The 103,077-nt window shown below is 43.7% G+C and overlaps 2 protein-coding genes across 6 annotated transcripts; both read left to right on the forward strand.

Annotated features, from left to right (window-relative positions):
- The first annotated feature begins 6,093 nt into the window (after positions 1-6,093).
- On the forward strand, positions 6,094-61,524 carry ABCC5 (ATP binding cassette subfamily C member 5). 5 transcript variants are annotated; one of them, XM_069974570.1, is made up of 30 exons: positions 6,231-6,365; positions 8,446-8,621; positions 21,149-21,309; positions 21,408-21,563; positions 27,594-27,741; positions 31,180-31,413; positions 32,662-32,835; positions 34,337-34,484; positions 35,696-35,844; positions 36,189-36,296; positions 37,263-37,613; positions 39,612-39,683; positions 41,108-41,232; positions 42,187-42,259; positions 43,002-43,205; positions 43,311-43,454; positions 45,134-45,236; positions 46,101-46,285; positions 46,445-46,591; positions 46,678-46,807; positions 47,759-47,912; positions 50,808-50,936; positions 52,681-52,867; positions 53,427-53,516; positions 54,339-54,528; positions 54,632-54,791; positions 56,711-56,789; positions 58,138-58,251; positions 58,864-59,028; positions 60,962-61,524. In XM_069974570.1, exons 2-30 carry the CDS (start codon positions 8,493-8,495, stop codon positions 61,061-61,063), a joined length of 4,311 nt encoding a protein of 1,436 aa, XP_069830671.1. In that variant the 5' UTR covers positions 6,231-6,365; positions 8,446-8,492; the 3' UTR covers positions 61,064-61,524. The 5 variants fall into 5 exon arrangements, 4 of the variants coding, with proteins under 4 accessions (XP_069830673.1, XP_069830674.1, XP_069830671.1 ...); XM_069974571.1 differs by lacking the exons at positions 6,231-6,365; positions 8,446-8,621; positions 21,149-21,309; positions 21,408-21,563; positions 27,594-27,741 and adding an exon at positions 27,782-30,728; XM_069974572.1 differs by lacking the exons at positions 39,612-39,683; positions 41,108-41,232; positions 42,187-42,259; ... (14 more) ...; positions 58,864-59,028; positions 60,962-61,524 and having other exon boundaries at positions 6,121-6,365; positions 37,163-37,284.
- Positions 61,525-83,432: 21,908 nt separating this feature from the next.
- RNPEPL1 (arginyl aminopeptidase like 1) lies at positions 83,433-100,311 on the forward strand. The gene is made up of 11 exons (XM_069974574.1): positions 83,433-84,769; positions 86,175-86,315; positions 90,847-90,998; positions 92,829-92,945; positions 94,034-94,269; positions 96,502-96,615; positions 97,413-97,525; positions 97,607-97,715; positions 97,787-98,014; positions 99,137-99,279; positions 99,404-100,311. The coding sequence occupies exons 1-11, from the start codon at positions 83,789-83,791 to the stop codon at positions 99,644-99,646; spliced, it is 2,577 nt and encodes an 858-aa protein (XP_069830675.1). The 5' UTR covers positions 83,433-83,788; the 3' UTR covers positions 99,647-100,311.
- Positions 100,312-103,077: the final 2,766 nt, after the last annotated feature.

Here is a 103,077-nt window from a genome sequence, read left to right on the forward strand (position 1 = left end):
ATACCAAGGACAGTTTGGGGAGAATGTGTGAATGCACCCTGAGGGTATGTGCACACTGAGTAATTCTGATGCAAACTCTGTTGCGGAATTCCCAGCTCGCGCCCGCTTACGTCTCCATCCGTGTAATAGACTCCATTCTATGCACGGCCGATTCTTTCATCCGTCCAAAGAATGAACTTGATAATTTTTTGAACGCCGCGGCTAGTGACAGGCCGCTCTGAAGCTGCAGCGCGCGAGACCCGGGGAGAAACGGACCGCAAGAGGAGCCCTAGACCATGGATAGGTAATGTATGCAGTTTAAGGAAGGGCTGCAATGATATCGGTAACAATGTCCATGCAGCCCTTGTTAAAGGGGTAGTGCGGAGCTAAACATTTATTCACAAAATAACACACATTACAAAGTTATACAACTTTGTATTGTATGTTATGCATGTGAATGACCCCCTTTCCCGTGTTCCCCCCACCCCGGAAGTGTGGTGCATTATACTTACCGCATTAGTGTCGACCGGCCTCCCGAAGATGTCGTCATTGTCACAAGATGGCGGCCGGGGGTCGACACGAATGCGGTGAGTATAATGCACCACACTTCCGGGGTGGGAGGGAACACGAGAAGGGGGCCATTCACATACATAACATAAATTACAAAGTTGTATAACTTTGTAATGTGTTTTATTTTGTGAATAAATGTTTAGCGCCGCACTACCCCTTTAAACGATTATTGGGCCATGTAATAGGCCCAGTAAACGCGCCACGATCTAACAGATCAGCGCTCGTTTACAGTTACTATCGGGGTCCCATCGGCCTGTGTAATAGGACCCTGAAAACTAGAGCCTATTAGACGTCTTGATGAACGTGAAGTAAGGGCTGCAAGGACATTGTTAGCGATGTCCGCGCAGTCCTTACTGTATATAGTAAATAAAATATATACTTTACCTCTCCAGATTATTGCTGTGTGTGATAAGGCCCTCAGCATTTTTGTACACCTGCTTAAAACATTTGCAGAGTGCTGTATATAATATACAGTATATACTCTCTCTCTCTCCCATATATATATATATATATATATATATATAGATAGATAGATAGATAGATAGATAGATCAACATGACAGTACAACAGCAGAATATTTTACAGGAGAACATTAACTCCACAAATGACATACTAGAACATTGCGTCACTTTCTATTTTCTGCTCATAGAAAAATGGAAATCTAGTGGACTGACTCATTTGTATTGAATGTTTTCATCTCAGGAGAAGACAAAGTAGGGAAATCACATGATGAGTTTGCCGGTTACATGCAGACACCAAGCAATTAAAGGCGAATTAGCCGGGTTAGAAGAAGAATAATTATCTGTAATAATTAATAGTCTGGGGGACTACACCATGGTTAAGAGAATCCTGACTAAGCAGGAACAATTCAAAGAAACCTGCTGCAATATGCTAACCAAATATTACACGACACTCTTAGAGTGGGTTCACACTGCGTTTTTGCAATCCGTTTAACGGATCCGTTTTTTTAACGGACAAAAAAAATAGTGTCAGCAATGTTTTTGCGTTCGTCAAAAAAAACGGATCAGTTTTGATCAGTTTTCAAAACGGATGCACACAAATGCATCAGTTTTTGCAATCCGTTTTTCATCCGTTTTTTTCAAAAAACAGATGAAAAAAACGGATTGCAAAAACGCAGTGTGAACCCAGCTTTAAAGCGACTCTGTACCCACAATCTGACCCCCCCAAACCACTTGTACCTTCGGATAGCTGCTTTTAATCCAAGATCTGTCCTGGGGCCCGTTCGGCAGGTGATGCAGTTTTTGTCCTAAAAAACAACTTTTAAACTGGCAGCCCTGTGCCCAACAGCCAGGGCTTATGGTACATTTACACGGGACGATTGATCGTTCGTTTTTGCACGATAACGGTCAAATTCGAACGATAATCGTACGTGTAAACGCAGCGAACGATCAAACGACGAGCAAAAAATCGTTCATTTTCATCTTTCAACATGTTCACAAATCATTGTTGATCGTTAGCAAAAAATTCGCAGATTGTTCAGTGTAAACATTCTTTCAACGATTTCCCCTATGTGTGAGATAGGCTTAAACGATCGCAAAACGATCGCATAGTGAATTTTCCGTACGATGTATCGTTTCGTCTAAACGCTGATCGTTATAAAAAAACCATAGTTCATTCAAAATCGTTAATCGTGCGATCGGGCGAATTATCGCACGGTGTAAAAGTACCATTAGATTGTATTTGCATTAGGCTGGCACAACCCCTCTGTCCCTCCTCCCCGCCCTTCTCATCATTAGGAATGCTCCAGGCAGATTGCCTACTATTCGTCAGCTGTGTAAATGCTAAACATGGGCTGGATCGTTAAGGCACCTGTGTAGTGTTCAGGCAGGAGAAAATGTTCCAGTGGCATTCCTAATGATGAAGAGGGTGGGGAGGAGGGACGGAGGGGTGGTGCAAAGTTAGGGCACAGATATTCTTGTTTGGCACGGGGCTGCAAGTTTAAAAGTAGTTTTTTAGGACAATAACTGCATCACCTGCCGAACAAACCGCAGAAAGATCTTGGATTAAAAGCAGCTATCTTAAGGTACAAGTGGTTTGGGGGGGACAGATTGTGGGTACAGAGTCGCTTTAACCTTTTCTTAAAGTATGCTGTGAAACAAAAAAAAATGAAAGAAAGAAAAAGATGGTTTTCAAATTTCGGGGTGGTATAGTTTTTACGCCATTCATCATGTGGTAAAACTGACATGTTATGTAGTTATCTATATCCCTCAACTCACTTCGATTACAATGATACCCAGACCACTTTTATTTTATGTTGACATAGAATGTAGCTTTAGAATGTTGACATAAATTGTAGATCTACAATGTAAGCTTAGAATGGTCACATAAAATGGTGACATAGAATGTAGGCTTAGAATGTTGTCATAGAACGTAGGCTTAGAATGTTGGCTTAGAATGTAGGCTAAAAATGGTGACATAGAACGTAGGCTTAGAATGTTGGCTTAGAATGGTGACAGAACGTAGGCTTAGAATATTGACATAGAAAGAAGGCTTAGGCTGGGTTCACACTATGTAGTAGTTAAAGGACAAGTGCCATGAAAAACTTTTTTCCAGTAATTGAAGCACATTACAAAGTTATATAACTCTGTAATATGCTTCAATCACCTATCTGCCTCCCTTCCCTGTCTTTTCCCCCCTCCACCCCCCACCAGGAAGTGTCCTATCTCACACAGACCTAATGACTGTCGTCATCATCACCAGGCAGCTCCTTCTTGTGAGGATGAGTCATCAGCAGGAGGGCTGCTCTAGGTCCTGTCACACCAGCCTCCCCCTCCCCCTCCTTGTCAGGTGACTCTGCTTGCTCAGCTTATCTTCTCTAGTGACATGACTCCTTCACTGAGTCCACAGCAGCAGGAGAGGGGGTATGAGGTGGGGGGGAGGGGGGCTGCCTATGTGCTGGAGTCAGTCTGAGGGAAGATAAGCAAGTGAGATGTGACAAGTGATGGCTTGCAGTAGTTCAGCCAATGGGAGCTGAGCAAGCCTGTCACCTGACAAGGCAGGGGAGGGGGAGGCTGGTGTAACAGGAGAAGGAGCTGAGAGAAGAGCTTGGTGATGGTGACGACAGTGATCAGGTCTGTGTGAGTCAGGACACTTCCTGGTGGGGGGTGGAGGGGGGAAAAGACAGGGAAGGGAGGCAGATAGGTGATTGAAGCATATTACAGAGTTATATAACTTTTTAATCTGCTTCAATTACTGGGAAAAAGTTTTTCATGGCACTTGTCCTTTAATACAAGAAAATACAAGCAGCTATCTGTAAATACATCCCTCTATGACCCAGCTCCATTGATTCTAATCCGTGGGTCACATTAAAGGGGTTATCCAGCGCTACAAAAACATGGCCACTTTCCCCCCTCTCTTGTCTACAGGTCAGGTGTGGTTTGCAATTAAGCTCCATTTACTTCAATGGAACTGAGTTTGAAACCCCACCCAATCTGGAGACAAGAGAGGGGGAAAAGTGGCCATGTTTTTGTAGCGCTGGATAACCCCTTTAAAAAGGATGTACCTGATGGTATATCCTCTTTAACTGCAAACCACACCTGGACTGGAGACAAGAGAGGGGGAAAAGTGGCCATGTTTTTGTAGTGATGGATAACCCCTTTAAAGCGGCACTATCAGCAAGTTCAGCCGTATGAACCTGCTGATATGCCGCAGTAGATCATTACCTGAGAAGTTCAGGGCTGCTACTAAAGCTTCTCTTCTCCCCCGCATTCCTAATTGCCCCTATGCTAATGAGGGGTTTAGGAGCATTAGGGGTGTCAGTCTGCCCCCCCCCCCGTGCCGTTCCCTCCATTGCCGCTCACTATGCACACATGGATATGCATAGTGGGCGGCACAGAGCAACCCCTTGGCCCACCCAGAGCAACCCCCCCCCCCCCCCCCGTGTCGTTCAGCTCACAGCCGATCAGGAGCCCAGGAAAGTATGCTGCTTTCCTGGTCGGCTGTCAGCTAAACGGCACGGGAGGGGGGCGGGCTAGGCAGCATGGGAGGGGGTTGCTTCGCATAGCAGTACAGGAGGGGGCGGACTAGGCAGCACTGGAGGGCCGAGGGGTTGCTCTGTGATGCCCATTATGCATATCCATGTGTGCATAGTGAGCGGCAATGAAGGGGGCGGCACGTGGGGAGGCAGACTGGGTGTGCCAAGCTGGTGCTCGGCCCTTAGGGTGACGCCCCAAATGCTCCTAAACCCCTGATTAGCATAGGGGCAATTAGGAGCTATCCAAGTAATGCGGAGGGGAAGAGAAGATTTAGTACCAGCCCTGCACTTCTCAGGTGATGATCTACTGCGGCATATCAGCAGGTTCATGCAGCTGAACTTGCTGATAGTGCCGCTTTAAAGCGTAACTGTCATGTTTTTTTTTTATTGCAGAAATCAGTAGTATAAGCGATTTTAAGAAACTCTGTAATAGGTTTCATCAGCCAAAAAAGCCTCCTTCTGTACTCAAGAAGCAATCTCCCAGCCTCCCCCCCTGACTTCTTATCTGTGCATTATCAGGTAAACACGTCTTCATTACAGAGAAGCCAGTGAAGACGGGCTCTGCTCTCTCCATTGTAAGCCTATGAAGGGGGGAGGGGCTGGGGGAGATGAGGGAGCAGGAAGAGGTGACATGAAGGTCAGCTGTTTGTAGACTCTCTGGGCACCTAAAACGCAGGATTCAGGTGTCAGAAAGGTCAGTGCTTATCTATGAACTTACTGAGAGAAGATTGCAGGGTGTTGTGCTGTGCAGGACTGCTCCGTGCTCAGTCACTCCTAACAGCCCCTCCCCTCTCCATAGCCACATAATGGAGACAGAAATCCTGCTTCATCTGATGTGAGGGGGGAGGCTGGGAGATTGCTTTTTCACTACAGAAGGAAACTCTTTTAGTACATAAAACCTATTACAGAGTTTATTAAAATCGCTTGTACTATAGATATTTAATGTTTTCAGAAAAATGATCCTGAAATGACAGTTACGCTTTAAGCTCCATTCACTTCAATGGAACCGAGTTACAAAACCTGCACCCAGTCTGGAGACAAGAGCGACGACGCTGGATAATCCACCCCTGTGCATGATGGGAATTGTGGTTGAGACACAGGTTGGGTAATGGGGAACCCTCCTCCCTCCAGCTGTTGCAAAACTACAACTCCCATCATGCCTGGACAGCCTTCGGCTGTCCAGGCATGATGGGAGTTGTAGTTTTGCAGCAGCTGGAGGGCCGCAGGTTCCCCATCCCTGACCTAAAACCCAATTTGACCCTACATTTCCCCTCATCCCACCCACACGGGTGTACTGAGCCCCTCAGGTGGGCTGCCCCCTGTGGTGTAAATTATTTTAGTCTATTTCTATATGTAGCAGTAGTATATATCTTATAATAGCGGCTCAGCAGCTATAACGCCGGTGCATACACTATTTGTCAGTCAGTCACACCCAGGCCTAAAATGGCCTCACTCCTATCTCCACACAGAACGTTCCAGAGGGTGCTGCCGCAGCACGAGCGGGTGGGCGTGGCCGCTCGCCTCTAAGCCCATCCCCTCTCTCCTCTTTGACAGTACAGTCACGCCTTCCCGGGCCAGTTGAATTCTGGGAGTTGAAGTTCCTCAGTCCCAGTTATCCTTTAGCTTTGTACCTCATGAAAACTACATTTCCCGTCTTGGACCGAAGCGGCTGAGACTGGGCATGCGCAGTGCATCCCTCCCCTGGACTCCCCCGCAGCCCGGCTGCTTGTTTTCCTGAGTAGAAGAGCCGCAGTGGAGGAGACAGGACCGGAGCTGGTTGACAGTGCTGAACCTGCTGCTACCTGCGCTCACAACCTGCCAGGTAACCGGGCCGCCGCTTCTTGTCACTGAGCCTCAATAGGAATGAGCTGTTCTTTAGGGGGCGCAGCCAATGTCACCGGTGTCAGGAGAGCTGCCATTGTTATGTACTAAGTGCAGAACACAATCCCGCAGCTGCCTCACGTCATCCTGAGGTGAGGTGACATTGTGGGGACTCTTTTTCCATCCCGGTTACCTCATAGAGTTCGTTCTGAGGCGATTTTTATTTTTATGAGGTAAAGTCTCGGTCCGGCGTGTGCCTAAAGCGCTGAAGCGGTACCGCAGGGATGTCAGGCTTTGGCTCTGCCGTTTTTCTCTTTTTTTTTTTTTTTTTTTAATTATTTGTCTGTGCCATCTCTCTGGCGGCCGCTAGGGGGAGCGCTTCGCACGTTCCTTTCTTCTCGCCCAGCGCAGCAGCAGCGCAGGTGGGGGTGGCGCACTGATGCTGCTATTGTATACAGTGGGTGAGTGGGGCTGGCAGCGATCCGCAGACTAGTGCAGGTATATGTGAACACTGCGGTATGATGTCATCCCTGGCATGGTGCTGAGGGGGGCCCCTGCCTGTCCTGGAGCTGAGGGGGGCCCCTGCCTGTCCTGGAGCTGAGGGGGGGGGGCCCTGCCTGTCCTGGAGCTGAGGGGGGGCCCCTGCCTGTCCTGGAGCTGAGGGGGGGCCCCTGCCTGTCCTGGAGCTGAGGGGGGGCCCCTGCCTGTCCTGGAGCTGAGGGGGGGCCCCTGCCTGTCCTGGAGCTGAGGGGGGGCCCCTGCCTGTCCTGGAGCTGAGGGGGGGCCCCTGCCTGTCCTGGAGCTGAGGGGGGGCCCCTGCCTGTCCTGGAGCTGAGGGGGGGCCCCTGCCTGTCCTGGAGCTGAGGGGGGGCCCCTGCCTGTCCTGGAGATGAGGGGGGGCCCCTGCCTGTCCTGGAGCTGAGGGGGGGCCCCTGCCTGTCCTGGAGCTGAGGGGGGGCCCCTGCCTGTCCTGGAGCTGAGGGGGGGCCCTGCCTGTCCTGCTCTTATATTGTGGCCTTGTGTGTGGATGGGGCAAGGTGACCAAGCTGGAGGCCTTCATGTACCAGCCCTGTGCAGAGATCCAGAGCCACATAGTATTGTATTATGTACCCAGGAAAGTGATCTGTATCCTGGCATAAGACTAGTGCCCTCCCTAACAAAGATAGCAGGGAAAGGAGTAGGGAAGCTTGGCCCTCAGGCTGTTGCAAAACTACAACTCCCATCATGCCTGGATGGTAAGAGCTTTAGCTTTGGCTGCCCAGGCATGATGGGAGTTGTAGTTTTGCAACAGCTGGAGAGCCATAGGTTCCCTATCCCTGGGCCTAGACAATGCATTGTTTCAGAAGGTGGGTGGCTTTATACCATGGGTCTCCAAACTGCGGCCCTCCAGCTGTTGCAGTACTACATTTCCCATCATGCCTGGACAGCCAGATCCAAAGCTTTAGCTGTCCGGGAATGATGGAAATTGTGGTTTTGCAACAGCTGGAGGGCTGCAGTTTGGAGACCAATGCTTTATACTGTATGGTGTGCATGTATTATAGCTGTGTGTTTTCGTCTGAAATTCTTCATAAAAGTAGATTAAGTGCAAAGCCGCTAATGGCTGGTGTAATGCCGACCTCCGTTCTGCTCTTATTCCCTCCAATCTATCCATTACATCAGGGATAGAGAATCTTCGGCCCTCCAGCTGTTGCAAAACTACAACTCCCATCATGCCTGGACAGCTTGCGGCTGTCCAGGCATGATGGGAGTTGTGGTTTTGCAACAGCTGGAGGGCCGAAGATTCCTCATTGTTGCTTATCCACCGCTGCTGCCTTCTTTCCAGCCAACCGGTGATGTCATGATTGAAGCAAAATGCAGACAGAAATCCAATGAAGCTCTTGTGTTGTGAGGAATGGAGGGATTCAGTCAGCCCCCACATAGTGCAGGCTTGCCCAGGCATGTGCCTGCCGTTACATAAGCGTGACCAGGGGCCATGAAATGAGCGGGCCTAGTTAAAGTGTGAATAATGCGGAGAACAGGTGCTGCTGCTGCTGACGTATTAACATAAAATCTTTATTTATTTATTTTTCTTTTCTTTAAAGTTTTTAGTGAACGCTGTGTCACTAGAGGCACTCAATGCTAAGGGAAGATGAAAGATCTAGATCTAGGAGTCGAATATGTCATACCCAGCCTTGGGTACAGAAATGTTCGGGAGCAAACCAACCCAGACGAGAAAAAAGAGCAAGAGGACTTCAGATATTCCAAGGCTAAGGCACTGGTTAGTTTGACTTTGTTTGTATTTGCAACATTGTTCTTTATGTATCTGTAAATTATACGCAGCTATATGTGTGAATACACAGCTGCGGCAATGCAGACGTATGTCTTGTGTGAGGAGATTATTTCCTGGCGCTGAGGTTGCTTTGGCAATGCATGTGTCACAATACCTTGGTGGGGGCAGCATCATGCCTTTTGCCTTAGAGTGCTTTTACACGGATTAATTGACAGATTCTCTGCCAAAGATTTGAAGCCAAAGCCAGGAACAGGCTATAAACAGAGATCAGGTCATAAAGGAAAGCCTGAGATTTTTCCTCTTTTCAAATCCATTCCTGGCTTTGGCTTTAGATCTTTGGCAGATAATCTGTCAGATAATCTTTCTGTGTAAATGGAAGCTTAGGGTCCTCTTACACAGACAGATTTATCTAAAAGATTTTTGAAGCCAAAACCTGGAATGGACTTGAAAGGAGGAAAAATCGTAATATTTCCTTTTATGACCTGTTCTGTTATTAGTCTGTTCCTGGCTTTGGCTTCAATATTCTGTCCAATAAATCTGATCCTCAGGCTATGTTGTTACACAGTATTTTTGCTTCAATATTTTTCAACCAAAACCAGGAGTGGATAGAAGAAAGGCTATGTTCACACACTGTTGAATTTGAGCGGATTGGCCGTCATTTAATGGCAAATAACGGCCAATTTTTGAAAACAATGGACGTTGTTTTAAAGTAACAAATTATTTGCGATTAAATGGCGGCCATACGCTCATATTCAACACTGTGTGAACATAGCCCTTCTGTTTTCTATCCACTTCTGGTTTTGGTTGAAAAATACTGAGCAAAAATACTGTGTGGGAACATAGCCTTATACATATAGTGTATGATGGTTGAAGGACAATCTGCTTTGCTTCAATGTGGCTTCTCATACAAACTAGTAGAATTTGCAAATGCAAAGCACCAAGGTGGCTTTCACCTGGCAGTGTTTTGTTCAATATTTAACAGCTGTATTTGCAAGAAAGGAAAAAAAAATGTAGTAGTACTGTGTGGTGCGCTATGTATTAAAGCTACATAAAAATAAGTATACATATCTGATAAATGCAGGTCCAGCCTCCCTCAGATCATGCTGCACTGTTTATACAGTTCCTGGTAATGTCAATAGGCGTTATACAAACTGCATATACCAGCTGCTTGGCTGTTTTTGGCACCTGGCCACCGCACCCAGGCTGTATGTAACCTGGGGTGCCCTGATTCCAGAGATAGGTGCAGGTCCCAGAGATGGGACCCTCATCTATCAGACATTTATGCCATCCTATGAATAGGCCTTAAAGGGGTTATCCAGCATTAGAAAAACATGGCCACTTTCTTCCAGAAACAGCACCGCTCTTGTCTCCAGTTTGGGTGCAGGTTTTGTAATGCTGCGTTTACACAGAACGATTATCATTCAAATTTTAGCAATAACGATCGCATTTGAGCGATAATTGTTCCTTGTAAACACAGCAAACGGTCAAGCAATGAGCGAGAAATCGTTTATTTTGATCTTTCAACGTATCGTCGTTCGTCGAAAATTCGCAGATCGCTTCATGTAAACGGTCTTTCAAAGATTCACCCTATGTGAAAGATGGGCTTAAGTGATCTTAAAACAATAGCAATAACAATTTTTCTTACAAATTTTCTAGCGATTTATTTGTCTAAACGATGATCGTTATAAAGAACAAATCGTTGCTTCAACATCTTTGAGCGATCGATTGGCCAAATTATCGCTCCGTGTAAACGTAGCATTACTCAGTTCCATTAAAGTGAATGGAGCTTAATTGCAAACCGCACCTGAACTGGAGACAAGACCGGTGCTGTCTCTGGAAGAAAGTTGCCATCTTTTTCTAACCCCTTTAAATATCGCAGATGGAATACTTCTCTGAAGTTATACACATAAGATTATTTCCTTGGCATTGTTTTGTAGGAATCACCGAAATGTTCATATTGGTCAATAAAAAATAAAAACAACTCAAAAATGAATAGAAATGTAATTGTATAATGTTCCATTAGGGCCTTGCATCACAATAACCTCAATATATATCCTTTCACACGGAGATCTTTGTTTAAGTGTCACACAATAGTATTTTGTTCCTTTGCTGCCGGTTTGCTTTGAAGCACGGAATACTGGAGAATGTTTCATTGTTATATTACACTGTATAGCTGACACCATGAGGCTTTATATTAATGACAGGACTTTACAGTATTTTACTATCACAAGCCCAAGTATGTAAATGTTTTGGATGCCTGCTCCACATATATGAAGTGTATGTCACACACACACATATCATTGTGGTGATTGTGTACACGAGCCTACACCCAAGCATGAGGATTAATCACTAGGTTGAGGGCTAACTTACATATTTAGGCCATCATAACACATGCAAATAGAGAACAGTTAGAAAACCAGTTAGTTCTGCTATGCAAGTAGTAAACAGTCATGGAAGAGAGATTGACCTTGTGTACCAGAGGTCTTTGTGTGTTGCTAACAGATGGTGCTACAGAAATAAAACCTTTTGTAGTTTTCAGTTACTGAGCAAGAATAGTACAACAAACATTCATCTGGATTCCCAAAGGAAACGGATGAGGAACGTAGTGTTACCTAAAGGGGTAGTTAAATGTAATTTGTACTTATCAGCTGCTGTATGTCCTGCAGGAAGTAGGGTATTCTTTCCAGTCTGACACAGCGCTCTCTGCTGTAACCTCTGTCCATGTCAGGAACTGTCCTGAGCAGAAGCAAATTCCCATCTCCTGCTTTCCTGACTGGAAAAAGTACACCACTTCCTACACAGTTCATAGTATGCAAAGCCCTAAACAAAAAATATTCACTAATGACAAGAAAAGATCTTGTCCTTTGGGCTGGGTTCACATATTGCATGTTTGTTTTTGTTTTTTATTGGCATCTTGAATGTCACCATAAGACTATAAGTGGCACAAAATGACAGGTATGATGGTCATAAGAGGTCTTGGTGGCACACAGTGTTGGTGAAACAAGAAACGGACAAGGAAGACCTGGTAACAACCATCCATTTTCAGACGGAACAACGTAGTAAATTGGCCACAATGTGTGAGCTGCCCGAATCGTCCCGTTTTGACCGGTTGGTGAACCTATAGTGAAAATGGCATGGGAACCTAGCCTAAATGGGATGTCTAGATGAGCATATGTACAGTAAGATGGGAGCAAAGTGGCTCTACACGTAAATGTGTCTAAAAGCGCCAACTTGGTACTTTATGTTCATAGCATTCAGACTACAGAAACAGATTTTACACCATTGCTTGTGCTGCATATTTTCTATCTTGCTGCAAACATTGATTATCTAGTATTGAAAGCAGAATTCTACACAGCTAAGATCTCACAGATCTCTTTTGAACTGGAAAACTGGACTTAATAAGCACTTACCTACTTGAATATTTGAGCCAAGGGTTGGGTTCTAAAATAAATTTGTACCCTTCCTGTCAGTTGTCAGACATTGTAAGTAGGAGGTTTTGTTCTGACATAGTAGGTGGTGGTTAAAAGTTCTCCCTGTAAATATAATGTTGTACCCATCATTCCATTTATAGCCCTATATTAACTACCTGCCTACCCAAAGCTTCACTTATCATCATCATCATCATCATCATCATCATCATCATGTGCCTACCTTAGGGTGCCTTTACGCAGAGAGATTTATCTGACAGGTTTTTGAAGCCAAAGCCAGGAATTGATTTGAAGAGGAGAAATCTCATCTTTCCTTTTTGACCTGTTTTCTGTTTATGGCTTCAGTTCTGGCTTTGGCTTAAAAAATCTGTCAGATAAATCTCTTTAAAGGCACCCTTACACTTCCAGTCAGGTTGCTCTTTGCAGTGATTCACAGTTGTGATGATGGAAGCAGTACTGGAATCTAGTCATATTACTCATGTGAGCCTAAAGGCTCATCACTTAAAGGTAATGTGTCACCTACATACCTACATATTTTTTAACCCTTAGACGACCCAGGGCGTATAGTTACGCCATGGAAGTCTGTCCCCAGACGACCTAGGGCGTAACTGTACGCCCTGGGTGTTTCTCCCGCTATGAAGCGTGCTCCGGAGTGGAGCGCGCTTCATAGCAGGTGGGGGCCGGCTGCAATCAGCAGCCGGGACCTCACCGGTAATGACACGCTGCAGCGATCGCGCTGCCGCGTGTCATTAACTCCTTAAACGCCGCGATCGCGGCGCTTAAGTGTAAGTGACAGGGGGAGTCCCCTGTCACCTACCGATCGGGACCCCCGCAGTGTGACTGCGGGGGTCCCGATCGGTAAAACGGACTGCCGGAGGTCTCTCACCTGCCTCCGTGTGGTCCGATCGGCGCTCTGGTCACTGAGCCTGCACAGGCAGGCTCAATGAGCAGAACGCCGATAACACTGATCAATGCTATGCCTATGGCATAGCATTCATCAGTGTAAAAATCCAAGTAATGAATGTAAAAGTCCCCCAAAGGGACTTCAAATGTGTAAAAAAAAAAAAGTTAAAAACACTAACACACAACCCCAAAACCCCTCCCCCAATAAAAGTTGAAATCACCCCCCTTTCCCATTATATAAATAAAACATATAAAAATAAATAAATAGATAAACATATAATATACCGTAGCGTGCGTAATTGTCCGATCTATTAAAATATAACAAGCGTCATTGCGAACGGTAAACGGCGTACACGAAAAGAGGGAAAAAAGTGCGCGGATTACCGATTTTATGTTACATTATATATATAAAAAAATTAATAAAAAGTGATCAAAACGTCCGATCTTCACAAATATGGTATTAATAAAAACTAGAGATCATGGCGGAAAAAATGACACCCCATACAGCCCCGTAGGTGAAAAAATAAAACCGTTATAAGCGTCACAATAGGCCCATTTTATTTATAATTAATTGCCAAAAAAAAGGATTTCATTTAAAAAAAAATATATAACATTAGAGAATCTGCGTAAACCTGCATATGGTTGTGTTCGGACTGACCTATAGAATAATAGTGTCATGTCGCTTTTACCATATAGTGCATTACGTAGACACAGGAACCCCCCAAACGTTACCATATTGCATTCTTTTTTGCGATTTCACCAATTTATATCTTCATAAATAATATATTTGGGATTCCATCATACATGTTATGGTAAAATGAATGACGCCATTACAAAGTACAACTATTCCTGTAAAAAACAAGCACTTACATGGCCTGTAGATAAAAAACTGAAAGTGCTGGAGCTCTTAGAAGGGGAGGAGGGAAAAACGGAAACACTAAGATCAAAATTTGCGCGGTCCACTGGGTCATTTTGGGCCTGGTCCTCAAAGGGTTAATGATCAGGGCCAGGTATTATTGCATGTTGTTGTTGTTGTTTTTCTACGTTGTTATTTTCTGATTGCAGTATTTTTTTGTATGTTATGGGGCTACCATCTTTTCCCCTGAAAAATAAAACATCCTTTGAAAATAAGACCTCAAAGTGGTATTCTGGTTCAGTTCTATGCACTTCAGTTGAACTGGGCTTCAAAACCAACACCTTAAGGCTGCATTCACACATTCTGTGTTCCGCATATGTGCCACGCTGTAATGAAGCAGCAACACGGCGGCTTCACCAGAGTGCGGCACATATACAGTTCCCCCGCTCCCAGCATCATGTGAGAGTTGAAGCCCGTGCTGGGGGGGTCTCTATTACAGGCATTCCATGCAGAACACAGAACATATGAATTCGGCCTGAGGACAAGAGTGGTGCTGTTTCTGGCCATGTTTTTCTTAAGACTGCTTAACAGCGATGTCTTTTTGCACCAGCAATACTGGTTTGCTGAGTTGTGTCCAGCTTTGTTATAGCTGTGTTCCAAAGTAAAAGCCGTTTATTTTTATTGATGCCCATTAAAATTATCATCTAAAAGTGAAGCAGTTTCCTTCTGATAAATTATACTTCTTTTTCTGACTAGAAGTGTAGTTTAGGCAAAGAATAGCATATAACACCTGGAGGATAGAACCTGTTAATATGAGGCAATGGATATTTTAGTCGAAGGTCGTCCTCTCACAAAAAAGACTAAGGGAAAATTTATTAAAGGAGAAGTCCCACCAACTAGGAAATCTGCGGGTGGGGGTGAAAATAACAAGTTAACTTACCCGTCCCCTTCTGCAGGAAACTGGGTATGTGACTGCAGCAGCAACGTGATGGCGGGGCTGAGCGATTGCTTGCTCAGCCAGTCAGTGACTGGGGCAGTCTCCCGTCTAAGTCACTGATTGGCTGAGCGGGCATTCACTAAGCCATGGTTGTGACATTGCTGGTAGCAGAGCTGCAGGACTCCGGCGGTGCCGAAAAGTAGGTGGGGCTTGGAGGGAGAATACATGGCCTTATGATTCCCAGCAGATTGTCTAAACATATGCCAAGAATCTCCAGTTGATAGCTACAGTAGATTGCTAAGTCTGGCACACTGTCTGCTTCTAAGTACATCTGGTGCATCTTCCATCATCCTTCATTTACGTGTAAGAAGCTGGTCCTAATAAGTCTGTTCATGACTTGCCATACTACTTCAGCTGTTAAATGCCAGACTGTGTTCCATATTGAAGAGAATGTGAAACAGGTGGCATTTCTATTTCTGTTTCAGAGGATGTATTCTTCCGTGTGCTCCTACTTCAGTATAGCAGTGGCTTTCTCTTGAGTGAGTATTAGGTATCCCCAGTAATATGAACCAGAGCTGCCTTTCCTAATCTTCTGCTTTGACAAGTAGGTGATAGGACACAAATACTACTGATCACTATTACAAGTCTTAGGCCTTATTCTCATGTTCCATGCACGGTCAGTAAATACGGGCAATGTTCTATGGAACGGAGTTCCCGGCATCGTCATTCTGAAATTCTTTTAAATCTTCATGCTACTGTTCTGACGCTGTTTTGGAGCTCCCGACATCATAATGAATCATGATGCTGGGGGTTCTGCTGTCCGGTCCGTAGCACAAGTTGCACTAGAAAATATGATAAAATATATAAACTTATTAAGTAATCGTTTATTAGAGATAGAAAAGGCATCTATTGCTTCTTGTGGCTATCTTAAGTGCAGAAAAGTACGGCAGTGACCAAAACGGTTATGTTAGTGGTGCCTCCTGTAGTCTGTCCTGACTAGTCCTGATCAGCCACCATCTTCTCAGTACTGACTGTACCCAGGTCATTACCAGTATTTCAATAGCAGCAAATGCCCAGTAGCACAAAAATGTCCGGCGTGACCTGACATATGGAAAAGGTTGTCTGTAATGTTTAGTTTACTAGAGTTTAGTTTCCATGGCGCTGAATAAGGAAGTGGGGCTGTGACCTATTACCTACATATGGCCATACATTGTGACTTTATGGTTTTTGTTATTTTGGAACTCAGCAAAGTGTGTGGATCAGATGTACAAAGTGATAAAAACAAGGCGTTTCTATGTCCTACATGTTGCCTAATGTTCAGTATGTTACCAGCCAGATTTTACTATTTAATTATTATTTACAGCCTGTCATTTTTTTAATTTTTTTTTTTTATTGCCTTACATTGTTCTCTGTTGTTGTTGAAATGTTACCTATAGCAGCATATGACTCTTCTTCTTTGTCCTCTTACCAGGGTAACTAGTTTGTTGTTGGATTATTCTTGCACGGTTCCCTGGAAACACCCCCCCCCCCCCCCTTCCTTTCCTCTTTTTGTTTCTTTTTTGTTTGTTTTTTGGTTTCACATCTGTGTGTAGGGGTCTGCTTACTTTAAGGGGCTTTCCTCCGCAGGCTTAATAAATATACTTAGTGACATCATACTGTTTAATGTAACTTACCTTTTCTATTGGTCTTAAAACACAGTACTTTTTATTTATTTATTTATTTATTTATATATATATAATATTGATATATAATATTTTTTTTTTTTTATACCTATCTGTAAACCAAGGCGTTTCTTCAGTATATATCTCACATCTTTCACGCCCATGATGTGAATTGTTTGAGCGGATAGCAGGATAGGGTTACTAACCAAGGACTGCATGTACAATAATTGCATTATGTCAGCTTTTTGTCACGATGAGTCAGCATTGTGCGAGGCTCCTACCCACTTCCTTATTTTTCCATCCGTTTGGATGATTTTGCAATGTGTCACAGGCTGCGGCTACGTACAGCCAGGCCTATTGTTATCCTCTTTGCATGTGATCATTGTGGCTGCTCCAGTATACGTTGGCTGTCTGCCTCGTCTTTGTATCCAGTAGCTGGTCTCGGATGTCAGGGCTCCCTATGACTACAGTTTTCCCATTGAATTAGTGCCTTTATCCTAGTTGACACTCCCATCTGCCAGCAAACTACAAACTCGCAGCTAGGACCACCGTTATAACGTCACCTTTTACATGTGCAATAAAAAAAAAAAAAAAAGGTAAAGAAAAATCTAAATGTCACAAAATATACTCTATACTGCGTGAGCTATCCATATATCATAAGTAGTCACTTGGCAATACGATAAAACACGGGTCTCCAAACTGTGACTCTCCAGCTGTTGCAAAACCACAATTCCCATCATGCCCGGGCAACTAAAGTTTTGGATTTGTAGTACTGCAACAACTGGAGAGCCACAGTTTATAGGCAGTTTATGGGCAGTTTAGAGCCCATGCTATATAACGAACGTGTTTTTCAGTGGCAATTAGCCAATTTGGTCACATTTCATCAGGGAATGTGTGTACAGTGATACTGGTGTCACCACTTCCCAATTTAGAGAGGAAGCCAAAACTGCAGGTAATATGCAGCGCTATAATCGATATAGTGATGTGTCCCTCTATATAGGTAATGCACTACAATGGAGACACATGAAAAAAGGATGTTAAATGGAGGGATGCATGTAATCAAATAAGCTCACTTTTGTCCTGCATGCTCTTATGAGGGTTATTATGCCTTTATAATACCTATAATGCCAAGACAAAAAAGTTTAATTTAAAGGGGTAGTCCACCCAAAAAAAAATTCTTTCAAATCAACTGGTGCCATAAAGTGCCAGAGATTTGTAATTCACTTCTATTAAAAAATCTTAAGTCTTCCAGTACTTATTAGCTGCTGTATGTCCAGCAGGAAGTGGTGTTTTCTTTCCTGTCTGACCCAGTGCTCTCTGTTGCCTCCTCTGTCCATGTCAGAAACTGTCCAAAGCAGGAGCAAATCCCCATAGAAAACCCCTCCTGCTCTCCAGACTGGAAATAATACAACTTCCTGTTGGGCATACAGCAGCTGATAAGTACTGGAAGGCTTGAGATTTTTTAATAGAAGTAAATTACAAATCTCTGTCACTTCATGGCAGCAGTTGATTTGAAAGAAATTTTTTTTGGGTGGACTACCCCTTTAAAGCAGAACTCCGGGGAATGCTAAAGTCCAGATCCGTCAGGGCATGGGGGAACTTAATGAAAAACCAGTGCCAGGGCTTCTGCAGCACAACATCACTGCTCATGGACCGCCACCACCTCCCGCAGCTCCTGCATCGTCATCTCCCGGCTGAGAAATGCCCGCTCGTCCAGTCAGCCACTGGGGCAGGATACTTCTACAGTCACTGACTGGTCGAGCGAGCATTTCACCTCCAGGACGTGTCGACGCAGGGAGCAACTGGAGCCTGGCAGTGGTTGGTGAGCTGGTGATGCTGGGGGGGGGGGGGCAAGTATATATTCTTTATTATGTTCCCCCACCCGCTCCTGGTTCTGAAAGTGTAGATTTGCTCAGAGACCCCCCTTAATGCATAAATGAAGGCAAGATATGATATGTTGCCTCTTGGGTGAAAAACAAAGCTAGAGGGATTAACCGGAACGGTATGTGTGATACAAACAAGTGGGTGCGCCGTCCAGGAAGATGATGAGTGATGGGACAGGAAGAGAAATGCTGTCTTACTGGTTGGCTTTTCTTTCTGTAACTTCCTCATTGAAAGTGTACAATTAGCAGACATAAAGTCAGTCATGTGTCTGGGTCATTGTGGAACAGCCACTTCTCTATTTTATTATTAGTACTTCCTATTTGTTTTTTGTTTTATCAGCTAGATCCTAAGGGAGACTAAGGTCCCGGGTCTTAAATAGCCTATTAAGGTCCCCATACACGCTCACGGTGGGTTTGACTGTTGGTAAAAGGGGTTTGGGCTCTCCTGAACGACCACTGACAGATGATTTTGGTGGTGCTAGGGGTCGGACGTGATGGAAAATAAACGCCCAACCCCTTTTTTCTGGGAGAGATAAGCTGCAGTCAGAGCTCTCTTGTCTGCGCCTTGCCCCTTCCCATAGAAAATACACAAACGTTTGGCACAGCCTATTGGATATCATTGGAGGAAGGGCGGCGGAAAGGGAAGATAATTGACCATTTAAAACAGGTAGGGATCCTTGGCTCCCCAGCTGTTGAAAACTACAACTCCCATCATGCCTGGACAGCCAAAACTAAAGCTCCTACTGTCCAGGCATGATGGGAGTTGTAACTACCCTACGAACTAGCCTAAAGTAAGGCATCCTCCTGAACATAATGCACCGCTACTGTAAACTAAAGTACCCCTCGAAAGGAAGGCGACCCCTGAAAGGAAGGCTGCCTGATGACACCCAGGAGTCACCTAATCTCCTTGTGGACCTTCACAGCCGGCGCCACAGGCAGCCTGGTCCATGGGCCCCCACGTCCTCTGCACAATGTTGCCCCACCCGCTGCTGATGCCCTCCTATGAGTGTTCTGGGGATGTCGTATTGGACTTAGGTTTAGATTTTTGCCTTTCTTCAGTTATTGTGCTATCCTGCATATAGAGTTGTAAATGTGCTCTGACGTCTATAGCATTAGTCCTTTTGTGTCTTGTTGTGATTCTGACTTTTGGACAAAGTGATGCATTATAACTGAATGTACCGGATAAGGAAGCATTCTCGTCTATTTTTACGTTTCTGAGATAGAGCTTGCATTTGACAGTAATTCTCATTGGGCAGAGCTACATAATGGAAAGATAATATTGCACAGCGCTTTATTACTATGAAGTATCGTTAAAGAGCACTTAGAGAATGTAGGAGGCGGTTCTGATATCTATTTAAGCTACCGGTTTTATTTCAGGAATCTGTACATACATTGCAGGAGTTCCGGCTTTCATTACAGCATATGAATTGACTTGAGTAATATTGCAAATTTTCTTTTTCTCAAAATGTTATGTGATATTTTCCCCTCCGTGTGATCAGAAACAAGAAGCACCCTTACTATATTAATGTGGTGTGAGATGGAAATGACCGTATTTATCAATGTATTTACTCTAAATAACTACAGTGCCAGCAATAAAAAAAATAAATAAATTACAATTTCAATAAAACCACTAAATTGTAACGTTCATGTGTTTTTATTGTGGATATTTCCTTACAATTAGTATTTTGTCACAGCACCCCTGCAGTTTGTGGATTCAGATTTTGACAGTTTTTAATCTCCCCCATTGTGTGCTTTTAGGCCATTTTCACACAACATATTTTTTTTTTTTTTATAAGACAAGAACAGACGTTGTTTTTAATTAAAGGGGTATTCCACTCAAACATAACTTTTGATATGTTTCTGCCCATGTTGAGACTAATAATTCCTTCTATACATGTTATGTATTCAGTCTCCTTCCCCCAGTTCTGAGCTGCTGCTTTCTGCTGAATACACAAAAATGTATGTTTGTGAGCTTTTCTCTCTGTCTTCCCCTTCTTCCCCCTCCTTTCTGGGACAGCTGATGTTAACATGTCCCTGACAGGCTGTATTTGCAACATTGTATATTCTCTGTAATGCTGGGAGGGTTAATCACAGTGAGTTCATCTTGACCTCGGAATAACCCTACCAGCAGTACAAAGATGTTACAATGTTGCAGATAAAGCCAGCCTGATACTTATTTACATCAGCTGTCTCAAAAGGGAGGAGGGGGATACAGAGAGAAAGGTTCGCACACAGATTTTTGAGTCTTCAGTAGAAAGCAGCAGCTGAGAACTGGAGGAAGGAGACTAAATAGATAATAACAAGTATGAAAGGAATTGTTAGTCTCTCCATGGGCAGCAACATATCAAAATTTATGTTTAAGTGGAATACCCCTTTAAAACAAAAGCCAGACTTCCAATAGAGAAATATGTTACATTGAAGTCAATGCGAACAACGGCTTTTACTCGCACCGTGTATTGAACTATGACCGTTGTTTGCTATGGCCGTGTACATAAATGACATGACATTATTTACGGCTGTTGTACTGTTGCTTGACGCTAAATCTAACAGCCATTCTTTATAAAGGGCCAAACAGTGGCTGTCCATAAAGTGAAATCATGACGCAGATTTTACATGTAAAGCTTTTTTTTTTTTTTTTGCCAGCACTGTAAAATACCCTGATAAATCTGCCCAATGTATCTTTCTTTATAAGATAAAATGAAGTTTCATTAAGTTTGTTCAAAGTAATTTTTTTTTTTTCGGTTTTGTTTCTATTATTGTTCAAGTTTAAGTAACTTTTTCTTTATCTCCCCCTTTGATGTTCTCATTATTTTAATCTTACTGGTTTTGTTTTTTCCCCCTTTTAAGAATGTGACCTGCCAGGATGCTTTGGAGACTGCTGCAAGAGCTGAGGGACTTCCACTGGATGTTTCCATGCACTCACATTTGCAATTTTTGGGTGAAAACCACCACAATAGCAAATACCACTATGGTCTACACTTGCTGAAACCTTTTCGGATTACTTCCAAGTATGTAGACTTTCAACCTTTTCACTCTTGTTACATCTTATATGTTTGGTTTCCTTTGCTGAAAATATTAGTATTAATGCTTTGCTTTTCTTTTACAGACACCAGCACCCTGTGGATAATGCTGGACTGTTTTCCTTTATGACCTTTTCTTGGCTTACGCCTCTGGCACGTAAAGCGTACAAGAAGGGAGAACTGTTTTTTGAAGATATTTGGCCACTTTCCCGCCATGAGTCTTCTGATATTAATAGCAGACGGTATGTTCTTTATGTTAATAAAACAATTGATCTCCAGCTGTTTAAGGGGAATCTCTTAGAAAGATTCATATAGTGTAAATAAATCACATTTTCAGGTAAGGGTTAAAAAAGAAGTACGGTGTAGAGCATTTTTTTTTTCTTTTTCAAAAAGATTCAGGGACAAGGTGGCTGAACGTAACATGCACCTACCTCCCTGGCTCCAGCGCACCTCCAGGGAGGTGGTGTTTTTTTTTTTAACTTGGTAAAACATAAGAGACTACATAAATGAGGTATTACTGTAAAGGAACTGACCCACAGAATAACATAATTACAATTACAGAATTACATATTTTTTTTTAATGAAATAAACTGTTCTGTTGTTGAAAAGATGAAAAATAAAGTTCTGGCTATTAGAGAGTGAGGTGAGCTTCAAAAGCTTTTGCTTATTTGTTGTGTTTAGTTTTTCATTTCTGTTGGGTGGATATGTTAAAGTGTACCTGTCTTTTTTAATTTTTTTTTGCAGAAATCAATAGTACAGGCAATGTTTAAGAAAATATGTAATTGGGTTTATTAGCCAAAAAATGCATTTTTATAATGAAATAACAGTTTGAAGCTCTCCCCCCTGTCTTCATGGTTTTCTATGGAGAGGGGAGGGCTGGAGGGAGATGAGGCACCAAAACAGGACAACAAAGAGTTAATTTACAGCTGCATCACCAGGCTATCTCCTCTGAAGTCAGCACTGACCAGCTTTCATACAGCTCCCACTGTGTAATCTTTTGTTCTCTGCTGCTGACTAATCTCCCTCCTCCCCCCCTCCCCTCTCCATAGGTTAAACAGGGCCCGACTGATGTAAAAGAGTCGAGATTTCCTGATAATGAGCAGTGAATGAGAGAGAGGAGGGAGGGGGGGACCTGGGGAAAGTCTTTTCTCGTGCGTCTTATTGGGGGACACAGATACCATGGGTATAGGCTGCTGCCACTAGGAGGCGCTGACACTAAGAAAGAAACAAAGGAAGTGACTCCTCCTGAGCAGGATATACCCGCCCACAGGCACTGAGGTAAACCAGTTTAGCTTAGTGTCCGTAGGAGGCAGACACAGGTCTAGGTTCTCCAGACCAGTTTCTTCCTTTATGTTTAGTTAGTTAGATTTTCTTTTTCCTTCTAGGTTCTATGGATTCTTGGGCACGGTGGGTAATCTAGACCCACCCTGATCCCCTCACTATGCAACCAGGGAACAGACCATAAATATAGATGGACTGTCTACCCTCGGTTGCCACCGGCTGGCAACGTGACACCATGGCACCAAATCGGTCTGACTGTCTGGTCGCCTTTCTGTGGACTGTATCCGCACAGCCCCTTCCCGCCTCGCCCCCCAGAGCTTGGCGCGTAAGGTGAGGCACCCACAGGCTGAAGACTACAATGGTGAGTATGGGCTCCTATGCTCTGGAGTAGCACACTGTTGTGCATGACCCCCCTATCCTAGGTTTGGTTTTTTACTACTCAGTCAGGAAATCTTCAAGCAGTCCTTTTCTCCTCTGTGAGGATGGAATATTTAGTATAATAGGTATCCTACAGTCCTCCAGAGGACTGTTATTCCGAGATTGCTTCTTCCGACAGGCCCTCACTGGCCTCTATGAGCACTCCTGCTTGACTTGCTTGTCCTTGGTCTTCTTTTTGACCTGCCATGCTCTCCAGATGGGACTCCCGGTCCCCCTCCCTAATCTTGTCTCCCATGTGGAGTCCTCGAGAACTTCTCCCTTAAAGATTTCCTCTACTTGCAAACAGGGTTGTTCACTGGCCCATGTCTGGCCCTACCTAAGGCTCTATTGTCTCCGAACCTATCGCTTTCTGGCCAGGCTTCATTTGTTCGGCAAGTTGCCAATTCTCGATCATCTTTTCTCATTCACCATTAAAGTCCCCTTGTTTTCCTGTTGCTCTGTCCACCAGAATGCATCTGTCTCTCGCCTTTCCAATTGCCTAGGGATCCGGTTGAGCTGGTTGATCCTCTAACCTCTTCAATGTGGCCATTGGATCCCGCATAAGGTTCTTTTCTCAAGCAACGTCTCTGCTCACCCTTTGAGGCGTTGGTTTCTAGATCTAGTCTACATATGGACTCTAGTCTATGTATTAAATGTTGTTCCCATTGTCCTGTGACAACTCCCCGTGCCCATCAGCCTTACCTTGAGCTCCCTCGACGGTTTTCTTCTTTGACTGCTCTCGAGTACCTCTAGGCTTCCTTGGAGCGGAGTGTTTTATATGATCGACCTCCCTTCTAAGTCCTTAACAGCCCATGGAGTTGTTTTTTTCCCGGCCTACCGGCTTCCTCTGCTCATCTTATCTGTCGGACACTGCGGGGTACCTGGTACTACTGTACTCTTTTCAGGACAACTTGCTCAAGATTCAGATCACGGTTTTCTTTTCTCCCTCTCCTTCTTTCCCTGGACTGCATTACGCTTGGAAAGCTTTATTCTTATTAACATGTATGTGTTTCTCAGATGGGGTAACTCATGTCATAGGCCATGGCTTCTCCCAGATTGACATACTTCTCTTGTGTTCGACCTTTCTCTTCTCAGTGAAGACTGTACTTCTAGGCCTATGGAGCTTTCAGCCTGGCCATTCTTCCCTGCTCCATAGTCAGGGACGCAGCTTCTCCTGCATCTCATGTGACACCTTCTATGAGAGACTCTCAGGTCCCTGCCGCCTGTGGTCGCCTACTTGGCTGGGCGTCTAGTTTTTTTCCCCACATCTAGCCTACCAGTTCTGTTGAACTCAATGTTACATCATGTTGCTGGCTTCCAGGAAGGCCACAACCCACTCTGTCCGCAGTGCAGCACGTTGCTCCAGGGACTAGCCCCGCTTTCCTTTGCCGCGGACCTGTCGGGGTTTTCTCTGATGCATTCAGCATCATCCCTTGCTCTATTCCTAGTTGATGGTTGTGTTGGTGCTATTCTCTACCTTCTCATCAAGCGCTCTTGTCTAGCGGTTATCTTTCCCACCCCATGGACTGCTTTTGGACGTCCCATGGTATCTGTGTCCCCCAATAAGACGCACGAGAAAAGAGGATTTTTTACTCACCGTAAAATCTTTCTTGTAGTCTTCATTGGGGGACACAGCACCCACCCATTTTTCTTTTGTTTTTTTTCCTCGGTATGGTAGTTTTCTCCGTTTTGGTGTTATTCCTACTTTACCTGTTCTTGACTTCTCCTACTGCTCTGGTACAAACTGGTTTACCTCAGTGCCTGTGGGCGGGTATATCCTGCTCAGGAGTCACTTCCTTTGTTTCTTTCTTAGTGTCAGCGCCTCCTAGTGGCAGCAGCCCATACCCATGGTATCTGTGTCCCCCAATGAAGACTATGAGAAAGAGATTTTACGGTGAGTAAAAATTCCTCTTCTTGAATGCAGATAATGGCATATTTGCCTAATAAATCCAATTACAAAGTTTTTTAAAATCGCCTGTACTATTGATTTCTGCAAAAAATAAAAACGGCAGTGACACTTTAATGATACAATAGCTGATTTTCCCTTTCACTCGGCTGACATATTAGCTTCATTTACAGGGAAATACTGCATAGCTGGGTCTGCCAGTTATTACTGGGACAGAAGCCGGAAACCTGGTGGCTCCTGCTGAGCGGTATACAAAGTGCTCATTAAGCAGTATATACAGTGACTGGGAATGCAGAATTTTCACCGTGCACACTGATCATTCATATCCAACAAACGGAAAAACAGTGTAATAGCTGTCTAGACTTTTTGTAAATTGCGACTCCAATGTATTTTTTTTTTCTTGGGAAACTGTTTCATTGACATGCTTACTTATCCTTGCTAAGATAGACACAGACCCCCTTCGTGTCAAAGGCCCTAATGTAGTCAGCGAGTGACAATGTTTGTTGTCTGAAACAAAACTAGGGTATGCTTAGAAAATTACCTGAACGTAGTCACTAGCTGTCTTTATTTGGGTCAAATGAGTAGCGCCTGTTCATGTCTGTCTCACAATTTCACAACATATCCATGCCTCTGGGGCACAGATCATGGTGTGAACCAGCCCTTAATTACCATAATTTATGTGTATCAAAAGTATGTATAGATTTTTAACTTATTTGTTGTTTCAAAGAACTTTACAATGGAAGCCTAACTATCCATTACACAAAAACACTGAAAAATGCAACTGCTCACTGCAATGGCAAGATACAGACCCACTACAGACAAGAAAATATTTAAAAGCAGCCCCCCCCCTCCCAACTGCTAAAAAAAAAATTCCCACAAAAATAATTAGGCTCTTGGTTACCATTTGCAAACAGTGTAAACTACCCCACTACGGTGGCCTCATACCAGGGCAGTCCTACTCTGTACTATGGCCTCTCCATGGCGTGTAATATTCTGGGCATGCAAGATCTGTCTTATACCTGCAAAAATAATTGCACCACCTGGGTTGGATAGGTGGAGTGCACGACAAAGTAGAGGCAGCCACTCCCCCCATCTGCAACACAGAAAAAAAGACAAGTTTGGTCAGCTCTCCTAGAACACCATTCACACTAGGCAGAAGCACATTGCTATGGCTGAAATTGCAAACACAAAAACACACAAAAATGGCAAGACACAGACCCACTGTCCATAGTGGGTGAGCTGTTGCATTTTTCTGTGTTTTTGTGTTTTCAATTTCAGCCATAGCAATGTGCTCCTGCCTAGTGTGAATGGTGTTCACCAAACTTGTCTTTTTAACTATTCATTACATTATAAATAAACTTGACAAAGCTATGGATAATAATTCAAGAAACAGTCTTCATGTAATTAGACTGTGTGTGTAAGGGGGGGAGGGGGTTAAAGGGGTAGTGCAGCGCTAAACAATTATTCACTAAATAACACACATTACAAAGTTATCCAACTTTGTAATGTATGTTATGTATGTGAATGGCCCCCTTCCCTGTGTTACCCACACTAGACCCGGAAGTGTGATGCACTATACTCACCTGATTCGTGTCGACCCCCTTCCGCCATCTTGGGACAATGTCATCTTCGGGAGGCCGGCCCGACCGCACCAGCCCTCCTTCATGCCGACCCCCCCCCCCCCCCTCAGGTGAGTATAGTGCATCACACTTCCGGATCTAGCGTGGGGGGGGGGGGGGGGGGGAGACACGGGAAAGGGGGCCATTCACTAACACAACATACATTACAAAGTTGTATAACTTTGTAATGTGTGTTAGTGAATAATTGTTTAGCGCCGCACTACCCCTTTAAAGATACCCTGTCAGTACGTTTATGGTGTCTTATCTCAGGGTAGCATAAACTAGTGACAGAGAAGCTGAACAGAATGATGTATCACTTACATTGTTCTGTGCAGCTGATCCAGAGATCTCCTTCTGAATAACATGGACAATAGGTAGTCCTCTTCATTATGTGCGTGAGCCCAGAAGTCCTAGATATTCATGAGAATAGAAAACTTTTCCCACCAGCTGGTGATTGGCAGTTATCTATCCATGCTGTGTATAGGCAGCAGCTGGAGGGCAGGGAAAGGGGTGTGGCAACAATCCTGTTCTCCTGCATATTAGGAGAACAGCTGAACAAAATGATGTAAGTAATACCCCAATCTGTTCAGTATTTATAACACTAATTTATGCTGCCGTCATTTAAGGCAGTATAAACCTAAAAACAGATTCCCTTTAAGTAAGTACTTACTGCGATTAAAAAGGTCACACATTTTTGTGTCAGACTGGAGAGAATATACCAATTCCTACTGAAGTGCTCTCTGATACCACCTTTGTGCGTGTCAGGAACTGTCCAGAACAGCAGCAAATCCCCATAGAAAACCTCTCCTGCGCTCCAGACTGGAAAGAATACCCCACTTCCTGCAGGACATACAGCTGCTGAAAATTACTGAAAGACTTTTTAAAGATTTTTTTAATAGAAGTAAATTACAAATTTCTGGCACCAGTTGATTTAATTATTATTATTTTTTTTTTGTAAACAACCCCTTTAATCATTTCTTGCTTTATCATTGCTTAGAAGAAGACTATATGAGCATTGTACAATAAAAGCACATAATTGTTTCATACAGGTTGGAGAAACTGTGGTTTGAAGAGGTGAAGGAGCGAGGGGGAGAGGAAGCCTCTCTTCGGAGCGTTGTGTGGAGATTCTGCCGCACTAGGCTGACCATCTCTATCATGTGCCTGATGCTCACTCAGCTGGCTGGCTTCATTGGTCCAGTAAGTAGTTTCCACCCTGTTTCATATGCCCGGAGGTAATATCTTTGGCCATTTTTTTTTTTTTCTCTCTGTGCCCTCTTTGTCCTACTGCTTTAGATCTGCAGAATTAGCCCTGGTTCATCATTACTTCTTGTTGACTGAAAGTGTAGCGGCCTTTGGCAGATAATACAAATTGCAGAACCAGGAACCCAATAATAATTTTATATGGCAAATTTTAACACATCTTTTTTCTTTTTTTTTTACTTAATATAAAGTAGCCGTAATTTTGTTGTATTAACCCCTCAGTGAGTGCCACATCCTTCACATTATTCCACAGTGCATGTATTCAGCAAGCAGTAGTGTCCTATTTTCTCCATTGCAATTTTCCTAAGGTGTATAGCAATTTTCCTGCTTTTAGTACTAATTTTCAGTGTGCAGTTTAAAGATGAAGGTGCAATATATTGGTAAGTACATACGGGGCACTTGTTAAATTTTTTTTTTCTTTCAATTTGTTTATTTTTTTTTCTTGATTGAACTTCGGCTTGCCCTTGATATGATAGCAACTTGTTAAATTTTTTTTTTTTTTTTTTTACAATTGTTTTGATATGTGGAGTCTTAAAGGTGTAGGTGTCCTTTTTTAATATTAGAATGTTCCAAACCTAACAAACAAACCTTCGTTAAGAAGAGCTTCTGTCATTGTTACACTACATAGGTGATGGGTGCTCCCAGAGGAATTTTTTTTTTATTTGTCTTAATTTTCAGGCCATTGCAAGAGACTAGGATATAATAAAGGGCAAAGACTAAATCAGTCGTATTGGATCCTTTATGGATTTAGCACATTTTCATACATCTCAGATGGCTTGCATGGTTTTGTGGAAATTTCTCTAATTATTTTAGAACTAGCCATGCCTTACTCCGGGGTAGGAAACACACTGAAAGAACCTTGTACCTGTTCTAGTCTATAAAATAAAAGCCATGCCACTTAGTGACTGGTATTACAAGCAGTTATGGTTGGAATTGTTACGTTAGCATCCATTAAGTTTAATATTTTGAACTATTTTATGGTGATATATATATATTTTAGTTATTTTCTTTTGTTTTGGTATGTTGGGGAGTCATAAAGTTGTCTCCCTGTTAGTAAAAACCTTGTTGCATGACTTCCCCTCCCAAGTTGAAGTATTTCTGTATGTCAAATGTTGGTTTAAAGCCCCAAACTGGATAAACTTGAGCACTTTTTTTTCCATATCTGGAAGGTGTATTATATGACCTATTTCCAAGCAACTATCCCCTTATTTTATATACGAAAGTTAGAAGGATATTTAGTTTGTGCAATAGGAGTACTTTTGGTTTTTACAATGTTTTGTCTTTAATCCAGCCTCTCCTGTTTTGCCATGTGAGACGCTGGACTGGTGGTGGGGTGGGGAAGGGGTCATGACTAACGTAACCTCTGTAGTGGAACCAATGACAGAAGCTATTCTTTAGAATTTCCAGGGTGGCAGTTCTGCGGCCAGATACAGCCAGGCAAGCTGGGCAGAAACGCACGCATTGCAAGATTAAGGTAAGGTCTTATTTATTCCACGGGAATGCTTACAACCACAAGAAGCTTAAGCCTATGGTAACATTAATCTGCAGAAATTCTCCCATTAACTCTTAACAGTGCTTTCATTATTTGCTTCCCATTATACATTTATTTTTATTTATTTATTTTTCACTTTATGAATAAATTGATGATTGATAATGCTGAGCAATTCTTTTATTAGCTTTCTTTTTATTATTTTTTTTTGTCATTGGATGCCGAACATACTGCTTTTTCTTGAGTCTCGGCCTGACTTCAGGAGGTGCACACACCTCTTGTGGGGCCTCTGCAAGGCTCTAGAAGCAGGTCTTTAGTTATCTTGCTGTATCTGTGTTTTTTTTGTTTTTTTTAAATTATTATATGTACCGGTTTCTTATAAGTAGATTGCTTCATCCTTCAGTGCCAAACACAAGCAGGTACCCCAGTGTTCCTTTTCCAAACATGCAGCCTTATGTGCAGTATCGCCACCTTTCCAAGTGCTGCCTTTCCCATATACAATTATGAGCTGAAAGTTACCCCGAACAGGGCTGATTTGGGGAACAACAAGGACATGGACTCATCGGACTCCTCCTGTAATAACAGGGAAGGCAGGCTGGGTAATGCGTAACCTCAGGTTCCTTCATACCTACTGATGGCATATGCGCTCAAAGCTTCTCATAAATCTGTGCCAGCCACATGCCAACTGATTGATTGGCTCAGCTCGAAAGACTGTTGTACAAGGACTAGAAGAGACTTGAAAGATTCCAGCCATCCGATTACCCTCCTGATCTTTTGTTGAATCTTTGTATATCATCTTGATAAAATTCCTTTTTGTCATCTTGGCGAAAGAAAAGGATGAATAGGAGTTTTGTTTAGTTTTTTTTTTTTGTTTTCTTTTTGTTTTGCTTCTATCCAGAACCAGTTGGAATGGATTGGTAGAATGTTTGAGCTAATGTATTTTACCTACTTGCTCTCTTGTTTTTGTTTCTGAATTGTATGTGATTCTGTTATTACAGAAGTGCTTGTTGGAATCTGTTTGGTGAAAAACAACCCCACACTTTTAATAAAATTTTGTTTTTTTCCCCCCCTAAGTTCATAGTTTTTTTATCCGTAATAGTTTAATTGTTTTGCTTGTTGGCAACTTTTAGCTTTTTTTTTTTTTTCTTTTTTTTTTGTGAAGTAGTGTAAATTAATGAATTTATTTAGAGAGAAAGAAAATGACAAATAGGAAAGATCATTATGAAAGAGTCGGCGGGAATGTGAACCATTCAGAGCTTTTGGTAGTATGGAAGACTTTACTGGTTGCCTGGGTAAGCCTTAAGTGTCCAGAGTACACAATTGACTTGTATTGTTATCTGCTTGTGTTTTTTTTTTTTTTTCTATGATAATAAACTGCTGATATTTATTTTCAGGAATTTATTGCCAAAATTGTCCTTCTCTTCCCCGTACAACTGTAGGTACAATTGTTCCTTTTTATCCAATGCGCACGTTGAAAACAAATTAAGTATTTGCATTAAGATTTTTTTTTTTTATTTGTTTTTCTTTTTACTTATTTTTTATTTTTATTTTCGATGCCTCAGTTTTCTGTTGAGCTAGTGTTATTGATATTGTACTACTCCATGAAGTAAGTTTTATGTTAAGTTAGAATGCTTGGAATCTTGTCACGACTCTGCCAATACTTCAGGGAAGGCGTATGTGTAACTCAGTACCGTATTTGATCTGTTTTCTATCCATTCTATCCACTGTCTCCAAATGTTACACACTTGCCTCCAACAGTATATTGTTTCTCTATTAGGTCTTTTGAAAAACCACTGGCAGTATTCTAACTTAGCATGAAGCTTGGTAAAATAGTTGTGAAAAAAGGGTACAAGACTCCTCATGCCTCATTGCCTCTCTCCCTGTAGGCGTTCGTAGTGAAAAGCCTCTTGGAATATACCCAGCTGAGTGATAAAGACCTCCAGTACAGCTTGTTGTTAGTGTTTGGGCTACTCATGACAGAGATTGTCAGATCTTGGTCCCTGGCACTCACATGGGCTTTAAATTATCGAACTGGTTCCCGTCTTCGAGGAGCGATCCTTACCATGGCCTTCAAGAAGATCCTAAAGTTGAAGAACATAAAGGAAAAGTCACTAGGAGAGGCATGTCTTTTAACTCTGTTTTATCACTTGTTTTTTTGGCATTTTAAGGTAAACCTGTCAAATGTAATTCACTTTCCAAACTTCTGACACTATTAGTTCAAAGAGACACTTAGTACCTTTCCTATATCAATTTGGGCTTCCAGAATGTAGGAAAATGATTTCAGTCTCCAGTGAAAAGTGTCAGAGAGGCTTTTCCAAGCTCCTGATCTTCTGGGGGATGTAAGGGTCCTATCACATGGAGTGGTTATTGGCCGATGCGGTCGATTATCGCTCCGTGTAATAGAAACAACAATCAGCTTTAGAGACCTAAAATCATCGGCTACCGACCGCACATCGATACATGTAATAGTGATGCGCGGCTGACAGCACTGAGCACTGATCTAGCAGATTGGCGTTGGATTACAGTATTGATCGGCCACCATCATCCCATCTAATAGGACCCTTAGTCCTCATGTTTGGATTGTTTAACAGTTTACAATACAGAAGGTATATGTACTAATGAAATCGCACATTACATAGTTAAGTGCTGTGACCTATGCTTGTGCTATAAAAAAAATAGATTACCGTATTTTCCAGTGTATAAGGCGACTGGGCGTATAAGACGACCCCTGACTTGTAAGAAGATTGTCAGGGGTTCGCCTTATATGCCTGAAAATGTTAACCTCTGCCTGTCTGCAGCCCTGCTACTGTCAGGCAGGGGTTAACTGCAGCTAACCCCTCCCGGCATCAGCGTGCCTACCCTACCGTTCCCGGCGAAGGCAGTGTGACATTCACTACCGGAGATGGAGATCGCCGAACCTCTCCAGAGCAGCCGAGCATCTCATCGGAGACGCTTGGCTGCTGGGAGACCTTCGGGAGAATGAGAGAGGATTCGGCAACTTCTGGCGCCTCTCTCATTCTCCCAAAGCTCTCCTTGCAGCCGAGCGTCTCCGAGCCTCTCCGATGAGGTGCTCTGCTGCCCGGGAAAGGTTCAGTGATCTCCAGCTCAGGAAATGTACGTCACACTCCCTGCATCGGGAACGATACAGGAGGCGCACCGATGCCTGGAACGGGCCCCAGGTGAGTTAAACGTTTTTTTTTTTTTTTAATAAAACGACCCCGACTTGTAAAAAGATTTTTCAGGGTTAAAAAGTCGTCTTATAAGCCGGAAAATGCGGTACTGATCTAAAAAAAAGTTGTAATTGCAGAATCTTCAGTGATATATATTAATACGGTCAGGTTTTAATAAGTACCATGTTACAATTGCAGCTGATCAATGTGTGCTCCAGTGATGGGCAGCGAGTGTTTGAAGCTGCAGCAGTCGGCAGTTTGCTGGCGGGAGGGCCCATAGTGGCAGTCCTTGGGATGGTGTACAATGTCTATGTATTGGGTCCCACTGGCTTCCTTGGCTCTGCAGTGTTTATCCTGTTTTATCCAGCTATGGTAAGTTATTTTTATCCAGCTTTTTAATAATTTAATGTTTTTTTTCTAATCTCCAGTTAATACTATTGTGTGTTGTTGTGTTTATTTTTACAAAAAGCATCATGTCATTTTGTTGCCAGGATAATAGATACTTTTAGGGGACATTGACGGAAGTTTCAAATTCTAGTCCGTAGCACATCCTCCGTGCACAGACCGTGATTACAGAACTTGCCCTCTTAGTGTTTCCTAGGACCAGGATCTCATTAGGAAAAAGAAACAAAACTGGATAACTTTTTCATGGAGATAACGTCATAAGAGTTTTTGTGCATATGGCTCGGGCCTGCTAAAAATAAAGAGTGATACTCTCCTTCCAGTACCCCACTTGTCACTGCTTCTGTGAAAAGATCTCAGTAGGTCCTACTGCAGGTCCTGTTACAGTGGCACATCTTGGAATTAGGAACAAGCATTAAGAGCTGGAATGGGAGCTGTGGGGGACTGATATAGGTGAATGTCATTGAATTTACCATTTTTAGCATACCCCCCCAGGCAATAGTAAAACATTTTATGAACCCAGACAGCCTTATAACCCATAGATGACCCATGGTGTATGGGTATGGTATGGCCGTCTGGAAGTATGAAGCAAGCTCAGGTAGCAGCCGGGTTCTTACAGTCAATGACTGACAGCAGCGTTCATGCTGCCTCCCCCATTAACCACTTAAATACCATGATCGTGGTGTGTAAGTGACAGTATTGGCTTCCAGTGTTTAGGGACTTAATAACATGGGTGGATTCCCTGACTGCTGGACTGATTAATTCTTACCTCTGTGCAGTCTAATTCGTGATCTTCTCTGTGTCTGGCAGACTCTATGAGAAGAGTGCAGATAAAACTGATTAATGCTGTGCATGTAGATAGAAAAATAAAAGGAATAAGGAGGAGTAGGAATAAACTAATCATTTTTTTTAGTGTTCTTTGCCTTAGAAAAACATAAAAAAAACATACTTGCCTAAGGCCTATTGATTGGGACTAGGTGATCCGTGCTGCAACTACGTGCAGTGGCATGGATCACAGCGTAAGCACAGATCCGTAACACCTACAGATGTATGTTTGAGGCCATAGAAATGAAAGGATTCGTATTCTGTCATGCACCTACCTCCCTGGCTCCAGCACTGGGGTCCCTTGTCCTTCACTCTGGTTTCCGGTCCCCTGGCAGCTTCCTAGTCTAAACGGGGACTCGAGTCATGGCAGCCTGTCAGCGGCCGGGGACCTGGAACCGAAGCAGAGGATAACGGACCCCAGCGCTGGAGCCGGGGAGGTTGGTGCAGGTTTTGTTAAACCACCTCCTCCCCAGCTTTTTTTTTTTTTTTTTTTTTTAACTATTTTTTTGGAAACTATGACAGATGCCTAACAGTGGCTAAAATGGGATCCATTTATTACCTATACTGTGAGCTTTTTCATGATGTATGCTTAGAGCAGTGCCCTATAACAATTTTTATTTTAGACGACTTTGTTTTTTTTGCGCAGATGTTTGTCTCAAGGCTCACAGCATACTTCAGAAGGAAGTGTGTTTCCGTCACAGACGAACGGGTTCAGAAGATGAATGAAGTCCTAAATTACATCAAATTCATTAAGATGTATGCTTGGGTGAAAGCGTTCTCTCAAAACGTGCAGAGTAAGTACAGAGCTCTACTTGGGCTATTTGGATTTCCAATTAGGTTTTAATTTTATGAATTTTAAATTAGTAAATGATTAAATTTTTTAAGCCCTTTACATAAACATCCATTGTTTTGAATAGAGCCGGGAGCTGGCACATGAGCCGTGGCTTTATTCATTCTCTGTAGAGCCGCCGGAGAGAGCTCTGTGTTCAAAACAAAGAAGCCAGAGACCGATCTGCGGATTGCAGAGGGGCACTCCAGCAACCCCTTACCTGACCCCTAACCTGTGGATAGGGGACAAGTAGGTGTTAATCAAAAAATCCCTTTAATAAGGAGTTATTAAAGGGGTAGTGCGGCGGTAAAGAATTATTCACAGACTAACACACATTACAAAGTTATACAACTTTGTAATGTATGTTATGTCTGTGAATTGCCCCCTTCCCCGTGTCCCACCACCCTTACCCGTGTACCCGGAAGTGTGGTGCGCTATACTCACCTGTCACGTGCCGACACCCGTCTCTGATCTTCAGCGAGTTACGTCTTCTTCGGACGAACGGCCGAACCGCTCCGACCGTCCCTAGTGCCGGCCGCCTTCTGCAGCGTCATCAGATGCTCAGCCGCGATTGGCTGAGCACAGTTATGACGCGGAAGAGGGGACCGGCATCAGGGACGGCGGCAGCGATTCGGCCGTCCTCCCCAAGATGACGTCTTGGCACATGATGGCGGACGGGCGCGACACGGATCATGTATGTATAATGCACCACACTTCCGGGTACACGTGTGGGGGTGGTGGGACACGGGAAGGGGACGATTCACAGACATAACATACATTACAAAGTTGTATAACTTTGTAATGTTTGTTATTCAATGAATAATTTCTTAGCGCCGCACTACCCCTTTAAGGACATGCTGGGGAGTGCCGTGATCATTTCTTTTGGATGAAACTATTGTGGACAGCTATGTTCTCAGGTCACTTAGCAACTCCTAAGTCCAAGCCTATTAGCACTAGTCTGACCCGATAAAAACCTGTTTAACTTTCTGTGGACTGATACATTGTTAATCGAACCACATAGAATAGTGGTGTGCATATAAAAGAATATAGTATATATAAGGTGCAACCAGTAAGTCAAAATGTAATTGCTTGTTTTGATGCATTGTTAATGTCATACATATAATAATTATCTTTAAACTTGGATATAATACTCATAAGATTCAACTCCCTCTTTAGAAATACGAGAAAATGAACGCAGGATCCTTGAGAAAGCTGGATATTTTCAGAGCATTACTGTAGGAGTCGCTCCCATTGTTGTTGTCATTGCCAGTGTGATCACCTTTTCTGTGCATATGATGCTTGGATATGACCTCACTGCTGCTCAGGTAACATATGGTGACATTAGATGTCAAGAGAAAAAAAATAAATTAAAAAAAAACCCGGGTTCGGGTTCTAGTCGATCTGAACCCGAACGTTCGGTATTTGATTAGCTGGGGCTGCTGAACTTGGATAAAGCTCTAAGGTTGTCTGGAAAACATGGATACAGCCAATGACTATATTCATGATTTCCACATAGCCTTAGGGCTTTATCCAAGTTCAGCAGCCACCGCTAATCAAATGCCGAAAGTTCGGGTTTGGGTTGACTCGAGCATGCTCCAGGTTCGCTCATCTCTACCTACAACTATGACTTTCCAAGTTAAGACTAACAACTTGTCTTTTTCATTCCTAGGCATTCACAGTTGTCACAGTCTTTAATTCCATGACCTTTGCACTAAAGGTGACACCATTCTCTGTGAAATCTCTCTCCGAGGCCTCTGTATCTATGGAGCGCTTTAAGGTAAGCTATGGTCCATAGGTCTTATCCCATTTTCTTCACTAGTCATCCACAGGAGATGCCATCATTTTAGGGCCAACATGTTATAATTTGAGGTTTATTTTAGCTTCGGGAGGTTTTAGTCAACCACTACTATTGGCCACTTTGACTCTTGCTGGGAATAGTATTACTTTTCATTAGATAACAGCATTTTATAGTTACATAAATTTGCCTGTTTTCTGGCTGCATAATGTTGGAGCCATCCACCTCAATACAGCTGGACTTACCTGCAGATGTGTCTGTTTGAACCACTCACTTTTTGTGCTTAACCAGTCTTCAGGTCTATACACATAGTTATGTCATGCAAGTTAAAGTTACACTGGAACAGGCAGAGGGACCTATGGGCTTCTGAGAAGGTAATGTAGGCCCAGCAGAGCATGTCAGCTCCTAAAAAAAGCGAAAACTAAAAACTAACAGTCATTTGTTTCAGCTCTAGCAAGACAAGTCAGATTGGTCTCCTGGTCAGATCTCACAAGGCTGTAAGTGTTAAGTCTACTAGGTGTAGCTGCACATGGTATGGCTAAAGGAAGGTCGGCGGACGAGAAAGTAGATAGGTGATATTATGATGAGGTTTAGGTTTCCTTCATCCGAGGTCTTTATTAGCTTTACCTCAGCTTTCTGCATGTTTTATAAATGCAGCTGTTACTGCTTAATGGACTTGTTGTACATGTACAGGCCCATATTATAAAGTTAGTGCCTCCTCCATATACATGGGGGTTGGCGTTGTCCAGGCTATGTTTAGGGGAGGGATGAGTTACTCCAGAAATGATCCCCAAGTCATCCTCAACCTGAAGTTAGTTGACTCTAATGAGCTACCTTTTGCTCCGCAGCAGCTTCCTTCCACTGTATAGCCTGATGTTTTTGCTTCCTGCGTGACCTAGACCTGACCTGCTGTCTCATCTTTGCACCTTTCTCACAACCTCCTATCAGAGTTTATTTCTAATGGAAGAGGTTCACATGGTAAAGAAAAAGCCATCCTGCCCAAACATCACCATTCAGCTGCAAAATGCTACATTAGCGTGGGACTCTTCCCATGCCAGCACCCAGTGTTCTCCGAAAACAACCCCCAAACTGAAAAAAGACAAGAAGGGGGCTAAAGGAAAGAAAGAAACGGACAATTTACAAAAAGAAGGACCACAAGCTGTTCTGGCAGAGCAGAAAGGACATCTACTGGTGGATAATGATGAACAAGCCAGCCCTGATGAAGAAGGCAAGGATATCCAGTTATCAAGCTTAAGGCTACAGCGGGCTTTATATAACATTGATCTGGAGATTGAAACGGTAGGTTAGAGACCGTAAGCCTTGTTCAAGTCACGTTATCTAGGTTGCTGGTATACATCAAGGATTCCTGCAATTAGCTAATCTGACATATATGATAGCATAATTGTAATGTGCCCCTTGACTTGAGTCAATTGTCCAGATGTAGTTTACTAAGGAATGTTTTCAGTAAACTATGTATTGCTTAATGGATACCATAGAAGTTTTGATTCATTGGGGTCTTAGTGATAAATATCAGCCCCCAGACGCCTGCTGATCAAACCCCTTGACCAGTCTTTATCGGTAATCCCTTTTACAGTTTTCAGATTCCTTTATTTAACATTGAGATTCCCTCTACAGACCATAGGTTACTGGCAGGCTGTAATGTGAATTGGATATAGACCGTAGTCTCCAGACACAGAGCTTGTTAGAAAGCAGACTGAGGCCACGTTCTCACACTTCCCCTTTTTTTTTTTTTTTTTTTTTTTTTTTTTTTATAATTAAAACACCAGCTATTTGATACTCCAAATAACGGCTGTTGTTTTCAGTCTTCAATTATTTCTGTTGAAGTCTATTGTATCGATTGCTGTGACTGCAGTGATGGCCGCTAAAGTAGCAAAATAACAGCCGTTATTTGATTCTCAAAACAACGGACGTTACTTTAATTAAAAAAAGACTGTGTGTGAACATGGCCTGAAGCTGTATAGATTGCGTTTCCTGGTCTGGAGATGACAGTAATATTGACTTAAAGGGGTAGTGCGGCGTTTAACTTTTATTCACTAAATAACACACATTACAAAGTTATACAACTTAGTAATGTGTGTTATTTAAGTTAATAGCCCCTTCCCTGTGTTCCCCCCCATCCCGGAAGTGTTGGTGCACAGTTATGCTCAGCCAATCGCGGCTGAGCAGCTGATGACGCAGGGAAGGGGGCCTTTCACTTAAATAACACACATTACAAAGTTGTATAACTTTGTAATGTGTGTTATTTAGTGAATAAAAGTTAAACGCCGCACTACCCCTTTTAACACCATGTGCATTAAAAAAAAGAAACTCTTAAAGGGAATGTGTCCCCTAAATTTTCTTTTACTGATTAGAATCACATGATAAGTTGTTCCTTTATTTTAATCTGTTTCTAGTTTCTGACTTAAATTTTTATTTCACTATTTCTACATTGTTTCGGGGGCTGCCATATTGCCAGGGCGGTTTTTAACATCATTTAGTGACATGCTTTACAGCACGCCTCATGGACATAGACTACAATAGACAGTCTGCCCTGTTGAGATGAATGTAAAACATCAATGAGCATGCTCTGTGACCTTTGAAAAGGTCATTCCACAGGGAGCTGCTATTGTCTTATATTGGTGCTATCTACCTACTGGTGTCACACAACGCTGAAATGCTGTACAGATCACTTTACAGCAGCCCTCTCATCACCACAGACACAACAGGAAGTCAAATCTTAGTTTTAGCCCCAGTGGTGAAAATGAAAACTGCAAGATTTTCTGTTATGTTTTTAGTTTTTTTTTTTTTATAGAAAAATGGAAAAGTAGAGAAAAAAGTTACCAAAAAATCTTAAATGTTTAACATAAAAAAATTTCTGATGACACATTCCCTTTAAGCTGCTGTCAAAAATAAAGTGGTTCTTTGAGTCCTAAAGATTGATGTCCTGTCTTGGATGTTAGTTTGGAACTTGTGCTGCTGAATTTTAAGAATACACATTGCGCTCACACCTACAGGATCTGCAGCTGATTTTCTGCAGCAGATTTCATTTAAATAACTGAACACAGCATCAAATCTGCTGCAGATCCTGTAGGTGTGAACGCACCCTAAGGGCCCATTCACACCTACAGGATCTGCTGCAGATTTGAAGCCGCAGGTTTTATGCTGTCGATATCGGTATAAATGATGGAACACACAGCGTAAAATCTGCAACATCAAATCTACTGCAGATCCTGTACATGTGAATGGACCCTTAGGCATCTATTCATGGTTAATTTCACCTATTTTTTTTCCCCCTAGGGCAAGCTGATAGGAATATGTGGTAGTGTGGGCAGTGGAAAAACATCGCTAATTTCTGCTATACTGGGACAGGTAATGTTCAGTATAAGTAAAATCTGTGTATGTATATATGTGCTGTGTGTGTCTTTACCTATCTTAATATTTAGTGCCTTTTTGGTGTTTCCATTGGGGATATAGGGATCTATGGTGCTTTCAGCTTAGTACATTAGATTCATGCATTCATAATGTGGGTTTCAAAAGTCGTCCATATTGTGCCCTTCTAAATCCAACCTTACGAGCAGGAATTATTGTTCCAATTGCATAAATCCTGGGTTGTATCAAGGTATATAGGCATACAAATATTTCTTCATTATACAGTGTAGTCACAAAGTACTGATTGTTTTCCCTCTGTACCCTAAACCAAATATTACAGTGTGTGCATATGTATATGGGTCAGTGCCATGTTTTATTTTGCCTCATTTGTCCCTCTGTGTCCAAAGTAATCTTGCATTACTCATATAGCTCACAGCCTTGTTCTCTGCAGTGCACATTTACTATTCATGTGCTCATTCTGAAAGTGTAACTATCATTAAAAAAAAATTCTGATGTGTCAAAGCGACATGTCAGAAGTTTGTATTTGTCCGGGTGCGGAGACCCCCGGCCAATCGCTGTAACAAAGGGGCAGATGTGCTCAGCTGTACTCAATCTGTCTTTTCTTCTCTGCTATAAACATGTATTACGAGCGATCTGCGTTATAATGGGGGCCTATGGAACTTCTGATAGACTGAATTGGCTGAAGTTCCATAGGCTCCCATTATAACTCCGTAGACTGCTCAAATTAGCAGCTACAGCGGAGATTAAGGGGAAGAGCGTGAGCAGCTCAGTGTGTCTTCCCCTTTGTTCTAGTGATCGTCGGGGGTCTCAGCACCTGGACCCTGACCGATGCTAACTTCTGACATGTCACTATAGCTGGAATCTGGAAGCACAGATGTGCATATCTGTGCTGTCAGTTTTCATTTAAAAGGACATTAAAGGGGTTTTCACCATTTATCTTACAAATCATCTGGTGCCAGAGATTTGTAATTTGTAAGTCTTCCAGTACTTATCAGCTGCTGTATGTCATGCAGGAATTGGTGTATTCTCTCCAGTCTGACACACTGCTCTCTGCTGCCACCTCTGCCCATGTCCGGAACTGTCCAGAGCAGTAGCAAATTCCCATAGACAACCTCTACTGCTCTGCAGACTGGAAATAATACACCACTTCCCGCAGGACATACAGCAGCTGATAAGTACTGTCTTAGTTGTGATTGCCTGCAGGGGTTCCTTTTTCTCTCTCAAAGGTCACAGCTGTCAGCAGAGTTTGCCCGCAGCACTTAGCAGGGCATCACTGCCTCCTTCTAGTGATTCTTTGAGGTTTCAGTTTTGAAAAATGATTGTTTAGTTGTATTATATGCCATAATTTGTGTGTTTTCTATTCCTGTATCTTTTCTGAAATCCATACTCTGTATTCTTTGCAGATGACACTCCTAGAAGGCAGCATTGCTGTGAACGGTTCATTTGCCTATGTTGCTCAGCAAGCATGGATATTAAATGCTACTCTAAGAGACAACATTCTGTTTGGAAAAGATTATGACGAGGAAAGGTATGTGTTTTTATAATACTGAACTTGTAAGAAGGTACATTACAGCCCTTCAACTTAAATTGTGGGAAAAGATTACTGTTTTTCTGTCTCTACTGCCTACTTTTAGCCCTTTCATGCTTTTTAAGGCTATGTATAGACAACATGCTATTTATTTTATTTTTTATAAGGACAGCTGTTGTTTTCCATTAACACTACAGCTGTTCTTTTCATACTGCATTGAAGTCAATACAACAATGTCCGTTTTCACAGTTTGCTGAATGGCCGCTGTTCTGAGTGCCAAACAACGCCGTTGTTCAATGCATTGTGTGAATGGAAAACAGCTGACGTTCTCCTTTAAAAAAATGTATACGTTGTGTGAACACAGCCCAAAGGGGTTTTCCCAACAACACTCAACACCTATCCAAAGAATTGCAAAGAATGGTAACACATGTATTATAAACTTAGAGGCAGATAACACAAGATCCCCTACTGACAGTAGATGATGGTCTCTGCACACCTCTGCATAAGTCAATTTCACATAGAAGTCAATGAGCCATCTTTAGACAACAGTTTATTATGTCCATGTGAATGCTTTAAAGCAGGGATGGGGTGCCTTCAGACTTCCAGCAATTGCAAAATTCCCATCATACCTGGGCAGCCAAAGCCATATCTTTGGCTGTCTAAGCATGATGGGAATTGTAGTTTTGCGGCAGCTGGGAAGCCAAAGGTTCCCCATCAATGCTTTAAAGTCTATTTTTAGAGCTGCTGTTTTAAAAGCTAAGCAGCAGCTTAGGCGGTATGGTTACCCCCATAACCATGCACAGGAAATAAATTTATAAACAAAATAAAAACAGGTTACCAAAAATGTTTCAGCATTTAGGTTTAATTATTATGATACTATACTGTGCTGCAATTCTATATTGTTTGACTCGTATCTGTATGTGCCTTAATATATATGTTGTTTTTTTTCTGTAGGTACAACACTGTGCTAAGTGTTTGCTGTTTAAGACCGGACTTGGCAATCCTGCCCAATAGTGACTTGACAGAGGTGTGTTCTATGCGGTACTGTGTTGCTGCTCGCTGCAAACCTAGTGTTCAACTACTAGTTTGCTGCATGACATATTATTTTCTGTGTTTTATATAACCTTCAGTGATTGTCAGAACTGGTTTAAAGTATAAATGGGCACTGTCACTTAAAAAAAAAAAAACATTTGCCATGTTCATAGGAAGTGCTTGGTTAAAGGGGTAGTTCACTTTTTTTTCTTTTAAATTGACCTGGTGCTAGAAAGTGCCAGAGATTTGTAACTTCTATTAAACAATTTCATGCCTTCCAGTACTTATGAGTTGTTGTATGTCCTGCAGGAAGTGGTACTTTATTCCAGTCTGGAGAGCAGGGGAGTTTTTGAGGATTTACTACTGCTCTGGACAGTTCCTGAGCAGAAACAGAGAACACTCTGTGTCACTGGAAAGAATACACCACTTCCTGCAGGACATACAGCAGCTAATAAGTATTGGAAGACTTGATAGACTTAAGTTACAAATCTCCGTCACTTTCTGGCACCAGTTGATTTGATAGAAATTCTTTTTTGTGAACTACCCCTTTAAGCTGTTAACTCCCCGGTGTACTGCCCTTTCATGGTTATGAGGCAACTATTTCTGTCTTTACAGTTATCTACTTTGTGTGTGGGTTTGGGGGATCATGAGCAGGTTTTATTTGTGTTTTGTCAAGTGTAAAAATTGTCTTCTCGTTGTTGTGATGATAAATGTGATGCAATTCCTTTGTTTTGTAGATTGGAGAGCGTGGCGCTAACTTAAGTGGTGGCCAGAGGCAAAGAATAAGTCTGGCAAGAGCCCTGTACAGTGACCGCAGCATTTACCTTCTGGATGATCCCCTCAGTGCCTTAGATGCCCATGTAGGCAACCACATCTTCAACAGTGCCATCAAAAAGCAGCTGAAATCTAAAACCGTTTTGTTTATCACCCACCAACTCCAGGTAATAGAGCCAAGCGAGGCGCCAGGAGGACATAGCCTAAAAATAGGATAAAATGTGACACCCCTTCTGTCATTCTGTGCCCTCTTTTACACTTTCTATCTCCAGTACCTTGTGGACTGTGATGACGTCATTTACATGAAAGAAGGATGCATCACAGAAAGAGGGACACATGAGGATCTTATGAAACTCAATGGAGAATACGCTACCATTTTTAACAACTTTCAGCTAGGCGATGCACCTCATATTGAGGTAAGTTAAGGATTTTTCTATTACTCTTCTTTTACCGTAAAACCAGGAAAAAAAGCGTTTAATTAAAGGGGTACTCCGACGGGGGGGGGGGGGGCATTTTTTTCCTGGGACCGGGGAGGAGGTGGCTGAGGGAAACTACGTCCACTCACCTCCCCGGTTCCAGCGGCGGGTCCCGCATCGCGACGCTTCCTGGTGTCTGACACTGGCCCGAGACAATACGTCTCAGGTCCGCTCAGCCAGTCAATGACAGAGGCGGGATCTGAACGTACTTGAAACGGATCCCGCCTCCGTCACTGACTGGCTGAGCGGACCTGAGACGTCAGGTCTCAGGCCCGCGTTGGACACCAGGAAGCGGCCGGGGACTGGAGCACTGTGATTTGGGACCCGCCACTGGAATTAGGGAAGTGAGTGGATGTCGTTTCCCTCAGCCACCTCCTCCCCGGTCCCAGGAAAAAAAATGCCCACCCGCCAGACTACCCCTTCAATAAAGGTAGTCTGTTAGTGTTGTTGACATTGTTGGATAGATAGTAGGGCAATAAAGTCAGTGATAACTGTTCTTTTCTGAAGTAAAGCAAAATCGAAGTACTGGGCTCTGGGCTAGGAACATAATGTCTTGTCTCGAATCCCATGCCTTGCATACTAATATTGGCCCATGTGATGACAATCTCTGCTGTGTTCAAAGGCCTTAGGACATCATTGTGTGCCAGGCAATGAGATGTACTTCTGCAGTATGCCTGGGGGAGTAAGTCAGAACTCTGGCTGTATTGACAAACCCTCCGCATTCTCTTTCTGTCTAATCCTCTACGTGGTACTTATTTTAAAGAGAGTGTACCTGATGGTACATCCTCTTTAATATACACTTGAATCGAACGGCGCTGGCACGGGGAAGCTGGTGCCGCGGTCCTTTTTTATTTATTTATTTATTTATTTTACCGCGGCCTGGTTCCTGCCTACTCTATTTATGGTTACCAGGCCATGTGTAAAGCACTTGAGGCAGGTTGGCCCGCCCCCAGTGGGAGAAAACCCCTGCCCCTCCATGACGCGGCTCCATCAGAATCAATTGGAATTAGTTCAAAAAAAGGACCACGGCACCTGCTTCCCCGTGCTGGCGCCGTCCAATTCATGTGTAATTTTAAAGAGAGTGTACCTGATGGTACATCCTGCTTAAAAGTGTAGTTCACAAATAATTTCTCCTTTCAAATCAGCTGGTGCCAGGGATTTGTAATTTACTTCTATTTTTAAAAATCTCCAGTCTTCCAGTACTTATTAGCTGCTGTATGTCCTGCTAGAAGTGGTGTATTCTCTCCAGTCTGACACAGTGCTCTCTGCTGACACTTTTGTTTATGTCAGGAACTGTCCAGAGTAGCAGCAAATCCCCATAGAATACCTCTCCTGCTCTCCAGACTGGAAAGAATACACCACTTCCTACAGGACATACAGCAGCTGATAAGTTTTGGAAGAGATTTTTTTTTTTTAAAGATATGGTGATTTGTCGGCCATGGTAGCAGCAAACAAGTGCTGATCAGTGTGTGTGTGTGTGTATAAAGAAAGGGTACCAATTTCTTTGTGTGCAGAAACCAGCATTTTCCTTTTGTGTTCTCTGCACTTTCCTTATGCAGTGTTTACTCTTTATTAAATGCACGTGTTAAAATGTGTATTATTTTTTTTGTTCTTTGCAGGTGAGTCTAAAAAAGAATATAAGCACTTCATTAAAGAAGCCTTTAGACAAAGGAAACAAGCCAGGGTCTGTAAAGAAAGAGAAGGTCACAAAAAAAGAGGATGGTAAATGAAATTTCTTAATCCCTATCAATTTCTGTCAGCTCCAACATGTTTTGTTTGAACATGTTAAAGTCCTAATTTCTGTGGTTTGGTAAAAAAAAAATAACTTCACGTTTCTGATGAAAGTATAAATCAGTACTGTTTTGATTTTTATAAGCATAAGTGGAAACTTTAGACTAGAAATATATACAAATTTTTCTACTAAAATTTACCAAATTATTTTCGGCCTGTTTTCTTTTGACTTTATATTGAAACCAGACAATGTGTTATTTACACTACAGCTTTTCAATCTTTAAGTTATATAGTTTTGTAATTTGCATCTATTTAAACAAATCTCATGTCTTCCAATACTTATCAGCTGCTGCATGTCCTGCGAGAAGTTGTGTATTATTTTCAGTCTGACGGCGCTCTCTGCTGCGAGACAGGAACTGTCCAGAGCAGGAGAGGTTTTGTGCTGCTCTGGACAGTTCCTGACATGGACAGAGGTGGCAGCAGAGAGCACTGTGTCAGACTGGAAAAAATACACCACTTCCTGCAGGACATGCAGCAGCTAAGTATAGGAAGACATGAGATTTTGAATTACAAATCTATATAACTTTCTGAAACCAGTTGCTTTGAAAGAAAACTAATTTCGCCAGAGAACCACCTTTAAGCACCCCTTCTGGACATAGTTCTTAAAAAAAGAAGATAATCCTTTTAATATTTACAATAATGTGCGGCTGTAATGAGTATACTTATTGTGTAGCGTTAAGTATATCAGAAATAACCACAGAGGATGAAGATATTTTAATAAAGATGACTAAGATGTAAATTTGTTAAAATAGGTTCCATTTTATATAGAATGTTTTGTGTTTATGTAATCCACAGGCCAGCTCATGCAAATGGAAGAGAAAGGCAAAGGATCAGTGCCCTGGTCAGTATATGGAGATTATATCCAGGCAGCTGGAGGTCCTTTTGCGTTTTTCATAATCATGGCCCTGTTTGTGCTCAATGTTGGAAGCACGGCATTCAGTAATTGGTGGCTCAGCTATTGGATTAAGCAAGGAAGCGGGGTAAGTTTGAATATGATGTATATAAAACAGTATCACATTTTCAGTTATCTATGGAGTGTGGGAGATCCATGCAGTTAGTATGACCTAATGTTAAAATGTTGCCTCTTTACTTAAAGGAATTTAGCCTTGCTAAAAGAAACTGTTTCTGTATTTCCACAGAACACGTCGGTGCTGTTGCACAATGAAACTGTGGTTAGTAGCAGCATGAAGGACAATCCTCATATGCTGTACTACACTGGCATCTACGCTCTGTCTATGGTCGTCATGCTTGTCTTAAAAGGAGTGCGTGGAATTGTCTTTGTTAAGGTATTTATCTGTTTTTTTTTGTAGATCTGAGTCTACTCACTGTTCCATATCAATTGATAAATAATGTTACATCTTTTATGTTATAGGGCACGCTTCGAGCCTCTTCTAAGCTACACGATGAACTTTTTAGACGCATTCTCCGGAGCCCTATGAAGTTCTTTGACACCACACCCACAGGTCGCGTTCTAAATAGGTTTTCTAAAGACATGGATGAAGGCAAGTTTTCTTTTATTATTTGATTCTAATTGGTAGAAACTTGTTTGCTTGTTTCCTCTGCTAACTTAAACTCAGGTCATATCCTACCAAGGGCAACATCTGCAAAGAGTTTGTATGTTCTCTCTGTGTTTGCGTGGGTTTCCTCCGGGTACTCTGGTTTTCTCCCACACCCAATACATACAGACAGGTCGATATGTATTGTGAGCCCTAATGAGTACAGGGACCGAAACTGACAAACTCTGTAACGTGCTGCAGAAACAAGTGGTGCTATACAAATTAAAGCATTAAAAAGCGCACTCAGCAAAAGAGGAGGAATTTACAAGCAGAGTCCATGCAAAATTCTGTCCTATTGCTTCAATGGGATTTTTTTTGTGGGTCTCTGCTTTCCGTTTTAAGGGTAGGTTCACACTACTGAACCCGAGCGGAGAATTTCTGATGGATTCCGTAGCTCTTTACCCGTTCACGGCCGCGTGCCTTTCAGATGGCTCCATAGACACAATTCTATGGGCTGCCCGATTCTGCTATCTGCCGAAAGATTTGGCGGAATCTGCCCGTGCATAGAATGGTGTCTATGGCAAGGGGGAGAGGCACATGGCCGTAAACTGGTACGAGCTACGGAATTCATAGGAAATTCTCTGCTCGGGTTCCGTAGTGAACATGTTCAATCCTATTGAAGCAATGGGACAGGCAGAATTTCAAGTGGAATCCGCCACGTGGATTCCGCTAGTAAATTCCACCTCTTTTGCTCAGTGTGCACTGGTGTTTAGTGTCAGAAGTTGACAGCCCATAAACATGATGTATCTCATCAGTTTGAAGGTAACCTTCAATGTTTTGTTTGTTTTTTTTACTGTTTTTTTTTTTTTTTTTTTTACAATAGTAACATTTAGGATATCTTTCATGTTGGTTTATGAGCTATAATTTTAATGTGTGTTTGTTTGTTTTTTCCTTTAGTTGATGTCCGCCTTCCCTTTCAAGCTGAAATGTTTGTTCAAAATGTCATATTGGTTTTCTTTTGCTTGGGAGTCATAGCTGGCGTCTTCCCATGGTTCCTGGTAGCTGTTGGACCACTCATTGTCTTGTTCACCATATTGCATGTGGTTTCAAGGTAAGCTCTATTTATACTTTTCTGGATCAGTTACAAGCTTGTATTACATGGGCAGCATTTTCTGTTTAAGTTCAAAGTAATCTTTCTTGTCCCCCTTATTAAAGTGACACTGTCACCCCCTTTTTGCATTATGACTTCTCTACGCAGGTTTAAAGGGTAAATTTTGCAGTTTTCATACCCTATTTTATATCATTCGTCATGGTGCTTGTTCCAGTAAAAAGTGATCTTTTATCATCTGTGGATTGTGCTACCTGGGCGGAGCTTCACAGCCACAGATGATAAAAGATCACTTTTTACTGGAACAAGCACCATGACGTATGATATAAAATAAGGTATGAAAACTTAAAAATTTAACCTTTACAACTGTGTAGAGAAGTCATAATGCAAAAGGAGGGTGACAGTGTCAATTTAAAGCGACTCTGTACTCACAATCTGACCCCCCCCAAACCACTTGTACCTTCGGATAACTGCTTTTAATCCAAGATCTGTCCTGGGGTCCGTTCGGCAGGTGGTGCAGTTATTGTCCTAAAAAACAACTTTTAAACTTGCAGCCCTTGCCCAACGAGAGTATCTGTGCCCTAGCTTTGCACCACCCCTCCGTCCCTCCTCCCCACCCTCCTCATCATTAGGAATGCCACTGGAACATTTTCAACATGCTGAACATTGCACAGGTGCTTAACGATCCAGCCCATGTTCAGTATTCACACAGCTGACGAATAGGAGGCAATCTGCCTGGTGCATTCCTAATGATGAAGAGGGTGGGGAGGAGGCACGGGAGGGGTGGTGCAAAGTTAGGGCACAGATACTCCTGTTTGGCACGGGCTGCGAGTCTAAAAGTTGTTTTTTAGGACAATAACTGCATCACCTGTCGAACGGACCCCAGGACAGATCTTTGATTAAAAGCAGCTATCCGAAGGTACAGGCGGTTTGGGGGGGTCAGATTGTGGGTACAGAGTCGCTTTAATCCTCATTCCCTCAGATTATAAACAAAAATCATCTAATATGATAAAGGAGGTAGAGCAGAGGCATGAACTAATTATGAGACAGGAGGTGTATTTCTTACTACCCAAGTTCTGGTTAAACTGTTATAGATGCCAACTCTGCCATGAGAGAGCTAATAAAAATTGGTCAAAAGCAGCAGCTATTTTTCACCTGTAGATACTAACTTACCTTTTTTTTTTTGAGCTCTGTGTTCAGAGTCAGGGCTCTATTACACTGAGCGATAATCAGCCAAATCAGGTTGATTATCGCTCCTTGTAATGGGGACAACGATCAGCTGATGATTATCATCAGCTGATCTTGTCTTTATGTCCAGACCTGAAATCATCGGACGTATAATAATTTATTAAATCATTAGCCATTGCCTCTCCACGCTCCCGGTCTTCTCCTGCCTTCTGCTTTCACCCCCGGTGCTGCAGCTTCAGCTTCAATGCCTCTTGGCTCAGACATGCCACTCTGAAGCTGCAGACATCTGGAAGCGAGCAGAGTGCAGGAGAAGAATGTATAGGGCAGGGGTACTCAACAACTTTTAGTGAAGGTCCACTTACCGGGGTCTTTTGTCAGTTGAAGGTCCGAGCTGAACATCAGTAGGAAACGTGTTTTGTTACTTTTCACAAACGTTGTTGAACTATTTACATACAGAATTGCTGCTTATTAGTGGGAAAACTGGCATTTTCTCTCTCTCTCTCACCAGCCCTTTGAAATTAGGTACAAAGGGGGTGACTGCCTTAGTAGTATATAGCTCCCCCAGTAGTATATAGCCCCCCTGTGCGCTCTCCCCCTGTAGTATATAGCCCTCTGTGCGCTCTCCCCCTGTAGTATATAGCCCCTGTGCGCTCTCCCCCAGTAGTATATAGTCCCCCCTGTGCACTCCTCCTGTAGTATATAGCCCCCCTGTGCTCTCTCCCCTTGTAGTATATAGCCCCCCTGTGATCTGTCCTAGTATATAGCCCACCTGTGCTCTCTCCCCCTGTACATAGTCCCCTCCCCCCCCCCCCCCCATATAGCATTAAAAAAAACACTTATACTCACCTAAGTCCTGCGCGTCCTCTTCTCTTCCTCCTGTGGCCGCACTGCAGCAGTCACTAGAGGCCGCACTCTCCGCCGGCGCAGGAACATCACTCCGCGCCGACACCAGAGGGGGAGCGCGGCCTCTTGTGACCGCTGCAGTGAGAGGTGACTGACAGGGAGGGAGCCAATGGCTTTCTCTCTGTCAGTGATGCTGCCGCTCGGTATCTATGAGCGCTCGTTACGAGCGCTCATAGATACTTACTGTGCAGGGAGCAGCGTCGCAGCCGGGGTCCGGACAGCTGGCCGCCGCGGTCCGCCAGTTGAGGACCCCTGGTATAGGGCAAAGGCTGCATGTACATCTCTAAGATATATATATCCAAATATCATTGAGCCATGTAATGGGCTCAGTAAACAAGCAGCAGTCTAGCAGATCAGAGCTCTTTTACATTATTGATTGGCCCATCTAATAGGACCCTTGGAAAAAGGAATTGCATTTATCTCTGAAATAGCACCACATTTGAAATAGCACCACAATTACCTGTGATATGTAGTAATGAGTTTCGGAGTGACATTACTGCAGAGTGGCACCCCAATACTCATTAGGAGGATCGGGCTTGTCTGGGTCGAATGGTGCACTGAGGGTGGTAGTTCAGCCCCCAGTGCACCAAACTGCCTCATTTAAATATCTAAGTACAGATTTCCCAAAAAATGACAATGTGGATCTAGGTAAGAAAATTACTTTCATACTCAGCGCCCTGTGTGCTATGGGGACATAATATCAGGTTAGATGCTCCCTTTAAGCCTGTAAATGTGCACATGTGCAGTTATGTAAATATGCATATTTTGGTAATTAAACTAATTATCATTTTATCAATCTTTTTATAGGGTGTTCATTCGGGAATTAAAGAGACTGGATAACATTACGCAAAGCCCATTCTTGTCACACATTACATCAAGTATTCAAGGACTTTCCACAATTCATGCGTACAGCAAAGGACATGAGTTTCTGCACAGGTTGGTTGCTTATCTTGGTATTTTCATTCTATAGTGCTCTCTGAGCTTGTTTAGCAGCTACTTGTAGGTAAATTGTCATTGTCATGCTTAAATGCCTTCCCTCTATGTCAGGGATGGGGAACCTTATGCCCTCCAGCTGTTGCAAAACTACCATTCCCATCATGCCTGGACAGCCAAAGCTAAAGCTTTGGCTGTCCAGGCATGATGGAAATGGTGGTTTTGTGACAGCTGGAGCGCCAAAGGATCCCTTCCCTGGCCCATGTGATCCTTAGCATATTTGTAAATCACTTGATTTTCCAAAAATGGCTCCCTACCCCAGAAAAACAACATCCAAGTCTCTGTATCTTTAAACTCTTCTTTTCCATGCCATCTATAGTATTGTAAATTCTCATGCAGCACAGTTCCATCCTACTACCACTACTGGCTGGGAGAGGGACTGACACATCAGTCTTGCGAAATGAGAAAGAGCCCGGCACTCACGAATCTTACATATATATATTTTTTTATTTTTTTTTATAAAGAACTTTGAAATAAGATATGTGAGTGCAGGACTGATGTGACAGCCCCTCTCTCAGACAGTAGTGTTAGTGCAGCATTGTGCGTTGTATACACCCTGGCCATATTATGCCAGTATTTGTGGATTTCACTATTGCCATGTGCGCCACAACTACAATAGTTGAGTGCCAATACTCTTCGACATTGGATTGTCACATCAATCAGATCACACATGCGAGCTTCACCATCTGACAGCATGGTGCGTATCGCTCTGTATCACTATTCTGCTACGTGGAGATGGCGGGGACTAAGGGGGAGCTGCTACCTGCGTGATCACTTTGTCAGTTACATGTGCAGAGCCGCACGCATCTGCCGTATCTATAGCAGGGAGTACGGGGTGGAGGACTGTAAACAATACGTATAAACAATAAAAAATATGATTTGTAAAACATACATACTCCTCTAAAATGTAGATAAGGCCCTACCCAGACTTCTCATATATACCTCTCTAATATGTATATAATACTGTATCTGGGCAGACTCCTCATATATACCCCTTTAATATGTATATAATACCATACCCGGCCAGACTCCTCATGTACCCCTCTAATTCAAACACTCCACCCTGTATATGATTCACAGTTAGGGCCCTATTCCACCGGATGATTATCATTAAATCGTTCGAATCTAAACGATAATCGTTCGGTTGAAATGCAGTTAAAGATTAACGACCGAACGAGGAATCGTTGATCGCTATATAAGACCTGGACCTATTTTTATCGTTGCTCGTTCGTAAAACGTTTGCAAATCGTTCGCATTAAAGAAGACATCGTTCGGTCGTTCGCAAAAGATACGAACGTAATAGCGAATAAATAGCGAAGAAAAAACTATCGCAAATACGATCATAAGTAACGATTATCGTTCCATGGAAATGACTGAATGTTTAGGTCTTTCGCAATAACGGTCGTTTGAGATCGTTAATCGTTAACTATTATGCAAAAGATTATCGTCCGTTGGAATAGGGCCCTTACTCAATAGGTCCTCATTGTCATGTGTTGGGCTGATGTACACAGTCTATTGCTTGATGTTGAGAATAACTGGGGGCTCCTTTTGAAGGGTAATGTGGGCTTTTTATTTGAGTAATTTCATTTTTTTGCCACTTAAATTACAGTTACACTTTAAAGGGATGGCTGATGTGTGTAGATGGTTAAGAATATTGTGATGTCTTTTATTTCTCATTGCTTTCCAGATATCAGGAGTTGCTGGACAATAACCAAGCCCCATTCTATCTATTTAACTGTGCTATGCGCTGGCTGGCTATACGTCTAGACATAATCAGTATATCCCTGATCACTACTACTGGCCTTATGATTGTTTTGATGCATGGGAACCTCTCCCCAGCATACGCTGGGCTTGCAATGTCGTACGCAGTACAGGTGGGTAAAGGATTTATTTTCTTGTTTGAACTGTCTGTCTGTTGTAGTAGGGTCTAGTTTGTACAGTTTAATTTAATCATCTTTGGCAGGAATAATACATATATATATTTACCAAGTAGAATTCTGCAGGAAAAACTTGTTTAGCATAGGGGGGAAAGTATTGAGATCTTGGCGGGAGGTGGGGGGGTTGGGGCGACCTCTGTACCCCCCGCTGATGTCCGTATCAGGCCCCTACTTCTGTATTATGAATAGAGACGCAGGTACGGCACATAACCCGCAGCTCTATTCATTCCTATGGAGCGACAGAAAGAGCCAAGTACAGCACCCTTCCTGCGTACTCTGCTTTTTTTTTTATTGTCGCTCCATAGAAATAAATGGAGCCACAGGTCACGTGCCGTAATACAGAAGCTGGGTCCCTGGTACAGAGATCCCGCCCCCTTGCGGTTTCCTACTTTACTTCTAACCTGTGGATAGGGAAAGTTCATTTTTCTTGGAATACCTCTTTAAGTAGCAGTAGAAGTTTTAAACTTTACTGTTTTGTTTTCTTTTTTAATTCCAGTTGACAGGATTGTTCCAGTTTACAGTTAGACTTGCATCAGAAACAGAAGCACGGTTCACATCAGTAGAGCGAATCAGTCATTACATCAAGGTAAGCATTAGTGTTTGTCTATGGTCTAATAGACTGGCAAAAATAGACGCAAACATGATACTGGGACTACGGCAATTGTAATACTCCAAACTAAAGTTAACGCATTTTAACTGCATTGTAAATATTTGGGGAAAACAACTAAAAAAAAGAGCAGAATAGATTTTAAATATAATCCCATACCCTTAAAGCGGTAGTTCCATCTGACATAATTATCCCATATCCTTGTCAGATGGGAACGCCTCTTTAATCAATGTGGAATATGTACCCAAAATGGTACTGCTAGAAAATTCAACACATCCTGCAAAAAACCCAGCCCTTATACATCTATGCCAATGGAAAACTTAAAGTTTACCTGCCGTTATAATGTTCAAAATCTAAATCATCAGAGGATGTAAAATAAAGAATGTTTGCAATGTACATTCTACTGCTAGTTGGACAGAGTGAGGTAGCATATTTCTATCAGTCCTGGTAATACAGAGCGTGTCATCTGACATTACATAATAACTAGCTTACAGCACCATCTAGTGGTTGTGTTTTTAATTTACCACTGTACATCAAATACAGACATTTTTCTCTTTATGTAGTCTATTAAAAGTTGGGTCTTGAGAGAGAGAGGGGGTACAAAAAGGGTGTTCAAGTGGGTTTTTAGCCCTTCAATGGTTTACTGCAGTGTCATGTGCGCAGCTTCTGTGTTAACCACATCCACTGGACAGTATGCCCAATTTCTGTTTGCCAGGTCACTTTGATCAGCATCATGTATTAACAGGATTCTTTTGTTTTGAGACCCTCATTATTCCCATACAATCCTTGTTTTACTTGTAGACTTTGGCCCTTGAAGCTCCAGCCAGAATTAAAAACAAGGCGCCTCCTGCTGATTGGCCACAAGAGGGAGAGATCATTTTTGAAACTGCAGGGATGCGTTATAGAGAGAACCTACCCTTGGTACTCAAGAAAGTGTCATTTACCATCAAACCGAAAGAGAAGGTTGGAATTGTGGGGCGGACTGGCTCAGGTGAGAGGAATACTCACTAAAGAACGTTATTGTGCAGTGAGGAGAGGTTTTTTTTTTAAAATTCAGTTCAGTAATATTAATAATGTTTTATTCCATCCTCTAGGAAAGAGCTCCCTCGGCATGGCACTTTTTCGACTTGTTGAACTTTCTAATGGTTGTATAAAAATCGACGGTGTAAATATTAGTGACATTGGCTTAGCAGATCTTCGCAGCAAGCTAACTATTATACCCCAGGAGCCTGTCTTGTTCAGTGGCACTGTCCGGTAAGCATCCACTTCTTTCTCCATAAACTGTGTGATTGCCATTAGTCATCTTCTAAAGCAGCGCTTCTCAATCTGTGAGGTGGGCCTGGTGAGGCCCAAGCATTACTGTCCTTTGTTGGGTCAGGTTCCAGTAGGGCTGGGCGATATGGCCAAAAAATATATATATATATATATATATATATATTTTTTTTTTTTTAATTTTCTCGGTTTCTCGTTTTAAATCTCTATTTATTTTTTGCTAAATAAACAGAACATTTTTCTCCCTGCAGCGTCAGATACTAGTTTAATGACGTTTGAGACAACTGTATTGCTCCCCCTTTTACCCTGGTACACATGTTCACCTCCCGGCCACACATGCAGGTTCCCTGTCCATCGAGAAGGCCGCTTTGCAGGATAAGGAGATAGCGTCACTGCGGGCCCTGGAGCTGTTCAGCGGGATTGTGCAACCCCCGATCCCGCTGTGCAGCTCCAGGACCCGCAGCGACGGTATCTGCTTATTCTGCAGTCCCTGCGGCCTCCTCCACAGACAGGGGACATGCATGTGTGGCCAAGAGGGGAGCTGGACGCAGGTCAGCGGCGCTGCATCTCTCCGAACCTTGCGCCCGGCCTGCACCTCACCGCGCCGCCCTGCACCTCTCTACGGTCCGGAAGCCGCTGCACCTCCGACACCGCTCTGCCCACAATGTTTTTTTTTTGTGAAAATCGAATTTACAATTTTCGATTCTAACTTTCTGGGCAAATTAATTAAATTAATTTGATTAATCGCCCAGCCCCAGGTTCCAGTATAAAAAGTTTGAGAAGCGCTGTTCTAAAGTGTTTTCCATCTTTTATAGAACCCTGGGAGGTACAAGTTCTCATAGATAAGTTCTCTGTCTTCTGGATGAGAGCTAGATTGTACACCTTCCCATAGAGTTTTTATACATTCAACAAAACTAGCAATCCGTAGTTAGCCAGACTAACATGACATTCGGAAGAGCCTGGAATTATGATATAGCCAAAGAAGTCAAAACTTCCTATACATAATATATAAAACATAACATATAATACAAATCCGCATTCTTCTGTAACTAAATTATACCTGGTGAATTACATTAAAGGACAAGTGCCATGAAAAACTTTTTCCCAGTAATTGAAGCACATTACAAAGTTATATAACTGTGTAATGTGCTTCAATCACCTATCTGCCTCCCTTCCCTGTCTTTTCCCCCCTCCACCCCCCACCAGGAAGTGTCCTGACTCACACAGACCTGATTACTGTCCGTCACCAAGCTCTTCTCTCAGCTCCTTCTCCTGTTACACTAGCCTCCCCCTCCCCTGCCTTGTCAGGTGACAGGCTTGCTCAGCTCCCATTGGCTGAACAACTGCAAGCCATCACTTGTCACATCTCACTTGCTTATCTTCCCTCAGACTGACTCCAACACATAGGCAGCTTTCCCCCTCCCCTCATACCCTCTCTCCTGCTGCCCTGGACTCAGTGAAGGAGTCATGTCACTAGAGAAGATAAGCTGAGCAAGCAGAGTCACCTGACAAGGAGGGGGAGGGGGAGGCCGGTGTAACAAGACCTAGAGCAGCCCTCCTGCTGATAACTCATCCTTACAAGAAGGAGCTGCCTGGTGACGGTGACGACAGTCATTAGGTCTGTGTGAGATAGGACACTTCCTGGTGGGGGGTGGAGGGGAGAAAAGACAGGGAAGAGAGGCAGATAGGTGATTGAAGCACATTACAGAGTTATATAACTTTGTAATGTGCTTCAATTACTGGGAAAAAGTTTTTCATGGCACTTGTCCTTTAAATGCAGATTCTAGTATATGATGGCGCAACAGGAGTTTGTAAAAGTTTAGTTTTCTTTACAAAATGAAACTTTTTTTTTTTTTTTTAAAAAAGATATTCTGATTTTGTTATGCTTTTTAAATCTTCAGTTCCAACTTGGATCCCTTTAACCAATACACAGAGGAGCAGATTTGGGATGCCCTGGAAAGGACACACATGAAAGAATGTGTAAGTTAATATCCTAAAGTCCAATGTATGCATTTAATGAAAATGCTACTCTGTTCTATGTTTGTAGTCGTCAAGCTTTTATATGTCTGAAATGTGTATGTTTTGGGGTGCTGGTAGAGTTTGAATATACATAGAAAAAATTATGACTATGAAGGGGAACTATTAGCAGGTTAGGTGAACTAACCCGCTGATGGAGACTCCGAGGAGGAAGGTATGCGTCTCTTACCTTCCTCCTTGGCGACGTTTCCGGTGCAGTCAGTCGTTTGCTCCATGGTCCGGTGAGACCATAAGGAGCGCTGCCCGTCCCTGTAGTGCTGATCCAGCTCGCTCCAGGCAGGCAGTCTCCATTGATTACCATTAGAAAGGGGCGGATCGGTGCTATGGGGGTGGGCAGTGCTCCTAACAGTCGTACAGACTGTCGAGCAAACTACTAACTGCAAGGGAATGTCGCTGAGGAGGAAGGTAAGAGGGAGATCTTCATCCTCTGCGTCTCCTGTGCAATAGGGACATATCAGCAGGTTAGATTGGCCTAACCTGCTGATAGATCCCTTCTAATAATAAGCACTTTCTGTTTTATAGACACTTATTTAATGAGATTAGCTGTACACATAATAAGGATTATTTGCACATCCAAACTCATGTAATATTGGATTAACTAATAGCCTTTAATGGGTAAAAAAAGGGAAAATAAAATAATTATATTATTATAATGAATTACTATATAAATGTACATTTATGAGAAAATGATGTATTGTTTGTTAAAGGGGTAGATCACCAAAAAATGTTTTCTTAAAAACCAAGTGGTGACAAAGTGCCAGAGATTTGTAACTTCTATTAAAAAAAATCTCTAGTCTTCCAGTACTTATCAGCTGCTGTGTGTCCTGCAGGAAGTGGTGTATTCTCTCAAGTCTGACACAGTGCTCTCTGCTGCCACCTCTGTCCATGTCAGGAACTGTCCAGAGCAGCAGCAAATCCCAATAGAACACCTATCCTGCCCTCCAGACTGGAAAGAATACACCACTTCCTGCAGGACATACAGCAGCTGATAAATACCGAAAGACTTGAGATTTTGTAATAGAAGTAAATCACAAATCTCTGGCACGACTTTATTTGAAAGAATCTTTTTAACAACCCCTTTAACATACAGATGTAGCCAGGGTTAACATGATCCCTGACGCAACAATTGTGTCAGGGAGCTATGTTAAGTCAGAGTGTCGAGTTGAGTGCGTCATTGTGATCAAGTTAACACAGGCTATATCTGTACATGCATTAGAAAATATTCTGTTTATGTATTTTTATTTATTAAAGAAACATTTAAAATATATTTATATGTGTTTGTTCATGTTAGGTTGCCCAACTACCTCTTAAGCTTGAAACTGAAGTTTTGGAGAATGGGGAGAATTTCTCAGTGGGAGAACGACAGTTACTGTGCATAGCGCGAGCTTTATTACGTAGATGTAAGGTAAGCAAACTACTTGGCCTTTCAGGACTTCTCTTTTGTGTTATTGAAGAGTACAGATAAGTGACTTTAGGTTTAGCTGCTCCCTATAGGTGGCAAATGTGAAGAAGAAAAAAAAAAGTGCTGTCCCATGTACCCGTTTTGCAGAAAATGTTCTTTTCAGTTTTAGCTTAGTGTCTGTATGAGGCAGACCTACAATTTTTTTTTTTTTCCTTTTAAGTTGGGAACCCAGGGTTTACTTACTCACCTGTGAGCTATAGGGTTACTCTGTCTCAGCCAGTCTCCTCCTGACATTTTCTCTCTCTCCAAGAGAAGGCATACCAAAGGCTTGACCCTTTTGGACTTATAAGATAGTTTTGGGGTTTTTTTTCCCCATAAGATGAGTTAAAGGGAATCACTGAATATAAGCTGTTTGTAATCCTCGGTTGGAACTGCAGGTGTAATTTCCATATTGTACAGGGATCAACTACGTTCTTCTCATACAACCTTCCCACTCCTATGTTAAGACCCAATGGGAAGACTATGTGGTAACCCTTTGGGGGGTTTTCTGGTTCTGTATGATTTACAAAACTTTCCATTAAAAAAAATTCTGATAAAAATGATGTGCTATTTTAGGTCCTTATTCTTGATGAAGCTACTGCAGCCATGGACCCAGAGACTGATCTTTTAATCCAGGAAACTATAAGGGAGGCATTTTCAGACTGCACAATGTTGACCATAGCGCATCGTCTCAACACTGTACTTGGGTGTGATCGTATTATGGTGCTAGCACAAGGACAGGTGAGTGACATGGATCTAAGCATGTTAATTTTTTTTACTCTAAACCTTTTGACTGTCACTTAATTTTTTAGTATTTTTTTTTTTTTTTTTTTTAGTATATTGTAGGATCAAATTCTTTTTGTTGTAACAATCATCAAAGCTGTTTAAAGGGGTTGTCCTGACAGGGCTCTTCTAAGCTGTATGCTGGAGGAGCAGGTGAATAAAAATATGTACTTGGCTCTGTGCCGCTGGTACTATGTCACTTCAGTCTCCATTGTCCGCCTGCTTCTAGATTTGGGGACGTGGCATTACATAGGCCAAACAACTACTGTAGCTGTGTCTGCAGCAGAGCAGAAGCCTGGCATTTTTTTTTTTTTTGTTTTTTTTTTTGTTTTTTAATTCACCAACTCCTCAGGCATACAACTAAAGAGTCCTGTCTGGACAACACCTTTAATTTACCATATTATTACCTACGTTTTGTGTTTTTCAGTGACTTTCCATTGGTGCTGTACAGTCCTTTGTCTCCATAAAGTGTAGCTGTCATTTAAAAAATTACAAGCAATTTTAAGAACTTAACAGGTTTTATTAGGTAAAAAAGCCTCTTTCTGTACTCAAAATGCTGTTTTGCAGCCTCCCTTGAAGAGGAGCAAAGTGAAGATGGGTTTGCTGAGTCCATTATAACCTATGGAGGGGCCAAGGGTGTGAGTGAGCAGGAAGAGCAGATAAGCAGCCAAACAGTTTGGAGACTAGGCACATAAAACACTGGATTCACGGGTCAGAAAGGTCCGTGCTAGTCTGGGACCTTGGTGAGAGAAGATTGCAAAATGTAGTTTTGTACAGTCTTCTCCTCTCTGTGCTCACTTATACCCTTTGACCCCTCCCCTCTACATAGACCATAATTGACACTGAAATCCTGCTTCTTCTGAAGTGAGGGGTGAGGTAGGAAAACAGCTTTTTGAGTACAGAAGGAAACTCTTGCTTAAACCTATTACACAGTTTCTTAAAATCGCTTGTACTATTGATAGTTAATAGAGATGAGCGAACCCGAACTTTTGGCATTTGATTAGCGGTGGCTGCTGAAGTTGGATAAAGCCCTAAGGCTATGTGGAAATCATGGATATAGTCATTGGTTGTATCCATGTTTTCCAGACAACCTTAGGGCTTTAGCAGGGGCTGCTGAACTTGGATAAAGCCCTAAGGTTGTCTGGAAATCATGGATACAACCAATGACTATATCCATGATTTCCACATAGCCTTAGGGCTTTATCCAAGTTCAGCAGCCACCGCTAATCAAATACCGAAAGTTCGGGTTCGGATCGACCCGAACCCGGTTCGCTCATCTCTATGCACAACGTTTCTCACTTGAGAAAGGGGTGTGTGCCAAAAACATTAAAATAGCCATGGATTGTGTCACATTATGGTTTTATTTATTTTTTTCAAATGAACCAAGCCACAATTAGAAAATTGCTGGACAACCCCTTTAAAGCATAACTGTCATTTTTCAGGAATCATTAACTATTAGAGATGAGCGAACCGGGTTCGGGTTCGAGTCGATCCGAACCCGTACGTTCGGTATTTGATTAGCAGGGGCTGCTGAACTTGGATAAAGCTCTAAGTTTGTCTGGAAAACATGGATACAGCCAATGACTATATCCATGTTTTCCACATAGCCTTAGGGCTTTATCCAAGTTCAGCAGCCACCGCTAATCAAATGCCGAAATTTCGGGTTCGGATCGACTTGAGCATGCTCCAGGTTCACTCATCTCTAGTTGTGCAGCATGTGCCCTGTCCAATAAAGAGACACAGCAACTGATGAGCCTGATTAGGATTATGAATGCTGTAACACAAAGAAAAGGAGTCTGATTTGTGCACTTGGGTGTGCACTTTTTTTTCTTTACTTTTTTTCCACTTCACTTCTAAGTGTTTTTGTTTTATTTTTGTCTTTCGGCTGCAGGTGACGGAGTTTGACACGCCAGCTGCCTTGCTGTCCAATGAAAATACTCGGTTCTATTCCATGTTTGCTGCAGCAGAGAACAAGGTTACCGTGAAGGGCTAAATAATGAGCACCTCAGCTTAACCCCACATTGTGGGGCTGTGCGCTGCTTCTCATTCCCTGCCTGTGGCAGGCTCAAACCCTATTTTTTTCCTTTTACTTAAAATATGGTATATTTTGCCTTTTTTATTTTTCCTCTTGTTTTAGATTTTTTTTCCCCCTTTTTTTTTTTCTTTTTTTTTTTTGTTAGCACAAAGCAATTCAGGACTGATTTAGATATTTTTTTAACTGTTTGAAAGAATATTCATGTTCTATTGTATTTATTCCTATTACTAAAGGTAAAATTATATGCGTTTTCGTTATGAAATGCACTGAAAATAATTAAAATGGTTCAGGCAACCATTAGTTCTGTATGTAGCCAGCTTAGAATGAAGCTTTCTACATGCGTCTGTATATAGCCTATATTTACTGTGAAGATGTAAGCTGGTTTATTTTATATTAAAATGAGCACTGGGTTAACTATGCATATGTGTGTGTGTGTACATTTTATGGAGACCATTTTAGAGTACTTTCTCCAGAGTCAGGCTTATTGTGATTGGTATCCTAAATAGTTTGGGGGTTCTAATCACCATCTAAGGTTGAATACTGCATACACAAACCTCCTGTATAAACCTATATTATTGTAGAATTGGAGTGGAGTGAATTGGAGTTCACTGAATCAACCACTTCTCAGTATTGCATCAATTTTCAGTAAAGTATATGGATTATGTCAGGCTGGTGACCCCTGTATCTAATACAAACAGGACAGTATCAAACCACTATGCTACACAAAGTAGTTCTATATACCACATGTCTCCCCAGTATATCTTGCAATTGTATCAGTTTCACAACACTTTTTTTTTTCAGTATGCAAATCAGGCGCTTTGGTGCACTTGGGGCAGGTCTCCTGCCACCAGCCCCACAATGCACCAAACCACCTAATTTGCACATTGAATACTTTAGTTATGGCTTTTAGAAGACAAGAAGAAAAATGAAAAGTAGAAGTAAACCAGGTAACAAAATAGTAACTTTGGATTTGCCGTTAAGATAAATATGTATAAGAGAATATATATCTATAAATGGCTCAAGGCTCAGGTGGGTGCAACGTTTCAAACTCTCATTGAGAGCTTTTTCAAGCAGCTGCTTGAAAAAGATCTCAATGAGAGATCGAAACATTGCACGTTGATGGGTGAATAAAAACCTTTATATCTTCACTCTATACCGGAGTGCCGCCTCGTTCTTACTATTTATATAGATGGATAGAGATATTTTTATTTATTTTAGTACCTCTGTTCTCAAACTTAAAGGGGAACTCCGGATAAGAAAAACTTGTTTTCTATTAAAAGTTACATAGATGTGTCTATACAATGTAATACTGTATCTGTTCGGTTCTTCCACACCGGTCGCTGATAGAAATCCATGAAGTGAAAAAAAAGCCTCTGTGCCAATTCACATTGTCTCCTGCTCCCACCTTAAGAGACAAATCCTCCATGCCTCTGTTTCACATTGTGTGTGTTTGCTGAGCACAGGCTGATGATGCAGACAGGGGGCAGGGCGTGATGTCACAGTAGGCGTGGCTGGATCCCTCAATCCCGAGTGATCCACCATCTCTGACGGGCCAGAAGCAGGTGCAGCACTAATTTGCTGATTGTGATGGGTGGGGGACTGTGGTGATCAGCTGAGGGAAAGCATTGCATTCTGGAAACAGTACTGCATTCTGGGAACTGCTCAACCAGGAAGGACAGATACACAATACAGAACCAAAAACCTCCAAACAAATGGATTTTTGCTATTTTTAAAACTGGGATAGCCATGTAATTAATGCTATATGCTTCTGTAGAAGTTTCATTTTTTTCTAACCTCTACCTGGAGTTCCCCTTTAATTGGTTCAAGGGGGCATACTGAGAGCCGAGCAGCGTCTTCCCATAGGAAATAATGTAACTGTGTATAACTGGTTCCAGCAGCCACCAATTACCTACAGTGTCATTTATTGCATTGTATAGGGCCCAGTGTAATCCCTGCAGTACAGGACAGCACTATATACTGTACAGGACATAACACTCCTATACTATACTGTACAGCACATAACACTACTATACTATACTGCACAGGACATAACACTGCTATACTATACTGTACATGACATAACACTACTATACTATACTGTACAGGACATAACACTACTATACTGTACAGGACATTATACACAAGAAATTTGCAACAACCAGCAATTATAGTACAGTAGCCACCAACTCCTCACTAGTACTATTTTGCATTCACTGAGATCGTCTCCACTATGAACTCAATCAAGGAGAATTGTGGGGAAAGTGTGCGCACTATTGTATGGTAGAAAAACACAACATTTGTACTTTTTTACAATATTTATGTAGTATACACAACCAAAAAATAGCTGTACCCTCAACATGTATTACCATTTAGGGTGTGAAGAACCGAAATCTATATCCTAGAAATTGATCAACACCACAGTCCAGTCAAGTAGAGAAACAATTCATCTTTATTGCACAAATGTAATAAAAAATTTTTATATAAAAATCACATAAATTGCTGGTTACTATACAGACACAGAAACAATACCAGGATAATGGTAAAAAGAAAAAGGCAGACCACAATAGTTACACACCAGTATGCAGTGTGATGACATAGAAAAGTATTAGATTACATAGTACTCTGGCGCCCTCCGCTGGATACACACAATAATACTTACAGAGTAATTGAAGTGCACTAAGCACCCACAGTGGATCATCATGATTACCCTTACCATGCATTGTGATGATCCCCTGTGCTTTAATAACCACCTGACAAACTGGGTTCTGATGCTGCTATAAGTGATTTCCATAGCAGCATCCAGGGCACACATGCACAGGAAAACAGCAGAGATGTCACCAGAGTCTTTAATCAAAGAGGAGGGGCTCACCCAAAAGCACTCCAGAGGTATATAACCGGGCAGTCACAGCATTAGGCCATGTTCACACATTGTATGACACTGGCCATTCCGTGATCCGGCCGGTGTCAGAAAAGATCTGCAGTACCGTCCGGATGATCTTCACTGCAGTTGAATACCCCGCTCCATTGTGAGGCCATGCCTCCTCCCCGCCTCATCACGCCCCTGCAAGGCGAATTTACACCTTCCTGGCTTAAAGGACAAGTGCAATGAAAAACTTATTCCCAGTAATTGAAGCACATTACAAAGTTATATAACTCTGTAATATGCTTCAATCACCTATCTGCCTCCCTTCCCTGTCTTTTCCCCCCTCCACCCCCCACCAGGAAGTGTCCTAACTCACACAGACCTAATTACTGTCACAGTCACCAGGTAGCATCTTCTTGTGAGGATGAGTCATCAGCAGGAGGGCTGGTCTAGGTCCTGTTACAGCAGCCCCCCTCCCTAGTCCAAGTGATGGCTTCCAGTTGTTCAGCCAATGGGAGCTGAGCAAGCTGAGTCACCTGACAAGGCAGGGGAGGTGGGGGGGCTGCTGTAACAGGAGAAGGAGCTAAGAGAAGAGATTGGTGATGGTGACGACAGTCATTAGGTCTGTGTGAGTCAGGACACTTCCTGGTGGGGGGTGGAGGGGGGAAAAGACAGGGAAGGGAGGCAGATAGGTGATTGAAGCATATTACAGAGTTTTATAACTTTGTAATGTGCTTCAATTACTGGGAAAAATGGCACTTGTTCTTTGAAGCTTCGTAAATCCCCCCTATGTGTATATGCAGTGTCCCAGAACAGGCCCTCTTATCCTCACACTTTTATTATAACCATTCCTGTTCTGGAAAGCTATGGTCCACTGCAAACTGTGTGTATTGTCACCCCTCTCAGTGTTCAGGTCTGCTATTCCATTCATTTCTTGTATGCATATTCAGTTATCAGTGCCTAAGGGTATTATGTTGCCCCCCCAGTGTTCAAGTATGGTACTTCTCATATATATTTCACTATATATGCCTAATGGTTTGAGGATGCAATGGCTGGATGTCACGTGACTGCCCCTGCTTCCATGGTAACTCCAATGGCCATCGAGCTTTGGCTGGGGAATACCATGTGACTTCCTGTTCTAGCTCAGTCTTGTCTTCCACCATCAGGGAGACAAGTATGTGTCCTCTCTCCCCTGTCAGGAGAGATACGTGTGCTCTGCTGCTCCAGTTCCACTAGAAGTGTTCCTGGCTGGGTTCTATTCTCAAGTCCTCAAGATTCTCATCTATTCTCCAGATCTGGGTGCTGTTCTTCAGTCATTCCTCTCATCATCTTCTCTAATCATCAACAGGAAGTATTCATCTCAGTCTCATTCCACCCAGCATCTTATCCTCAGTATCACTACTACTACTCCCATCATTCAGCACGCTATCAGCACAGCCTATTGCAGCATCACCCATTACTCCCCCTTATCCAAGTCTGCCTTATACCCGGTTGCATCCGGAGAGACTGTTGCTACTAGTTACCACCGTTACAATAAATATACAACTACCGTTGTTTCTGAACCTTGGCATTGGTGTGATAATTGGTGCCCTGACTAAGGACAGCTGCCCCGGTTCCTGACAGTAACTACACCTATCAGCGGAGTGGCCCCTAGGGGCGTGGGCATCACATATACACTCCGGCCGGGATTCCCTTAGCCTGCAGCACAATGTGGGTAAAGGATTAATCATGGCCGTGATTAATAATTTACTTACGTTGTGTGAACATAGCCTTAAGGTTTAACTGTCATTTTTCAGAAAGTTTCAAAAGTACAAGTGATTTAAAGAAACTCTATAATAGGTTTTATTAGTCAAAAGAGATTCCTTCTGTGCTCAAAAAGCTATTTTCCTACCCCCCTAATAAAAAAAAAACTTCAGAAGAAGGATTGCTCTATGGAGAGGGGAGGGGTTGATGGGAATTAGTGAGTACAGACAGGAGAAAAGACAGCCCTACAAAACACTACATCCTGCAACCTTCTCTCACCAAGATCCCAGATACGCTCTGACCTGTGAATCAAGCGTTTTATGTGCCCCGTCTCTAAACTGTACAGTTACTTGTCTCCCCTTCCTGCTCACTCATCCCTACTCCCCTCCATAGGTTATAATGGACTTGGCAAAACCCGTCTTCACTTTGCTCCTCCGTAATGAAGACGGCTTTGCCTGATAATGAGCAGATAAGAAGTGAGGGGGGAAAGAGAGGCTGGGAAACAGCATTTAAGCTTTTTGCCAAATAAAACCTATTACAGAGTTTCTTAAAATGGCTTGTACTATTAATTTCTGCAAAAATATTTTAAATGACAGCTACACTGTTAAATTTTAAAAAAAATTGGGAGATGGAAATACTTTTTTTAATTTCAGATAGCAAAAAGAAAAAGTTGCAAACAGAGATTCTGCACCAGTTTGTACATTAATTAGGACTGGACTACATGATGACTACTATCCCTTCTGCCGTCCAAGATCAACTATAGTGACTGAATGTGGATTTTCAGGCTCAGAGTGACAGCGACATCTCACATGCTAATCACAATGGGTGTCCATGCAGTTCATTTTTGGGTGCGAAAGAATTGAAATTCATCAGAGCTACACCTTTTATCCAACCTAAAAGTGGTGGGCGCCATCAAACTGGCAATATTTCATTTCCCCCTCCCCTATGACAGCACCCATGGAGAGGACCACCTACCCCCTCCTCTGGACAGGAAACAGTCAGCTAGAGTCATTAAAAGAAGGGACTTGCCCCTTCATCTCCCGTTCTGTTTTCTGTCCTTTGCAGCAGGAAGTGGTTTCTCCCATCTCTCCAAATAATCCGTTTAGAAGAGGAGGACTGGGGCCACCGGCTCTCTTACCTTACTGCAGGCTTCCCGGCAGCTTAAGTCTCCTCCGGAGCAGCTGCCAAGTCTGGGCTGTTCTCCCTGCACCTGTCAGGTAACGGCCTCCAGACCTCTCCTGGCTCCAAGGTTTGGGTTGGTGGCATCCTTCTTTCTAGGACCTGATGCTGCGAGGAGTCCAGTCTCTGTGGTGGCGTGCGGGCTTGAATGCACGCTGGTGTGCCTCCATGTTAAGGAGACATAACCGGCACTTCCGGTGAGAGGATCCAGTGGGACCGTGCCTTTCTGTCCACTGGCCCAGGGCTGGGAGGAGAACCCCCTCCTCTTGGGGGGTAGTTCTGGTCTAGGAGAGGGTGTCCCGAGCGCGGCGGATGGGGGAGGAGTCAGCCAGTCCTTGGCGCCGAATTCAAAAGGACCATCAGTCTCTTCAGGAAGTTCTCAAACGTCAGCCAGTAAAAATTCAGATAGACAACATAATAGCAGTGTGCTACATCAGCATTCTAAGAGGCAGGAAAAGCAACCGACAAGTGGCCACAGGTCATGGTATGGGCAGAGAAGATGGTTTTAGGGTGCGTTCACACGCACAGGATCTGTAGCAGATTTGCTTTGAATCTGCAACTTCAAATCTGCGCCATCAAATCTGCTGCAGATCCGGTATGTGTGAACGCACCCTTAAAGGAGAAGCCCGGCGTCGGGCATTTTTTTCAAAAGAGACAGGGAGGAGGTGGCTGAACGTAACAACGTGACCGGGGGACTGGGAACCGGAGCAGGGGACAGCGGACCTCAGGGTTGGAGCCGGGGAGGTAGGTGCATGTTGTTATGTTCTGCCACCTCCTCCCTCTCTTTTTGCCCGACGCCGGACTTCCCCTTTAAGTTTGTCAGCAGTCCACAAAAAGAGGTCATCCATGGTCCCTGCTATAGGTGAGAAAAACCACAGATAGATGCATTCTCATTAGCTTCCACTGTCCTGCTCTCTCAACGAGGAGGATCACCTTTTCACCGAGATGACCTATCCATGAATTGGCATAAGACATTTCCTGATCGTCCTTGACAGCACACAAATGGGTTAATGGATTCTCATTGACCCGAAGCAGAAGGGTTAATCTAGCAATAGAAACATAAAGATTAATGCACTGCACCTGGTGCTCCCCTATAAGAGGCCTAAGGAGACCCTTGTATTTTTTTCTCTTCTCTGTTTAGAAGGGTTGTGAAGAGTTATAAGATGGTAAAGGCCTCTATACTGTGGATACTCCCGGTCCATGGGGCTGACAGGGTTACCAGCTGTATACCAGGGTTAACCTGGTCCCTCGGCTGAAGTTCATGTGCATGGGTTAACCCCTTGCCTCTAAAGCCTGTTTTGGCCTTAATGACCAGGCTCATTTTTCAAAATCTGACCTGTCTCACTTTATGCTCTTATAGCTCAGTGATGCTGTAACGTATGCTAGCGATTCTGAGATTGTTTTTTCGTCACATATGGCACTTTATATTAGTGGCAAAATTTGGTCACTACTTTGTGTATTTTTTGTGAAAAACATCAAAATATCATGAAAAATTTGAAAATTTTGCATTTTATGAACTTCTGAAATTCTCTGCTTCTAAAAAAGCAAGTCATAGCACATAAATTAGTTGCTAAATCACATTACCAATATGTCCTCTTTATTCTGGCATAATTTTGAAAACATATTTTACTTTTTTAGGGTGTTACTGGGCTTAGAAATTTATTAGCAAATTATCACATTTTGTGAAAATTTCCAAAACTGATTTTTTTTAGGGACCAGTTCTTTTTTTAAATGGATTTAGAAGGCTTGTATACTGGAAACCCCCATAAGTGACCCCATTTTGGAAACTAGACACCTTAAAGAATTAATCTAGGGGTATAATGAGCATTTTAACCCTACAGGGGCTGGAGGAAAGTATTCACAATTAGGCCGTAAAAAAATCGAAAATTTAAATTTTCAAATAATATAAACGTTTAGATTAAAGTTTCTCATTTTCAAAAGGAACATGAGAAAAAAAGCATGCCAAAATTTGTAACGCAGGTTTTCCTGAATACAACGGTACCCCATATGTGGGCGTAAACCACTGTATGGGCACACAGCAGGGCTCAGAAGGAAGGGAGCGACAATTGGCTTTTTTAATGCAGATTTTGCTGAAGAAGTTTCTGAGCGCCAGGTGCGTTTGCAGAGCCCCTGTAGTGTCCGCAGAATAGAATCCCCCCAAAAGTCACCCCATTTTCGAAACTACACCCCTCAAAGAATTCATCTTTGGGTAGGATGAGCACTTTGACCCCACAGGTATTAGAGGAAAGTATTCAGAATTAGACAGTAAAAATGAAAAACACGAATTTTTCCAATAATATGTTTGTTTAGTTTGAAATTTCTCAATTTCACGAGGAACAAGAGAAAAAAAGTACCCCAAAATTTGTAACGCAGGTTCTCCTGAATACAACGGTACCCCATATGTGGGCGTAAACCACTGTATGGCCACACAGCCGGGCTCAGAAGGGAAGGAGCGCCAATTAGCTTTTTCAATGCAGATTTTGCTGAAGAAGTTTCTGAGCGCCAGGTGCGTTTGCAGAGCCCCTGTAGTGTCCGCAGAATAGAATCCCCCCAAAAGTCACCCCATTTTCGAAACTACACCCCTCAAAGAATTCATCTTTGGGTAGGATGAGCACTTTGACCCCACAGGTATTAGAGGAAAGTATTCAGAATTAGACAGTAAAAATGAAAAACACGAATTTTTCCAATAATATGTTTGTTTAGTTTGAAATTTCTCAATTTCACGAGGAACAAGAGAAAAAAAGTACCCCAAAATTTGTAACGCAGGTTCTCCTGAATACAACGGTACCCCATATGTGGGCGTAAACCACTGTATGGCCACACAGCCGGGCTCAGAAGGGAAGGAGCGCCAATTAGCTTTTTCAATGCAGATTTTGCTGAAGAAGTTTCTGAGCGCCAGGTGCGTTTGCAGAGCCCCTGTAGTGTCCGCAGAATAGAATCCCCCCAAAAGTCACCCCATTTTCGAAACTACACCCCTCAAAGAATTCATCTTTGGGTAGGATGAGCACTTTGACCCCACAGGTATTAGAGGAAAGTATTCAGAATTAGACAGTAAAAATGAAAAACACGAATTTTTCCAATAATATGTTTGTTTAGTTTGAAATTTCTCAATTTCACGAGGAACAAGAGAAAAAAAGTACCCCAAAATTTGTAACGCAGGTTCTCCTGAATACAACGGTACCCCATATGTGGGCGTAAACCACTGTATGGCCACACAGCCGGGCTCAGAAGGGAAGGAGCGCCAATTAGCTTTTTCAATGCAGATTTTTCTGAAGAAGTTTCTGAGCGCCAGGAGCGTTTGCAGTGCCCCTGTAGTGTCCGCAGACGAGAAACCCCCCATAAGTCACCCCATTTTGGAAAGTACACCCCTCAAGGAATTCATCTTTGGGTGTGGTGACCATTTTGACCCCACAGGTATTAGAGGAAAGTATTCAAAATAAGACAGTAAAATTGAAAAACTAGAATTTTTCCAATAATATGTTCGTTTAGTTGGAAATTTCTCAATTTCACGAGGAACAGGGGAGAAGCTGCATGCCAAAATCTGTAACGCAGGTTCTCCTGAGTAGAACGGTACCCCATATGTGGGCATAAACCACTGTATGGGCACCCAGCTGGGCTCAGAAGGGAAGGAGCGCCAATTAGCATTTTCAGTGCAGATTTTTCCGAAGAAGTTTCTGAGCGCCAGGTGCGTTTGCAGCGCCCCTGTAGTGTCAGCAGAATAGAACCCCCCCCAAAAGTCACCCCATTTAGGAAAGTACACCCCTCAAAGAATTCATCTTGGGGTGTGGTGACCATTTTGACCCCACAGGTATTAGAGGAAAGTATTTAAAAGTAGAGAGTAAAAAAGAAAAACTCAAATTTTTCCAATAATATGTTTGTTTAGTTTGAAATTTCTCAATTTCACGAGGAACAGGAGAGAAAATGTACCCAAAAATTTATAACGCAGGTTCTCGTGAGTAGAACGGTACCGCATATGTGGGTATAAACCACTCTATGGGCACACAGCAGGGATCAGAAGGAAGGGAGCGCCAATTAGCATTTTCAGTGCAGATTTTGCTGAAGAAGTTTCTGAGCGCCAGGTGCATTTTTTAGTGCCCCTGTAGTGCCAGTGTAGTAAAATCTCGCCATAAGTCATCCCATTTTGGAAAGTACACCCCTCAAAGAATTCATCTTGGGGTGTGGTGACCATTTTGACCCCACAGGTATTAGAGGAAAGTATTCAAAAGTAGACAGTAAAAATGAAAAACTCGAATTTTTCCAGTAATATGTTCCTTTAGTTGGAAATTTCTAAATTTCACGAGGAACAGGAAAGAAAGCGTACCCCAAAATCTGTAACGCAGGTTCTCCTGAGTAGAACGGTACCCCATATGTGGGCATAAACCACTGTATGGGCACACAGCCGGGCTCAGAAGGAAGGGAGCGCCAATTTGCTGGAGCAAAACCGCAGCTAGAAACAGTTACAGTTACTAAAATACAATAAAAAAATTAGATTACAGGTAATGTGGGGTGGTTCCAGGTAATCTGGAGGTGGTTACGGGTAATCTGGAGGTGGTTATGGGTAATCTGCGGTGGTTACAGACAATCTGGGGTGGTTACAGGTAACCTGCTGTGGTTACGGCCAACGTGGGGTGGTTACGAACAATCTGGGTTGGTTACGGATAAACTGAAGTGCTTATATGTAATTTGGGTTGGTTACGGCAATCTGGAGGGGGTCTTTGGCAATTTGGGGTGGTTAGAGGCAACGTGCGGCCGTCAGTGGCAACGTGCGGCCGTCAGTGGCAACGTGCGGCCGTCAGTGGCAACGTGCGGCCGTCAGTGGCAACGTGCGGTCGTTACGTGTAATCTGGCGTGATTACGGGCAACCTGGGGCGATTAGGGGCAACGTGCAGTGGTTACGGGTAATCTGGTGTGATTACAGGCAACCTGGGGCGGTTAGGGGCAACGTGCGGTGGTTACGTGCAATCTGGCGTGATTACGGGCAACGTGCGGTGGTTACGGGCAATGTGCGGTGGTTACCGGCAACGTGCGGTGGTTACGGGCAACGTGCGGTGGTTAAGTGTAATCTGGCGTGATTATGGGCAACCTGGGGTGGTTACGGGTAATCTGTTGTGATTACATGCAACCTGGGGTGGTTAGAGGCAACGTGTGGTTGTTACGGGCAATCTGGCATGATTACGGGCAACGTGCGGTGGTTACGGGCAACGTGCGGTGGTTACCGGCAACGTGCGGTTGTTACGTGCAATCTGGCATGATTACGGGCAACGTGCGTTGGTTACGGGCAACGTGCGGTGGTTACGGGCAACTTGCGGTTGTTACGGGCAACGTGCGGTGGTTACGGGCAATGTGCGGTTGTTACGGGCAATGTGCAGTGGTTAAGTGTAATCTGGCGTGATTACGGGCAACCTGGGGTGGTTACGGGTAATCTGTTGTGATTACATGCAACCTGGAGTGGTTAGGGGCAACGTGCGGTGGTTAGGGGCAACGTGTGGTTGTTACGGGCAATCTGGCATGATTACGGGCAACGTGCGGTGGTTACGGGCAACGTGCGGTGGTTACGGGCAATGTGCGGTTGTTACTGGCAACGTGCGGGGGTTAAGGGGAATGTGCGGTTGTTACGGGCAACGTGTGGTGGTTACGTGCAATCTGGCGTGATTTCGGCCAACCTGGGGCGGTTATGGGCAACGTGCGGTGGTTACGGGTAATTTGTGAGTAAACTGCAATTATTATTATAATAAAAAGTGTGTGTGTTTTTTTTTTTTTGTGTGTTTTTCACTTTTTGTACTTTATCCATTCATTTTCACTGTATTACTATGATTACTGTGATATTTTCTATCACAGTAATCATAGTTTAGTGACAGAGACCAAATTGGTCTCTGTCACTTTAAATTTTCAGAGCTGGACGCTTCTGGCGCACATGCGCACATCAGAAGCAGCCAGGACACCGAAGAGGAAGGAGCTCCAGGATCAGGTAACGTATAATGGGACGGGCGGGTGACTGGGGGACGGGGGTGACTGGGGGGGTGGGGGGCGACTTGGGGGGCGACACTGTAACACTTTTTATCCCCTGTCACCAATGATTTATGGTGACAGGGGATAAAAAGTGCCGGCAGCACTGGGAACAGGCGATCGGCGGTATATAGTATATACCGCCGATCGCCTGCTCCGGGACCACACGGGGGGGTCCCCGATCACTGCCCCATGCTCTCCGCTACCTCCGGTGGCGGAGAGCATGGGGCTTTGATCATTCTTTCATTTCCATCCCTGCGAACAAACATCGTTTATTCGCAGGGATGGGGGCGGCCATCTTGGATCTGATGGCCGCCCGGGGAGGGAGCGGGTTAGTGATAGGGGCACTAGGGGGGCTGATCTGGGGTCTGATGATTACATTTTCATCTCCCCCCACCGTGGATTCACGGTGGGGGGAGATGAAAGCTGTCGGCGGCGCCGGTACCGGAGATTGCCGGTATAACGTTGATATCGGCGATCTCCGGTACCGGCGGCAGTGGAAGGGGGGCCAGGGGACACTGTGACAGTGGCGGCGGGAGGAGGCAACGTCCTGCAGCCTCCTCCCGCCGCCCGATCACCGGCAAACACCACATCTCCCCCATAGACGCTGCGGTCGCATCGACCGCGGCGTTTATGGGGTTAACTGCCCGGGGGGAGCGCGGCTCCCCTCCGGGCAGAGGCAGCGGGAGGATGTGGTGTGATACTGCCTCCTCCCGCTGCCCGATCTCACTTACGGGCTGCGGGGGGAGGCAGGAACAACATGACGTTTGGGGAACGTCATGTTGCATTAACTACCTACTTTACATGACGTTCCCCAAACGGCATTTTGCGGCAAGGGGTTAAACCACCATCGCTTCTTATGTTAACCCTCCATGAAATACAGTGTTTTGCACTGTAATACTATACAGGTGAGCGTACCTATGCAATGTGTATCTCTTGCACTGTACCCTTCTCACCTTTGGATGTATGCACTCCTTAGTGTTTGCCTCTCACCCAAGTGTTTAACTTTATTTTTTCCCCATGTTACCCTGTCATGGTGTAGATCTTGGCCGGCGCCAGTCTCTAAGATGGCGGGGATGTCCTTCTGGTCCTCTGCGCCTGCGTCTCTGGTCGCTGCGGCGGGGGGGGCGTGGCGGACTACATGGCTACAATAGATCTCCAAGATGCGTACCTCCATGGTTCCATCAGAGATACTCACCGCAAATATCTCCGGGTGGCAGTTGCACATCATCACGAAGTACGTCATCTCCAGTTCACATGTCTTCCCTTCGGGATAACATCGGCACCGCTGGTATTTACAAAGATCGCAGTTACCCTCACAGCCTATCTCAGACTACAAGGGGTCTGCATAACCCCGTACTTAGACGACTGGCTAATCTCCGCTCCATTAGAGACTCTCCTTCTTCAACACCTGAATGTGACAGTCCAAGCTCTGGAGACTCATGGGTTTATCATAAACCAAAAGAAGTCCAAGTTACAGCCTTCCACAAAAATCCCTTACCTAGGCTTTATCATAGACTCTCAGAAGATGCGTCTTTCTCTGACAGAAGAGAGAGTATCAAACATCAGGAAAGCGGTATCCTCCTTAATTTCCAAACGCATATGTTCTATCCGGTATGCCATGAGGGTCCTGGGGATGCTGACCTCTTCCATAGAAGCCGTCCTGTGGGCCAAAGTACATATCAGAGTTCTCCAGAGCCAGATCTTGAAACATTGGAACAAGTCACCGAAGCAGCTGGAATCATCCATGCCAATATGTCATCAACTCAAGATAGACCTAAAGTGGTGGCTTACTCAATCTCGTCTCCGGATGGGAAGGAGTATAATCTCTCCTCAGACGAATATCCTCACCACGGATGCCTCAAACTCCGGTTGGGGTGCTCATGTTCAAGAGCACTGGATCCAGAAAAAATGGTCTTCAACAGATCTATATCTTTCCTCCAATATGAAGGAGTTGAAAGCAGTCCGGTTGGCCCTACTACACTTTGCCCACCTCCTCCGATCAACGGCAGTCCAAGTTCAGTCGGACAATCTAACATCGGTATCAGTCGGACAATCTAGCATCGGAGTCCAGTCCTAGAGAAAGAATGCGGTCGTCTCATGAGATGGGCGGAAGACAACCTACTCACATCAAAAGGTACCCTGAACACCAAGGCCGATTGGCTGAGCAGGAAATCAGTTCACCCAGGGGAATGGGAACTGATACAAACCATCTTCAATCAGCTAGTGAACAGATGGGGTCAGCCAGAGCTGGATGTGATGGCTACTCGCCGCAACACCAAACTCAAGAATTTCTGTTCACTCACCAAATCAGATCATCCGACAGCAGTAGACGGCCTCTCAATCTCTTGGAAGGGGACGTTTGTGTACACCTTTCCTCCAATCCCTCTAATCACGGGGGTTCTGAAGAAAATCCGGGACGAGAAGGTGAGAGCAATTGTGGTGCTCCCGTACTGGCCCCGCAGGGCCTGGTTTCCGCTCGTGTCCAGCTTATCGAACAGGGACTTCTGGAAACTTCCCCTAGACCCGGATCTCCTACAGCAAGGAGAAATATATCATCCAAATCTGCTGAATTTACATCTAACAGCATGGAATTTGAACAACAGTTTCTAGAAGGACAAGGTTTGTCTCCAGAGGTCATTCAGACTCTACTAGCTTCCAGAAAACCCTCTACTCTCAAAGTCTATTCTAGAGTATGGAACATATATATCTCCTGGTGCAAACGAAATAATATGGATATGAAACAAGTTCCATCTGTCCTTCAGTTCCTCCAGGAGGGCTTTCAAAAGGGGTTGAAGCTTAATACGCTTAAAGTTCATCTGACTGCCATCAACGCCCATCTGATGGCATCTTCAACAGAGTACCATTAATATCTAGATTCTTCAGGGCAGTCTCCAACCTAAGACCTACCTTCCATAGTCTTGTGCCTTCATGGGATCTGTCGATCATCCTAAAATGCCTCTCTGAAAGCCCTTTCGAGCCAATCTCATCTGATCTGAAATGGTTATCGTGGAAAACCTTGTTTCTGATAGCTATTACCTCCGCCAGGAGAGTGAGTGAGCTCCATGCTCTCTCCTGTAAAGAGCCTTATTTAAGACTGCTTCCAGACAAAGTCGTTCTCAGGACAATGCCAGGATTCATGCCAAAAGTGCCATCCACAGTGAACTTAAATCAAGAAATCATCCTTCCGGTGGTGGATGAATCGCAATATCCAGCTCTACACGTTCTGGATATTAAAAGGGCAATTTCTGCTTACCTCGAAACAACAGCTGGAATTAGAAAATCTGAAGCGCTATTTCTACAGTTCCAGGGTTCCAATAAGGGAAATAAGGCCAGCAAGTCAACATTGGCCATATGGATTAAAGATCTTATCCAATATTACTATTCTGCGGAAGGTCTGCAGTCACCAATCTCTGTGAGAGCCCACTCTACAAGATCAACGGCTACCTCATGGGCCGAGAAATACCATGTGCCCCTGGATCAAATCTGCAAAGCTGCAACCTGGTCTTCTGCATCCACATTTGTGAAGCATTATCGCCTGGATCTTTTAGCATCTGAGGGGTCAGCCTTTGGTCTGAGCGTACTTCAAGGAGCTATTTCCTAACTATCCCTCCCGTTGTTTTTGTAATTGCTTTAAATGTCCCATTTGCGTGCTGCCGAGGACGATCAGGAAGTACAGAATTTACCTTGAAATTTGTATTTCCTTGAGTCCGAGGCAGCACAACTTACCCCCCCCCCCCCCCAATAAATTTATTGCTGCATACAATACAATGGTCTGTGTCTTCCTTAGGCCTCTTATAAGGGATCACCAGGTGCAGTGCATTAATCTTTATGTTTCTATTGCTAGATTAACCCTTCTGCTCCGGGTCAATGAGAATCCATTTACCCATTTGTGTGCTGCCTCGGACTCAAGGAAATACAAATTTCAAGGTAAATTCTGTACTTCCTCTTACCAAAGCTTCCTCAGAAGATCAAGGCAGAAATGGTGTCAGCGATTTTATTTGCCCCCATTTGGCCCCAGAGGGCCTGGTTGCCTCAATTATTACAAGGCAAATATCTCATAGAACAGTTTAAAGTTCCCCCCTAGTATGATATTGGGAGACATCAGCGAAGCCTACTAGTGTTCAGAGAACCAGTATACTGACTTGTCCCTGGTAGAAAAACACATTAGACATCAAGCAGATATGTGGATGGGGCAAGTAAGTTTTTATAAGAAAGCCCCTTTAATTTGATTCCGACAACTCCTTCTTGGTCTAAAGCATCTAAAAAAAAAAGTTTAAAAGTTTAAACTTTAAGCAATTTATTTATTTTTTTTTAAATCCCCCTCCCCTCTGTGACGCGGCTCCATTAGAATCAATGGACATATGATGCATGTGGGTTATTAGTACCCAGGTGCATAACTTTACATTTATCCACATTGAACCTCATTTGCCAAGTGGACGCCCAAACACTCAGTGTGTCTAAGGGTCCTATTCCACAGGCCGAGCAGGGCCCGATCAACGATGTAAACGAGCGGCGATTTGCTAGATCGCCGCTCGTTTACTGGGCCTATTCCACGGCCCGATGATCGTTGAGCGAGGGCTGCAAGGACATTGTTACCGCTCTATCTTCAGAATGGCTGGTCAGCTGACAGGCCGCACTCAGCCAATCACAGGCCGTGGCGGTCCCGGCCTGTGATTGGCTGAGCGCTCTGTCAGCTGACCGGCCATTCTGAAGATAGAGCGCGTGGGACCCAGGAAAGAAGACAGGGCGGAGAAGAAGCCTGGACAGGTAATGTATGATGCTGCTTCTTGTCAAATCGTCGGTCGCCCGCCGCGCACCGCTATTTAACCGTAGCGATGCGCGGTGGGGGAACAATGATTTTAGGTCTGGCCCTAAATGAATGATCAGCTGATGACACGATCATCGGCTGATCGTTCTATTTCACCGAACGATAAATGGCCGAATCAGGCCAAATGGGGCCGATCCGGCCGATTATCGTTACTGTGGAATAGGGCCCTAAGTCATCCTGTAACATCAGCACATCCTCCATAGACTGTACTGTATCACAAAGCCAGTCTTCAATCCAGTTACACATTAAAGTTTCCAAACCGATAGACTTTAACTTACCCATCAGACGTCCATGAGGAACTGTGTCAAATGCTTTTGCAAAATCCAGGTACACGATATCCACAGCCGCGCCGCCATCCAGGCTTCTACTTACCTCTTCATAGAAACATATTAGGTTGGTTTGGCAGCTTCTATCCTTAGTAACCATGCTGGTTATCACTTATAATACTATTACCCCCTATGTATACCTGGATGTAGTCCCTTATAAGCAGGGCTGTGGAGTCGGAGCTAGTTTTGGCTGGATTCGGAGTCTGAAAAAATGTACCGACTCCGATTCCAGCTTTAAAAAATCTTTAAAAAATCTAGAATTAAATTTTGATATGAATTTTACAAGTGTTGCTCATGAATATATATTATAAGCAACATTCTAATAGGACACTGGCCCTATTACATAAGGGTGGTCATGGAAAAGTTGTCGGTCAGTTGGCAGTTTGTTTGAGCTGGAAGAGTCCATTGTGTGGGGGGAGATCTGTGCTGTTCTCTTCCTGGATGCTGGATGATTGTATATGAGCAGCAGTGTAATATGAAGATATCCTGTGTAATATAGAGGAGGAGGAGAAGAAGACATAAGTAGTATAGCAGTAACCTCAGTCCTCAGTGTGGTGTTTTCTCTCTGGGAGAAGATTGTGTGTTTTTCTTCAGTGTTCTATGGCTGCAGCTGTGTGTGTGCGTGTGTGCTATGGCTGCAGTAGGCTGTGTGTGTGCTATGGCCGCAGCAAGCCGAGTGTGTGTGTGTGTGCTATGGCTGCAGCAGGCTGTGTGTGTGAATGTGCGTGCCCCCACAGTGACCTTCTATATCACTGTGTGACCTCTATATCACTATGTGTGACCCCTCTCTATATCACTATGTGTGACCCCTCTCTATATCACTGTGACCCCTCTCTATATCACTGTGACCCCTCTCTATATCACTATGTGTGACCCCTCTATATCACTATGTGTGACCCCTCTCTATATCACTATGTGTGACCCCTCTCTATATCACTATGTGACCTCTCTCTAGAATCACTATGTGTGACCCCTCTATATCACTATGTGTGACCCCTCTATATCACTATGTGTGACCCCTCTGTATCACTATGTGTGACCCCTTTATATCACTATGTGTGACCCCCTCTATATCACTATGTGTGACCTCTCTATATCACTATGTGTGACCCCCTGTATATCACTATGTGTGACCCCTCTATATCACTATGTGTGACCCCTCTCTATATCACTATGTGTGACCCCTCTATATCACTATGTGTGACCTCTCTATATCACTGTGTGACCCCTCTCTATATCACTATGTGTGACCCCCTCTATATCACTATGTGTGACCCCTCTCTATATCACTATGTGTGACCCCTCTCTATATCACTATGTGTGACCCCCTCTATCACTATGTGTGACCCCTCTATATCACTATGTGTGACCCCTCTGTATCACTGTGACCCCTCTCTATATCACTATGTGTGACCCCTCTATATCACTATGTGTGACCCCTCTATATCACTATGTGTGACCCCTCTCTATATCACTATGGCTGACCTCTATATTACAGGGATCTGGCAGTGTTAGCAGGGTTTCTTGTATGGTGAATATTTAGTTAGAAACTTAGAAGACTGTCAGCAGGAAAAGACCACCTGCTCCATCTAGTTTAGTTGTGAGTAGTTCAGGACATGGAGGCTGGAGACTGGCTGCATCCACTGCACACACAGGAGAAGCTGCTTCATATACAGTATTCCTTTATTCACTCAGAAGTCGCCCCAGGATCATGTAGGACATTAGGGAGAAGCTGCTGAACCAGTGTGATAGATAACTCCCCTGGTATATGACCGTCCATTTATGAAGGAGCAGGAGTCAGTCCTGATAAAATTCAGGAGTCGGAGCTGCGGCTTACCGACTCCACAGCCCTGCTTATAAGCCCCTCAAATAGTTTCCCCACAATGGAGGTTAAGCTTACAGGTCTATAGTTACCTGGGGAAGTTCGAGAGCCCTTTTTGAAGATCGGCATTACCTATAAAATGGATGTTATTTTCATCCACGAAAAAGCTAAAGCTAAAATTAGTCAGACAGGCGTTGTGCTTCCCAGACTGGAGATCAATGACTAGGTGCAGGTGTATGCACTGGTGTCATAGGGCTTTGTCCCGCTGTAACTGGGGGGGGGGGGGGGGGGGATTCTCCTCTCAATTTAAAGGGGAACACATGGCTTTGAGGATGAAGGTGTCTCTTAACTTCATCGTCTGCACCGTTCCCGTGCTGGTAAACGTACAAGAATTTCTTTGAATGTATCATTTATAGATAAAGATTTATTCATCCCCTCAGTGCCTGCTTCGTTTTGATAACCGGTTGCCCTTGGTTACGTCCCATCTTTGTACTTTTACTACGATGGGTCTACTCCTCTGTCCCATTAGTACTGAGAGTTGTTTTTCATTGCACATACAAGCAAGGGGGATTGTGGGAAAGGGTGCGCACTGTTGCCTGGCAACTGCAGGGTCACAGTTTAGAGAGGAAACCAGGAAGTGATAAGATAGCTAGGGAAGAAACACACCACAAATGATGTCACTTTAACCACAGCCCATTTGTCACCTTTACATGTACACATCTGATTTTACAGTCTTTGATTTATGACACAGCCCCTTTAAGGGGAGAATCTTTTGTGTACAAAAATTTATCCAGGGAGAACATTTGTTTTTTTTTGGATGGTTCTATAACAATGAAAAACTGGGAAAACCGATCTGTCAGTAGCAGCGCCTGTGCCGCCATTGTATCACATGATGCACAGGAACAGAGCTAGGAAGCGTGACACAGATGGGGAAGCATTACAGAATGACACGCCTCCTTGACTCTTTAAAACACAGATAAAAGTACTTTTTTTTATTTTGGCGGTGTCCTGTTCTATGATATATTTAAGTTTTGTAAATAATAGATTCTTTTTAAAAAGGTAACTATCAGCAGGATAGAGAAATCTAACTTGCTGATAGTTCCCTATTGCGCACAGGGCGCTGAGGATGAAGCTATGTCTCTTACCTCCATCCTCGGTGCTGTTCTTGTATAGTTTTAATGTAATCCTGTGTCTGGTAAGGCCGTTTGGAGGACAGGCTGTGAGAGGATCAGCGCTTTGGGGGATGGGCCTTACCGGACGCAGGATTACATCCGCAGATGATATAAGATGACTTTTTACTGGAACAAGCACCATGACGTATGATATAAAATAAGGTGTGAAAACTGCTAAATTTACCCTTTACACCTGTGTACAGAAGTCATAATGCAAAAAGGGGGGACAGTGTCACTTTAAGATATCTTTCATTTAACATAATGTGTTAGTATAGACCTAGTACTTCTTAGCTGCTGTATGTCCTGCAGGAAGTAGTGTATTCTTTCCAGTCTGGAGACAAGGAGAGGTTTTCTATGGGGATTTGCTGCTGCTCTGGACAGTTCCTGACATGGACAGAGGTGGCAGCAGACAGCACTGTGTAAGACTGCAAAAAATACACCACTTCCTGCTGAACATACAGCAGGTGATAAGTACTGGAAGACTTGAGATTTTTTTTAATAGAAGTAAATTACAAAATCTCTGGCACTTTCTGGCACCGATGCAGTTGGTTGTGTGCTGCATGGTCCGGTGAGACCATTAGCATTAGCACCCCGTCCCCATTGAACCGATCCACCCCCAGCTGGCCCGCCCCTTCTAATGATAATGAATGGAGCGAGCCAACCGGGTAGGGCAGTGCTCCTAACGGTGTCAACAGACTGTGGAGCACACAACTAACTGCATAGGAACGGCACTGAGGAAGAAGGTGGGAGACATACCTTCCTCCTCTGCGTCTCCTGTGCAAGAGGGACATGTCAGCAGGTTAGATATGTCCAACCTGATGATAATCCCCACCCCCAATACTAAAAATAAAAATGTCATATATATTTCAAACAGGTACCAATAAAACGTACAACTTGTCCCACAAGAAATATGCCCTTATATGTCTATGGAAAAATAGAAACGGGACTACACTAACACAAGAGGTTGTCTATGGAGATTCGCTGCTGCTCTAGACAGTTCCTGACATGGACAGAGGTGGCAGCAGAGAGCACTGTGTCAGACTGCAGAGAATAAACCACTTCCTGCATGACATTCAGCAGCTGATAAGTACTGGAAGACCACAGATTTTTTAACAGAAGGAAATTATAAATCTTTGTAACTTTTCTGGCACCAGATGATTTAAAAGATTTTTCTGTGAACAATCCCTTTAAGGCCAGAATTTGTGACAGGGAGAAGTCCGGTGAAAATTTTTATTAATGTATTGTATTGGTTCCCAATAGTTATAGGAATCCCCAATATACACTTATTAGGGAAATGCTTATAAAGTGCTTTTTTCCCTGCACTTACTACTGCATCAAGGCTTCACTTCCTGGATAACATGGTGATGTCACTTCCTGGATAACATGGTGATGTCATTTCCTGGATAACATGGTGTGTTACTTCCTGGATAAAATGGTGATGTCACTTCCTGGATAACATGGCGATGTCACTTCCTGGATAACATGGCGATGTCACTTTCTGAATAACATGGCGATGTCACTTCCTGGATAACATTGTGATGTCACTTCCTGGATAACATGGTGATGTCACTTCCTGGATAACATGGTGATGTCACTTCCTGAATAACATGGTGATGTCACTTTCTGAATAACATGGTGATGTCACTTCCTGGATAACATTGTGATGTCACTTCCTGGATAAAAATGGTGATGTCACTTCCTGGATAACATAGTGATGTCACTTCCTGGATAACATGGTGATGTCACTTCCTGCATAACATGGTGATGTCACTTCCTGGATAACATGGCGATGTCACTTTCTGGATAACATGGTGATGTCACTTCCTGGATAACATTGTGATGTCACTTCCTGGATAACATAGTGATGTCACTTCCTGGATAACATGGTGATGTCACTTCCTGGATAACATGGTGATGTCACTTCCTGAATAACATGGCGATGTCACTTCCTGAATAACATGGCGATGTCACTTCCTGCATAACATGGTGATGTCACAACCAGACTCCCAGAGCTGTGCGGCTGTGGCTGCTGGAGAGGATGATGGCAGGGGGACACTGAGGGACACAGGGCACTGGGGGGACACTGAGCATCCCCCTGCCATCATCCTCTCCAGCAGCCACAGCCCGCACAGCTCTGGGAGTCGGGTTGTGACATCACCATGTTATTCAGGAAGTGACATCATCATGTTATCCAGGAAGTGAAGCCTTGATGCTGTAGTAAGTGCAGGGAAAAAAGCACTTTATAAGCATTTCCCGTAATAAGTGTATATTGGGGATTTGTATAACTTTTGGGGTCAGTAAAATACTTTAATAAAAATTTCACCGGACTTCTCCGTTAATGTCACATGACTCCGGCAGTCCAGTAAGCCACCACATTCCCAATGCTTGTACACCTATCAGGGAAGGAAGTCAGCTCAATGGCGCCACCTGGAGGTCAGACAAGGAATAGGAGACGTCACTTGTTCCCTGTCGCTGCCGTTACCGCTTACACTGCCAACAATGTACCGTTCCGCACGTTATGGCCGGTGTACGTTTATCGTTAGCGGGAGAAGCCCGAGCACATCCCGGATCTGTTCCTGAATAGCGGGTGGGCTGACCCGGGCCAAGCCTCGCCTCCCCGCTCTGTCACTTCCTGTCCCGGGCCGGCCGGTGTTTACTGCGGCTCCTCCCGGATTAGGCCTCTCGGGGCCCTGATGGATTTTACATAGCGTCCCGGTGCTCCCGGTGCTGCTCCCCCGGCTATGTCCTCGGCTGCCCCGTGCCCGGCGCTCTGCTGCTGCCGCCGCCCTCTGCACCCGGAGTCCCCGCAGCCGTTTGTCCCCGGTCCTCCAGACCCCGCGTCGGCCTCCAGCTCCCAGCTCTACCGCCTGCATCACTTCCATCTGGGGCTGGAGCTGCGGCCGGACACCCGGGACCTGTCCGGTTGTTTGGTGCTTGAGGTCAGCCCGCTGGTGCCCGGAGGCCCCGCATTAGTTCTAGACACTCACCCGGTGGTCAAAGTTAGTTCTGTGCGCTGCAGGAGGGGAGGCCGGCACGGGAGGAGCCCCGGGGATGGAGCGCCCCAAGGCTCCGGCCAGGCCTGCCCGCACACTGCCCCTGCCTGCCCGAGGACTGAGGAGCCAGCAGGGGGCGCATCTCCCCCGCCGCTGTGGTGTGTGACCCAGGATGGCAGCTCCCCCCTGGTGACCCCAGAGCCCCTGGACCTCTCTCTATCCTGTAACCACTTATCTACAGATAACACTGCTGCTTCTTCTTCCTCTTCTTCTCTGGCTGCCCCCATTGTAAATGGGCACCAGGCTCCATCCTCCCCTCATAGACCCGGCTGTCGCACCTCTCTCAATCCCTTAGCTGCCCCATATTCTCCCACAGCCGACCTGTCCTTCCACTCCTCTTCCTCTTGTTACACCCTATCGCCCGATTCCCTCTTATCACCCACCCCGGAGAGCAGTTTCGCTCCGGCAGATACACCGCCACCGCCGCACTTCCCATCCATGGACGTTCCTGGAATGGAGGAATTGCCTAGCACTTTCAGCCAGCCTTGTGGGATCCACGACGCCAGCGACTCCGGGCCTTCTCGCTGTATCTGCTGCTTCCCTTTGGACTTTAGGGTCGATGAGTTTACAGATTACGGCTCCGCTCTTATCATCACTGTGCCTGAAACTTTACAAACCAATGAGACGTTCCAGGTCATCGTACACTACGTCACCGGAGAGGGTCCTGCGGTGAGTCTTATGTGGCGTGGCTTTAAGGGGTATTCCACTCAAACATAACTTTTTATATGTTGCCATGGTGAGACTAAGAATTCCTCACTTGTTATCATCCATTCAGTCTACTTCCCCCATTTCTCAGCTGCTGCTTTCTGCTGAAAACACAAAAATCTGTGTGTGAGCCTTTCTCTCTGCCCCAACCCCCCCCCCCCAAACACACACACACACACACACACACTTCTGAGACAGCTGATGTAAACAAGTCCCTGGCAGGCTGTATCTGCAACATTGTAGCTTCTTTGTAATGCTGGGAGGGTTAGGGTATGCGCATACTATGAAAACTGCACAGATAACTTCCAGTGGATTCCATGCCCCCCGCTTTAAGTTCTGCCAGTCCCATAGGCTCCATTTTAGGTTCAGGCAGATTGTGCCGTCCAGGCGAGCGGCAGAATCTGCCTAAGCATAGAATGGAGCCTAGGGGGCTGCACAGGCGATCGTCAGATCATACATGCAGCCCATAGATGGTTGCTAGGCTGATCGTTTGCGTTTCAGCCCGTTGAAAGACATACATGCAGCCCATAGATGGTTGCTAGGCTGATCGTTTGCGTTTCAGCCCGTTGAAAGACAATGATCAGTGTAAGGCTCCATTCATATGGAGCAAAACAGGCGTAATTCCGCGGCGGAGAATCTTGCTAGCCTCCTTGGCATAATGACAGTCAATGGGAGGCTCCTGCGCCTCTGTGTCTCTTTGCGCTGAAGAATGGACACCATTGACTGTCATTATGACAGGGAGGCTGGCGGGATTCTCCGCTGTGGAATTACGACTGTTTTGCTCTGTGTGAATGGAGCCTAATAGGGCCTTTAAAGGGATACTCCGGGCGGGGGTTATTTTTAGGGTATGGCCGGGGAAGGGGTGGAAATAGAGGCCGCCGGTCACTTACCTCCCCGGTTCCAGCGCCGGGTCCCGGATTGTGCCGCCCCGTTCTCCCGTCCACCTGCCTTTTCCTGGTCTGAACTGCGGCCTGAGACGTGACGTTTCAAGGCAGCTCAGACCAGGAAACGGTGGCCGGACAGGAGAACAGGGCGGCACGATCCGGGACCTGGTGCTGGAATCGGGGAGGTAAGTGACCGGCGGCCTCTATTTCCACCCCTTCCCCGGCCAAACCCTAAAAATAACCCCCGCCCGGAGTACCCCTTTAATCACAGTGACTGCATTAGCAGCTTGACCTCAGAATAACCCTCCCAGCATTACACACAAGCTACAATGTTGCACATAACAATCTGCAATCAGTTTCTCGTTAACGTTTTGTCTATTATTTTGAGAGCGTAAACAAAGGTCATTGTTATTTCCCCTGTGTGATGAGTGTTTCCCTTGTTATGACACATTGTATTCTCCTCTATATCTCATCTTCCTCTTCAGGTATGGTGGCTGGACCCTGAACACTCCTATGGAAGCTCAGACTTGTTTGTGTTCACTCAAGGACACTCTGTGTGCAACCGTTCCTTCTTCCCCTGCTTTGATACACCAGCTGTAAAGTGTACTTACTCGGCTTCGGTCAAGGTACGTTGTATCTCCAAAGCCAGGTGTGTGTGCCCTAGCGGCCTCACTGTATATTCTACATTTATGCCATAATGACTGCCCCCTCCACCGGGTCTGTAATTATGTAGGAGCACAAGGCTTCGGCCTGGGTGTATGAATACATTTTGTAGAATTTTTTTCTATCATTAACAAAAAAAATCATTCAAATCATCTGGTGCCAGAGATTTGTAATTTACTTCTAAAAAAAAAAAAAAAAATCTCAATTCTTTCAGTACTTACCAGCTGCAGAATGTCCTGCAGGAAGTGGTGTTTTCTTTCCAGTCTGACACAGTGCTCTCTGCTGCCACCTCTGTCCATGTCAGGAACTGTCCAGAGCAGGAGAAGTTTTCTATGGGGTTTTGCTGCTGCACTGGACAGTTCCTGACATGGACAGAGGTGGCAGCAGAGAGCATTGTGCAGACTGGAAAGAATACATCACTTCCTGCAGGACATACAGCAGCTGATAAATACTGGAAGACTGGAGATTTTTAAATAGAAGTAAATTACAAATCTATATAAATATTTTTTTTTTGAAACAGTTGATTTGAAGAAAACAGAGTACCTCTTTAATGTAACCAAACCAGGCAGTTGTTTTAAAATTTTGATATGACAGGTCTTCATTAATAACCTATAGTACAGTGTACATTATAACATACCGCAGCTTCTGCTGGACGTTGTTTTATGGAGAAAAGGCAGCTTCCTGTTCACCTTTGTACATTGACATAAAGACAGTCTGAAAGTTGTAGGTAGGTTTCCATTTACTCCCTATCGTGTTAAACTTTGATCTGTGGGAAGAATGTTATAGAGCAAGTAACTGAGCAAACAGATAATGGTCAGTCCCTGTCTACGACCACCCACTCCATAGTATAGTAAGGGAAAGAATGTGAATGAAACTCTGACAAAAGTATATCAGTCTGCCTGGGCTATATGATTCTCCCCTCTAAATTACCTTTTGTGTGCTCTCTTCTCTCTCTCCAGCCTGTGTGAGCTGTCCTCCAGGGCTTCTCACCCCTTGTCCATTCTTTAAACTGATGTGGCAACCCCCTCATTGTGGCTATTTCTAACACTAAAAAAAGCTGGAGGCGCCCAGGGGGCTGTTGATTTCAAAATAGGTGTAGCTCCCGGAAGTGAGACCCACGTCTGGCAAACATTTAAAGAGAATGTGTCATCAGAAAATGACTTATTGGTTAAATGTTTTTATGGTAAACATATATTTTTTAGGGATTTTTGGTGACGTTTTTTTCCCCTAATTTTTCTTTTTTCTATTTATATTATAAAATAATCCTGATATCTTGCAGTTTCCATTCCTACCACTGGGGTTAAAACTAAGCCGGGACATTCTGTTATGTCTGTTGATAAGAGGAGGCTGCTGTAAAGGGATCTGCACAGCATTGCAGCGTCATGTGACTGTGGAATGACCTCCTCACAGGTCACAGAGTATGCTAAGTAATGTTTCACATTCATATCAAGGGGAGAGACTCTTGTCTATTGTCTTCTATGTCCATCAGTTTTGCTGTAAAGCATGTCACTAAGTGCTGTTAAAAACAGCCCAGGCAAGATGGCTGCCCCCATAACAATGTACACTAAAAGGATATAAAAAAAAAAATTAAGTCATAAAATAGAAACAGATTGGAATAAAATATCAATTTTTAGTATCTGACTCTAATCAGTAAAAGAAAATGTAGTTGACACATTCCCTTTAAGTGCTTGGTTTGCATCCTATCAGTATATACTATTTTTTTCTTTGCTGCTCTCTTGCCTTGTTTACGTAATGTAATAAAGGTTTTATGTTCATGTTAGGTTACTGGTATACACCCAGTCATGCAGCTGATATCTGATAGTTTCATGGCCTGAGTCCAGTTGGCCTGTCGTCCAGTATCTGAGCCATCAGATTAGCTGGTTTCCAGTCTTCATCTGGTACATGACGCGTCTGTCTGACATCTAGGCAATGTGTGTATGATCACTTATGGTTCCTGAATATTTACAGGAACAGAAGAGATCAAGGGGACCGTACGTAGATTTCCAGAATAAGCCGGGGGAAGTGTACACCAAGTATGTTTCCCTTCCAGCTCTGCATGTGACAAGGGACAGGCTCCTAATGTACATCAATGGAACTGTCTACTGTCGCATGCATAGAAAGTGGAAAGAGAAGTGCTCAGGCATGCGCTTCTCCCTACTCGATCTAGTGTCAGAACGTTTAGACCCCAAATGATCAAAACCTATGACATGCCTCCACAACGTCAAAAGTTTGTTTTCGTTTATGATTTTTTTTAAAGGAAACAGCTACACATTGACTTTAAATGTTGCCAGAAAGTGCCAGAGATTTGTAATTTACTTCTATTTAAAAATCTCCAGTCTTCCAGTACTTATCAGCTGCTGTATGTCCTGCAGGAAGTGGTGTATTCTATCCAGTCTGACACAGTGCTCTCTGCTGCCACCTATGTCCATGTCAGGAACTGTCCAGAGCAGTAGCAAATCCCCATTGTAAACCTATTTTGCTCTGGACAGTTCCTGACATGGACAGAGGAGGCAGCTGAGAGCACTGTGTCAGACTGGAAAGAATACACCACTTCCTGCAGGACATACAGCAGTTGATAAGTACTGGAAGACTGGAGATTTTTAAATAGAAGTAAATTACAAATCTCTGGCACTTTCTGGCAGTAGTTGACTTGAAAGAAAAACATTTTGGTGAACTACCCCTTTAAATGGAGAAATATGACAATATTGAACCATAAGTACGTAATCGACATTCAAAGTAGGCAAGTATTAGTGTGTGTCCAGGTGTTGCATCAGTCGTTTCATATGAGAAGGATCTGAAGTCCATACATAATTGTCTGACAGTGTCTTAAAGGAGAAGTTCGGCCAAAAGTATTTTTTGATATGTTATTTCTAATGGAAAGTTAGACAAATTCCAAATGTACATTAATTATGGGGAGTGCTCATATACTGCTATTTCCCTTAATTTAGTAGATCAGGGAGACTTCAATTTCTCTAAAAAAAAAAAAAAAAACGCCATGTCACGAACCGGGATGTAATTCCTATGGAGTGGCCAGCAGGGGGCGCAGTATATATATAGAAGCCTATGGACTTTATTGAAGTCTATGGGAGATGTAATGTAATCTACACTTTATTGAAAGACTATGTTTATGGGATAATTTGGGGAGCAAGGACATTTGCTCCCCAAACTGAAGGCACCGAGCAGGGAGGGAGAGAGGTGCCAGTGCATCTAACTACCTCCCCCCTCCCTGCTCGGTGCAGTGGGACAGAAAGACACTACTACTCCTCCCATCATTTGCTCATAGTATGAGCAGATGATGGGAGAAGTAGTGCCAGGGAGACCCCCAGCACCAAGCCCTCACCACCCACCCCACGCCCACCGCCGCCATGCTCACAAATCTGGCCCCTCACACACACAGCGGCCGCACAGCTGCCGCCCCCCGCCGCGCTCGCAGATCTGGCCCCATACACACACAGCAGCCGCACAGCTGCCACCCTCGCCGCCGCCGGGCTCACAGATCTGGCCCCCCCACACACAGCGGCCGCACCGCTTCCGCCGCCGCCCTCACAGATCTGGCCCCCAGTCACCCCACACAGCGGCCGCTGCCGGTATTGGACTGCCAGAGTACTGCCGTCCCCACGTCCTGCCGATTCGCTTCCTGATGTCACCCAGAAGCGAATCAGCAGGACGCGGAGGCGGCAATATTCTGGCAGTCCGATACCTGCACCGGAAGGGAAGTGAGTTGTGCGGTGGTGGGGGAGGCAGGGAGAGTGGGTGATGGGCTGGCAGTTTACCGGCGGCGGCCGATATGTGGGGTGACTGGGTGCCAGATCTGTGAGCGCGGCGGGGGGCGGCAGCTGTGCGGCCGTTGTGTGTGTGGGGGGGGCCAGATCTGTGAGCTTGGCGGGTGTGGGGTTGGTGGTGAGGGCTTGGTGCTGGGGGTCTCCCTGGCACTACTTCTCCCATCATCTGCACATACTATGAGCAGATGATGGGAGTAGTAGTATTGTCTTTCTGTCCCACTGCACCGAGCAGGGAGGGGGGAGGTAGTTAGATACCACCCCCCTCCCTGCACGGTGCCTTCCATTTGGGGAGCAAATGTCCTTGCTCCCCAAATTATCCCATAAACATAGTCTATCAATAAAGTGTAGATTACATTACATTACACATTACATCTCCCATAGACTTCAATAAAGTCCATAGGATTCTATATATACTGCGCCCCCTGCTGGCCACTCCATAGGAATTACACCCCAGTTCGTGGCGTCACGTTTTTTTCTTTAGAGAGAAATTGAAGTCTCCCTGATCTACTAAATTAAGGGAAATAGCAGTATATGAGCATTTCCCATAATTAATGTACATTAGGAATTTGTCTAACTTTCCATAAGAAATAACATATCAAAAAATACTTTTGGCCGGAGTTGTCCTTTTAAGGTAGTATTACTGGTTTTACACAGAGGATAGACCTAAGCCTTGTGTGTGCAATGTGGCCACTTGTCTGTTTATGTTTTCCAGGCGCCTGCTGGAATTCGGGTTCTCATGAGCTGCACTCATAGCTACTATATAGAAGAGATGGGCATCTTTCACTTCTACATGGAACATCCTGTTCCTGCTTATTTAGTAGCCCTAACGGCAGGTCATCTTCTTCCAGCTGATATAGGCCCTAGGTAAGAGCCAGTTTGTCTTAGATATTACAGTAAGTTTCTTTTAAATCGACTGTCAGTAGATTTTTCCTGACCTATCTCATGGACAGTAAGTAGTCCACTCCATTATGTGCATGAGCCCAGTAGTCCTGGATATTCATGGGTAGCAGAAAACCCTGCACACCAGCTGCTGATTGGCAGTTATCTATCCATGCTGTGTATAGACAGTCAACTGTCACTCAGCAGCTGAAGGGCAGGGGGAGGGGTGTGGTAAGAATTCTATTCTCCTGCATATTAGGAGAACGGCTGAACACAATGATGTAAGTAATATCCTGATCTGCATTCAGCATTTCTGTCACTAGTTTATGCTGCCCTCATTTAGGGGGTGTACATCTAGTGACAGATTCCCATTTATAACAATCCTTAAAGTGACACTGTCACCTCCTTTTTGCATTCTGACATCTCTACACAGGTTTAAAGGGTAAATTTAGCGCTTTTCATACCTTATTTTATATCATACGTCATGGTGCTTGTTCAAGTAAAAAGTCATCTTTTATCAACTGTAGAATGTGTTAAGCGGGCGGGGCCTCGCGGCATTAGCATCGCTTAGCCCCGCCCACAATGTCAGTTTGCCCCGCCCCCTCGCAGGCCATTGGAACAGGCTGGCCGAAAGATCTAGACCCCACCCCCTTTACGTTGGACAACCAATGGGCGTCAAGGGGGCAGGACCAACGTTGTGGGCGGGGTAAGTGGCGCTAATGCCGCGAGGCCACGCCCACTTAATACAATCTGCAGTTGATAAAAGGACACTTTTTACTTGAACAAGCACCATGACATATGATATGAAATAAGGTATGAAAAACGCTAAATTTACCCTTTACACCTGTGTAGAGAAGTCAGAATGCACAAAGGGGGTGACAGTCACTTTAAAGGGAGCCATGGACATGAAGTTTAATAAGCAGTCTGGTCCACCAGGAACATGTTATAGAGCAGGAGAAGATTAGAAGATCGATTATTTAATGTTTAGAGGAAATATTCAGTACAACTTGAATCTTATTTACAGACTTTGCGGTCCAATGGGCAGTGCTTATTGGTGACTGCCGGCTATCTCTGTATGCTGACTTAGGGCCCTTTTACATGGCCCGATATTAGGAGCAAGCGAGCGCAGATCTGTCAAGTCAACGCTCACTTGCTCCTCGTTCCTCACTCGCTATCGTCACAATTACAAGCACCAACAGCGGGGGGGCGGGGGGGCGGGGGGGGGGGGGGGTAGGCGTTTGCCTGAACGATCGTCCAGGTAGGCTGCAGACCATCGCTATAGTTATTGGGATTTTAGGTGCACTGTGCGTGTCGGCTAATCGTTCATTTAAAACATGACCTATTAGGCTGAGTTCACACTGCGTTTTTGCAATCCGTTTAACATATATGTTTATGGTAAAACGGATGCAAAAAACAGATGAAATTCATCCGTTCTCCTATTATGCAGGAGAATAGGATTCTTGCCATATCCCTCCCCCCGCACTCCAGCTGCTGATTGACAGTTAACTGCCTATACACAGCATGGATATATAACTGCCAATCAGCAGCTGATGGGCGGAGTTTTCTGCTTCTCATAAATATCCAGGACTACTGGGCTCATGCACATAATGGAGAGGACTACTTATTGTCCATGTTATTCAGGAGGAGATCTCTGGATCAGCTGAACAGAACAATGTGATACATCATTCTGTAAAGCTTCTCTAGGTTATGCTACCCTGAGATAGGACTGCCTAAACCTGCTGAACCTGAGTCTCTTTAACTTTCTGTGGTCACCTGAAATACTCCGACATTCATTTTAATTTTTATTTCTCACAGAAGCCGAGTGTGGGCTGAACCTTGCGTGCTGCCTTTGGCTGTGGGGAAATTAGCAGGCCGGGTAGAACAGTGGCTTCAAGCTGCGGAGAGTTTGTACGGCCCTTACATCTGGGGAAGGTGAGACAGCACGGACACAAAGGTTAAGAATCTGTGCAGCTAAATCACAGCTGAGCATAAGATCAATATATGCCAAGGTTTTTGTCTTTAGACATGACGTGAACACATGAAAACCCTAATAAACTACAGCCGTTCCTGTGCTGTTAGCAGTCTAATCCTCTGTCCGGAGCACCGTTAGGAGCATTGCCCCACCCCCAGAGTGTGAGCCCGCCCATTACTAATGATAATCAATGGAGTGGGCGGGCCAGTGCGCCAAACTGAGGATTAAACTGCTAACAGCACCAAGGAGGAAGGTAAGAGACATACCTTTCTCCTCAGTGTCCTGTGCTCTGTAGGGGGCTATCAGCAGGATAGATTCGTCTACCCTGCTGATATTTCCACTTTAAAGTGACACTGTCACCTCCTTTTTGCATTCTGACTTCTCTACACAGGTGTAAAGGGTAAATTTAGTGTTTTTCATACCTTATTTTATATCATACGTCATGGTGCTTGTTCAAGTAAAAAGTAATCTTTTATCAACTGCAGATTGTGTTAGGTGGGCGGGGCCTCTCGGCATTAGCACCACTTAGCCCGCCCACAATGCCACAGTTAGCCCCGCCCCCTCGCCAGGCATTGGAACAGGCTGGCCGAAAGATCTAGACCCCACCCCCTTTGTCGGCCAAGCAATGGGCATCAAGGGGGCGGGGACAACTGTGCCGTTGTGGGCGGGGATAAGTGGCACTAATGCTGCGAGACCACGCCCACTCAATACAATCTGCAGTTGATAAAAGGACACTTTTTACTTGAACAAGCACCATGACGTATGATATGAAATAAGGTGTGAAAACAGCTAAATTTACCCTTTATACCTGTGTAGAGATGTCAGAATGCACAAAGGGGTGACAGTGTCACTTTAAGGACACATGTCTGTATGGGTTATTCTAAAATTTCTATAGAATGGCTCTGTTTTGTTTTTTGTTTTGTTTTTCTGCACAATAAAATTATTTCTGTTATTTTTTCCTTCATGAATGTTTCCCGTAGAACCAATTTTCCTCAGGTCACCCCCTTTTCAGCCTCTCAACGATTGTCCTTCCCTTCCTTCATTCTAGGTACGATATAGTCTTCCTGCCCCCATCCTTTCCCATAGTAGCCATGGAAAATCCCTGCCTGACATTCGTCATCTGCTCCATACTGGACAGTGAGGATTTCCTTCTGATTGATGTTATTCATGAAATTGCACACGGCTGGTTTGGGAACGCAGTGACAAATGCCAGCTGGGAAGAAATGTGGCTGAGTGAAGGCTTGGCGACCTACGCCCAGCGCCGCATCACCACTCTGGTGTATGGTGAGTAAACTTCCCTATGTTTTCATTATAAGGCTATGCTCCTACACAGTATTCTTGCTCTGGGCACACACCGCTGAAATTAAAGGACAAGTGCCATGAAAAACTTTTTCCCAGTAATTGAAGCACATTACAAAGTTATATAACCTATCTGCCTCCCTTCCCTGTCTTTTTCCCCCCTCCACCCCCCACCAGGATGTGTCCTAAGGGCCCTATTCCACCGGACGATTATAGACGTTCGAATCTAAACGATAATCGTTCGGTTGAAATGCAGTTAACGATTAACGACCGAACGAGAAATCGTTGATAGCTTTATAAGACCTGGACCTATTTTTATCCTTGCTCAATCGCAAATCGTTCGCATTGAATAAGACATCGTTCGGTCGTTTGCAGTAGATACGAACGCAATAGCGAATAAATAGCGAAGAAAAAAACGATGGAAATTACGATCATAAGTAACAATTATCGTTCCATGGAAATGAGTGAACGTTTTCAGGTCTTTCGCAATAGCGGTCGTTTGAAATCGTTAACAATTATGCGAACGATAATCGTCCGGTGGAATAGGGCCCTAACTCACACAGACCTAATTACTGTCGTCACCGTCACCAAGCTCTTCTCTCAGGGTACTATTACACCAAGCGATTTTCCGACGATAAACGATCTTAAACGACAGCTAAGGCAAACTACCTGAAATCGTTCGCCCAAGTACATGGAACGATGATCGTTATTCATGATCGTTCTTGCCGTCGTTTAGTCGTCGCTATTGCGTACGCCTCAGCTGTGAATTCTTATTCCACCGAACGTTGTGCGAACGATCAAACGATAAAAATAGGTCCGGATCCTATTAAACGATCAACGATTTCTCGTTGGTCGTTTAATCGTTGCCTGCTATTACACAAAACGATTATTGTTGAAATCCGAACAATTTAACGATTTTTCAATTGATCGTTCCGTGTAATACCACCCTCAGCTCCTTCTCCTGTTACACTAGCCTCCCCCCTCCCCTGCCTTGTCAGGTGACTCAGCTTGCTCAGCTCCCATTAGATGAACAACTGCAAGCCATCACTTGGACTGGGGAGGGGGGCTGCTGTAACAGGACCTAGACCAGCCTTCCTGCTGATGACTCATCCTCACAAGAAGGAGCTGCCTGGTGACGACAGTAATTAGGTCTGTGTGAGTTAGGACACTTCCTGGTGGGGGGTGGAGGGGGGAAAAGACAGGGAAGGGGGGCAGATAGGTGATTGAAGCACATTACAGAGTTATATAACTTTGTAATGTGCTTCAATTACTGGGAAAAAGTTTTTCATGGCACTTGTCCTTTAAAGGGGTTATCCAGCACTACAAAAACATGGCCAATTTCCCCTCTCTTGTCTCCAGATTGGGTGGGGTTTCAAACTCAGTTCTATTGAAGTAAATGGAGCTTAATTGCAAACCACACCTGAACTGGAGACAAGAGAGCGGGAAAAGTGGCCATGTTTTTATAGTGCTGGATAACCCCTTTAAGTAGATGGGCCGTCATTTAATGGCAAATAACGTTTTTTTTCTTTCAAAACAATGGCAGTTTTAAAATAATGGTAATTATTTGCCATTAAATGACGGCCATCCACTCAATGTCAGCAGTGTGTGACCATAGCCTTTCTGTGTTTTCGATTCACTCCTGGTTTTGATTGAATAATACAGAGTAAAATACGGTGTGAGAACATAGCCTGAATCTGCTTTTTGTGTGGCATAATTTTTCCCATGGTACCTATCTCACCTATAGGGTATGTTCACACGGAGTAGGAAAAAAAAGAAAGAGAAAAGGCATCTGCTTTTTCTTAAAATAACTTTATTACTGCATTTTAATTGAAGTCAATGGAATGACGGCCGCCCACTGCCCAATGACGGACGTCATATTAAAAAATAAAAAGCGGAAAGAAAACATGGCCATAGCAAAGTCTTCTAGTTTTCATTTAACAATTATGACCAATTTAATACATTTTGTATACTTAGACCTTGGGGGAGATTTATCAAACATGGTGTAAAGTGAAACTGGCTCAGTTGCCCCTAGCAACCAATCAGATTCCACCTTTCATTCCTCACAGACTCTTTGGAAAATGAAAGGTGGAATCTGATTGGTTGCTAGGGGCAACTGAGCCAGTTTTACTTTACACCATGTTTGATAACTTCCCCCCCCCCCCCCCTTGTTGTTCTTTTAAAATGTGTGAACCCAGTGTCCCATATTCTGTGTGTCAGGTGCGTCATTCACATGCCTGGAGACCACCTTTCGCCTGGAAGCGCTGCACAGACAGATTAGAATACTGGGTCAGGATACACCGTTCAGCCGACTGCAGGCTAAACTGGATGCAGGTAAGAGTCTATGGGAGAATTTTATTAGGGCTACAGGACAGGTATAATTAGTATAGACATATATATTTGCTTTATAATGTAAGCCACAAGGCTCGCTCCTCCGCACGGTGTAGAGTGTGACCCCTCTATGAATTCCCCCACCCACTGCAGGATGTGCTGGCACATCCTTATGCGGGAAGGGGTTTAAGGAATGTGTCGCCTAAATTTTCCTTTCTGATAACAGTCAGATATGAAAATTGGTCTTCTATTTTAATCCATTTTTATTTTCTGACTGTTAATTTCTTTCTCTTTTTGTACATTGTTATGGGGGTCGCCATCTTGCCTGAGCTGTTTTTAACAGCACGTAGTGATACGCTTTACAGCAAGACTCATGGACATAGACGACAAAAGACAGACTTTGTCCCCTTGTGATGAAAAGATCATTCCACAGGGAGCTGGCGTTGTCTCCTCTATCGACTAGTGTCTTATCACCACAGACACAACAGGAAGCCTCAGCTTAGTTTTAGCCCCACTAGTGAGAATGAAAACTGCAAGATATCAGGATTATTTTATAATGATAGAAAAATGGAAAATTAAATAAAATGTCACCAAAAATTCTTAAAAATTATGTTTAATTCAAAATCAATATTTAAACAATAAGTCGTTTTCGTATAACATCTACCCTTTAAGGTGGAAGCTGTTAAAGCTGACTAGCATAGCCAAAATTACAGCATTTGTATGCTATTAACTTTTTTTTTTTTTTCCGTCCTCAGTGAAGATCTTGCTGGTTTATATAAAGGCCGTTTGTTTTTCCACAGGTGTGAACCCTAGTAACCTCATGAATCTGTTCACATATGAGAAGGGCTTCTGCTTTGTGCACTACCTGTCCCAGTTATGCGGAGACCAAGATAACTTTGACGCCTTCCTCAGGGTAGCCTAATTTAACATCTTCTATTTCTTTGATCTATTGTTATTGTTTCATCGGTAATTTTATGGTCGTTCTCCTTTGCAGGATTACATTGAGAAATTTAAGTTCCGCAGTGTTGTAGCTCATGATCTGCTGGAGTCTTATCTCGGCTTTTTCCCCCATTTGAGGGGAGAGAGAACAGCGTGCAGCGAGGGTGAGTAACACAGCATTCTAGTGTTACCTGCCTTATAATTGCCAGGTCCTCACAATCTGTTTCCCCACCAGGCCTGGAGTTTGAGCGCTGGCTTAATGCCCCAGGGCCTCCATTGACCCAGCCAGATCTTTCTCAGGGATCTATGTTCACTTCACCTGTGGAAGCTTTGAGTGAACTATGGATGACCGAACCTTTGGACATTGAAGCTGCTGCCAACTTTGCCAATATCGCAGACTGGCAAACTTTCCAGACAGTGCTCTTTTTGGACAAGCTTTTAGATCAATCCCCATTGAGGCCAGGTGACTGCATCTTATATATGTTTTATGCCAATAAGAATTAGTTGAAATTTTGAAACTGTCCAGTAAGAAAAATACAGTATTTTCCTATTTTCCCTCTTAAAGTGTCACTGTCGTTTACATTTTTTTTTTTAGCAGAAATCAATAGTACAGATGATTTTTAGAAACTTTGTAATTGGGTTTATTAGCTGAAAAAAATGCATTTTTATCATGAGAAAGCAGTTTGAAGCTCTCCCCCCGGTCTTCATGGTTCTCTTATGGAGAGTGGAGGGGTGGAGGGAGATGAGGCACCAAAACAGGACAACAAAGAGTTAATTTACAGCTACATCACCGGGCTATCTCCTCTGAAGTCAGCACTGACCTCTGAATACCGGCTTTCACACAGCTCCCACTATGTAATCCTTTGTTCTCTGCTCTCTGCTGGCGACTAATCTCCCTCCACCCCCCTCTCCATAGGTTACACAGGGCTCGTCTGATGTAAAAGAGTCGAGATTTCCTGATAATGAGCAGTGAATGAGAGAGAGGGGGGGGGGGGACCTTGGGAAAGTCTTTTTTTTTTTTTTATGCAGATAATGGCATATTTGCCTAATAAACCCAATTACAAAGTTTCTTAAAATCGCCTGGACTATCGATTTCTGCAAAAAAAAAAAAGAATACGACATTTTAAATGAAAGCTTTGTTTAAGGGCCCTATTCCACCAGACGATTATCGTTCAGATTATCGTTAAATCATTCGAATCTAAACGATAATCGTTCGGTTGAAATGCAGTTAACGATTAACGACCGAACGAGAAATCGTTGATCGCTTTATATGACCTGGACCTATTTTTATCGTTGCTCGTTCGCAAACGTTCGCATTGAATAAGACATCGTTCAGTCGTTCGCAATAGATACGAACGCAATAGCGAATAAATAGCGCAAAGAAAAACGATCGCAATTACGATCATAAGTAACGATTATCGTTCCATGGAAATGAGTGAACGTTTTCAGGTCTTTCGCAATAGCGGTCGTTTGAGATCGTTAATCGTTAACGATTATGCAAACGATAATCGTCCTGTGGAATAGGGCCCTAATGGTTTGGCTCTTTTTTTTATTTATTTTTTATTTTGTTGTTCTTTTTCTTCAGAAGTTATGCTGCAGCTGTCACTCTGCTATTCTGCTGATCTAGCTACTATGAACACAGAGATACGTATCCGCTGGCTGCAGATTGTGGTGCGGAACAACTTCCAGCCAGACTTGCCACGAGTTCGTCACTTTCTTCTATGCCAAGTTAGTGTCCTATTTGTCTTTTGTAAAAGAGTGGTGGTGGGGGCCTTAAAGTGTTATGTTTTTTTTCTGTATGTTTTTGAAGGTTATGTTAATTTCTCTTTTTTTCTGTTTTATGTTCTGCCAGACATCTAGGATGTATACCATCCCTCTTTATGAAGACCTCAGTGCTGGACCACTGAAATCTTGCGCCCTAGAGATCTTCTGTCAGACACACGGACGTTTACATCCCAATCTCCGTAAAACTATCCAACAGATTTTGGCTCAGGGAGGTTCTGTGGTGCAGCCGGACGCCGCGTTACCTGTCCTGTCCACTGAGCTCTGTACACAAGGCTCCTCCTCTCTCAGGGACGTGAATGTGACAGCCTGACCGGGCTTACGACAAGGATACCTGCATTAAGCAGCTTTTTATTCACCCAGGCTGTGCCGTTCTCAGACTCGACAAGGGAGGAGGACGTTTTTCTTTTGCACTGGGGTGGTTGAAGCAATACGCTATATACCCACCCAACAATGCTCAGGTGGGATAACCACTCAGCCCAATGATGGCATGATGTATAGCAAGCCGTTCCTGGGCAAAGGTGCCAAGTGGTGGATATAGATTGTTTTGTGTTAAGCCTGCAGTAGGTTGTCTGGAAATCATTCACCAAACATCTATGCATTTTCCATCTGAGGCTAGGGCTCTACAATATACTTTGCTGGACGTAACCCAAGAGACAGTACCTCTCTGGAAATATAGCAAAGGGGGGGTGGTCCTGCACACAAGCCTTATCTTTACTCAATGGCCTAAGTAATTTGTTTACCATGTAGCCTACCCGTCAGACTACAGCAAATGACTGCAGGTGACAGATCGAATGTTACCTAGCCCATCCCTATTATTAAATCTTCTTTTCACTGTTGAAAGTGATTGATCACAGCCTAAGGTGTTTTGCTTAGCATTTTTTCCCATACCTTTTTTATTTAAAGGGTTTGTTCACCAAATTTTATTTATATTTCAAAACAACCGGTGCCAGAGATTTGCAACTTAAAAAAAAAAAACTCAAGTTTTCCAGTACTTATCAGCTGCTGTATATCCTGCAGGAAGTGGTGTATTATTTCCAATGTGACACAGTGCTCTCTGCTGCCACCTCTGTCCATGTCAGGAACTGTCCTGAGTAGTAGCAATTCCTCATAGAAAACCAGAGTGGAAATAATCCACTTCCTGCAGGACATACAGCAGCTGATAAGTACTGGAAGGCTTGGGATTTTTAAATAGAAGTAGATAACACATTTATGGCACCAGTTGATGTGAAAGAAAAAAAATTTGGGGTGGACTACCCCTTTAACATTTAGCGTGTTCTTGGGTCTCCAATTGCAACCAGTGTGGAATTTACTAAATTTTTGTGGTCGGACACAAAGTAGATATAAAAACCAGATTGATGCAAAATGCCAGCGAGTGCAGATTTGTTTTTTGTTTTTGTTTTTCCTATTCTTAAACCTGCACTGACTTTGAGGTGTCATATTTTATGAGATTTTTAATTTTGTTAAATGCCTTTGGTGCATAGTTACAATTTTAAAATTGTTTTAGTGTGATGTTGGGATAAAAGATAACTTTTACTCAGTATGGCTGTAGTTATAAGGTTCAATTCACAAGCAAATGCAAAAAAAAAAAAAATTTCCAGTGTGGTTTCAACAGTGTGCTATACGTGATGGCAGACACATTAAACTATATAGGCGTAGTCTTGTCTGCATGTTTTTTTTGGTTTTTTTTATGCCATACGTGGTGTGAATTTAGCCTTACCCTGTTCCATCCCTTTTGGAAATCAGACTATTAACCTCTTAAGGACCAATCACGTACCCATCAGAAAGGGGTCATGCCGAGACTCCGCTCTGAACCGCCACACTCCCAGCTGGTATCAGCAGCCAGGGACTGTGACTAAAGGTACTATCACACAGAACGATAATCGGCCCTATCCGTCCGATTATCCTTATGTATAATAAACACATCAGCTGATCGTTGATATAGGTTTGGACCTATAATTGTCAAGCACCGACCGCGCATCGCTACGTGTAATAGCGGCGGGCGGCCATAAGCACCTTACTTTATTTAAACATGTTGCAAGTCTTTTCCTGCGTTCCTTCTTACTCCCGATCCCGTGCGCAGCAGCCTGTCTCAGCTGACAGACCGCTCAGCCAATCACTGTCTGGGACCGCCGCAGCCAGTGATTGGCTGAGTGGTCCGTCAGCTCAGACAGGCCGCTCCGAAGCTGCTGCGTGCGGGACCAGGAGGAAGAAGGAGCGCAGGAGAAGCCCTGCGACATGTTTAGGTAAAGTATGGTGTTTAAACAAGGGCTGCAAGGACATCTGTAACTATGTCCCTGCAGCCCATGCTAAACAATTATTGTGCCATGTAATAGGCCCAGTAAACGAGCGCCGATTTAGCACTCATTAACATTTTTGATCGGGCCCCCATCGGCCCGTGGAATAGGTCCTTGATAGTAGGTGCAGGCCGATCACCCCTCCCGCTAATTAGACACTTAAATGGTGCTGTCAAAACTGACAGCTGCATTTAAATGGCCATACATTCCCATCTGTGGTGGTGTAGTGGATGGATTGCTGATCCTGGCTAAGCACTCTATTACAATGGGCTCCAGCAGCCCGTTGTAATCGAGCACTGATCTCATGGATCAAGGCTGTACATGTGTATTGTATTGATCTCTCTGAAACAACAACACTGTTATTATAGATGTCCCCCAGAGGGACTTCAAATTACTGTCCCAAAAATCCTATCCTATAGTAAAAGTTTAAACCGCCCCCCTTTTCCCATTTTATAAATAAAAATAAATACATAAACATATTTGGAATCGTTAAATCATGGCATTCCTAATCTCGCACAGTGAAAGGCAGCATAAACGCAAAATTGCTGATTTTTGGTCTCATCAAATCCAAAAAAATTGTAAAAAAAAAGTCTCCTATACACAAGCAAGGTAGCGATAGAAAATACAGATCATGATACAAAAAAATGACACCTCACACATAGACTAAAACATAAGAGTTATAAAGATGGCAATAGAGCAAGTTGAGTTAAAAGTTATATAAGTTGCCAATCGTTTTAATCGTAGTGACTTGAGGAACATGGAATACCATATCAGTTTTACCATATGACAAATGGCATAAATATGAAACCCCTCTCCCAAATAAAAAAAAAAGTTTTTTGTTTTTTCATATGCAAATATTTTTCCGCTTTCTTTCATTGCGAAGTACAATTAGTGGTGCAAAAAATAAGGGCTCATGTGGGGCTGTAGGTGACTAAATGCAAGCTCTATGGCCTTTTCAAATATGAAGAGGAAAAAAACCAAAGTGCAAAAGTGAAAATTGGCTCTGTCCTTTAAAGGGTTAAGAAATGGCTGCACGGACAGTACAAACCTTCAGGTGTTTGCTATTACAAATGATCTTCTCCATGCAAAAACTGCCTCAATGTTCATGCCAGATCTAAGAGGATTAAGATTCTGCATTAGAGTTCTTGCAGCTACAGACCTTGCGATTTTTGGCATTTGACCTAAATTAGTTGATTTACATCTATGTCAGACTGGGTTCACATTACATTTTTGCAATCTATTTCTTTTTATCCTTTTATGCAAAAAAAAAATAACGGATGAAAAAACTGATGCATTTGTGTGCATCCGTCTTGATGTCTTTTTCCATTGACTTACATTATAAAAAAAAAAAAAATGGGTCAAAGCGCATTTTTTTTTTATACACAAAATTAAGATCAGCTACGTTTGAGTACATTTTAAAAAAAAAGTGTTTTGAGCCTTTTTTTTT

Source organism: Dendropsophus ebraccatus, chromosome 6 (genome assembly GCF_027789765.1).
Source record: "Dendropsophus ebraccatus isolate aDenEbr1 chromosome 6, aDenEbr1.pat, whole genome shotgun sequence".
NCBI classification, from domain to species: Eukaryota; Metazoa; Chordata; class Amphibia; order Anura; family Hylidae; genus Dendropsophus; species Dendropsophus ebraccatus.

Coding starts and splice junctions, on each gene's coding strand:
- ABCC5 (XM_069974570.1), top strand. CDS start 8,493: ATGAAAGATCTAGATCTAGGAGTCGAATATGTCATACCCAGCCTTGGG. Junction 41,233..42,186: donor AAAGATTATGACGAGGAAAG/GTATGTGTTTTT, acceptor TTTTTTCTGTAG/GTACAACACTGTGCTAAGTG. Junction 46,592..46,677: donor GTGGAATTGTCTTTGTTAAG/GTATTTATCTGT, acceptor TTTATGTTATAG/GGCACGCTTCGAGCCTCTTC.
- RNPEPL1 (XM_069974574.1), top strand. CDS start 83,789: ATGTCCTCGGCTGCCCCGTGCCCGGCGCTCTGCTGCTGCCGCCGCCCT. Junction 84,770..86,174: donor TCACCGGAGAGGGTCCTGCG/GTGAGTCTTATG, acceptor CTTCCTCTTCAG/GTATGGTGGCTGGACCCTGA. Junction 86,316..90,846: donor CTTACTCGGCTTCGGTCAAG/GTACGTTGTATC, acceptor TATGTTTTCCAG/GCGCCTGCTGGAATTCGGGT.